This window comes from Vidua macroura, chromosome 6, assembly GCF_024509145.1.
Source record: "Vidua macroura isolate BioBank_ID:100142 chromosome 6, ASM2450914v1, whole genome shotgun sequence".
Taxonomy (NCBI): Eukaryota; Metazoa; Chordata; class Aves; order Passeriformes; family Viduidae; genus Vidua; species Vidua macroura.
Genome location: NC_071576.1, coordinates 51,638,958 through 51,783,136, shown reverse-complemented (window position 1 = coordinate 51,783,136; position 144,179 = coordinate 51,638,958). Strand labels below are relative to the sequence as shown.

General features: G+C 41.8%; 2 protein-coding genes across 8 annotated transcripts; one reads left to right on the top strand and one right to left on the bottom strand.

Moving 5' to 3' along the window:
* Positions 1–42,331: 42,331 nt before the first annotated feature.
* On the top strand, positions 42,332–62,759 carry RIC3 (RIC3 acetylcholine receptor chaperone). Of its 5 annotated transcripts, none has more exons than XR_008437466.1 (8): positions 42,332–42,478; positions 48,131–48,354; positions 48,924–49,002; positions 50,480–50,573; positions 55,326–55,471; positions 56,574–58,389; positions 58,507–60,186; positions 60,863–62,759. XR_008437466.1 is itself a non-coding variant. In XM_053979597.1 (7 exons), exons 1-6 carry the CDS (start codon positions 42,349–42,351, stop codon positions 57,059–57,061), a joined length of 1,161 nt encoding a protein of 386 aa, XP_053835572.1. In that variant the 5' UTR covers positions 42,332–42,348; the 3' UTR covers positions 57,062–57,088; positions 60,863–62,759. The 5 variants fall into 5 exon arrangements, 1 of the variants encoding a protein (XP_053835572.1); XR_008437465.1 differs by having other exon boundaries at positions 56,574–60,186; positions 60,863–60,934; positions 61,064–62,759; XR_008437464.1 differs by having other exon boundaries at positions 56,574–60,065.
* On the bottom strand, positions 48,388–138,485 carry TUB (TUB bipartite transcription factor). Of its 3 annotated transcripts, XM_053979594.1 has the most exons (14): positions 138,121–138,485; positions 109,667–109,718; positions 108,168–108,330; positions 97,056–97,190; positions 88,538–88,705; positions 84,174–84,245; positions 83,155–83,276; positions 82,176–82,367; positions 81,498–81,610; positions 80,443–80,557; positions 75,578–75,676; positions 75,005–75,176; positions 74,454–74,597; positions 48,388–48,978 (listed from the first exon to the last, which is right to left on the bottom strand). In XM_053979594.1, the coding sequence occupies exons 1-13, from the start codon at positions 138,156–138,158 to the stop codon at positions 74,464–74,466; spliced, it is 1,575 nt and encodes a 524-aa protein (XP_053835569.1). In that variant the 5' UTR covers positions 138,159–138,485; the 3' UTR covers positions 48,388–48,978; positions 74,454–74,463. The 3 variants fall into 3 exon arrangements, with proteins under 3 accessions (XP_053835569.1, XP_053835570.1, XP_053835571.1); XM_053979595.1 differs by lacking the exon at positions 97,056–97,190; XM_053979596.1 differs by lacking the exons at positions 84,174–84,245; positions 97,056–97,190.
* Between the last annotated feature and the right edge of the window lie 5,694 nt (positions 138,486–144,179).

Here is a 144,179-nt window from a genome sequence, read left to right as displayed (position 1 = left end):
GGGGGAGATGCTGCGAGTCTCTGCTTGGAACAGGTCAGTGGGCTTTTTCTGAGCTTTTGTTTGGGCTGGAGAAAGTGCAGGATGTGTCTGGACATCCTGGGCAAGGGAGTGAGCCTTGTGATGGACACATGGTATGTGCTGGTGCTGTGCTGTTCTGGCTTCTTGCTAAGAGTTGTAAGAGTATGTAAGGAAAGGCATGCCAAATCACTGGTTAAGTCAAGTCCCCTTGGCTGGAGGACAGGTCTTTGCTGTGGGAGGGAATGATGGCCCTGTTTGGTCACAAAGCTCCCACCCCTCCTGCTGGGTTTTGGGAGAGAGACTGAGGCAGGCTGTTGTGGTGAGAGTTTTTCCCCTCTGTCATTTAAGTAAATCTGTCCTGACCACAACTTAGGGGAGAGGCTTGGTCAAAAAAGCTTCTATAAGTGTTTTTTGGAAAATGCTGCTTGGTTGTTTGTAGAAATGGCACTGGGCTAGATCCTGAACTAATGCAAATAAACTTGTTGCCTGTCAAGCTACTGTGTTTCTCTCATCCTCTGAGTCCTGGGTCAGCTCCCTGCTCTTCTGTAGTAGCTTCCATTTTCTGTGCCACTGGTTTCCAAACAGTTCCCTTGCTTGCTCCCTCTGCTTCTCCCTCTTCTCCCAACTTCTTGAGCATCTCTTTTGCAGTGTGATTTTCTCAACCTTTCTTTCTTATTTTAATCTACTTTTGTCTCTCCTCTGGCCCTGCCTATATGTGTTGTTTCCTGTATTTACCTTGTTTTGATTGCACATTCTGTGGGACAAAGCACAATGCTGCCATTTTGTGGATAATTAAATCCTCCTGGTTGTGGTCCAGCCAGTGGGACAACTCATGCAGAAGGGTATAAACTGCCTGGATTTGCATGCAGAGCCTGTCATCTGCTGTGAATCATTTTGGGATGCTTTTGCATGAGCAAAGCTGTTTAAAAGTAAATCGTATTGTATTAGACTAATGGAAGATAATAAATTCAGTTGGTCTTTTAGCTTAAAATTCATCAATGTCTGGAGCTGGAAGGGGGGAAGGAGCTGGAGGACATTGAGCCATCCAGCAATTAATGGCCAGGAGCTCGGCTCTTGCCAGGCTGCCATGATGCCCAGCAGTGTCACACTGCTCTGGCAGCTTGAGGATAGCACAAGCACTAAACCCCTCTTAAAAAGGCAAAAACTACTAAAAAAGTCCTTCCTTCTTTTAAACAGCAATTAACAAAATATCCTTTAATCAAAGCCTGCTCCGAGTGGCACTACACAAAGGGCTTATTCCAAGATCAAAAACGTTTGAATTATTGAAGCCTTTCAACCCTGATGGCATTTGATGTCCCCACGCTACAGCAGGGAGCCCTTTTTTTTTTTTGGGGGGGGGGGTGCAATTTCCCCAAGATCAGAACATGTCAGCTCTGCTCTGATTTTGGTCAGCAGTGTGGGAGAGGGGCTGCAGACTGAAGCCTGAGGCTTGTGCAGATCGTCACTAGGGCAGTTGTGGGGAGAATAGCTCACAGCGTGCATGACCTGTCTCTGTGCTGCCTCGCTGGTGTGTCACAGGGCTCCTGGGACAGTGTCCCTTGCAGGGGGTGCCCTGTAGCCCCATCCTGGCCGTGGGGGAACTGCAGGGAATGAATTTGCAGTGGGGACAATTCGGATGCCCACGAAGTGAACCAGCTGTAAAGCCAGCTTGGTGCTTACTTCTGTGCATCACCTTCTCCCCTCGCCCCCATGTCCGTGTGTCCCAGCATGTGTCACCCTCTCCCCATGCCCATGTCCATATGTCCCAGCATGTGTCACCCTCTCCCCATGCCCATGTCCGTGTGTCCCAGCAGATGCTGTCCTTGGTGTCCTGCTCCCGCACTGCTGCAGCCAGACTGTGGCACCAGGCGGCTCCGGCGCTGCTCCAGGACAGCATCCCTGTGGTGTGATGCCCTGATGCCAAGCCCTGGCTCTGGCAGAGGGGCCTCTCTCCCACTGAGATCCAGTTGCTTTTTGCCTCTGTGTGGATGATGCCTTCTCATCCCAGGGGTGCTGGGAATTCGGTGATTCTGGTGGCTTTGCAGAACGAGGCCTGGTTGAAGCCTGATGTAGGGGGAGGCTCTCACCTCCTACAAGCATGTGGAGGGAAAGGAACTTATTAGTAGAGCAAGTAACTCACAGTGAATAATTCCTTCAACAAGCACAGCTCCTGTTTTTGAATATCTGTAACAGGGCTGTGCCCTTCCTGAAACTGTTGGTACTCAGAATTAGTGGAGTTTGGGGTTGTTTTTTCCCATTTGGTTTGGGCTGTGTGAGTACATTCTGTTTGTGCTCAGGCTGTGCTGGCCAGCTGCAATGGCTTACAGAGGCAATTGCCTCTCTGGTACTGTCCAGCACTCTCCCTCTGCATAGCCAGGAAAAATTTCCTAGAAATGTCCTAATTCCCTGAAAATATGGCAAAAGCCAAGACTAGTGTGGACACGATTAATATTCACCTAATAAAAAAGGCTCTGTAGACAAAACTTGTGCACTGATGGAAGGTGAAGACAAAAGCCCTCTAAGCAGGGCTGCTCATGTTTAAACTCATCTGAGTGTTTGAGAAAGTGCTCTGGATGCCTTTTTCCTAGTAATTTTTATTTTCTTATGTTTGCCCCAATACAACTGTTAGTTTTCTTTCATGTTTCCAGTGGTGCTCCGCTGAGGAAGCCAAGAGTCTAATTTATGGAAGGAAAAGGTGCAGCAAAATAGATGCTTTGGCCTCTATAAAGTACTTCTGCTGCTTAAGAAGCCACTTGATGAATGGAACCTTTGGTTGATGTCATTTGCTGGCTTTGTGAGTGGCTTGTCCTAAAGTCTTGCTTTGAGGAAAAGCATATTTTAAAAAGTGTGTATGATCTGGACTTTGCTCTTACAAGTGGTGAGGCTCAAGGTCCTGGAAACTCAGCTTATGACTGATAACAGGATCAAACAGCACTGTGGTAACTTTCCTCCTTCACCTGCCCCCAAACATTTACAGCAGAAGATAAAGGCTGTGAGAAGGCTTCAGGTAGAAACACAGCTTGCTTTGAACCTTTGTTCTCTTTCCTTGCACACTGGCAAGGCTGATCTGGCCAAAGATAACCCTGCCCATCCATGTCCCAAATCTGGGTCCCAAGGGGGTAACTTGGCAGGGGCTTTTTCAGCAGTAAGGTGTGATGGGCAGCACCTGTTTGGGTGTGTGGTTATGGCTGGCTACCCCACGAAAATAAAATAAGCTCAGGTTTTATCCCCAATAGCAAAAGCTCAAACCAGTGCTCCTTCCCTATGGCTGGAGATGGTCTGACATGTGAGGAGGCTCCAGGGCTGCCTGCCTGCTGCAGATGTCAGAGGTGGAATTTGGGATTAGGGGTCTGGTCCTATAGCATTCTGCTCCAAGCCCGCCTCCTCCCATTGTTGGCTCTGCCCTGAGTTTTTCAGGGGTTTCTTGCGGAGTCACTCCTGGTGACTGCTGTGGTGCATACCACCTCCAGTGCCACAGGAGCATTCCCAGTGGGTGTGTGGGGCACAGGAGCCACACCTGGGGCTGTGTAGCAGCTAAACCTGTACCTGCAGTGGGATTGCTGCCCTGGTAAATTACACTACTCAGGAGTTCACTAGATCAACTTTCTAGTCAGCCCAGGTCTTCCTTTTTTTTATTATCCAATTAACTGTACATGTTAATAAGAAATTTTCTTTTTATATAAAATCAAGCATTTTTTTCCTCTGCCTGCAATAACATAAATTGACCTTTTCATATATAGCTTCAGTGTCCTGGGACTGATTTGTGGATATATATTGCTGCTTAGAAAGGCTGTAATTTACAAGTGATTGTTTGGAGGACTTCAAATTACCACCACTCATATATATGGATGCAGAAACAAAAATTGAAGCTTCTTGGGACGTTCTACATAAACAATTTTCTTGTGAAGAAAAAGGATTCTCAATAAAAATAATAATAACAAAGCCCAAGGTTTTTTTTATATCTATGCCACTACATAAAGTAGGGGTAGATTACTTCAGTCCTTCATTTATGTTTCAGCATTTCTGGGCCATTTCCTCTAACATTTTTTTTTTTTCCTTCCATAATATATAAATAAAATCCTCCTATATTCCATTCCTGATGGGTTTGGGGTGTGGAGGTAGCAGAAACCTTGCTGCCTGGCCCTGCCTGCCTGTGCTGTCTCTGAGAAGATGGGGATGGGAAGGATTAGCTCCAGCTACCTTAATGAAATATCACTTCAACTTCTAAGTCTCTCTCACAGAAAAGTACATGCATGCACAAAGAGAAATACTTTGGGAAGCTGCTTGTGTTTTCTATGGCCCTGCTGTGGGGAGCTGCTGACAGCGCCTGCTCTCAGCAGTCAGGCTGTTAAAGCCAGATACCCTAAACTCCCTGTTTTACTTTAGAAGGTATTTCTATAAGGTTTTTTGGCTTTCCTGGTCCAAGACAGAAAAAAAACTCAACCAAAAAAAACACGGTTAGCCGGAGCAGCCAAGGGCACAGTTGCAAGAGGAGCCCTGCAGCAGCACCACTGAGTACCCAGAGCTGTGCATCTGCCCACAACATTTGTCCAGGCTCCAGTGTCTGTGCTTTGGGGGCAGCTGCAAGGAAGTGTCATATTGTAAGGTAAAGGGGCCTTTCAAGCCATTAATTTGTCAAGTTGCTGTTTATTTTATTATATTTTAGCTCCCGTGAACTTTGAGGCATTTACAGCACATTTCCATAGTTTTGTGATTTTTTTTCCCAAAGTTATAAACAGGTTGATGCAAGCTTAGATGACTTTGTGTGACCTGAAAGTAGGTCATTTAGTGGTAGTTAATGTTACTTGCCCATCAGAAACCAAGTACTTTTTAGTCCCTTTATTAAAGGAAGCAACACAATCTGCCTTCAGCTGCCAGTGTGCATTTCCACTGAAATGTAAGGGTTTAAAAATGAGCAAAACTTGAGTAGAGAAAAAGGGATCTCGATGCAACAAGAACATGCTTTTAATTGAGATTAGTTGGTCCATATTCCATTAGCAAATCCCATCCCATGGACACTGTCCCTGCACAGGCAGGCACGATTTATCAGCCTCGGTGCTCCCTGGTGCTGTGGCTCTCCCAGGGAGCCGCGAGGAGCGAGGCGGGACAGGCGGCCATATATATCACCCATCTCCTGCTCACCAAATGATGATTCAGATTCACACTGAGATCTATAAAAGTCAGTGGTTTATTGCTGTCTTGTATTTCTGTATTAACCACCTCATTATCATCCCAAATGGAGTATAAATCTGAGGGTATCCAGTTGCTCCAGCCCGTGTACTTGTGCTCCCCTGCCTCCTGCAATATAAATCTCAGCTTCGTGTAACGGGAGGAACCCAGCTCCAGAGCAGGCAGGGTTTATAAAGGAGCAGCTTCCTCTCCTTGGGGCAGGCTGGGCAGTGCTCCATGTTCTCCTGACTTCTCTGCTGCTCTGGGGGAGCAATAGCACTGGTGCTTCCCAGGAACGCTGTGGACACTAAGCTGTGCCTGCTGCCAGGCCACATGTCCCACCCCACATTTAGGAGATGTGCTGGTCCCTCGGAAAGAGGCCTGTCTTTGAGGTCTAGGACTTTTTGTGTGTAGGGTGCTAGCTTTGTTCAGCCATGGGGTGGCTGATATGAAGCCACTTGCCACGTGGCAACCACTGGGGAGAAATCACAAATGGCCAGGAACCATTTGGGGAGAGCCCCATGCTCCCTGACCTTGGCCACACGCCACCTGCTTTGGGCACTTGGTGTCTTGGTCTTGTGTTAGACAAAGCCCCAAATAAACAATGAGGCTGGACCAGGCTGGGTCAGATCATGCTGCAAGCATAGAAGAGGATGGATCTTGAGGTGAATCAGGGGGATTCACTGCTCTGGAAAGCCCTGAGAGCTGCCAGTGAAGGCCCTCCAATGCACTGAAATGAAATTTGATGCCATGTCTGTAGCTCATTGCGTGTCAGAGTCAGAAATAATTGCAGGATTCATCACATGATCTTTTGATCAGCATTTCTCATCCCTGAGAACACGTGCCGTTAGCAAGAGACAACTTTTCCTGTAGTTCAAGGCTAACCATGTGTGCTTCCAACTGTTGATGTAGAATGCTATTCTTAGCAATGAAGTGTAACTTTCCTAAAATAAGCTGGGGGGAAAAATGTGTAACCTTTGGACCAAGATGTCCCAAAGGCAGCAGCTCTGTCCCCCTCAGCAGGGACACATGTTGCTTTTCTCAGAGAGCTTTTCTTTTTTATTTCATTCATTTGGTGGGAGGACATCAAATGAACCATGGGGAAGGCACAATAATTTTTAAATTATAATTATTTTCTGTTTCTGCATAATACAAAGCACTTCTGGAGCAGGTGCCTCTTAAAACCTGTTCATCACTACCAGCTGTTTTTGCCATTAGTTCCCATCCAAAGCAAAATGATGAGTTTCCCAGAATTTGATAAATTACACCCCTCCCTTGCAAATCATTCTCCTCCAATCTTCCATCACCATGTCTGGTCTTGACACATGGGCTGGAGAGGGCAGCAAGCTTTTAAACATTATTTAATGCTCGTACCCAAGAGTTGCAGAGTTTTCTGGGTTTCTCAGAGGTTGTGCTTACTTCTCCCACTCTCCATGAATGCTTTTTTAAAACTATTATAATCACAATGCTGCTGATTCTGAGCTGATTCAGGCACCCAGGTCATGGATATTCTAGAGCAAATCTTTGGAGGATGGAAAAAATATAATGGATGGATACATTAGGGACACAATGAAGAGCCTGTTTGATGTTATGTTCAATGCTGAGCCTGCCATGAGGACTTGTGGCTCTTCTTCTCTTCCTACTCCTTGTCCATGAGCTGCTGAACTCCCCTCATTGCCCCCCCTCTGGCACCAGGTTCCCCTCCCTTTGCTCTTTATTGTTGGCCACTGAAATATCATGTGGTGGTTTGTTCTGTGCCTCTTATTTCCCTCCTTTGGGTCTCTTCTCCCCACAGAAAGAACCAGTTCCCATTTGGCAGGTCCTGGGCTGTCAGCTCCAGGCAGGTTTTCCCTCATTAACCTCTGAAGATACATTGGTAAAATGTCAGTGTCATACACTCCATCATGCAGTGAGAGCTATTAAGTGCACATTGTTATTCCTGGATTCAGACCTACACCGCCTCTTTGCCTCCCTGGGAGCCTCATGTAAAGATCAAATACGATGTTATGGATGATGGTTAGACTGAGCAATCTTCCTTCCCCTCCTACTCCTTTTTTTAAAAATTCATTTCCCCCCACTCTAGCTGATCTTTCCCACATTGCACCAAGCAAAAGCAACTAGGGCTAGCAGCACAGTCTTTTGGGGTGTGTGTGAGAAGCAGCTGCCTGCTGCTGGGGCAAGATGATAATCCTGGTTTTGAGACTCCTGAAGATGCCCAACACGCAAAACTTCTGCATTGTCCTTCTGCAGAACACAACATTTAATTGAGATTTTTTTTTTCCTACAGAAAACTGTGTCTTCTGCACCACTGCATTGCCTTTCCAGAATGTTTTTAGAACTCTGACAAAACATTCATCTCAGGAAACCTACAGGCTCTCCAGAGAGGAATCTAAGTTAGCAGCAAACAGGAGCATGGACTCAAGCATTTCCTTGTATGCACACTCCTCATGCACGCAGGTGTTAAGAGGCAGGTTTCCTAGAAAAATGCAGAGTATTTCAGCCGCAGTGGTGATGGAATCAGCTGGCTGCTGGCCCCTGATCAAAACTTGGAGGTACTGGTTTGCTCAGTGGGGACAAGTTCATACTTATGGGTACAGTCTTCTCTTTCAAGCCCTGGTCCAACTGCTCTAACATAATTCTGGGTTTCTGAGGCAAGTCAGCACCAGGAGAGGGTGAGAAGAAAGGAATTTAATCAGAAAGAAAGACATTTCCCCAAACCTTCATTCATTTTTTGTGTGTGCATTTGCTGGAATGTACCCACAGGCACACTCAGGTCTGGTCACTGCAGACTCCTCCAGGCAAAGACGATTTACCCTGACTTCGGAGCTGCCACAAATGAAAGGCACTTAACAAATGCTTCTGAAAGAAGAAAACCTCTGTACTCCTCTCCTCGTCGTTCACTTTCAAATTGATAAGTTAAATACTGTACTCCAGCATAAACATTTCTCAGGGACAAAGTATAAACATTTCTAGTGGAGTGCACTTAATACAATTTTGTTTGCCAAGTGGCGCTGCCTCCTCCCAAGCTACGTCTATGAGATGGTTTTATTTAAATGGAGATATAAATTAATTGCACTCAGCACAGCCTCTCATCCCAGCTCTCTCCCACATCCGTACCCTTGGACTCTGTGAAAGGAAGGGCAGGTGGGAGCTGTGGCAGCTGAAATACTGGCAGACACCACTGCAGCCCTTCCCCTGCCTGCTGCCTTCCTGGTCTCCCTTGACTATTTTTTTCCATTGCAAGACATATGACTGGATTTGCTTTAGTTAGATGGATGCAGATGCAATTCCATGAAAGATCTCCTTCCCAAGGCAGGGGTTAATGCAATGTTTTGTGACCTGGCTCTATGGTGATGGGTGACATCAACTCTCAGACAGCTGGATTAGATTAATATATGTCAGATATTTTAAGGTTTCATTCAGGAGAAAGCCTAATTTTAGACTTTGATTGAATGACCGAGATGGTAATAGCATGGATAATTTCCTTTCAAAATTGGTAAAATTTAAGTTTCGATGATGTCTTAAACTGGGCCTAGTTATTAACAAACCTGAGCTTTCTGACATTTGTCTGTCCCTTCTCTACCTGAATTCTTGTTTAGGTACAAATTATACAGAGACTGGTTAAACCTGACTTTCCTCCAATCCCTACTCATCATGCATTTTGTTCATCCCTGAAATACTTTGGAGCAAAGTAAGGAAAAGTGCCACCTTTGTGAATGGAAATCAATTTTGCCATCTAAACCAAAATTTCCATGTTTTGCAAACGAAAAGCACAGCAGGTACCAGAGCCAGGTGTTATGAGTGCTGTGGAGCCTCCCCGCCTCTGCCACCTTCAGAGGAAGTTGGGCAGTCATAACTCATAGGATCATAGAATAGGGGACTTCAAGGATCATGTGGTCCAACCTTTCTTGGCAAAAGCATGACCTAGAAAAAAAGGCCCAGCTGAATCTTAGAAGTATCTGAGGTTGCAGAATCTACTATTTCCCTGTGGAGATTAGTCCAAAGGCTGATTGTGCTCATTGTGAAAAAATTTCCTCTTGTGTCTATCTGGAATATCCCCAGGAGTAGCTCATACTCATAGCCATTACCATGTCCTTTCCATCTGAAAAAGGGAGTTTTGATCTTTGCAGTCAGGAGCTTATGAACTTGTTTGGGGATTGTTTTCTCTTCTGTGAGATGTCAGAACAGCTACGTGGAGAATTTTGCCTGAGAGGTTCCTTCCACAGCAGTCTGCTGCTCATTACGAAAGCCAAGGGGAGGCTCGGGGCAGTGGATGAAGGCTGGGGATGGAAACTTCAGCTCAAGTGCTAGGAAGTCCCATGGATCCCAACCTGCTTGAGGCCCCTCCAAAGCTCTGCCCAGCTTCTCCCTACCAGGAGTTGCAATCTGTCAAGTCTGCAGAAACAAACTCATTCTCATAAAACAGCAGTAATTTTATGGTGCAAGAGGAGAAATGTACAGCCGCCGTCTTGCTGCTCATCAGAAAAACAGCAGCTACCTTTTGTACAGCTCTTGGGTTTTTTTGCCTTTTTATTTTTTTTTTTTAAGATTAAAAACCTCCCAAAGAAGGCTTACAAGGTTTATGGCAGAGGTATACAAGAAGCGAATTAAAATTCCATAAATATATTTGCTGGCTAAAATTTATATATCCTGTATTCCTCAGGTATCTAATTAGATCCAAGAAGAAAATAGCCCTGCAAAGGATAGGCATTTTGTTCAAATAATTTTTAAAAATTGAGCTAAATAATGACCATTTTATACTGCACACAATATAATTGTTCTTCTTGTATTGGGGAGCAGTTATAAATTATCTGGTGTCCCATTCAGCCTCTTTGCCAGGCCGAGTCCCAAACAATTGTGAATATAGTTACTGGGCACGTAAATTCACGGTTTTCTGACAACTACACTGTTACTGCTGCTGCTAACTAACATTCTGCATAAAAAATGCAATCCCTGGGAAAGAAGGAGCATTTATCTAAGTGCTGACATTGAAACATTCTGAATAACTCCTTGAATCATTTGTACTATTATGGGGAGAAAATGTAATTATTGTAATCAGCCTTGAGTCTGAGGCCATGTTGTTTTTAGAAAAAAAAAAAAAAAAGGAAGGGAGAGGGGAGGGGGGGGAAACCAGATCTGAACAACGAAAATGAACCTTGATAATGGAGCAGCCTTGAATTCCACTTCATTTATCACACTAATGGATGTCAAGATGACCTCAATCAAACATTTTGTTTTCCAGTTTTAAGCATGGAAATTTTTTTTTTTTTTCCTCTGGGAACAAAAAAAAAAAAAAAAAAAAAAAAAAAAGAAAGGAAAGTTATTTAAATTGTTCCTAGTAATTACATTAGAGTAGAAGGTCAAAGTCAATATGAAATAGTATCAACCAACATTTTGATGAGTCTTGTCCAGGCTCTTTGCTGGCACAGTTCACACATCTCCATAAGCCTAGTGCAAGCTTTATGCTTCTCTTTCCCTATTCCCTGTGTTTTTATGCTTAACTAGAAATCCCATTTTGTGGTGTTTTTATTTGGAGCCCCAGCAGTATTTCATCTAACATTTTTAAGTAAATGATCATGTGCTTTAAACACCACCTCCCTCACCAGCATGCTTCAGGATTGGGTATAGCTGTAAAAAAGGCAGAGAAATCTGAATAAAAAGAAGTTTTTGTCAACCGCACTTCATGAAAATGTCTTGATTCACCTAGGCCAGAGGGAAGCTTGATGAGGTTCAATAGAGTCCTGACCTGGGGAGGAATGATCCCAAGTATCATCATGGGTTGGGGGTGACCTGCTGGAGAGCAGCTCTGTGGAGAAGGACCTTAAAATCTTGGTGGATAATGAGCTGACCATGAGCCAGCAGTGTGTCTTTGTTGCCAGGAGGGCCAGTGGGACCCTGGGAAGAGTTGGCCAGCAGGTTGAGGGAGCTGATCCTTCCCTTCCAGTCCACCCCACTGAGGCCACTGGAGTGCTGTGTCCTGTTGTGGGCTCATCTGTACAAGAAAGACAAGGAGCCACTGGAGAGGGTCCAGCAGAGGCCACAAAGATGATGAGTGGTCTGGAGCATCTTTTGAGTGAGGAGACTGTGGGCCTGTTTAGTTTGGAGGAGAGAAGGCTGAGAGGGAATCTTGTAAGTGCATACAAATATCTCCAAGGTGATCTAAGAGGATGGTGCCAGACCCTTTTCAGTGGTGCCTGGTGACAGGATGAGGAGCAATGTCCATAAACTGAAACACAGGAAATTCCATCTCACCATGAGGAAGAACTTCTTTACACTGAGGGTGTCAGAGCACTGGAAGGGCTGCCCAGGGAGGCCGTGGAGTGTCCCTCTCTGGAGACATTCAAACCCACCTGAATGTGTTCCTGTGTCACCTGCTGAAGGTGACCCTGCCTTGGCAGAGGGAGTTGGATGATCCTCAGGGGTCTCTCTCAGCCCTAATGATTCTGTGATTTGATACTTCAGTTATCTCAGCAATGGACAAGAGCATCCTAACATCTGCATTTCTCCCCATGACTGAGCAAACTGTTGGCTAGATCCAAATTTAGGCAGGGCCCAGAGCTGTCTCTGCTGGCTTGTTGTCTTCTGGGTCATACAACTTAGTTCTGGACACTGAGTGAAAGTGTCCATCTCCCCTCAGAAACTACAAGCTGGGTTTTATGCTGCTGTGCAAGTATAGTCCATAATCTGCACTGGTGTCACCTGCAGCAAGATACTAGGTGTATTTTAACTCATTTAATCTGGCAGCATTTCTGTGGATCCAAAATGTGTCTTGAGTTATCAAGGACCTGTTTCACAGGTTTCCAAACATGACTGCGAGCTGTAGAAACATGAATTGCTTAAAAGCTACGAATCAATTATTTCATTGATCACTGGCAGTTTATTTAAAAGACAGAAAAATAACAGAAAAATCATCACTCTGAGAAAGAAACCAAAGAAGAACTATCTGTGAGCTTTCATCCTTGCATCCACCTGTAGCTGTGGCAGGTATAAACTTGTCTCTCTTGTATTGTCTTCTGTCCATGGGGCACAAGGCAAATGCAGTTTAATTTCTGTAAGTGCCTGAGAGTCTTTCACATGTCCCGTCAGGGTGTTACTTCTTATAGTTTTTAACCACAACATATAGTTGTCTTGATGGTCTTAGACAATGGTCATAGAAGGCCCTAAAAGAAGACACTGTTAGAAGATACAGGTCTAGGTTTTGAACCACATTTGCTACAGCAGATTATGCAAATCCTGTGTTTGGACATCAGAAGTAGCCCGAAGTCCAGGCGTGTGGACTGAAGAGATCTGTACATCCTCTTGCACCATATAAATTGTGAGTTCTCTATTCTCTAATGCAAGATTATTCCTGTCTTTTCTACTTTTAACAGGATAATGCTGTTCTCTGTTGACATTTTCTACTACAGCTTGTAACATTATAAGAATATCTGGATTTTTAATACTGAAACTTTAAAAAGTGCTTATGTTAGTGTCTTTGAACAGCAAAAACACCATGGGTTTATTTAAAAGACATCTTTCTCATTTAGAAAAAGATATGATGCAGTAAATGATTTGTAAGAAATTTGCAACATCCTCCCCTCACCCCAGCAAACAGCATAATGTGATAGATCACTGTGGGTCCCTGCTCACTTTCACATGAAGTTCTTTGAGCAGTCTGTGGCAAATAAACTTCTTTGAAATCATCCATATGGTAAAACATCACCTCTCCTCTCTTCACCAATAATTCAGTATTTAGGAAAATACTTTGAAAAAAATTTGGAACCATGTGGTCCATGGAAGGGGCCCTCCAGTAGGAAGGGCAGAGCCAGGCTGGCCCAAGTCCCCTGCCTTCCCCAGCTGGGCAGAAAGTATCTGCATGGCAGAAAAGAGCAGGAGCAAACAGGTAAGAGCAGAGGAAAGATGTGTGATGCCTAAAAGGATGTGTATGAAAGGCAGGGTATAAACCTCAGTGGCTTCCTTGGGAATAGCAGTGCACTGTGTAGTAACCTCAGGCTAAAAGACAGACCAGTGAATCATAATAGAAAAAAAAAAAAAAGTGTGGACATTTTTAAGTTAAGCTTTTAAGAATAAATAAATCTGTAGAACTTAACATAAATCAGCTGTGTCTTTCTCCCTTCCTCCTCCACCCCCAAACAGTTGCTAAAACGATTGGAAACATTTGGGTCTCAAAAAAAAAGGGAAAGCTGTAAGTGCTTTTTCTTTCTCTTTTTTGCCAAATCATGCAGAAGATGCTGGCAGCTGCAAAGATTCAATTATACACAATGCAAAAAATAATTTAAAAAAATAATGGCACTTGAAAAAAAATCACCTCTCCAGAAATTGCGTGGAACAATAAATCTGTTAATTAGCTAATTAATATTCAATTGGGGTCAGTGGGCTTAATAGAACCTTTTTCTGAGACCCAAGAAATTTTCCAATCACAATGTTAAGCCTGCCCACTTTCATTATCATCTAAGCACAGGCAGCCCTTATCAGGCCGCCAGACACCCGGGAACAATGCGGCACCATTATCATCCCGGCGCAGTGGGTGCGGGTACCACAGTCAGATGTTGCAGGCTGTGAAGTAAAAATGCTTGAGCATTTAGGGTAATTGATATATGGGTTCTGCTGTATTGTTTAGGGCTGTTTGTTTGCTCTAGTGGTATTTAAGGCAGCGGAGCATCAGAAGATTGATTTTTATTGGTTGCCATTTTTTTTTTTTCTGGCGGAATCGATGACAAGTTGTCAGTGTGGGACCCTGACCAGTAGCATCTGGCAAGTGCTCCCCATGGCACAGGGGTGCTGCTGGCCAGGCACACATGGAAGTGCTGGGGCGGTGTGCTCCCCGTGCCTTCTGCCAAATCTTGTCCGGCAGAGATGCTGTGGGAATGCTCCCCTCGGCGGAGCAGACATAAAAACCCACATCACTATAAAAAAGGACACATTTAAACCTGCCTTGCTATAAAAAGTGACAAAATGCAAGATCTATGTTATGAGTGGTGGTGGTGGTTGCTTTTATTTATTTTTCCAAGGGATTGCAGTTTTCTGCTGTAAGGCCTGCTGTCCTATCCCTCTCCTGATATCAAAATATGGAAGACAGTCCGGTGGCTTTGGGTGTCCCCACTGCTCCACAGGTTATGAGAGTGCTGTGGATTACAGCTTTTGGAGTTCACTGGACTGAATACGGTTGTTTATGGTATTCCACAACATTTCATAGAACAGTTTGTGAGTGAAATTACATTTGTTGTTTAGCTGGCAGTAAATCCTCCAGGTTAGCACGGAAAGGCCATCTAGGTCCAAGCAGTTTGACACAGGCTCTTTAAATCACCATCCCAGACCCCTGGCATGTACCACACTACTCTGATGATTAGGTTGTAAATGGAAAATGCAGCTGGAGTTCCCTCTACAGAATGGGGACTTGATCTACAGGAACCTACCTGCCCCTCCACTTCTTCACCAAGCTACATTTCCACATGCTGTTGCAAGTGACCAAAGAAGGTAAATGTAGCCTGGATGCTTTGCAGTTTAAGGTTTCTCAAAAAACCTGTCCATCAAGGAGCAATGCTGCTTTCCCCCCCTTGCCATGGGTCTCTCACCAGCCCTACGTTTGTCTTAGCAGAAAAAGGGAAAGAGATTTTTCACTGGAAATGTGGAGATCGGGAAATCCTGTTTCTTTCTTACTTTCTGTTTCTGACAAAGGATTCCTGTAACCAATATTCAAGGCAGAACATTATTACTTCACAGAAAAATTGAGAGTTTTGCAATTATTTCCCAGGTGATGTGGCTGTCGGTTATTTGTGTACTTAACCTGAAACTAGAAACTCCTGGTTATGGATGGCTTATCCCTGAACCTACTGGAAAAGAACATTTCAGGTGATTTCTTGCCAGTGAAGCTGGCTTAAATGGTTTACAGGTGTGGGCCTTTCATGGTGGCAGCTCTTATGCCTGGTGCACCCCAGGGAAGTTTTCTCTTGGCACTGCCAGGAGAATGCAGGTGTGTTTTGAACAGGGAGATTCCGGGAGGAGACGGGAAGGTGCTGTACCTGGGGGCTCTCCAAGATCCATTCCCACCTATTGGTAAATGCTTGTAATTTCTCTTCAGTCCTGCTGTGGATTTTCCACTTAGCTTTTTGAGACCTTCTTCACAGTGCTCACAGACTTTATTTCAGGGGTATGGGCTGGGGAGGGGGAAATCAAATTTTTCCTTTCTCCTTCAACTTTCTTGCAAGTCACTGGACTTTCATATTTATTTCCTGCGTAGCCTATGTGCAATTATTCTGATTAGATCCCTCTTGCCACTTCTCTGCTATAGCACACATACCCTAGACCTTAAAGAGAAAATAAAAGCTGTTATTTTCTATTTTCATAAATGAAAAGATGTTTCAAGTATTGGGAGACACTGAAAGAAATTCTGCAGTTTGAAGATTCTTCAACTTAACTACTAATTGCAGGGGACCAGTGGGCGTAATTTTGGCACTATATTAGCTTTGCCACTCCATGAATAATTTGCATACAAAATGCTTTATTTTGGCAATCTATTAAAGAGCTATACAGTATTTGTGGCTTATCGCATTCACGCAGGAAGCAGGATCCTTGGCCATCTCGTTAAATTCTGTTGATGCATAACAATTTAAAGCATGGCACAAGCTGGTATGACATTTAAAGATGCCTTCACTTAATTATATTACACAAATATTGGGTTGTTTATCCTTGGGAATAAAGTCTTTTTGAAGTCAAAGTTGGCATGCGTATAAAGGAGTAAATTTTAACTGATCCCTCAAGTGGGCCTCCTAGCTGCAAATTGGGGTTCTTGCATTTTTAAAATTATTTGTGATAAGAAGCATTACACTTTGAATGCAGCCACTGGAGTTTGTTTGGTACTCCCTCCCTTCTTCTCCCCTAATGGAAAATACAGTCTTTAGCAATAAATCAGCACATGAAACCAGAGGGGTAACTGTAGACTGGGGTGAGAAATGGGACAAATGAGGCACTTGTAAAGAGTCCGTGTCTGCAAAAAGCAAAAAGTCCTCAATTTGGTCTTCAACAGGAGGAAAAAAAATCATGTAAGGGGGTATATAGACTGTTTGCACAGAAGCAGTGTGGAAATTAGGGTAAAAGAAAAATCAGTGGTTTTTTGGTGTTTTTTTTTTAATCCTCAGAAGGATAATCAGCATGAAGCAAACACTGGAGTTTGGTTTTCTCTGTAAATAATAAATTGAAAGGCTGCAAATCTAAAATTCATATTGTTCACTTTAGCTGTCTGTTCACACTTTCTTTATGTACATATATATCGCATGCTGAAGCTGAAGGGAAGAAGACTGAGAGTGGGCTGGTCAGAGGGGTCTCCAGCCCCATAAAAAGGAGAGATACTAGATGAGGAAACTGAAACCATTCATTTGCCAGTGTTGGGAAGAAAGTGTGATCATTTTGCTCTGTCAGTGATGCTTAAAATAGAGAATTATTCAAATTTTGACTTACTGGACAATAAAAGAGAAGATTGTTCTGTGATAAAAACTCTTTATTGGATCAGAAGCCTTCCTCCATTTCCTGCTCCACTTTGACCAGGAAAGAAAAAGGCAAAACCCCACAAATTACTGAACAATCCTACCTATCCTTACTTACAAATGAGTGGGATGACCTCCAGGTTATGGACAGGCCATCACTTAGAGGGTTGTTGCACATCAGTTTAATGGCTGTCTGTCCCTTCCTAGACTTATTTTAGAAGTAGAACGTGGTGGCTTGAAGTGGCTTTGTTTGTTGGGTTGGGTAATCAGAAACTAAGTTCATCCAATTCTTCTATAATGTGGGAAAAATGTACAGTGTTTCACTCTCACCAAAACCAGACATAGAGAAGGCAATCACTGAACACAGTTTAGAGTGCTTGTCTAATTATAGCTAATATTTTTCTCTGTTGCTTTAGTGAGATACTCTCATAGAAAAATTAACTTTATATCCCATTTCTTAGCATACTCATTCAGCTATTTGGAGGAGGTTCAAAAAATGGTACAGATATATATATAAATTTTAATTGTGTACTTTCTCATAGCCATTGATCTGCTGGCTGCAGCTCTGAGCTGTGGTTTACGCAGGAGCTTCTTTGTCCCTAAAGGTAAAGTCTCAAAAAGCTGAGATGATAGGCTGGTCCTGGCGTGGTGGCCACATCTCCTCCTTACCTGTCCTTTGCAGAATTGCATTGCTGTGAATAAGTATCTGGAAAAAACACACAGACCAGAGGGAATTGGCACCACTGCAATAGAGCTGCTCCTTGTGTTCAAGGAGAAGTTTGGGTCCTCAGTCTACATTTGGCTTTGATGTGTGTGTCCTTCCTATAATTAATTAACTAATGAGCTGATATGAAGTAATTTTATATATCATGGACTATTGATAAAATCAGTGTTAAGTATATTAGCAATTAGGAAACTAAGAAGATGGTAGGGATCCTTACGTGCAATTAACTACTCTGATTTAAATTACCGTCCTCCCATTATCCTCTGTTTCGATCTATAAACTGTCCCTTACTGAAGATGGATGTGTATGGATGCAGTCCTGGAGAAGCTGCACCACATCTTGGACTGTGTGTCAGTGCATCAGGATGAATCTGTGCCTGGCACTGCCTCCCACACCCCAACCAGCCAGACTGAGGCACCTGAATGTCCTCAAACACACAGGACTCCTTAGCCTAAATCCCACTGGGTTTTCGTAAGGTTTAAGAGACCTAGATTTGCATTTCCAATGACTGAAGCACAGGTGAGCAACTCCCACAGATGTATTCTTGTGGATCAGAGAGGAAAAGTCTGCTTAAAGCAGTGCCTTGTAGCTGAGCAGTCAGGTCTCCTCCTGCCACCACTTAAACAGCACTGAGACCTACCCTGGTAAACAGCATATTCTTTACTGTTTTACCAAGTGCTGACCTAATATTTTTCTTATGCTTTCTATTTGTTGTGAGATTTGGTTGAATAAGTGCTTTCTTCATAATAAACATCTCCTGGAATTAATGGACCAGCAGAGAGGCTGCTGAGCTCCAAGCTGCACCAGCAGCGCCAGCGATTCCCAGGGAATTATTTGCAGGTGCAGGTACTTGGCAATGCCAGGGTTTGCCAAATGCAAGCAGTAATGACTGGCATAAAAATTTTGGCCAGTGTGTTAGATGAGCTGGGCACACTGCAAAGCTGTGGCTCACAGATCTCCTGCCCCCAGCTCAGCAGCAGTTCCACCAGAGATGTGTCTGCCATCAGGAGAAGAGCCTTGTTGCCAGAGTTGTATCACAGGCTGTGGCACAATGTGATGGTCTGCTGCACAGCCTAAGGTTATAATGGGGAAAAGTAAGGCAAACCTGCACCATCAGCTCGTACCCATTAATATCTCTGGGATTTTTTTCACTTTCTTTTATTTATTTTCTCTATATTTTTCATGCTGTCATCCTTTGTCACTGCTGTGTGAGCCAGCAGTACCAGCCAAACAGCCCCTTACAGCCATCCCTACCCCAAAGGCAGGTGTCCGGCCTTGCAGGATTTCAATGGCAGTTGTATCAGGCACATCCAGCCTTGGTCCTGGTGGGATCAACCAACTGCCCTTTCTCCAGGCATTTTTCAATGTGTAACTGCATGTGTCAGCAGAGACATGAGCTTCAGAGTGGGCTGTAAGAGTGGCTGGGAGCAGAGCTGGAGGGAGCAGGAATGAGGACAGGCAAGAGGTGCTGGTGGGGGGCCAGGCAGGGAGACACACATGGGGTGAGTGCCAGCCCACATGGCTGGGCTGCTCTTGTGTTCTTCAGGGGCTTTTTCATTTCAGTGGATGATGCCTGATTTGCAGACAGAATTTGGGCCTTTGGGCTAATTTTATTTAATCTTGCAAGATCTCTTGAGAGATTTTTAATGGGAACTCTGTATTAGCTGTCCCCACAGCTTCACATCCAGAGATTGTTTAAACTTGAATGTTTTCTCAGCCAATCACTGAAAAATCACAACCTATCACTTCTACCCTCTTTGCCAAGCCCTTAAGGCTTCCTTCATCCCGGTGTGTTTGTAGCCCCAGTGTCTTTCTTTGAGGGTATTTCTTCATTTCTGAGAATGGGACTTTCTAAAACAAGCCATACTCGAGGCACTCTTCTTTTTCTCACTTGTGGGAACCATCTGTCAGTAGTAGCAATAGTGGTATGCCCAGAGGCTTCAACTGAGCTTTAAACATAAAATGGGGACTAGAGATGAAGTCCTGGTAGCAACTGGAAGATTCCAACCAAGCAGAAATTAAGGACAAGAGAGGCTGAATGGCTTCAATAAAGACACATGGAGAGTAACTGTCCCAGAAATAACAAGTCCCCTGAGACCCTGGTTAATGTTCTGCTCTTTGATCTGCCTGTCCTTTGGTGACTAACCCTACCTGGGGCTGCAGAGGGATGGATGTGCTGTATGGAGCTGGGCTACACATGTATTTCTTGCATGAGAAGGATGGCATTGAATCACATCTCTTAAGCTTGTGTGGGAGGTGCACATGCCTTCAAAGGCATAGGGTTTTACTTCTGAAAATTGCCTTGGTGACAACAGATGACTATGACCACGCTCTCAGTCTTATTAATCTAGTTTGTTTCCAGCTCCATCAGGTTTTTTTGGGGAGTGTGTTCTTCCAGAGTCTAGGCTGGAATTTTACAGACATTTGCATGCTATCAGGTGCGTGCATGAGAAATGCTCTACCCCTGACACTTGGCTGTTTATCATATGTGACAGGAACCTGCTGTGCTCCTTCTGCTGGTTTTGGTGCCCCGCACTCTGCAATGACCTGGCCTGATCAGTGCTCATTGTTGTTCACATGTACAGAGTAACACCTCTGAATGACACAGTCTGTGACACCTGTGTTGGCATTGCTTGTGCTATTAAAAGAGCTGAATTAAATCCTGAGTAGATAAAAATCAAGGTGGCTCTACTGAAGTGCAGTTTTCAAGCCCTGCCCAGCCATCCTTTTGCCCACCAGTGCAGTCATGCCATGATCTTCACAAAGCTGGTTAGTCAGAAATCATGATGAGTGATAATTTCCTTGTCCCTAACATGAGTTATCAGCCATAGGACCGGAGCTCCTGTTTGATTAGCTCTTAGTGTCACCCTGTCCTACTCATCTGGTGTGCAGTTTAATACGTGGAATGTCATATTTGAAAAATTATCATTTAAATACCTTTTTTTTTTTTTGTAAACACTAAGGAGTAAATTAAAAGGGATAAATAATGGAGAGATTAGCTGCCATGTACATTAATTTCCTGATGTTTTTGTCATGTATGTAATGCAAAGTACCACTACCGATTACTTCACCATCATCATTAACAATGAGATCTAAAATTTACATATAAAAAATGTTACTATGCCATGCCTTAATTTCCTTCTTGTATCAAGTTATGTCCGTTATCACAAATTATCAGTCCTTCCTACCAGCACCCACCAGTGAAGTGATGTTCACACACAGGTTGTGATCTAGTTCAGCACCACCTAGGAGGGATGCAGATGATAGAACATTTGTGCCTGTCAGGCTGTAAAAAGCTTGGATGTGCTGCTGCTGCTCTAACAAATGAGACTGCTGTTGACATGGCTTTCCACAAATTCCTATGATTTGCAAAATATGATGTTGAGCAGCCAATTATGTTATATTACTGCTGACTATGAAACAGGGATCTAATCTGAATCTCATTGATGCTAATGAACATTTTTACACTGACTTCAAAAGGTGCTGTTGGATCAAGCAGCAAATTATTTTCCTCCAGGGTATTTAAATTTTGATGTGTCCCACAGAACCGGAATATCACGGGTCTAATGAGCAGTGTGCAACTCTTGCCCTGTTACAAGGGAAACGTAGGGGCTGACATGGATGAAACAAGAAGGGTCTTTCCTTCTGCCAGCTATCTGACAGTTGTGACAAATTGTCTTCTGCCGTGAGGTCCTACTGGAGACTCGGTTGTTGGTACAGGGGGCAGGATCAGCAGCATAAACTTTCAGAGCTTCAAAAAAGGCCCCAACCACAAGGTGCTTCTATAAAGCACATATTTCTGGCCTACTTGAATCCAGCTGTGTGACTTTCAGGTCAGGAAAGAGGAATTACAATGCAATCTTAGCTAACTTTTGATTCTCCACAAAAGGTCTTAACAAAATTGGATGAGTTTTATATGAATATGTTAGCAGGGTGTAGAATAACTCTTTGCTTGCCTTCTTCTCACTGAACTGGTAGGTAGTCTTTCTAGTGTGAATAGAGGCCTTTTTTTTTGTAATGAAAGACTTATGAAAAATATAATAAGTGAATGGAACGAGAAGCACGGCAAATTCTGCATCTTTTCATTGATCTGTTATTTTTAGGAAATCACATGTAATCATAATACAAAATCCTTGAAATATGATATGACAAAAATAATCAGAAATCAAGCTCAACCTGAAAATTAAAGGCATCAGCTCACAGAGTTCATGAAAGCAAGAATATATTTTAGACAGTTTAGTTAGCATATTGCAATCTATTTAGCAATGTACTTAGCATACCACTGCATCTGGTGCAGTGCTCTGTTCCTTATTAATTTTCAATACATTTATTCACCTGCTTTATATTTCAGATTTGCCGGGTGCTGCTAGATGTGCGATGGAGTTTCCTCAGATTGCATCCAGAGTTTGCTGCCTACGTGCCTGATGCTGCAACTTCTGCAAAACCTGCACTTGCCCCAGCCAAAGGAGATGGGGGTAAGGAGGCCAGTTCAACATCGGTGTGAAAACGTGAGGTGAAAATTAATTGTAGCATATCCTATATGTGATAGAAATGAGTTACTGCCCAGTTATGTCTCCTGTTTCCATTCAGATTAATTAATGCTTGTTGTGAGCCCTTGGGAATTCAGACACACTTTAAACTTGTAATGAGTGCTATCATTATTGCTTTTGACAGTCATTGAAGTATAATTATCTGATCATCTCTTTAAAAAAAAAATAAAACTTGCTATATATGAGTTTTAAATTGGCAAATTACAGAACAGTCACCTTAGCAGCTCAACCACTCAGCTATTTTCTGTAGTGGCACTGCCATCTCCTGGAAAACTGAAATTATGCTTCCAAATTTTTTCCCTTGAAAGAAACTTTTCAAGAGCAAGAGAGAGATTAAGTACAAAAGCCAACAAGGTCTTAAATCAGAGGCTTTAGGTGTCGCTGAGATGCCTGGTTTTGGTGCAGAAATGGCTGCACAGCTCTTTGTTATCAGAGGATTTTGCTGAGGAACAAGAATGGATGTGATGTGTGGAGTCTTGTTGGCTACTCCTATCAAAAAGAGATGGTGAGAATGACCAAGTGCTCCAGCAGTTTGGTGTTTCTTTACAAAGCATAACCCTAAACACAAAATGTGCCCACCAAGGAATTTTGCAGGATCCTTTACTTAATGCCTCCAGCATCCAGTTACCCAGGAACAGCTGCTTTCTGACCACAGGATTTTAGCAGTAAAGAGGTTTCTATTGCAGCTTTCATCTGAAAGGAGATGGCATTGTAGATTTTTCTCTGCTTTCTTGGTCTTTACTGAGCCACCCTGTGATAATTAGCATTGAACATCCTACCAACTAACTAAGCAGTAGTTCTGGCTGTGCTGAAAGATTTCCCCCACCTCCAAGCACGCTTCCTATGTTTCTAGGTGCTGGGTTAGTTTTCTTATTTAAATTTTATGGTTTTCCATGCCTTGTTTTCAGTATATTTTCATATTTTCTATCAAAACCAAGTGGATTTTTTTACTCAAATTTCACTTCCAATTCCTGTCTCTCTGCTGGGCAGAAGCTATGTGTGAACTATTTGTGTTTTATTACCCACACTCAGCTGGACTCATTCCCATCTCCACAGTGCTGGAATACAGGTACATAGGCTGCTCAGTCAGCAGCCACACACAGCTCCAGCTGCACAAATCCTGCTCCCACCACACTCCATATGCTGCAGGGATGCTGACCTCAGAGACATCCAAAAATTGCACAGCCTTTCACTAATCCTGTGGGTTCTGATTTTTTTTTTTTTCTGCCTGTGATGCATGACAGATATCAAAGCTGCTGCAAAGGAAGTTGCTAGCACTCAACTGCCCAGCCTGCTCATTTCTCACTGTGCATAGTGTTGAATTGTTCTCTGAAATAATCCTGTGGATAGCAGGATTTTGGAAAGTGGCAACCACTTTTTTGACTATGGTCAAAGCAAAAGTCATGTCTGGCCTTCTTTTCATTAGAAACACCCGATCTGCTCTGCAAGATTTTTACATCACACTTTGTCATAGACCTTTCTCTTAGACAAGAGCAGTTTTCTTTTAGGCAAGAAATTTTTTCCTGTGGTTTTGTAAGATAAATGGTTGTCAAGTTGGTTACTTGCCAGTCTCTTCCTGCAACTGCACCACTGATAGATGAGGAACATTTGCATGTCTGCAAAGAGAAGACAGGCAACAGACTCTTTTCCCTCCCTGGACACGTCTATTCCCTTCAGCCAGCAACAATTTTCTCTCATGCTTAGAGCAATGTTTGATATTAGTTTCACAATAAGCCTATCTGGAGACCACATCAGCAGTGCAGAGATTTTACCCCAGACAGATTGTGAATCCACATAGTTTCTCTTTTTCTAAGTATTCAGATGGGCATCTGCCAAGATTCCTCAGTCGCAAGCTACTGCAAGGCCTATAAGTGTAGCTTGACCTGGCCTTGTAAATAGGGACAGGAATTCCTATGGTACTCCAAAAATTTATTTCTGAAGAACTCAGATTTTTCTAGCGAGTCATTGTGCTTTCAGCTTTTTTGTATTGAGTAGGTAATAATGGCCTCAAAACAAAAACACCAACCAGAAGGTTCTTCCGGTCTGGAAAAATGGCAGTTCACACTACTGGCCACCACAATGCTGCCTTCCTCACCTCCCACAGCATTTCTGCAGTACTGCCAGACCTAAAAATGCACTTTCTGTATAGCAGCAGAACCTCCCCACACTGCCATGCCTGTGTATCTCAGGTACAGGACCACTTACCTGCCAGTGCACTGGGGTTCTGCCACTAAAGGTGCACTGAAAAGTTCAATACTGCCTCCATGTTTAATTTCAACCTGGAATCTTCAAGCTTAGTGAAGGCTAGCAGATAATATCCTTATTTCTTTATCCAATGTCCAGCTTGCACAAAGATATCACTTTGATTAAACAAACTGATGGGAACTGACACGCTGTCGGAACCCAGAATGTCCCTCGGACATTCTTGGATGTTCCGGGCCCAGGTCAGAAGCATTTGAGACCCTGGCATGCAGCCAGAAACCCCTGTGGCTTTGAATCTGATCCCTGGAACAATTTACCAACCTTGCAGGAAGAACAAGAGATCACAAAAATTTAGATATTATAGTAGAAGTAGTCACAAAGTGAAAGGAAGAATCTTCGAGTGCTGTACAGGGGGGTTTTAGGCCTTGTACAGAGGGGTCTGAGTTTTGTACATGGGGGTCAGAAGTTCTAAGATGGAGGGATTTGGGCGTGCCCTGTCCTCCTTCTTTCTCCTTCCTAACCTCCATGTTCATGGTGATGTTGGCACTCACAGATTGGTTTAGAGTAGAAAGTCACCGTTCAGTATAGGTAATAGGCATTGGGGAAAAACCATAAACATTTAACACGTAATGTAGGGTATAAAAGAAGGCACCAGCCCCCTGGGCAGTCAGAGAGTGTGTGTGTGCCTTTGTCTGACCTGCTGAATGAACCACAGCAGTTCAGGAAGAAAATCTTTTAGATAACATATAATAAACAACCTTGAGACCGGACGACTGAAGACTACTGAGTCTTTCTTTGAAGGCATGGGTTGGAGGAGAGACTTTTCCATCTTTCGGGGCCTCCCCAATCTGGGGGTGAGCCCTGGCAACACGCTTTTCAGTATTTCCAACATGAACATTTTTTCATATGGCAAATGTTTTTCATAAGCTGTAAGCTAAAGTTTGAGCCCACTTACAGTTCTTAGATAAAACTTGAGGCTTCCTTAGCACTTCTGATACTGTTTTGAACTTATGCATTCATTTTATGATCAACTTTTCCTGCTACCTGTTTTGTAATTGAAATGCTTCTTTTAATCAGTGATAATTTCTCTCCAAAATTTATGATCTTTCACAGTACATAAGTGGTTCTCTTAGAAGCCTCCTTGCTATCCTTTCCACATACAGGTTGTTGCTGAAACACAGTGTTTCAATCACAGCATCACCTCCACACTCTTTTCCTTCAGCAGCACTGCAGTCACTACTACCTCACATGCTCAGCAGAAGTAGACACTTATTTATTCCTCCTGACCCAAAAAATAGCACAGTATTACAACTTTCACCCTTTGCTCATTAGTTGATTGCCTGCCCAAGGGGGCTGCAAGAGGGCTGAGCTCAGCAGGAGCTCTCTGGTCACAAAGAACAGTTTCCTAAGGAAAATGTCTGGGCACAAAGAACAGCTTCCTGTGGAAATGTGATGCTGGTGCTTCTGGTACCACTGTCAGCTCCAGGTGACTCCCCAGGCACAGCAGCTGGGCCCATGGGAGAGGCACAGAGCACATTTACAGAGACATGGGCACGGACAGATTTCCTATCAGAACTGGCACAGCCATCCTGCAGGGGGGTCTGGTCTCACTTTGGTACAGACCAGGCTGCAGGGACAAAACCCCAAAGACTCTTCTGGCAATCAGATCATCCCCCAGCTGACACTGAGAACAGTCAATATAGGTATATCAAAATCAGTGAGGTCTCCGTGAGCTAGGTCATGATTTGGCCCATTCTATGTAATCTTTTTTTCCCTGATCTTTCTTTAGAAAACACTTTGTAGATGTAGATGATTATCCTTCTTAGAAAACAATGATTTATTCCTCTATGAAATGTATGTCTGTCTTTAGTCATATGGGAACACACCACTGGCAAGTTGAGCCTACAAAACAGTTGATTGATTTTCCTTGAAGGCCTTTCTCTCTTGCCTGGCTTCCAGTAAAGCAAAGGCCCTGAAAGGTGCAGCAGCTTTATAGCAGACATAAATGTTTATGTCACAGGTATCTGAAGGCAGCGACACGAACCCACTTCTCCACTCTTTCCCATACAACTCCTAACTTGTTCTCCTTGACTTCCCACCATAACAGACGCAGTGTGGACTCAAAATGATTTTCCCCCTTTGAACAGTGGCAGTCCTACCTGTCACTCTGCATGGAAAGTGACTTTAAGAGAGAGCGCATTAGAAATGTTGATCCGAATTATAAATCCAGGAGATAATCCAAATAGTCTGGAGTTCTGCCGATGTCAGTGAGAATTTACATGCACCCCAAGCATGCTGGGGTCCATCCAAGTGCACCTCCCAAAGACAGAGGAGCTCATTGTACATGACTGTGCCTATATACTTGAACAGAGGCAGGCTTTGGGAAGCTGGCACCTTCCCCTGTGCAACATCTTCTCTAAGGCACACCTTGCATCAAAATCAGCTCTAAATTATCTCTACCTGAGCCACAATGAAATCAATTCAGCATGAAGAACTTTTATTTCCAAGTAAAGTGGAAGTTTTGCCTGGTAATGGATAAAATTGTAGTTTAACTGGTCCTAAAGGTGGCTACCATGTGGTAAAAAAGCCATGTTCTCTGGTTCCTACTGTACTAAATGCATCCTCTAGCTGAAAGAAAACAGTGATTATCAGAAAGTCAATTGTCATTCTGCCTCTTTAGAAAAATTCCCATTAAAGATAAAGCCAATTTTAATTAGATTAAGTATCCAATTACTGTAATTACATTTTTTAAAAATTCACATCATGAGGATGACCCTTTTAAAAAGGGTTACAAGAATAATTAGTGTATTCATATTAACCAAAATGTATTGGATAATATTTATACCCAGAAGGCAAAGTACATTACACATATTTCACCTTTGGGGAAAGCTTGCAAATGTTTTGGCAGTAGTATGAATATTTATAGGGAAGAGCGTGCTTTAGCAAGATTATATGAGAAACATTTATATGCTCACAAATTTTTACCCAAGGGTAAAGTGTACATAAAATGTAGTGCAGAGATTATGGATATGCAAAGTGTGATGTAAGCACGGAATTCATATCAGTTTGTTTAATTAATTGGAGCAGAATACTACTCTTTTTTTTTTTTTTTTTTTTTTTTTTTTTTTTTTTTTTTTTGGTGACAGAAAGGGACACCAAATTCATCCGAGCTTTCTTTCTGCTGATCAATAACACCAGGAAAGGGTGCTCCCTCTGCCAGGCATCACCTTGTCCAAGGGCTAAAGCATGCCCTTTTCTGTGTTCCTGCAAGCAATCCCACCTGCTGCCGGATGCTACCTGAACAACTCACCGCAGAGCTGCACAGGCAGCCACCAGCCAACACTGTTCATTTAGGGGCAAATCCTCCAGCTCTCAGCGAGGGGAAGACTTGAAGAGACGCCAAATAGGCTTCCTCATGCACAGAAGACAAGAAACCACATCCTTGTTGCAGGCTGCCCCCAGAAGGCATGGAGGATGTGACCCATTTTTGCTGCTGTCCCAGCTCTTGTGCTGTGCACAAAGTTCCCGCTGCAGACTACTGAGACCTTCCCGGAGAGCTCTGCCTCCACAGCCCAGCCAGTGATTTTTCCCTGCTCTGCAGCGAATCAACAGCTTTGGGAATTGCCAAGGAATTACATTCTTCCTCAGAAAACAAGCTCTCGAGCTTCTAACTGGTGTTAGCATTTGCCTGCTACTGCAGAATTTGGCTCTTTATTACTAAGATACTCTGCAGTGAGATTGCTTGCAGCACGCACATAGGCACCTCCCTAATTTAGGTGGGGAGCTGTGGTAGCACAGCTTTTGACAAAACCTAGACAAATGAGGAAGCTCTTCTGTCATTTGTTAGTTTGATTAAGTTAAGAAATTTCTGCCTGATTTACATTTATATCAGATATTGTTCATTATTATAGCAATTTATATGTGGCCAGTCAAGAATGAGCAGACCAAAAAAAAAAAAAAAAAAAAAGATAAAAAGACAGGCTTTAAATTATTCATTCAAGTTCTTTCACATTAATTTTCTCTTCACTGAAATATCAGCAATCATTCTCGAGCATTCATGCCTTTCCTGTTTTTCAGAACAGTTGACTATTGCTTTACATAATCTGAAGTTTGGTATTCCTGTAGCTCATGTAGATCCTTACCTACACATGTGGAAAATGGTCTGCCTTCTGAAGATGACCCTTCCTCTACAAAAGGTAAAATTTAAAATAAGTAACAAATACTTGTGCAAAGGTATGGCCACTTCATTATTGCCAGCGTGGTGATAGCAGCATGAACGTTTACAATTTCCTCAACTCCCACTGTCATTTGCTGGGTTTTGAGCTTTCTTGCAAACTAAAATAGCCCAAGAACATCCTTAAGGAAAAAGCCTAAAAACAAGGGGAAAAAAAAACCCACCTCCGATTCATACTGGTTAAATTGCCTCTAAAGCTTTGTCCCATAATAAGGAGAAACTTGAAAAGTCAGCAAGCATGTGATAGCAGAGAGACAGGTAGGTGGGAAAACAGAGGGTTAAATAAATAGGAATAAAATTAAATTACTTTCTAACATTCCTGTCCAGAAGTTCAAAATAATTTTTTTTTTTGAGATTTCTATTGGTACCTGCTGAATATCTATTTTACTGGCTGGAGGGTATTTTTGCTACATAAGTGTTGTTTCTGAATATTATAAACTGCTAGAGAACAACAATGTATTTTTTCATAATGGAATGAGGGAATTGTTTGTTTTTAGTGAACTGATGACACATTTCTGATCAAGGCCATGCTCCTTTTGATGCCCTTACTTGTTAACTTGGCCTCTGGAGGCATCAAGAGTTGCTGACAAGTTTAGGAAAGAGGCACAAACACCAAAACGACAGCTCCCACAATTCTCATTTCCAGGAACAGTGCAGGGACTTCCAGAAATCCTACTGTGAGAAGCCTGAAACCTGGTGAATGAGTGATGGGTGAAGGAGCCAGTCCAGCCAGGCTGGTTTGTAAGGGCTGGTGGGGTCTGACCAAGGACTGCTGTCTTCCCAGGGTGAAGGTGCTCACTAAGAAGGATTTCTGGAATGGTCCATCCAGTTCCAGCAGTTCAGACAGTGAATATCTCTTTTGAAGTAATTTAAGAGCCTGTGGTATTCTGCTACCACAGTGGTCTGCAGCATTAGTCAAAGCAATTCTGCTCTCAGCTCAAGTCTAATTAAGGGTAGCTCTTGCGTAAAGTGAGTTAAATTCAGTAGTCACAGCCCAGACCCCATGGAAAATAGTCTAATTCAACTGCAGTAATACAGTGTAATATAAATATAATGGAAATACAAAACCATATAATTTAATTTGACATGACTGACAGTTTTTTTGCTTAAGTCGGTGAAAATGAACAAGTACAAACACTAAACTTCCCTCTTCGATCTTTAATTGTTAATGCAGTAGGGAGCCGGTTTCAGGATGACTTTGCACAGCAGCACCCTAAACAAATGCACTGACAAGAGGCATATTTCACACCCTCTTTTGAAAATATATACACATTTTTGATTTTTGTTGTTTAAGATAGTTGAAATAAATTGAATTAAGCTTAGATATGATCTGGACTTTTCTACATCTGTCCCATATGTTCAAATGAAGGAAACAAGTCCACATGGAGAATCCAGGTGAGCCATGGCCTCAAGCAGTGCTTTAATCCAAACTGCCATCTTGCCCTTGCAGCCTGTCTGCCCTAACTCCAGCAGTTCTGCCACAGGAAAGGTCCTGGTCCCTTCTCAGACCAGGGAGAATGGGAACCATGCTCCCATGGATGCTCCATGCCTTGTGCACCCTGCACCCACCTGCCCGATCACTGCCTCCAGCAGAGACCTGCTGAGACCCTGCAGAGCACTGAAAAACAGGACACAGTGGAGATTTTTTTCTTTCCCCCAGAAAGTTCAAAGTGCTACAAGCAAGCAAGAACCAGAGCCTGGGAAACACTTACTGGGGGGGGGGGGGGGGGTGGTAAGGAAGAATCACAGAGAGGTCTGTCTAGGCTGGAAGGGATCTTGAAGACCATGATGCTAAAACCACCCAGCAAAATAAAAAAAAAAAAATTGCCGAATCCATTCTGGACTCCGGCCATAATCCAGTCCGGGCTTTCCCTTTTGCCAACTCCATTCCAGACTCCACCTATAATCCGGTCCGGGTCTTCCAATTTTCCGACTCTGTTCTGGACCCCACCCGGAATCCAGCCTGCGTTTTCCAATTTGTCGACTCCATTCCAGACTCTGTCTTTAATCCAGTCTGGGTTTCCCCTTTTGCCAAGTCCATTCCAGACTCTGGCCAGAATCCGGTCCGGGTTTTCCTGTGGTTACTTGAAGTCATTTGAGTCCCTGCTGGGCTTACTTGAGGTCATTTGTTTTGAGGAAAACACACAAACTCCAGAGGTTTTTGTCCAAAAAGGAGACAGAGGAGTCCTTCAGCTTTATTTGAATAAAGGGAGAGAGTCCACTGGGTTTTCTTCTTCTCCATTTTCTTCTTCTCCATTTTGGAAGGATCAGCCTTCTTTTATCCTAATTCCTGGCTGCATGTTGCCCTCTTCTTTTTCCCACGGGTTGAGGTAGTAGGAAGGCACAGCCTTCCCGAATTGCCTACAACGTATTCCCCCTTGAACGTATTGTTTACCCCAAAGTGCAAAAGTTCAGCCTTGTGCAGTCCCTTGTCTGTGTCAGAAGCGGAGCTGTCTGCGCTCTGCAACAAACCCACTGCCCAAAGTCTGTAGAGACATTAAGACCCAATTCAAAGGTGTTAGCACCCACACCTTCACCCATCCACTTGTTTGTGAAGACATGAGCTTGCCTCTCAATCCCTCCTCTTATTTCTCAATTTCTCTTTATAAACCTGAGTTATTAGTAACTTCATCCTTTATAGCAACCTGGAACCCTTGGAACACAACCTCCTGATTTTTCCACATCTGGTCTGTCCCTGCACCAGGCATGGCAAGTAAATACAGAGAATAAAATAGATAATGGCAGTTCCTATTATTCCATTAATCCCTAGAGGTCCTTGTCTGAATGTCTCCAAAGGATTCTTGGATCTGTGACCCTGTTTCCTGCGGACTCCAAGCGTCGTTCGGAGCCAGCCCCAGGAGTTGTGCTTTCAGGACGGAAGACTTCTGCCTCCTGGCCTGCTGACACCCTGTACACGTCCAACTCTGCAGCTTCGGGGGAAGCTCTTGGACTCTACAGGACTGGCAGGACTGCACCGCCCTTCCGAGGCTCCTTTCTTTTTGCCTGCGTCTTTTTGGGTGAGTTTTGCTGCTTCTGCTTAGCAGCTCTTTTATTTTCGCCTTTGCTTTGGTGGGTGAATTTTGTGTTGTGGGAAAAAAGGATAACTGCCTTTCCCCAGCCAGACAGGAGTTTTACTCCCAAGTTAAATCTACCCTTATACTGGGAAATATTTCTTTTAAAAAACAGATTTAAAAGCTTTTGTTAATTTTATTTTCGAGCATTTTCCCAAAGTTACTAGGGAAGATGCTTCTTCTGCATTGTTTTGGGGGAGACTTGGGAGACACATTTATGACTTGCAAGTTGAAGGGAATTTTAGGGTGGGATGTTTCTTTCCTGTTTTTGATTCGATTTTTAATTTAATTAAATCAAAAGGGGAGAGTTGGACCCCCGTTTCTCCTGCCCTTCATTCCTCCCCCCACAATCCTTGTCCCACTTCCCCCAAGGGTGGGCTGGGAGACAGATCCTGCCAGAAGGCACAGGGTTGCTACTGTCTCCCTGCTGGTTCCCACCCCACTCTGTCCCTCTCTCATGCTGGGACCGGCCACCCCAGCTCAAGCCTAACCCATTCCCTCACTCCAAAATCCCCAGATCCCAGTTCTAACCCCTGTTGTTCTAGTAGTTCTGTTAGTGATCCTCTGTCACAAAATGGTGCCGGCCACATTGCCGACCACCATCATCCTAGCCACCCTCAAAATGGAGCTTTCCCTTCCCCTTCACCCCTTCGGGTTCCCACCATTTCACCGCCACCTCCTCCCTCGTCACATGCCGCCCCTGCGTCAGGTCCCTCCCCCCCGCTGTGTCGACATCTACGCCATCAGGACCCGCCCCTCCCGCTTCCCTGACCACACCCCTGGGTGGGCCCCCTGTGGGTGGGACTGGCCTACAGGAAGGCCACACCTCGGTGGGTGGGTCAGGCCACGCCCCTCCCTCTCCTGCCACTTCCGGTTCCCACACTACCGGAACCGGAAGTAGACCTGGCTATAAGCAAGCCATCTTGGTCTGCTGGGTCTCTCAACATCGGGACCCGCCGGTCAGGGAGAAGCTCCGCACCCTAGCCCAGCCTGCCTCATCCTTGGATGAGGACAGTGATGACTCCCGAACTACCACCACGTCGGGGGGGGGGGGGGGGGGGCTGGGCTCGGATCTAGGAAGAGGCCATCAGGGACGGGGACCTAGAGCTCGCAAGCGATCTGGGAGCATTCGCAGCACCGGTCATCCTCAAGAAGGGGAGGGAACCCAAATGGGAACAATTACCATACCTAGAAGTGAAAGAACTAAGGAAAGCCGCCAAAGATTATGGATGCAACTCACCATTCTTTAAGAATGTGTGCGATTTAACATTCTCAGGACACACCCTTAAACAGCATGACTTGCAATATATTGCCAAGGCTTTGTTCTCTCCCACTGAACTTCTCCTGTGGGAAATCCACTGGAAAAAACTATTAAAACCACTCTTGGATAAATACAATTTGACTGAGGTTCTGGGAGAAGGCATTGAGGGTCTTGAAGCCCTTGCTGGAGAGGGGGAATTCAGCCGGCCAGAAGATAAGATCTTGTTACCAAATACTTTGTTAGATGAAATCTGCAATGCCGGCAAGGCCGCACTTTTAAAAATCCCAGACGGAACAACCGCCCTTCAAATTTTTTCATCTGTAATACAAGGCCCAGAAGAGACATTTATAAAATTCATAGACAGATTGAGAGAAGCTGTCAAACAGCAAATTGATAATGTTGAGGCTCGAGACGAGCTTCTCTGCAAGATGGCAATGTCCAATGCAAACTCAGAAACAAAAAAGGTGCTCCGAGCATTGCCCCAAGACCCTGAACCCACCATCCCTCAGATAGTGGAGGTGTGCTCAAAAGCGTCTTCCATGGAATACATCGTGGCACTGGCCGTGAGTAAAGGGGTGGGGGAAGCCATGGTGAATTTAAACAACATTCGCTGTTTCAACTGCGGCCAACTTGGACATGTCCAAGCAAACTGCCCCCACTGGCCGCCAGAACGTGCTTTCCAACCTAACATTATGTCTCCAAGACCTCCATACAGGAACCCCCATCATTGGCAGCAGTACCGGCCAGGAAATGGACAGCGAAGCGCAATGACACCAAATGGCCTGTCGCAGCGCCCCAACCTCCCTACCATCCAGGAGTACCACTGCCCAAACGGTACATTTTGGCAAATTGGCGCAGCCACGAGGACAGGCTCCGCCTCTTCTGTCAAACCAACCAACTAGACCAGGATAAATGCCAAGTCTGCAGCACCATCCACATCCTTCTACCTGATGAGGACTTGGTGCATATTCCAGCTGGGTTCCTGCCTTCACCCTACCATCAACCATCCTCCTCCTCGGGGACAGTCAACACACCCCCGATGAACTGACCCTCCTCCCCGAGGTGGCTTTCATCGAACCAGGTAACGAAATCACGGTGTCAGTGGTGTGCACCAACCTTCCGTTCACCTTATGTAAATGATCACCTTTTGCTTTGCTTTACATTTTGGATGCAAAAGACCTTTATAGCGAGGACAACAACCCACATGTTTTCTTTACACAGAATGTATGTAAGAGAGACCTTTAATCAAATCTACTATTTCTCTCCAGGGAAAATCTATCACCCTGACTTTGATGGCAGACACCGGAGCAGACGTTACCATCCTCCCTCAGGCAAAGTGGCCCTGTGACTGGGAGTTGGTGTCCCCTTGCGGCACAATCTCTGGAGTGGGAGAAGCTGTCAGTTCCCTCCAAAGTAAACATTTGGTAAGCGTGGAGGGACCTGAGGGCCATATTGCAACCATCAGACCCTTTGTTGTCTCATCGAATATCATGCTGCTTGGCAGGGACGTTTTGTCCCAATGGGGAGACAAGCTTGACATCCCTGACCCTAGGTGGGATTTTTAGTGTGGGCCACGGCAGAGCGCACCACCCCACCTTTGAATTGGAAATCGGATACACCGGTGTGGGTGGACCAGTAGCCCCTTCCAGTGGAGGAACTAAAAGCGCTCCATGAACTAGTAGAGGAGCAGGGGCGCCTAGGGCACTTAACACCCTCCACCAGCCCCTGGAACAAGCTGTCTTTGTGATTTGAAAACCAGGCAAAGACAGGTGGCGCCTGCTCCAAGATCTCCATAGGGTCAAATGATGTCATCAAAGATATGAGCCCCCTTCAGCCAGGCCTCCCCTCTCCCTCCATGCTTCCCCGGGATTGGCAGCTCGCAGTTCTCGACATCAAAGACTGCTTTTTTAACATCCCGTTATATCCCAGAGATGCCCCCAGGTTTGCATTCTCAGTACCATCCATCAATCGGAGCGAACCGTATAAGAGGTATCAATGGACCACCTTGCCTCAGGGAATGAAAAATTCCCCGGTGCTCTGCCAAACTTTTGTGGCGCAGGTCCTGTCACCTGTCAGGAACATTTTCCCAGAAGCAATAATCTTACATTATACGGACGATGTTCTGATTTGTGCTGCCACGAAAACTTACCTAGAGGCAGCGCTTGCAAAAACTATTCAAGCCATCAAATCTGTGGGATTCCAAATAGCACATGACAAAATCCAGATGTCATCTCCATGGAAGTACTTGGGCTTTCTCATAACGGGAAGGACCATCGTACCCCAGACTCTTGCCATCAAGGATGATCCCCGGATGCAGCAGGATGTACAACAGATCTGCGGGACCATCACGTGGATCTGACCTCTCCTGGGACTCACCACGGAGGAGCTGGTGCCCCTCTTCAACCTCCTGAAAGGAGACGGTCACCTAGCTTCTCCATGTCAACTAACATCAGACGCCCCTGGAGCCCTGGAGAGAATCGTGGACGCGCTGAAGTCCAGTCAAGCACACGGTGTGGTCCGGTTCCTTCCGTTGGAGTTCTGTGTCTTGGGTAAGTGCCCAAACTTCCGTGGCCTTTTATTTCAATGGGACACTGTGCAGAAGGACCCACTCCTCATCACTGAGTGGTTGTTCCTTCCACACCAACCAAGCAAGACTGTATCTACATCTGCAGAATTGATGGCAAAACTGATTATAAAGGCCCACCCCCACCTCCAGACCTTTGCAGGGCGTGATCCGGCATGCATTTACCTACCTCTGATTTTGGAACAATTGGATTCACTGTTACAAACGAATGAACATTTGCAGATTGCAATTGGTACCTATCCTGGACAAATCTCAATTCATTATCCAAAACACAAACTTTTCAAAGATACATTATATTTGGCACCAAAAACATTCAAAAGCAAAACTCCTATAAAGAACGCTCTCCCAGTGTTCACCTGTTCAGTGATCACCTGGAAAGACCCGGACAGTCAGAAGTGAGAGTCTGACGTCCAGCTGGTTGAGGGTTCCCCCCAGATCGCAGAGCTTGCTGCGGTCATGAGAGCATTCAAAAATTCCCAACAACCATTTAATCTGGTAACCGATTCAGCATACGTAGCCAGGATAGCAGAGCAGGCAGAACATGCACTGCTCAAAGAAATTCAAAACAAACAATTATATGACTCGCTCTCACAATTTATCTGGCTGATCTCCCGCAGAGAGCAACTCTACCATATTATGCATGTCCAGTCTCACACTGACCTGCCTGGTTCCATCTCAGAGGCAACCGGAGAGCGGATTTATTGGCAATGATGACGATTTCTGCCCCAGACAAGCCAATTGTACCTGACAAATTCCAACAAGCATGGCTCAGCCATGCTTTCTACCATCAGAATACACCTGCTCTATCCCGCCAGTTCAAGATAGCAAAAGAACAAGGTAAAGACATCCTTACAGCTTGCCCCAATTGCCAGTCCTTCGCCCTTCGATCAGTGGCGAGGGGGGTTAACCCCCAGGGGCAGGGATCATTAGAGCTTTGGCAAACAGACATTACGCATTATGAGCCTTTTGGCCGATTAAAAAATAGACGTGTCTATTGATACTTTCTCTGGAGCAGTATTTGCATCTTTGCACACCAGGGAGAAAATGAAGGATATTATCAAACATCTTTACATGGCATTTGCCACCCTCGGTGTCCCAAAATCTATTAAAACTGACAATGGTCCAGGGTTCACCTCTCACCGATACAACGATTTTGTGCAGCAATGGGGGATTGCCCATTCCATGGGCATTCTGCACAATCCCACAGGGCAGTCAATAGTCGAAAAAGTTCATAAGGAAATAAAAAGGCTGTTAGAACAGCAACATGATTCCGCACTGTTAATGACGCCTGTTGAAAGATTATGCAAGGCACTATATGTGCTCAACTTTAAGAACTGCTCAGACAGAGAGCCAAATCAGTTAAAGGAGAGGCCCCCGGTTCTTGTCAGAGATCCGTAATCCAAAAACATCAAAGGCCCATACCCATTGATAACCTGGGGAAGAGGGTATGGGTGTGTTTCTACTGAGCAGGGCCCCAGGTGGATTCCAGGCAAATAGATCAAGCCTTATCTAGATGTTACGCCAAAAGAGGACATTCCACCAGAACGCGCTCCTGAGACACAAAAACCACAAGACAACACAGTCGCGTGGAGACATCGGAAGAAAAAGGACAACCACTCCTCCAACATTGTCTCCTGCGTGCTCATTACAAGGAGATACTTACCTCCACTGGATGAGATAAACCCCATTATCCCTTCCCCTGAGGTCCCCTTTCCCTTCCCCTCCTACCTTTTCCCTTAACCCTCTACCCCTTCCCCCTAAACCCTACCCTTATTTGTTTGATTGTGTTAACAAAGGGGGAGAAAGGTGGGAAGGGAACCAAAAGGACTTTCATTAACACGTGTTTTATCACCACATCAGAGCACACTATACTCAGACAATCGATGGCCACCCAGACAACACCAGCCCAGATGACACCAATCAAAGCATCCCACAGCAGCCTGATTGCTGCCACCACGATTACCATCTTCATGTGGTTCCAGGCAGCTGAAGGCTGGATTGTTCCGCAGCCCAAGGAAAATGTTTGGGTCGCGCTGGCGAAATCCCTCCAACAGGACCACTTCTGTATGGCCATGGGCAGTGTGGACAAACCCCTTTCAATGTGTCTGATCTACTGGCAGACGAAGAGACCACCAGATATGCCACTCTACAGAATAGAGCAGCGATAGATTTTCTACTGTTTGCCCATGACCACAGCTGCGAGGATTTCGAAGGATTGTGCTGCTTCAATCTTTCTTCAAAGAGCACCTCCATTCAAGCCAATACCCAGCGGATCCAAGCACAAGTGAAAGACCTAAAAACAGAAACTCAGGCTGTAGATGCTGTGAACAAACTGCTCATGCAATGGGATGTCCTTGGGTGGGTGGCCTCGATTTTGAAAGGACTCCTGTGGATTTTTCCTATTATTTTCATTGTTTCTATTGCTCTGACCCTGTTTAAGAAAACCCTTGTTAAGACTTTAGGGGACTTTTATTTAATTAACAGAAAAGGGGGAGATGTGGGAGGTGTCCCTGGGGAAGACCACCCAGGAATGCCAGGGGAAACCACAGAGGTGTAAAATATTATCCTAGGGTTCCTGCTTTCCCCATGCAGTTGAAGGTCTATCTATCACATGTTGTGCCCTCCCCAGTTTATGTCAATCACTAGTTGTTCTATCCCCCGGTTCTAGAAAGGTCCTTGTTGCCAGCTCCCTTACTGGTTCCCCACAGCAAACCACTCCTTCCCTTCACCCTCGTAGGTTCTGTGTTTGTCACTCCATCCCTGCTCCTCCCCTGAGCCTTTTCCCCATTGGTCTGTTTACACCCCAGCTCCTCCTACCCTTTCCCTGTTATATACACTGGTCCCTCCCCTGATAGGGGCCCTCAGAGTTTGCTTTCCCCTCGAGTGGTTGTCTCCCTGCTCCTCTTCTGCTCCTCCCGTCCTCTGCTTCAACCTCAATAAACTCTCATGGATTGCAGCAGCCTGAGTGTCCTCCTGTCTCTCGGTGGGGATTCAATTACACTATCCGGGCATCTGTCGCCAGGTTGTCTGTGGGCTTCCCCATGGAACCTGGTCAAGGGCAGCCAACACTTGTCTGTGCCTACTGGCAGCCCAGGTCTCCCATCCTTTTCTTCCAGCTGAGAAGTCCAAATCTCCAGGCCTTTAGAGACCTTGACCCAAGGGTCCACCCATGTCCAGCTCTCCTGCCTGCTGTCTCTGCAGTCCTGGCTGCATGTTCTGGACAGCAAAGTCCAAAAGCAGCGTCTTGCTAACAGGGCTTCCTGTCAAAGAGATTACACTAGACACAGTATCCTGGTCACACATTGGTTTAAATATGTATCTTCACCTCCCTGCCACTTTGAAAATTAACAGTGTAAGAATCCCAGATAATTCAAAGGGGAATCGTTGAATATTCCCTCGGGTGTGGCTCTTATTCTTGCCAAAGCTAATGGCAAATGCCATACCCATGGTATCTTAGTTTCTGTCACCAGCTTCAAAGCATATTTGTTTATTACTCCATTCATCCCTTTCACTTGACCTGAATTCTCAGGTTGCCAGGAGGCATGATGTCCCACAGAATTCTCAAATCCCTTCAAGGATGCCCCTGTCAAATGAGTTCCCCTGCCCAAGTCCACTGCCTTCACAGTCACATTCTGTGCTTGTGCTGACCATGTGCATGTTACCTTCCCCCCTTCTTGCAATTCCCTTCTTTTACTAGAGTACATCTAGTAACTCCTTTTCCTCCTATGATTCTTGAGGATCCATCACTTTTTCTGCTTCTCAAGTCCAAATCCTCCTGTTCCATTAAACATGGTTCTCATACTGGAACAACCTAGTGCTGGTCACCCATTTAGAATTTGATGCCAGACTTTACCAATCCTACCATCAGTTACCATCAAAGCTGTGGCTGCACAGTTCTGCAGACAACAGAACCTCAGTTACCTTACAGCAAACAATTTGCTACTTTTATTTGCCACCAAAACTCAAATGAACACATACATCTTTCCCACTTACGAAAAGAACATTTGAACAATTGTTCCCCCTTTGGCATCAAATTCAAATTATGATAGCAGATCCTGACATCCTTGACAATCCATGTCTAATGTTTCATTCCTTCCCAATCGCTGTCCTGGTGGCTGCCCCCTTCCCCTAGGTCCTGGGGCACCCAGAACTTTTTCCCATTGGGGCTTGTAAAAACTGACACTATTCTTGCCTGTGCCTTTACCTTTTCCTCATAATCTCTTCTTTTGTATCTTTCTAACCAGTTCATCCAGAGACTTATTCTGCCTTTCCACCTACTGCATGTGGGTGCTTATCCTCCCACAGCTCACAATCACTCATTTTTCTGGTGACCCAAAAAAAAATCATTGAAAGAAAATCCTAATTCTTCCATGTACAATCTCCATTTCCCATTTATTCCACTCTGCTCCTCTTTGTGCTCACCCTTCTCACCACACACCAGAGCCAGTCCCCATCCAACCACACTGTCCAGGCCACCAGGGTAGTAAGCAGACAAACCCAAATCCTCCACCCAGGCTCCAAAATGGCCCGGGGAGGGGTGGGGCTGTAGGAACAACACCTCCTTATTTTCCCTCTCCTGAAAGCTGGGAATACAAAAGACAAAAGCCACTCCCACCATTAGATGCAGATGCCAAAGATTCCTTAGCACATAGCCTGCTGCTATTTGCTTTAACCCTATTTCTCCTCACCCCACTTCAACCAATCCTTTCCCAAACTAACACCATATGGTCCACTCTGCTTGCTGAGACCCTTTCTCCATGCCTCCTAGTGCCCCTCCTTGGGCATTTCTGTCCTTAACGACCTCCAGGATGTTATAGGTAAAAATTGATCAAGCCGAATTAATAATTAATAAAATAGATTTTTATTGCGTGACCAAGATTTGGTCTTAGATAGCCACAATCAAAAGGACAGTGCCGAGCCTGGGATTGGCGCTGGGTGAACACTGATCCGACCTCTACCGCATCGGATCCCCTCTGTTCACTAATGCTGTCTCTGTCCAGTCAGTTTTTACACAGTTTTTTCGGCCTGATGCAGAGGTTCTCCTATTCTTCTCTTTGCTTCACATATTCATGGGGTCTTCTCTTCTCTGTGCTGAGCTGGACAAAGCTGTTTCTGGGAAGCGATGAATGCTGATGTTGAGTTACGGGAACCTGGTACTGTGATGTGTGTTCCCGAGGATGCTCCTGATGACTCTGACTATCTTGATCATAGATATCTCCCGTGTATTCATCGCTGGGTGTCTCCTGGATGGTCCAGGAAAGGGCCCATTTCCACACAGAGCCACACTTTTTCGTTTGCAAATGAGGTCTTTCTGCTTGCTGCCATCTGTGGTTTCACAACTTTTCCCCAGCTGCGGCTTGTGGTTTAAAACTTTAAGAATTTTTTGTACAAGCACCATTTATTATATATTTTACATTAGCACGAATTATTCCATAACATATATTACAAGGAGAATGTGCAAACCAGCTCAACATTCTCCCAAAGGACCCTTTCGAAGTATTTGGGGATTGTCACCTCTAGAGTCAAAACCCTTTTATTGACTTTCCTTGGTTGCCCATTGTTGCATCCTGGGGCTCAGGTTTAGATTAGGGGTTGTTAATTTATGTTAGATAGCCAAGTTCTGTAATCCCGCGCACCCCCCGTGTTTCCCCTCCCCGCGGTTGTTTGCTCCTAGCTGCGTGCTATTGGAGCTTACCCCAATCACTCAGGCAGACACTCCCCATCCTTGCCAGAGAGTTCCCCGCCAATCTCCCTGATGCCGCATCCCCACTAGCCCAGGGACCCAGGAACCGCCCCAGCGCCGTCTTGGTTGGTCCCTGTTGCTGACGTCACCACCATGGCAGCCGCCCCTACTGGACGGCAGGCCGTGGATCCTCTTGCCCCGCCCCTCCATAAAATCCTACCCCGCTGGAACCCAGGCACCATTTTCTCCCATGCGAGTGCCGGAAGCGGTTGCGTCTTTCCATCAAACTGCGCCACGTGACCAATAAACCGTTCCAGCCCAGCACAGAGTAAATGGACAAATTCCTTACTTCTTTGCCGAATCCCTAGCGCACGGTAACAGCGGCTGGCCAGCCCACGTGCCCGGGACACGGTAGCTGTGTCCGGGAACCCGTGGCAGAAAACCCCGGCAGCACGTGGAAGCTACACGCAAACACCGCAGCCCGGCTTGGGTGTCCTGCCATGTTTTACGCCCCAAAGTTGTACTCACTGCCTCTCCCTGCGGACCCTTTCACGGACCCCTGGGCCACCTCTCCTCTGTCTCCTGGACAGCCTCGGCAACCGCTGGTGCTGGCCAGTGTCAAAGGGAGCCGCTCACCTAAAATGGGTGAGCCGCGCCTCCAGCTCCTCTTACTGCATGCTGGACACAGACGATCCCAGACCGAGCACCCAGTTGTCAGGAAAATCCACAAACACCAGAGGTTTATGCCCAAAAAAGAGACAAGAAGAGTCCTGCAACTTTATTCGAATAAAGGAAGTGAATCCGCTGGGGCACAGGCCCACGGCATTTTCCCTCCACCGGTTTTGGATGGCACAGCCTCCTCTTATCCTAATTCCCAGCTGCCTGTTGCCCCCTTCCTTTCCCCATTTGTTGAGGTACTAGGAAGGCACAGCCTTCCCGAACCACCTACCACGTATTCCCTCCTTGAAGGTACTGTTTTACCCCAAAGTTTTGAAGTTGAGGCTTGTGCTTTCCCTTGGGTATGTCGGGAGCCGAGCTGTCTGCAGTCTGCAACAAACCCGCTGCCCAAAGGCATTATCACCCATTTCACCCTTCAGGCACTGGATGGAGAAGAGCCGTGTCCCTCCGCCGCTGTCCGAGGCTCAGGGCTGTCCCTCGAGACTGCAGCCCATTCCCTGCAATCCCCACACGTTTCCAGGGCCGCAGCCGAGCCCAGTCCCTGCAATCTCCACACGTTTCCAGGGCCGCAGTCCCTGCAATCCCCTTTCCTGCAAACCCCACACGTTTCCAGCGCCTTCTCCTGCGCCCCCCTCCGCGCTCCCCTCGGGCTCCCGCGCGGCGCCTGCGCGCGCCTGCGCCGAGCTCTGCCATGGCGGCCTGGACGTGCTGCCGGGTGGCCGCCGTGTCCTGCCTGGTGCTCTGCGTCTCCCTCCTCCTGCCGCGCACCTTCCTGCCCCGGGCCGGCGGCAGGCAGGAGCCCGGCGCCGCGCCGCCCGAGGGTAAGAGGCCGCTCCTCGCCGCCGCCCCTCCTTGTCCCCCCGGCCCGGGACGCCGCTGTCCCGCTCGGGGTGAGCCCGAGCCGGGCGGGCTGTGGGGGCTCCGTGAGGGGCCGGGGCTGCACGCGGGGAGCTCCGCCGGCTGGTATGGAAGCGTAGCGTAGTTCCCTCTTGGCGCGTCTCTCTCCCGTGCTCGTCCCTTAGCGACTTGTGGAGTGCCAGAGGATTCATTCGTGGTTGCCGCTGTGATCTACTTTATTCTTCTTTTAAGTAGTTTAAAAACTTCAAAATATCGTTTTATATATGTGCGGGAGATTAAAGCTTCCCGAAAAGTGATATTCCACTTTTTTCGTTTGTTTTGTTTTTTTTTCATTGCAATACATCCCTTCATCATTTTGCTATTTTGTGTATGGAATGCTTTTGTTGTTGCATATTAAATAAAAATTCATTTGAATCGTCTTCATTGTTCAGTTCCCTACACCAGCGTTTTTAACTTTTGTTTTCATGCACCAGATTCTCATAATGCTGTGGCCACGTGGTGGTTTATTTTAGGCTCATGTCCTGTCCTTGTGGCCCCCCAAGCTGTGTCCTTCGTGCCTGCCCTCCAACTCTGCATGTCCTCTCTTTAAGTTCTCAAGGAGTGGGCTCAAATAAGCATCTCCCATTCTTTTTATGCCCATTGCCTTGTACTGTAGACGTTGTTTTTTGCCCAGGGCACTTCACAAAAGTAGCTGGTATCATAACCCCTAGTCTTATCAGAGAGGGAGTTTTGCCCAGGGCTGCCCACAAGCCAGAAGTGAGGCTGGTGGGAGCACAGAGAACTTACACGTTCTTTAGGGTGCTGTCCCTTAGGGACTCATGTTCACTGACTGTGTCTTCTGCATCCTTCCAACAGCCTGGCTCTTCCATGTCTGCACTCTCCAGTGACATGGATTACATTTAGTATTTCATTTCAGGGTTTTCTGAGGACCTTCAGGCTGAAATTACTGCTAAAACAGTGTTACCTTGGAGTCAAATACAGGATTTCCATGCCGCAAGAGCCCTTTCATGGTTACCAGGTGTATTTTTGGTCTTTAAGAACTTGAGAGTAGGTTGGTCAGCACTGTAGATCTGCAGGTGTGCAGTTCCATTACAGGATCTCCTCACACTGAAAACCCGTAAAGGTCCAGCAGCCAGCACAGGTGAGGACTGTGGAGTCACCTGCCCAAAGCAGGGGTGGTAGCTCTGGGAGGTGGCACCTGGCTCCCCATTAACCTCTGTCCCTGCACAGCTCCCAACTGATCCCATAGTGGTAACAGATCATGGAACTTGACACACCGTTTTCCTACAGCAATGCAGTCTTAAACACTTAACAGTTAATGTTGTGGTGCTCCTTCCTTTGGCTGCAGGTTGATCTGACAGAAAATGGCTTTAAAAATCCCAACAACAAACTTGTCCTCCAATTATTTTCAGTGCCATCTGTTGAATGAATGATGTTCGTAGCTGTTCTAGCACAGCTGCTTCTGAGCAGTGCTGTGATAGGGTGGCTTAATCACAGCTGCAGTTAAATGCTTAAAATAGGTAACAAAAATACTCTCTACATCCTCAATATTGTAAATACTTGCCATCATTCCTGCAGAGATCACAGGACAGCACAGGTCTGTGTGTGCCTGATGGAGCATAGGCTCCCAGCGTTGCTCCCCTCTTGCACCCCAGCACCTGCCTTTGGCTGAGGATGTAATAACTCACCTCAGCTGGTCAGTTTCAGATGAGAGTTTATAGTCCGTATTTTCAGGTTGATAGCAAGGATTTCATTACACCTGCTCTGTAGACCAAATTGTATTTCACCTGAAGTTGTTTTTTTATTGGAAGAATAAATCTTGATTGAACCACTTTAATTCATATCTCTGTCATTGGTTGTCCTCCTCGGTGCACTGATAACTGCAGTTACCTGGCAGGAGTTTTAGGGGCTTGAGGTAATCATGTCATTCTTGAAGTTAATAAAGTGCTTATGGTAGTCTGGGGGGCAAAATGTCTCTGAATAAAACATGCTTAAAATTTAGTATCATTTGTTAGAACTCAATGTTACTAGAAGACTTTTTATCAAAACAGGCTTTAGGCAAGGGAATGGAACTTTCTCTAATAAAGTCATTTTCAGAGGTCTCTTTTAGAAAAATGGTGAGCATTGAACTATAGAAGTTAATATTATCATCCAGACAGGAATGCTGTTCTTTTTCACAGTAATAATTTCATGTATATGACAAAGCTTAAAGAACTTACTGTGTTTGTATCACATTCCTTGTTGACTTCATAGGCAGGCATTAGAATGTTTCTATTTTGTTAAAGAGGAGTAAAAAGGGGGCCTACTAGCAGTTAAAACACATTTTAAGTCTAGTGTTCATAAATATATGCCATGTATTTTGTAGTTTCAGATAAACCTTACAAATAATCAAGTGGCATCAGCATTACCAAAAAAAAAGATATGACAATTCAGGTAACCGCCCTGCTCAACTTGACTTTGTGCAATGCACACATCTGTTGCCTGCTGGTGTCCTGAAGAAAATGATGTGGCAGAGACACATATTACCTAGACTAAGAGTTGCTGAATAGTACAGTAACATAAATCTAAACAACTGTATAGATAGTTGAGTTGGGCTCAGTAGCAATTCCTAAAACCCATTAAGTATCACACATAACAGCTTTCATGGAAAAAAAGATGCTTGAATGATCTGAGTATCATCATCTGGTTGGTGTGGTTGTATTCATTGTGTTGTAAATACAGATTTTAAGATTTGCTTCTCTTTAGTTGAATGTTAATATTGTTACAAGATTAAAAACCTCACCGTCATTCTCATGTGAAAATGCCATTAAGGACTTCATCTACATTCAGAAACTAGAGGCTTTTAAACAATGCAAATGTTTGCTGGGGCATAATTTCATTTTTGGACTTCAGGCTCTGAAGGGACTGGGTTAAACAAAACATGCTCTGCTTGCCCTGTAGCTGGTTTACAGAGTTGATCTGAAGCATTAAAACTGACAACATTATTAAATGTATAGGATAAATCCTAGGTAAAAAGATTGCAAAGCCGGCTAGGGTGTGCTTGGTGGGAGTTCTCACACACAGCAATCAGTCTTCATGAAGGCAGCCCTCGGGCTGTCACAGGGGAGTAGAGAAATACTTCAAAAGCAGAACAGCACTTTGGCACCCTTCAAAGCTAACCAGAGTTAGTGCTCTTCCCACAGCATTCCCACAACAGGAAAATGTCCTGTTGAAGTACACACCATCCCCACTGGCAGCTGGGTAGGGCAGCAAACAAGGACCCAAGACATGCCCTTCTGTGCTCATCAAGTGTCACTTGATTTTCTTGATGTTATGGTATTGTTTCTGTATCTTATTGTCTCCATTTCAAAGTGGTTTGTTTCATCCCTGGAAGTGTGGAATCTTGTTCAGGTCACAGTGACACCCAAATTGTTACATTTTCCATTTATATACTTAAATGTGCATTTAAGACCTTTGTGCATATGTTTTCAAGTTGCTTGTGCCCTCAGTTTCCTGTGTAATTCACATGGGTTCTTCACAATAAAAAGCTATGGAAGATAGTATTTGTTTATTAAGGAAATAATTCTAGCAGTGTAAAATCAATAGGGTAGGTTTAGAAATAGGAGTCAAGAAATTCCCCTTTAAAATTACCTTGATAATGAAATGTCTAGTGTCTGTCCTCCTGCCCTGAATATATTTAATTCAATTGAATCTTTTAAAGCACAAACAAGGGCTTGTGGATAATTTAGAAAACTATTCACTTTAAATACATTTTCACCTTTATCAATTATTTTCTGCTTTCTTAATATCTCTCTTTTTTAAAAATAAATAATATTTGCATAAGTATAAGATGTTTTATAAGTGTTTACCTACCATACTGCTTCATCCCTGCCTTAGTGATACTGCTCTCTGCATGACATCACACTTGTTTCCACAGTGACCTACTGCTGCAGGGCATTGTTGCTGGAGCAGGGGGACTTTCTTGTAAATAAGATGCTATGCTTTCCATCACAGACTTTGAATAATTCACTAAAATTTAAGTGCATGATAACAGCTTCCTTGAAATTAAGCTAATCTGAGAGTGGCTTTGGTCAGTGGTAGTGTACCCTGGCAGTTACACTAAAGAACTCATGGAATGTGTGCTATCATCTACAAGAAAAATGTGTTTTTAATAGTGGGACTTCATGAATTATTGATATCACTTCCTAGTAAGTGTTTACTGCAATTTTCTGTGCTCAGGAATTTAGCTGCCTATGATGGTGTTTCCTAGCAAGACCAAATGTTAATGAAATTTTTCTCTTGTGTCTCATAAAAGCACTTGCAGCTGTGTACTCGCAGAAGTAAAGGCAGCTATTAGCAGCGCTGCTTCAAACCTGCTTTTCATTTTCTTTCTGCAAGCACAGGCAGCCTGTCCCAGCACCAGGCAGCAGAATCCAGGCCATGTGTGCCAGGGAGGGGGAGTTTTCCAGCTGGGATCAGGGAGTGAGCTGCAGCCCAGCCTGGCAGTCCCATCTCCGGTGCTTCCATCCAGCACCTCCCACCACCAGATTCCATGGCAGAGTAGCTGAGTAACTCGGCTCAACACCAGTAGGTGGAAGGGAGTGCAGGTGCACATCCAAGCTGGAAATTGAGATAGAAAGCAGGATGTCAACTACACAGAGGAGTAAAATAGTGAATTTCACAACAAAAGTGTTGAATTGATGGCAGCAAGAAAATAGAATAATGCATGAGCTTAAATTTATTGAGGTTCTTGCGCCCTTCAATTGTGTGAAATCATTTGCAGCACCATTTCAGGCTCTCTGCAGTCTTACTCTGGCATCTGTACATCCATTTATGCTTGCTCTCCTTTCTTGTGTTAAATTAGCTCTGCCTAAAAAGGTTACAAACCTCTAAATTTTTTTCCCCTCTAAAATGCCAAAGATAATATGTCCTGGGCTATATTCAATCTCCTTTCTCACACTGCTTTACCTTAGACCTTTTTAAGGAGAACAGCTTGAGAGCTTGAGGTAAATCCACTTTTCTTAATCTTTCATTACTCACTTGGTAAAATGAGGTAAAATACTATTCTTACAGCAAGTACCAAAATCTGTGCTGGGCAAACACTGCAGTCGTGTGTCAGGGTGTCAGGTGGATAATGGTTTGGACATTAATACATTTACACATTAAATGCCTTTGGGCAATATTGAAAGATCAGGCTCACAGTGGAAAACGTTGTTGGGGGATCTTGAGGAGAGAAACAAGTAGGAATCTGGCATTTTATCCTGCTGGAGATGCTAATCTGTTGGGTATTCAGACAAGAATATACTTATTAAAATCCCTGTTTTGTTAATTGCCCTGCCAGCTCTTTCTCTGCTTAAAATCAGGAGATTTTTAATTGTATGCTTCTACTCCTAATTGTGTAGGAGTAAAATTGCTAGGAGTAAATGGCTTTAAGTAAAACCTAACTCCCAGCACTGCACATCACAAGAGACTGAGGGCTGAGTTTACAGACTTAGTTCAACAAGTTACTTACTCATCAGTGGTGGTGAATTTACAAGCAGAGAAAATAGGTCACTTGCACCTGCTGCAGGTTTATGCTATGTGTAAAATGATGGAAAGTAACAGAAGGGAAATGATCATTGTGTGTTTTTTTGCAGGGAAGCTCAGTCGCTTTCCACTGAGGATGCATTCCCACGCCACTCCCGACAGCCGAGCTGTCCCTCATTTTCCAAGGTCTCACCTTACTGAAGCAGTTGCCAAAGCCAAGGCAGGTGGAGGTGGTAGTGGAAGCACTGGTGGAAGTGGAAGAGGCCTTGTGGGACAGATTATCCCTATATATGGATTTGGCATCTTTTTATATATTCTATACATTTTATTTAAGGTAAGACCAACATAAATTGAAAAGTCAGGGAAATAAAAAACTTGGGAAAAAAAATTTATACTCTCATTTCAGTACATTGTTCCATTTCAGCTGTGCTCAGAAAAATGCTTATGCCGGACCTTTGCCTGGTGGTCAAAAGACTGGACTATCCTGTGGGTTTTGCAAAGACTGTAGCTAAGAATGCAGGGAATGATTTCTCTGATCCTGCATTGGCCTCTGGCTTCTTAAAATTTCTTAAGGATTTTTTTTTCCTCCTGGAACATGTGCACATCTAGAGTAATGTTAGATTAGTTTTGAATATACACGTAGTATTCTTTTCCCTGCTGTATGTGGCTACGCTTTATATGTATTCTATATGTCACATGTTGTTTTTTATTCCAAGAGTCTGATAGGAGTTTTCAGCTGGCAAAATCTTCCAGGCATGTTTCATGGTTTTGCTGGTGGGTGTGCTTTTCCGTGGCTGCCTTCTGGCCTATTTCAGTTTTCTGTATTTTTTTTCCATTTTCTCTGGGGCTTATCTATTACTATTGCTGTAACTGATAGAAGGGCCATGTTCTTGTCCTCATCAGCTGGCTTCCAAGGGAAGAACTACTCCTGCAGAGCGGAAATGCCCTCCTGCTACACCTGGGAACATGAAGAGGAAAATCAGTGAGTATGGCTCTGAGTTGTATCTGTGTAGCTGTTGACTCTGTAATGGTCCAACAGGGTTCTTCAAGTTCTGGGTGCACTGTAAAGATGATGTTCCCTCCCACCCAAAACCAAGCCAGAATCTTCTGTGTTAGAATGAGCAAGAGTTCAAAAGAATTACTGCACTGTCACTTTCTAAGCTCATTCAGCCCATGAGGCTGTGATAGCAGCCTGATCCCAAGCCTCTCTGGAAGAAATTACTTTTCATGAGGTTTGCTGAATTAACTGCACAGATTTGCTGAAAAGCTGTGTCACTAATGATTAAAAATGGATAATAGGATGTCCAGCTATAATTATTGTATAATCCCTAATAGTCTAGTAAGAGCATAGAAAGATACTATGAAAGCTAGTTTAATTTTTTTGAACTGGTGAATTCTTTAGCCATCATCAGGCATTTCCCTAATTTGTCCTTTTTTTTTTGCAATGCAGGGTTTTCATGCATGCAATAAAGAGAGCAAATGGTATTCTGAAATGTTAATTTGATTCTACCAAAACATTGGTGAGATAGATTCAAGTATTTGTAGGCACTTATTAGATAAATTAATAAGTTTACTACTGAAGATTGGAAGAGTAGTTACCATTACAGCATTTAAATGTGTTGTGTTTAGCTGGCTAAACTGTAATAGGAAAGAAAATTACTTAGGGCTTTATAGAAAGTGGTACCAGGAAGATAATTGTCTTAATATAGCTGTAAGTTTCGTGACATTAATGCACATATTAGGAATACCTAATATGCTCAGTGCTGTAGATTGTGTTTCCAGTGCAGTCATGCTGCATTGTGCCTGGAAATTTTGGGCAATATATTAGCAATGGTAATTATATTTTTTTCTCTGATGCTTGGTGAGAGAAAGTAACTTTGCAGTAAGTTAACTTTGCCATCATTATACCCAAAGAACTAACAGTGAAAATTATTTTGCCTTTTTCTAGAGCTCTTAATGCTCTATATTCCTAAAGCATTCATGGCCAGCTGTACCAGAGCAGGGGAGAGGTCACTGGATTAGGAACCTGAAGACTGAGTCACCACTTACATAGTGACTTGGAGGAAGTAACTTCCTTCCTCTTTACCAATTCCCCTTCCTCTTCTTTTAAAGTCTCAGACATGCAAAATAATTACACCAGTGTTGCATTAAGTCATAGCAATCTGTGCAGGATAGAGGTCTTTCTAAAAGCAGGATGTTTGTTGATTAATTTCTCCATTCCTACTATGTTGAAGTTCCATTGTGCCTTTGTGCTGCTTAAACGGGTGTAATACTGGTATTATTCTTCCCCTTCTTAGGCCAGGAAAAGTAGGTAGAACTCTCTAAGCTGAATGTTTTCATTTCTTCAAAGGCAGTTTGGTTTGGTACAGCATTTGCTACCTGTGATAATGGGACAGGGATACATTTTCAAGGCTCCTAGTGACAGATCTTGGGATTTTTTTTTTTGTTTTGTTTTACAGCTGACTATGAGCTCACTCAACTCCAGGAAAGACTGAGAGAGACAGAAGAAGCAATGGAAAAATTAATCAACAGAGTAGGACCTATGTATGACAGGTGTGTTTCAAATTAGAGTATTTTAAGGAGAGGTTCCACACTGATTAGAAATTAAACTTTCTTCCATTATCTATATTAAAATAGCATTTTTATTGCTAGTTCACATTATAGAAGTTTGATTTTACACATCCCAGTTCCTGTTCTGCAGTTTTTCCCTTTTCAGTATCTATATATAAAATTAATAATTTTTCCCAACTTCATTTCCCTAACTACAAAAGCAATTATCCCCATCTCCCCACTTTGTACAGTGTGTTATTTGGAAGAAAATGACAGGTATATGTAAACAGAAGATAAACAATCTACATTTTAAAAGTACATAAAACAGCCTGTTTTATGCAACCAGAATAATATCCCGAATTATTCTTTTCCAGTTCTATGAATTAATTTCCTAAATTGAACTGCTGTTATAATCTATGTAAATTCCTGTTAGAATAACCATAACATTTTTCTTTAAGGCAGAATTGTGTAATAATCTGATTACATAACTTAGTTCCACTCTAAATTCATGCATTTGCTTCTAAATATAAAAGACAAAGAGTTGTAAAATCAGCATTCAAAATTATATTATGTTTATTAATGTTTCCTACAAATCTAATATCACCAGTCTGTGTTACAAAGAAACACTGGAAACAAGTCTATGTTGTTCATAAGGAGTAAAAAGAACAGATCAATAGGACCCTGCTGAACTGTAATGTGAAAACTGAAATACCATAAATATGAAGGTGAGGTGTGCAGAAAATGAGAGCTGTTCTGATTGTAAATCATGTTAACTTTGTCTGGATCAGAGAGGGCCTGTTTTAATCCATCCTGTAGGAATTCTGTGCTCAACATTTTGCTCATTTGTGGCTCAAACCCCTTCTCTCTGAGTGCAGTTTTGCCTACATTGTGCTGTGCCCTGTACAGTCTTGGGCAGACAAAGTGCCGAACTTGCCCATGTTCAGCCAGGTCCCAGTGGGAGAGCCCCTAAACTGCCCTGGTTTTGTTTGTGGAACAGAAGGATCCTGCTTTGACTGCCACTCATCTCGGTGCTGGAGAGCTGACACAATGCTCTACATGTTCCTCTAAGCTGACAGAAATAGGCTTATGAACTGCCCAGATATTGTGCTGATTCTCAGGATGGAATAGGTTTTTTTACTGAGAAAATCGGTTTAGGGTCTGATCCAGTTTTGTTGTACTCTGTGTTATTGGCCCAAAGCCTCTATTTAGTAGCACTTCCCTTCTTTGTTCAACCAGACTATTTATATAGATGGGTCTAAAGGTCTCAGGGGAAATGAGAATCTGAATCTAATGAAGAATTTTGTGTGTTGCCTTTTTGAAGAGGAGGGGAAAGGCACCTCTTGATGGAGCAAATAGCTCTTTTCAAACACTTTGAAGCTTTCTTAATCTACTCATTAATTTCACTAATACTGGATAAATCTATTAAAATAAAACCTATGGTTAGAAAGTGTAGTTAGAGTACTGAGCAAGGCTTTTCAATCTGGATATTGATAGATTTAAATAAAAAGGAAAGAATAAGAGAGTAAAAATGACTTGAGCTTTGCTAACTGATCTGCACTTAAACAGAAACCCTTACACAGAAAAGTCAGAGACAGAAATAACTGGTATCAAGTTTCAGCTAATGCTGAAAGACCCCAGGTGAGACCATGGCCCTTTACACCAGGTATGGCAAAGCAACATCCAGCCTGTGTTGTAGAAAGCGGCAACCAGAAACTTGGATTTGCGCTTTTTTTTTTTAATGAGTTGAAGACCAACCTCCAGACCAACTGAGGGGACTTCCTTCCAAACCAGCATACCAGCTGGAATTGCTACACCATTAAGTAGAGAAACAATCTTCCAGAAATGCAAAACTATCAAAAAGTACAAGTACAGGTACTTTTAATAAGGCCTAGCATGTTGTAGGAAAAATGAGAAGCAAGGTAAAGAAAGCAAGAGGAAGAAAGAACTGCCTGGCCAGGCCCTCAACAATGTAACCAAAAATTCCTATTTCTGGTAATTAGGTAAGAGGTAGAAGTAATGCAGATCACCTACCTGTTTTTAAAGTCTTGTTTGCCAGGCTGTCAACTGGAAAAGCTTCCTTTTTTATCATAAACTGAGCAAAGGTGATATGGAAGAGACTCTGTGGGGAGCCATTTTTTGGGATGTAGCTGCATTTTGATAGTGATTACTTTAAGATCACAAAGCTAAAAAAAATAACCAGTTAACATGTCTGAGATGCCATTTTAGATTATTTAGATTATTTTCCCTGCAGTCATGATGGCTCTTTAGGAAATGTTCTAATCTCACAGTAGGAATAAGAAACCTTTACTTTATCTGTTAGTGAGCTCTTTGGGACTCTACAAAGTGTAAGTATTGCCATTATGAAAAATAATACTTGTGTTGGAGCTACAAATACAGAGAGCAAAAATAATGACCTTTTCTTGCACTGTAAACCTTCTGCATCTGTTATCCTCTGAGTATTGCTAAGTGCATTATATCCTGGTAAATCTCCCATGTGCAGGCAGCCAGATGTCTTAAACACTGCCAGCAACCTACAGTAAGTCTTCCCAGAGGTCTTAAATGAAGTCAAAATAACACACGGGCTTTAGTTTCTTCCTCTCTGCAGGGAAATCTGCCTTTTAAGCGAGGTATTTGGGGGAGGAATACTCTGAAATAGAGCCCTTGTGTTGCAGTAAGACAGGAGTGTTTTCTAATGAGGGTATCCCACATACTAGGAATTTTCCTGTATAAAATGCCACAGTGATGCAGCTGCATTGACTGATCCTGTTATCTGAGCCAGCTTATCTGCCCAATGTGCTAAAGAGATAGGCCTCTCTGTCTTCAGCCAAGTGATATGTATTCAAATTGGGTACAGTTTTGTTTCTTAAAGGAGGATTAGTTCAGCAATTCTGTCACAGCTTTGGTCAAAGGCTGATGAAACCATTCCTTTTTGTGGGCCTCTTAATTCACATTTCAGATTCCACATCTGCATAGGCCAAGCTTTTGGGAAGGTGCTGCCTCGCACATTCAGTTGTTTGTGGTACAGATTGCCACCACAGCCTGGGGGAAATCAGTGCAACCTACCTATAGTGTAGGGATATCAACTTTTCAAACTGTGGGGTAAAGTGCTCCTTGGTGGAAGTGCAGAAAAGTGATCTCAGGGAAGCAGTTTAATCTAGGTAGGTGTTAATCAAACCAGCTCCTGAGCTAAGTTCAGTTAAAGACACCTGTGCCTGCAGCTGTGCACAAAATCCAGCCCAGGATCAGCACTTCCACCACCATCACACCAACCAGCAGTAGAATGCTAATCTTACTTTAAACAAGAGTGACTTTGCTGCCCTTAGAGGAGTAGCCATCATGTCACCATCATTCCCATTTAGGCAGAGTGGCACAAAGTTACCTCTTGGAGTGCTGCTCCAGTCCCAACAGCTGGTAAGAGGAAAACCTGAAGAAGGACATTGCAAGTTTATTAGTTCTGATAACTAAAATGAGGCTTACATAGATACTAATGACCTAAAGCCAAATTCTGCCTCCAGCTCCTTTCTTCCCATCTCTTCCCTACACTTCACTGAGCAGCCTACTTAGTGAATCTACTCTTGGTGATTATGTGTCTGTCTGCTCTCCAGACCAGGGATCACCAGAGATCATCTGTCTGACCTCACATACCACCTACAGTTCAGCATTCTGTGCATGCCAATGGCCGCCTTTTCAAGTAACTGGGGGCAACAGCTCCTGAACTCATACACAGATCCAAAAGAGTGCCAGAGGAGTGGCTTGAACTGGCATTACTGCTCAAGAATTACTTAAACCTCAAGATATCATAATTTTAAAACTCAAGATGAAACAAGCACCAATGGTCAGAACCATTTTCACCCCTGGTGGCAGCCAGCGTCTTTCTCATTCTGGCCTACTGAGTTACCAGACTGCAGAGCACGCACCTCCAAATACTACCTTTTTGTCCATAAGATTTTTAAAAGACTTGTTTCTTTGCAGAGAAAATAACATGTAATTACTACATGACCTTATCTGTTGGAAGCATTTTTGTTACAGCAGTTGTTGTATTTCCTAAGCAGTAATAATTACTAGATCCAGCGGTGTAGAACCAGTCAAATGTTTGCTTTCAATCTGATAAAAATCTGAGTCCTCTCCCTCTAGTTCTAAAGGGCAAGTGACAGTTAAAAGTAACACCTTCTTTCCATTCTTAAATCTTCCTTCCTGTTTCTGCCCCCCACCTCCCCACCAAGCTGCATTGTTGACTGTCTATAATGGCAGGATGATCTGTCCAACTTGCACATTTAATGGTCATAGAGATTTTAGAGTCTTGAGCCTAATGACTGTGAGAAATTTTCATCATCCTCACAAGCTACACATGTAACACAGATTCAGAATTTCATTTCCTTATAATATTAAGTATTATAAGTATTATTAAATGCACAAGGCACTGCACCCTAATTCTTACCTAACACACTTTTAAAGGCAGGAAATTTCTGTAGTGTCTTTTGTAGTGTAACTCCTTTTTGTGTGTCACTTCCATCTTGCTCTCACACTGGCTTTACCTGCCTTCCTTCACCTGTTTAAATTGCAGGCTTTTGGATAAAGGGATAAACTATACCCAGCTGAAGTGCAGAGCACATGCAGATGTTGAGGAAGGATCACACTCTTCAATAGGTTTCTCCAGACTGTGATGTTGGCATGGACCAAACAGTTAGGTTCAGACTCTTCTCATAGCTTGCAATAACAGTGGACTAAATTCTGATGTCTAATATTTTCTCGCAGGACTCAAAATGTTACAACAGACCAGGAAAAAATGCTACTTCAACAACTCAGAGAAATTACTAGAGTTATGAAAGAAGGAAAATTCATAGATGACATCTCTCCTGAGAAGGAAGCTGAGGAAGCTCCTTACATGGCAGATTGGGAAGGTAAGCGAGAGCCTTTCTTACCATTACCCTTACAAGAAAAATTGGATAAAGTTCCAGATCCTTTCAAAGTTTTGGTTAACTTTATCCTTCCTTTTCCAGAAGCCAGTGTTCAAAACTTTGCTAGAGGTTACTTGGCTTTTTTTTCCCCCAAACATAACAGAAAAAATAGATTTTGAGGTATCCAACATTTCTTTTAGTGTAAACACTGCACTATCTGCTGCCCAAAGTGGCATATGAATATCCACATATGCTCCATCTGCTGCTGGGGCTTGGCTGCTCTGGGTTTATATCTTTCCCTTTCTGTGCTGGGCTGGATTTCTTGACAGTCATAAAACCCTTGGAAATCAGATCTGTATGTTTTAGATAACTTACAGTTTTTACTTTTGATTAGTCGCTCTTTATTAGCTTCAATGTTGTAAAAGTCAACTCCAGGAAGTCTTTTAAAAACTATTTATTTTAATGACCTTTTCATTCCTTGGTGTTTAGCTGCTACATAAATATGTTTTCAAGATATCTTAGTTGAGCTGCTCTGTATCATAATTTTAAATGCAAACTTAATTTCTTGCTTTTTAAAAAGCTTTCATAAACTATTCAAAACAAAAAGCATAAACAGTGGCCTTGAGCTCTGTTCATAAAGTCAAGTTTATGATGTTATTTCTAAAATGAAATGCACAAAGTCATTGATGTATCTGTTTTTTCAACTTTCTCAGTAATGCTGTTTATAGCAAGTGTTCAAACCATGCATCAGTCAATCTGTAAGCAGAAAAAAAAAGAAGGATCCATTTAAAGATCTAAGACATACCATTTTTACCTGTTATCCCCCATAGCTTCCAGCAAAGCTCTTTCACTCTTGAAAGTCAGGGCTGATGTCTTGGCTCCCTAAAAGTAAGTGAATTTTTTTTCATTATCTCCCTAGAAGACATGCTTTGCACACTCTTGCCATGGATTTCATACTGTGATGTGTACATGGCATTAAAGAGCTGACACTTGCACTGGCAGTAGGAAAAACAACTGTCCTGGCCAACTTTGCATCTACCATTGAGATCAGGACTCCTTTTAAATGCTGGTAATACTCCAAGCTGCATATCCATTTATTCCTAAGGTTATCCAGAAGAGACCTATCCTGTCTACGATAATTCCGATTGCTTCAAGTGCAAACAGGACACAATCCTTGTAGATTACCCTGACCTGAGCCAGCCCTCTCCAGAAGAGCTGGCAGAAAGAATGGAGGGCATGGAAGATGAGGAGTATCCTTATGATGAAACCCTGCTAAGTGATCTTACCACAGGAATGGGTGGTCAGGATTTAATGCAGAAAAAGGATGATGTAACTCTCGTCAAGGAGGAGAAGAGTGACCTTCCTCCCAGCCAGAGCACTGGGGAGTGCTGCTGTTGCTGTGATGATGATCCTGCTGTCATAGCAGAGAATGCTGGATTCCACTCTGAGAGCTGCAGTGAAGTAGAAGAGACAAGCCAAGAGGACCTGTCCGTGGAGTCAGAAAATGAGAATGCTACACTGGAAAAGCAAAAATCCAGTGATTCAGAGGAGACAGGCACGCTGAGAAAGCGCAACACCAAAGTACTTGATTGATGAGCGACAACCATCTGGATGGTAAAGGTAGAGGTCATCAACTGTCATCCACCTCGGTTTTGTTCCCACTGAGGACTTCTCTGTGTTCATTTCCTTGTACCTATTGCATTCTCATGGTACCAGTCACATCATCTGCCTGAACTGGAAGGCAGTGCCCTCTTTCATGCCCACTTATCATGGGTTACCATGATGCTGCCAGCAGTGCTTTGTCCTTGATTTTTGAAGCCTTGTCTTTTGGAACAGATATTTGTGACTCGTTCCTTTTCAATTCTGAAGGAGCTGTCCTTGGTTTTGCCCTTTGTCATCCAGAGTTAACCAAATGTCTCTCCTGGCTTTTTCAAAACAATCTGTGTGCTACTAGTTAGAAGAGTTAATCAAATCCTTATATATACATGAGTTTACTGGGATGCTGAAGGACAAAATATGCCTTCTTTCTCTTAGCTCGGTGTTAGCTGGTCATCAGAGCAGATCATAGTCACACACATGACTCTCTCAACTCTGTCATTGCTCTCTACTCTTGAGAAACTGCTGTCACCACAATCCACAAAGCTCCTCTGCTACCCTACAGCTCCTTTCCCATTTATTCCGTATTGTTGGTATGGTAGCCTAATCCATGTTGTGTTACTTGTGTGAGCAAGACTCAAGCTCTGTGAGTTGTGCTTTAACTTTGCCTTAGCTGTGGTGAAATTCCCAGATGATTGCAGGAAGTGGACCACAATGTGTGAGAGCACTAAAAATATCCCTAGATATTAAAACCAAAAGAGCAGTGTTAAGGTTTGTCTGTAAAGCAGAGAAGAGTATGAGGAGGACCCTCAGACTGAAGATAGCAGGTAGCCTTTTCCTTCTTCCTGGAAACCTGTGGATTTTTTATGCTCTTGGAATGCTGTTGCCAGGGTCATGTTGAGGCCACCCCAGGTATAGGATGAGGAGGGTGCTGGAGCCAAGGACTCCTGAGGACAGGTGGCAGGTCCCTGTGCCCAAGGGACGGCTTTTCTTGTACAAACAGCATGGCAGGTGGGATGGGCTCCAGGAAAGGTTCCCTCAGCTCTCATTACTCTCCTGCTTCTCCCATACCTGGGCACTTTTCAGGCCCACCATAACCTGATGTACTGGGCCACTCTCATGGCCCAGTCACAGTGGCTGTTTGTGATGTCACCAGTCCCCTGAGTGCTCTGGCACTACAGAAGCAGATGTCTCCCTGTCCACCCAGCTCTGAGGCCCTTGATGAAAGTCTGGAAGAAAGAAAAACCAGAGCAGCGAGGCGGCTGGCAGACCACCTTTGCAAGGGATGGCAGCAGGGCCCCTTCCAATGATGACCGAAGAGGAAGGTATGTGCCAGGAGGAGGCCGTGGAAGAGAAGGAACAAAATCACCCCTCTGCCACAAGTACCACCGCCCTCAGTTCCCTGGTCACGGCCATGCAGAGCTTGGCTCTGTGCCCACCAGGGAAAGGTGTGCAGCCCATGGACATCGGCCTGCCAGGCAACCACCGGAGCAGTGAGCTGGGTGGCCGACCACCTTTGTGTGGGACAGCACAGAGACGTGTCCGGCAGCAGCCAAAGGGGGAGTCACTTTCCCTGGGCCTGAAAAATGGCAATCGACAGTGCAGGAGGAGGAGGGGAAGGAGAAGAAGGAGGAGCATCAGCCCTTGCACCATGAGAGCCATTGCCAACATGCGAGGAACGACATCCAGCGTATGCCTCCAGGAATTCTGGCGGCTCAAAATCCGCACCTGCCTGACTGAAAAATAAGCAACAAGACAAGGATGAAAATCCTGTCATCCTCCTTATTTGGTACTTTGGTGACAGCACCTTTGCTCCCATGACCCCTTAAGTAGGAGGTGGTTTTTAGAAAATTTAGAAACTTTCCAGTTCCATGCCCCTATCCTGCTTTGCTGCTGCTATCTTACACCCTGGGATTTTTTAGGCTATGACATCAACAAATTGAGACTAGTTTTTTTAAACTGAATAAAGTTATCATAATGAAGGCATGGAGCCCTAGGAATTTCTTCTTTGCAAACGTGCTAGGGAATATTATGGAGTCCCAGCCTCCACACGGAGCCTGTCCTACTAGCTCACCCATTCCATCTCCTGGCATCAACAATCATTTGTTGATTGCCATGCATTATATAAGCCCTTCCTTCTCATCCCCTACCCCACCCTTCCTGGAGCTCCTCAGGGAAAGACATGAATTGACTTGGCTTTCACCAGGCTACTGTGCTGAGGTGACAGGAGTTATTCCCAAGAGGGCCACTGAGGTTCCTGGGGTCTGGAGGTGGGGTTGCTTCAGTCCGAGGTCAGCAACAATCCCTGATGAATGAGTGAAGTCAGCCTTGCATAAAGAATATTAGCAGACCAAGCCCAGAACGTAGACAGCTGTTTCTTTGGCAAAGCAACAGATGGCAGAAAGAAGTGCTAGCCTTCACATGGAGGTCCCTTCTAGCTGCTTCATAGGAAGTTCTTTTCAATGTTGGGAAATAAATTTAAAAAAAAACAAACCAATAAACCAAAAAAATAACAGCAAAATTTCTTTCTCCTTCTCTTTTTTTGGGATTTGGTGAGTGCCTATGGATTCCTCTGTCCCCTCTTGGTCTCCACAGCCCTGGAAAGGTACTAATGTGTGGGGTACAGGTACAGCCCAGGCCTTGGAGATGGTGAGGAGTTGGGGCCCACAGCACACAAGGGTAGGCTGAGGGAGCTACCTCTAGTCACGACGGTGGGGCAGTGGTGGAGTTGGTGCCCAGTGAAAGTGTGGATGCCCCATCCTTGTCAACATTCAAGGTCAGGTTGGCTGGGGCTTTGGCCAATCTGATCTAGTGCCAGTCACACCCCAGTGTTCAATCAAGCCCTTACATCATTCCCCAGTGCTTCCAAGGAAACGGTAGGAGATGTGCTGGAGCTCTGCTGTGGATACAGGCACAGCCCAGTGGGATTGTCACAGACTGGTGAGTGTTCCCTGGGTGTCACTGGAACTGTGACACTCTGAGGCAGAGAGGAGCATCCCAGGTAGGCATCCCACCGCATCTACACATCCACCATGGGCCTCTGGGACACTCTGCTTTAATGAAATTAATTGGATTCCCCTGGTCTGCACCAGCTCCAAGCCAGATGCTGGGTGCCAGTCAAGGTGGGGTGCCAGCCTGGGGCTACCCCCACAGAACTGCTCACATCGTTGCTGGGATGGGTTGTGGGGGGAGTGCCCATGGCAATGCCACCCACCACAGCTGGGGCAACCCATAGGAAGGGCCTGTGCCCCATCCAGAGTCACCATCCAGCCCTGTTTCATGCCAACTCCACCAGCCGAGCCCCCAGAGTGTCTGTATCCCTGAATTATGGGTCTGGCTCACCAACTGCCCTCACCACCACAGCTGCCAGGTGCAATGGTTCCAAACATACCAGTAATCCACATAATCTGGGAATCCACCAGGTAGACATCACCAGGGGAAAGTAGATTTGTGTTGATCAGGAGCTCCTCGTGATGGCCATCGTTCTCCAGATGGGAGTTGCCCAATCCTCTTGGCACAGCATTATTGTGTGCTTCTAGAATAATTATGCTGTACCAGACATTTTCTCCCAGGTTTGCAAAACCTCAGCGAAGGGGGTCCCCTTTTCAATGCCAGGTCTATTTCCCATTGCTTCAAGCACCAGGAAAAACGTGAACCCCCACTTTTACATGGAAGAAAAAGGAACTGAACTTCCCTTTAACATGTGCCTTGCAAGGGCTCTAATCCCTTACACCTTAGGAGTTGTTAGGGCTACTTTTAACACCTGTGACAGAGCTAAAGGTTTCCCTTTCTTTGCAGCAAGGTGCCAGAGAGCCTCAAGAGCTCATCCCTGAGGTGTCAATGGCCTTGTCAGCCCCTCCCCAAGGACCAGTAAGTGCTCTCTGAACATAGCCAGCCTTGTCTCCTGTAGCAGCTCACCAGCAGCCTTCAAACTGGGATTCCTCCTGTTTGAATATTTCCTTTTCATCCTTTGACTCAGCTTTCCCCCCTCTGAAACAGAAATGTCTATTTAGAGGAGCATTTTAGAAAAGGACCATCAAATGTGTGTCTCCAGCTTTCTCAACTATTAACTGCTCACTTCTACTACAGAACATTCATAATTTGAAGGAGAGCTTTGCTGATCAAAATCAGGATTTTCAAGAGAACTTTGATGAAGTAAGTAAATCAAATCATAGGTCAGAACATCAGCAAAGCTGGAAATTTGAGAAAAAGTCACAGAAGCTCAAGTGGATGCCCATTGGAAGCAGTCAGGCCCTTTAAAAGCACACGTTCCTTTACTTGTGATGTTTCCCACCTGGCAAATGAATGGCTGTACTTTTTGTTAATGCTAAAAGAAAGAGCACATGTGTTGTTAAAACGAAATATTATGATAAAACTAGATTTTAAAACCCACTGTTGGGCTTAATTCTCCCTGGATATTTGAGAATGGTTACAGATTGTTTTGGGCATTCCATGGGATCAGGAAAAAAGCAAAAAGTAAGATCACTGCTGGCCCCAAAAATACTCTAAAGAGCATTAGTTATCAAATAGTATTTGGAGAACAGATAAATATCTTAGAAGTTTATGACCTAACTCTTTGCATTAGCAGTTAGTGTCCATATCTTGGATTTTTAATTTTCCAGTTAAGAATAAGGAAACTATGCTTACCTTTGAGAACACAGAACAATCTAGTGCAATAATCTATTTAAATGATATTGACTTGCAAATTCTAATAAAAATAATAAAATAATATGTTTCTAACCTCATGTATCACAAACACTGAGGAAGAAAAACCAAGTAAGTGTTAGAAAATCATCTATATATCAATGGTTTTATACTGACCATGTATTTCAAAGCGAATGAATGCAACACCAGATCAGACAGACTGAGCATGCCAAACACAGCAGGAAAGGCTGGTCTGAGCAAGTGATTTTACTCAGCTTTGGAACTTCATCAGTATTTTGGGGGGGCACAGATTCCTAAAGAGCAAATAGACACCTCTCCTTTTTCTCAGTGATCTTCCTGGGATGGCTTAGATAGTGCTAACAGACCACTGCTCCTCTCTGTTGGGATCAAACACCTGCCCAAGTGCAAGATTACCCAAACTATATTGCTCCTGACAGAGGAAATTGTAAAAATAAAGTTTAAATGGCACTGGAAACTCCTAATGTTAAATAATTCCATATCCAGTGGAAGTCATTTATTGAGGTGTTTCTGACCTTGGGTAGGGAAAGACATCATTGTTTCAAACAAAGTAAGTTTAATATTTCGGCACAGTGTTCTGAATTCACAAACACTAAAATCAGTCGTTGCACATAGTGGTAAATAAATACATTTACTCCAGAATACCAAAGAGTTTCTTTAAAAAAATTTAATTTGCAAAAGCACATTCTTGCAGGTTTATCTAAAACTCTCTAAAGTCTGAACAAAAAGGGAGATGCCTGGCTACTCAAAACAGGCCAAGACAGTCTTGTGTGCAAACAAGCCTGACATGTTATAGCTGTGGTGAAAAAACATGTCTGGTTAAATATTAGTTCTCATTATTAGGTCATTTTTTGTCAAATTTGATATATTCCATTCTTTAAAACCCCATATAATGTAAAGACAATAGAGACCATAACATATTCAAATTCTATGGTATAACATCGGTTTATTTAAGAAAGGCAAAGAGATGAATCTGAAAATGTTTACTGTGGGAATAAAAAAAAAAAATTAATCTGCTTTTTCATTTTCTAGGGACAGAAACATTCATGTAACACATTTTCTACTTCTTGAAGTTTAAGTAAACAAGTCAGAAACAAAGGTTATTTTTCTTTACAGGCAGATATAGTCCCAGCATATTCTAAAATGAGTATTTATACAGCTGCTCCCAAACACTGGATCTTTCAGACTGTCATTAGTTGGATGAAGACAGTGTTGGAAAGTACCAAATCAGCTCAGTGGCTACTAGGAACTCTCAGAAATAAACCACCTCTAGAGTATGTACTTTCTGAGATACTTTTAGAGGTGCAACAAATTACAAAACATCCTCCACAGACATTTTTTGTTTTGTTTCCCTGCTTTTGAGTGTAAGAAATTGTTCAAAAAGGAGAAACAAAAGCCCAGTCTTGTGATCATGGGGTAGAGATTGGCTCACTGTGTGGATGAATCCCACTGAAAAGTCAGCTCAAAGGAAAAGCAGATGGCTCTCTGTAATATATATTCACATGGAAAGCATGAGCGAGAACAACTTTTTGTAATCTTTTCAAGAGAAAAAAATCACTTTAAAAGAGGTTTCTAGTTACTGACTCTTTTAGAGATATTTTGCAATGATTAACCTCAAGGCAAATTAATAACATGGTTTATGCTGTCACTGAACAGAGTGGAAAGAAGGTATCACCAAAGGATTTAAGTTCTTAAGACTGTATCCATATTTATATTCGTGTGTGCACAAATGTTTGCACATCTAAACCTAGAAAATGTTGGGAAAGTCATAAACTAAACCCATCCCACACTTAAAACTGACAATCCTGCTGGGCATGTATGTATGTCCCTTTTATACTTTGCATACACCTGTCAGAGGACCTGATTTTCCTGTCACTGACCACAGGATTTTAATTTAAAATTAACTTAGTTTCAATCACCAGAAAAGATGTTTACACTTTTAAGATAATAAAAAAAAATATTAAAGCTCCAATATTTGTCTTTTTTGTACATGTTTTTCAGTAAGTCTCTGTAAGTAAGAGTTTTGTTTTTTGTAGACCTTGTTTCTTAGGGAAACTCCCTGTGATTTGCTAGTTCTTGTGGAGGTTCAGTTCCACCCTATTTATCCCTTAAATCATGGGCAAGGTTTTGTTTTTCTAAATGCTCTGTGGAGTAGCAATAATGACATCACTGAATTTGGCAGCATATTTAATGGAAAAGGTGAATATTTTTCATCAACAGATATTCTAGATCCCCCCTTTGAGTGTCAACAAGTCTTCATGGGATGTATGTAAGAGCAAACTTTGGCCTCCCTTCCAAATCCAATTTTCTGAAGTGTTCATGCCAATAATGCCCAATGTTTGTGATCCAGTTAAGCCCACATTTAAACAAAGACAAGAAGACATTTGGACTCTGGCAGGGACACGAGTGTGGTCTTATGGAGACAAGTTAGAAAGAAACATTGGTTACACCAGCAGGCTTGGGATTAGGCCTGACATGGAAATAAATGGGTGAAAATGACATAATGAAGAAATCTGTACAGAAATTGAGCAGTTTAGATGAGAAACAAGCAGTATGGACAGAGTTCTTACCAATATAACACAACATAAGCAGTGACCATCAGTCTATCACTGAACACTGAAACCCGTGACTCCCTCCAAGCTGTGCCAAGCAGTGTGCCCATTCATTCTCTGGCAGGAAATCACCCTACTGCCATTCCCAGCACATCCCACTGCCCAGCCTGCATGCTGGACTTCCTCCATATCTGCAAATGGAGCTTGTCTGCACTTTGGTTTGCTTCTCTGCAACTGCACTCCTTGGATTCTGTGCTGCCTTTTTCTGGGCTTAGGGCTCAAAATAGTGCAAGTCTAACAACAAGGTGTTCTCTTCTGAAATGCAATGCAAACACAAGGAAAGTTCAAGTAACTTAAAGAGCCTCAGGTCCCGGTTTTTGCCTTCAGGAGGAGCTCTTTCTTCAGGATTGGGAGAGCTGTAATTTAAAGGCTTCAGTTCAGCATTTTCTCTGCTAAGCTTCCATGCAAGTCTCTGCAGCCGTGTCCTCTGACTGGTGACAGACACACAAGGTAGGGGACAGCACACGGGGACAAACATGCACTGTGACAGAGCAGGGTGACAGTGAGCATGTGAGAGCTGCATGGCTCCGTGAGAAACCCGCTGTGTGTGCTTTTCTGACATGGCTTGCATGAATGCTAAGAGAGGCTCTCATCCTCCAGATCCAGGCAGATAGAAATGAAGAAGAAAAAGAGAAAGGAAGATTATTTTCTGAGAAACAAGCATACCCTCTGATGGGCACTGTAAAATAAACCTAGTTCTACGGGCATTGTTTACATCACACTCCTAGAGTCAAGCTCTGCTACACTAGTAAAGCATCCTGGCAGCCACAAAATCCCAAGTAGAAAGCACACTGTTGTCAGGAAGCTTAAATTCATCATGCAAGTGGCAACAAATCAGAGAGTGCTGAAAACTACTGCAGTAGGAAAACAGGACTTGGGAAATGTGGCCTCTATTGTGCAGGTGGTGAGCTTTGAGTTCAAGAAGCCAAAAAATGTGGTACAGTTAGTCCTAAGTGACACCCGGAGAGTGCAGAGGGGTGAATCTCTTTACATGTTCACCAGGGCTTGGTCTGAAACCTGTTCAGCACTTTAAAATTCCCCAACAAACTTGAACTGCCCAACTTGATGAATACCCAAGTGGAAGATTATGCAACCAGAATTGAAGGCCACCCTACTTCAAAATGAGAACATATACACAGGGATTTAACACATTTTAATTCACAGATATTGACTTTATAGAGCTTTCACTGACTTAGTGTTCTGGAGTGTCCCCCATATGGAAAAACCTACACGTTTGAAAGAAGAGAAGGTTATAGATGGGATGGAAAAAAAAAATCAGGGAACTTAAAGCAAAATAAGGAATCCCAGTAACACAGATTACCAAGAAGCTGAAAAGCATCTACCACCTGCAAGAAAGTATTTGAAGTGATACCAAATAGGAATTCAACCTCATGGACTTGTGCAATGTAGTCCAAAAGACAGAATAAATGGTGCTTTTGAAAACAGGTTTGGGGTTTTTTTGGAAAGAAAAGAAAACCAACAAAAACCTTGTCATAGTATCACTGGATTCAGTAATTCTTGAGAATTCTTCAGTTAGAGCTATATTCCACAATCAGCTTTTTTTAGGTGACACTGTTAGAAATCTTGTAAGAGTACACATCACTGCTGCAGCCCTACTTTAAAACAGAAGTTAGAATTAACAGTACACAAAATTTCTTTTCAGCCTACATTATAAAACACTGAATCCCCAACTAAATACAATTAGGAATGAAATAGAGCCTCATTGTTTGTTTCTTTGTTTTTTTACTTAGGAAAACTCAGTGGGCTTGATTTAAATATTTTGCTGAGCAACTTTTCAGTTCCTGACATTTGTTCAGTGTTCCCATGTTTTTTGGGGTCATTCTCATAAATTTATTTGCATGAAACTCAATTTCAGTGCAACTTAATTGCGTGATGAAAACTCTGTAGTTACATGGTTTGGTTTTCCAGTATTCTAAAGTGAAACCGGTTAGTCTTCAGGATGAAGTTCAAAATGAAGACCTTCAGTCTCCTAGTTCTCACCCATGGCAACAGCTGGAACAGTAAGGAATAATAACATTCTTGGTTGGGGAAAAAAAGCCTTCTGCCAACCCAGCCATACAGCACTAAATGTCAATGATTTTGTCTAGAAATCACTGGTTTTTTTTCTTGGGTGAAAAGTTTATATTTTTAATAACAAATACCAAACCACATGTAAGGCAGCAGGAAATGAGGCAGAGTCTTTACTAGAAAACACAGCTCTATTTGTGTTTAGTACTGGAAATTCTGCCCTTCAGAAAGAAATGTCGTGGTGCACAAACCAGCAGCATCATTAGGCAAAACCCAAGGAAAGCATATTATTATATAATATGCTGAGATATATATATATACACACTATAATAGCTATGTTATGTTTTTTTTCCAGCAGGACTATCAAGCTCTGCTCATACAACAGCTGAGGAAATTGCTGGAAAAAGCAGCTGCCTCTCAACCAAACCCACTTGGTACACCTCTAACTACTTGAAAGACTCTTTTATTTGAGCTTAAACCACATATTTGAAAACGTTTTTAAAATAGCTAAAAAATGCTGTAATATTTAAAGACACATCAGGATCAACAAGGTTCTACTTCTAGAAGGCCAGGAGATTCTCTCTAGGGAAGAGAACAGGATGGTAATAATTGTGTTATCTTCTTCTGACTCAGACTTCAGGAATGAAGACCTCCTGCTATGAGGTGCCAGGGCTTATAAACTTTTGTAAACACTGAGCATCAAAGGCTGGACTTGATGGTCTTACAGGTCTTTTCCAACCTTACTGATTCCATGAGCAGTGTCCAAAGCCCACCCAACACACTCTGGTTTCATGTATCGGTGAGATTTTCTGCACTGGCAAAATAAGTGATCTCATTATGTAATTTTCCAGCATATCAAGAGTAAATGTTAAGATTACATTTACCTAGATAGTAGGCCTTAAAAAAATAATTTAAAATTCAAAAGGAGTGAAAATATTCCTGCTGTTATTTGGTAAGTAAGTCAATATATGAAAGGTACATGATTTCCTATGTGATGCTCAAGAGTGCCTAAGAGAATTAAGAAGTGCACTCTTGCCAGGACTTTGGAATTCTCATCACTTAGTGTGTCCTCATCACTCTGACAGCTTGCCGGCAGCAGTTTGGCAATCTGCATGGAGCTGCAGGATCAGAACCTTACTAAAGCTTACTATATCTCCTAAATGCAAACTCAAGCTGGAAACCAAGCTTAAGGAAAGAAAATTTTGAACAAATAATCTCCTTGCAATTTCATCCAAACTGTAAGCATTAAACCTAGCTAGATTTAATGTTAAAATTTATAAAAATATTTATAAATTACATTCTGTTACTTTGAGAATTACTCTTACACTTCATAAATTACTGACACTTCTAATGGCACTGTGCCAACTGGGACAGCCTCAGTAAGAAGCCACAGATGCAGGGTGAAATGTGAGAAACACTGTAAACATCCCAGCTGAGTATAAATGTAGCCAGAAATCATGAGGCTCATTGTTTTTAAATCAGATGTGCATGACAGAGTCAAAGTGGGCAGTAACAATAGTTCTGAACAACTGAGTCACATCCAAGGGAAAGAAAAAAGCAAACAAAAATACAAAAAGACAATTTGCAGCATATTGCCAAGTGTTTCAGTTTGCAACGTAAAAGCATAAATAGGTGATTGCATTAACCGAACCTCTGCAATGTGTTCAGGAATAATAGTTTTAAAACAGCAAATGCTGGGAAGTAAAACACAACCAACAACACACACTGTCAGAAGGAATAGTGTATCAGATGGTTTGTCCTTACCATTTTTTTCTGCACTTTTAGTAACCAAAAATAACACAAGGTAAAAAAATTGAAGCCCCAGTTAAATCATTGACAAGAATTCAACAGCATCAAGATTTGATCCTAAGAGATTTGTCAGTTACAGGTTTTCTACATAGGCAGCAGAAAACTTCGTATCTTGGTTGGTTCAGGGAGCATTAAATTGAGTTCTGAGCACAGCAACACCACCTGTCACCCACCAGCCTCAAAGCACTCCTGGAAATCCTCTCAGCAGAACAGAGATGGACACAGCCAGGCCAAAACCCAGGAGTTCCATTCAACTCATTGGAAGTGAGGCACAAAGAGGTTCTAAGATTTGCACAACGTCAGATGCTCCGTTGGGATTAAAGCCCAGGTGACCCGATCCCCAGGGGCTGTGTTGAATCAGCCTAGAACACTGTGTTGACTTTAACACAGATTTTGACTCTTCAGGACTTTTTTTTTTGCCTGTACACAAGCACAGAATAGATCACAAGTATTCCAGGTACTTGTGAGGTTCTGACTCTCGAGCAGGACTTTGTTACAGTCTGTATGCTTAGCAAGCTTTTGTCAGAGTAATTTTCAAACTGCCATTTAAGACTTAAATAAAACCATGATAAGCTTCCAGTGTTATTGTATAATCCAATTACGATGTGAATAGGGAAGGTTTTCTCTCAAAAATGTATGCATAATTTTTCTGAACAGTGTCCTCTTCCTAGCAAACCAGAGTACTGGTTCCATTAAAGAATTTCAGGAAAGCCACTTAATTCAAATCCTCTCAGTGCAGGTATAGATAAACATACCCTTACTTAAAAAGGGGAATCGAAAATGTATAGGCAGTTAAATAAAATACAACATACAAAATAAGTTTTAATGCATTTTCATCCAATATACAGGCATTTGTGAGTATCAGCTACTGAGCTATAGTTCACAGCAAAACACCAAAGCATTGAGATAGTTGTGCAAATTCTTTTCTTGGTTCCTTGGCGAGCAACAAAAAGAACTGAAGAATACCTACATAATTAATTTCAAACACTTACAGAGCAGAGCCCTGGAAGGTACTTTTTGTACACGAGGAACAACAGGAACCTGATTTCATTAAGTAGCACATACAAGAGAAGCCTGCACCTACAGTTAGATTAACTCTACTGCGAGATTTATATGTATAAAACTACTTTATTCTAGTAATCAAAATGAGGCCTTTTGAGAAATCTGAGTCATCAGCCCATAATTATATTAAAGGTGACTTCTGTGCTGTCCTGAATTGCCAAGCAAAGATATCTGATTAGTGAGCACAGGCTTCTGTAAAAGCAGGAAAAAAATCTCACAAATGATGTTTTAGGAAAGCAATGGGATAGTGTGGGGCACATAGTTAGAATGTCACAGGATCAAAGCCAAAATCTTCCCTCTAACACCTGTGATACATTAGGAGAAACCTCCTCTGCCCAGAACACCAGGCAACCTCATGTCTTGTCCTACTACAATAAACAAAACCAAAATAATCTGATATTGGTCTAGACTCATCATCCCTTCAGGACAAAAACTCTTCTTTCCCCATCCTTGTTTTATCCTTATGTGAAATCACAAATTAATTAATAATAAAATTTGTAAAAAACTATGACACAAGAACTGAGAATGATTTTCCATAGTATGGACTGGATTCATGTTCTGATTTTTTTAATGGGCATCACCCAGGTAGGGGTAAGATTTTAATAGCAGAAAAGTAGGTCTAATGCCCAATATTTTTAGAGAACTTACTGGTGTCTGCTTGTTTAAAGCCCCTCCTTTGTTCACCACAAGGGAGCAAAACCTCAGGAAGTTTGAATTGATGGCATTGGTTCCCCATGACAGATAAAACTCTGTGGTGTCATTTGACTCCACAATGATATTTTTTCAATTATGCAGCCACCAGATTTTATTACAGAGCCCTTTTCACTCCAACTCCTTCAGTGGTAGGACCTCATGAAGACAGCCAGCTGGGAACTCCAACACTATTGTAAGGCAACTTGAATAGCAAGAGATTTGCCCAGTAATTATTACAAAACCATTCTCACTGATTTCTTAACAGCAGAATTTATAACAAGAGCCTATGACATTACTGTTTTATGTGCCATATATTATCCTACAAAAGGAACAGAGCGATGCCTAGCTTCTAAAAAATAAACTATTTTAGGCCACCAACACAATTCAACTCACAAAATCACTTCCAACCTTTTGGAAAAAAAAAATTTAAAAAAAAGGAAAAATAAGGCAGCACTACAAAGGGAATCAAACAGCCTGCCTCCAGGCTTGTGGACAGCTCTGCTCATTGATTTGCAACCAATGCTTTGGAAACTTAATGTTTACTGAGAAAAATTCTGATTATATTTTAGGCAAGCTTTTTTATCTGCTACCTTTTAATGTGTTAATTTACTCTACTGAAAAGCCAAAGGGCCAAATTCACCCCTCTGATAAGGCTTCTATTGTAGGAGCATCACTGAATATGCACCAAAGGCATTATTCATCTGTGGAGAGATTGTAGGAGCATCACTGAATATGCACCAAAGGCATTATTCATCTGTGGAGAGATCACTGAGCAATATTGTCAAACACTTTTGAGCTGCACATCCTTGAAGAGCAGATAAAGGAATAGTAAAGAGAATGAGAAGGAAACAGAACATCAGAGATGAAGAAAATTAGATAAAGGCCAGGAAGAAACTGTTTGATGTAAACAGAGTGACAAGTTAGATTAAGAACTCTCATTAAAGCATGCAGCATTTGCCCATAAGCAATTCAGGCAAGGAATTTGTTTACAACTCTGCCAAAATCAACAGCAGATGCAAAAAATCATCAATATTGGGATTTTAAATAACATTAAATCTACCGTATCCAAACATTCACTAAGACTGTGTGAAGGAAATACACAGCTTGGGGCCATTCTATTCTTTTGTCACACTGAATAAACAAGGTTATGCCCTGCTGCACACTGAATGCAGGCCCAGCAGAAGTTACTAACAGGAGTGTACCACTAACTACTCCTTTGGTTACTTAGTGTGCACGTGTCTCTGAAAATACTTACTAGTACCAAGATTTTATTACTGATGGGGAAGAAAATGTAACTTCATGAGAAAAATGTAATTTCAGATATGAATCTATGCTAAGACAGAACCTGGTTTGACCTTTCCAAGCTAGGAGGACAAAATTTAGAGATGTGCTGGAAAGCTTGTAGCATCACCTTGCATGTGACCTTTATCAGAAAATACCCAGCAAAAATTATCCATCAGAAATTATATAGATTCAAAATGAATCATTGAAACTGCTTCCAGGGCAAATGGTGAAGGCCAAGTGAATCAAACCCAGTACCATGCTCAACAATAGTGAGGAATTAGGGTTTTGGCAAAGGGCATTAGGAGCAAATCCTATTCTAACTGCACCAGATTTAATGAGAGTTTCTCATTCCTAGTCCCAGGTTAACATCCCGCTCTAGTGACCTCAATTGATTGTGAGGAGTTTTTCCCTCAGCAGCTTGTTGGCTGATGGGCCTGTACAGTTCTGTTAAGATTATGGGAATTTGAGTCACCACTTTCCTCCTGGCATGGTTACAGGTTAAAAAAAAATACCTGTCTGAGAAGAACATGCAGTGAGAGTGAAGTTACACAATGTGCTGGCAGCAGAATTGTCCCAAGATGCTGAACTTGCTGCCTTTCCCCAGCCCCTCATTCTCACCCTTGTGCAGGAGTTCACTGCACATGAGTTTCCTTTCATGCCAATTCCCTGGGGGTTGAGTCAGACCATTGTTATGATCTGGGTTAAAAATAACCCTTCCTAAACCAGCTTCACCACTAAAGCCAGCAGATTGTGTATTTGCACCATGAGACACTCAGTTCCTTTGACACAGTCTTGTGCGCAGAGAGAGGCAGAAAACTGTGTCAGGTGCCACTTTCTCAGGCTCTAAATTAAGCATGTGACTGGCAAGGCACAGAATTCAAGCCATGCAGATTCAGCCATTCCCATGCTGCAGAATTCTTCAAATCCACATCACACCTAAATAACAGTAGTTGGAATTCCTGACTGGTTTTACAGTAGTGCAAACAAAAAATTCTGGTGATCACTGGGAGCTAGTTTTTAAAGGCTGACATGAGGTAAGCAAAGGCCTAAGGGCTCTGTTAAATCCATAGTGAGATGACAGATGGGGATGTGAAATTATGGGAAACCATCAGTTAGAGAGAAAAACAAAGCACCCATGTGCAAAGCCAAAGAATCTCCCTGCAGCTCATGACTCAGCACTTGGATCATTCATGGAGGGAATTGATGCTTGATGCTCGTTTCTCTCAAACAAAAGGTGTCTTTCCATTTTATACCATTGCATGGAAAGGCTCCTTGCAAAAAGGTGAGGGGACAAAAAAAGACAGAGCTTCCTGTTAATTAAAGAGAATATTTGACACGCTGAGTCTATAACAAAACTGTTATAGTTTAAAGCCAGCAGACTTTCTTCCCATAGATTGTTTAAAAGATTAGAAAAAATGTTGGTAATTATTTATTTTCATCTCTTATCTGAAATTCCTTTGTCTGTATACTGGGAAAGAGAGCTGAAGGCAAAGGTGAAGAGAGCATATTTCTTTTGTTAGTTGAAATGATACAGTCCAAATGGCACGACCTTGAGGAGAGCTTTATGGCCTGTCCCCTACAGTCAAAAAGGGCCTGTCAACTATGAGACAATCAGATTTGATCTCATTTTTACATTGCATAATCTCTGGTTGTGCAGTGCAAGAGTTTATAAGGAATAAAAAGGAGGGCCTGAATACACGCAATATAAAACACAGCTACTACTTCACTCACATTTCCACACCCTTCTGGTAAACATAAATTCTACTATTCTGAGTGCCATTCTGGATAACATTGCACAGAAAATGGCAGCAAGACCATTATTTTTAAAGATGTGTGACCATTATTTTTACAATGTGCTTTTGAGTTGCAGCTCCTGGCTTTTGAAATGTTCAGGACAGAAGATAACAATGACTTGTTCTTTGCTTGTGTTTTGTTTTGAAATAGTATTTGTTTATATATTCCAGATAGATCAAAAAAATTGAAATGCAAAATCTGCACTATTTTAAGCTATTCTGTGTCCTGCCAGTGTCTCATTTGTATGCAGCATACACTAGATTTGCCTATAAGGATTTAGCTCAGTAGCTGGCACGTTTACATCAGAGAACAACATACACAGTTTCAGTCGATTTCAAGCATTCTTACAATGGGAAATAAATATGAAAAGTGGCTGTTGCTCAAAGTTCTAAAAATGTGATCAACAAATTGTAAAAGCTCAAAAGGCCAGATAAATTTAATAAAAATATTTCCATTTACCTTCCTCAGCTTTACACGGCCTGTTCAAAATAAGAAGACTCTCTGCAGAGTGCCTTTATCCAATTGTTTATATCACTTCATACAAAATATGTGTTTGAATTACCACAGCAATACAAGGATATAAATTCCCAGCCCACAAAATGCCAAATTCAACATAAGTTATGCTTTCTTGGCATTGAGATGTTTTCCTTTTCCCTTTCTGTACTGCAAATACATTTCCATTTGAAACAAATTAAAAAGCATGTAGATGTTAAAACATAATGACAGCTTAGAATTCAAGTGACTTGTGCAACATTATTTTGTGCTTTCCACTTCTCCGTTTCCTCCTACTGCAATTAAAATTCATCATGCCCTACTACATGTACAATAGCAATGCATCAAGTTCAGTCCTGTAGAGGTTTTCAACCTTCAGACTTGGCTTTATATTACATGAGATCCTTGCACAATCAAAAAAAAAAAAAAAAAAAAAAAAAAAAAAAAAAGGTGCATCTTTTTTCCTCATCTTTCTCTTATGCTGGATGATGTGAAGCTCTGATTAGTTGATGCAGGAATGCAACCTTGAGGTACGACTGCAGCCTCGGAATGATTCTTACATGTAAAAAGAACCTTTTGGAGCACTCATGTACTTTCTGGATTTTTAAAAAAGACACCACTGCCATGGTGCTACTGGGGCCACGGTACAGTACATCATGGCACACACCCATAACATAACCAGGGAAGTGAGAGACAGCTCCTATTTACAAAAACTTGATGTCACTTCCAGAAAAATATGACAGAAAAAAAAAAGGAAAATATAATTTCCTGAATGTCCTGAATTTTTAGAAGATTCCTTTTACTTTCTTTTCAGCAACAGAGTGGTCCTCCACAACTGTATTTTTCCCTGACCTTTTTAGTATGGACCATAAGCGACACCAGCAGGAATTGGGAATCACATGGCAAACTGCTTCCTTCAAGAGGATGCTCACCCACGCCCCTTTACTCACAAGCCAGCTTGCTGTCAAAACTGGAAAGGGCAATGGAAAAGGCTTGTAGTGCACACATTGGGTAGTTGTAGTCCATGGTGAATACATCCTCAGCCACGCGGCCAAACTGCATCACGATGTAGTCAGCTGCCAGAAAGGTCAGGAAAAGCAAAAAGCATTACTGTTGTTTGCAGCCCTCACTAAATAAGTAGGCATCCAACCCTACCCCCTGTCCCAGAGCAACGAAATACCACTCAAACATGCTCACTCATCAAACTTCACAGCACTTATTCATGCAAGTGGGTGTGCTGATAGCAGAGCGAGAAGCAAGGACAGCTTGAGTGATAAAGGGTTGCAAGACTTGTTAGCGTCAAAAAAAATGACACATATAAAAAGTGCTTTTTTCAAGAACAGGCAGACAGTGGGTTCTATATAGACTGTTGAAGCCTCTTATACAGATCTCAATTAAACTTGCTCAGGTGACAACTGTAAGGGCAGAATCCCTCCCAGTGCAGTGCTGTTCCTACACCTTACGGGCAGAGAGCTCTACTTACGATCATTATCATGGATAATTTGGAAGTTCTTCACTGAGGCCTGGGTGACTCGACCATGGAAATTCAGAACGTAGGACTGGGTGTCATCATTCCAGACTGGGGTTTTGTTGTGCAGCTCAATGACGCTCTCTGTATTTTTGTTCTGCCACCTTGCAAGAAGCGTCTCATGTTCCTGCACACACCACAGATACACTCTTCAGTTTAACATGCTCACACGTCAAAAAATACATTAACAGGGAAGAAAAAATTCATTAATCCTGGCCCAAAGACTAAACCCTCAACCTTCAAAACAACTTCAATAAGTGAAACTGAGAACTGTGAGGATCTAAATGCAAATGTGCATTTGAGTCCTTTCCACAGTTTGATAAATGTTAGTTGTACCTTTTGTTATCAAAATACTTTGTTTGTAGAGCTTCTGTGAGTCACAGAAGTAGCCACACATCCCATTGTTCTGCAATTGTTTGAATACCATTTTATTAACTGCTAGACCTTCAGAAATGCAAATAAAAAACCCCATCTCTACCTGAAAAAGAATTCAAGTAATTCTTAGTGCTGGCTGCTGGTAAGACTTACATTTCGTGGTCTGATGGAAACTCTTTCATGATCCATATTCATTCCTGGTATGATCACGCTCATTTTACGAGGTCCTTTAAACCCCAGGACATTTGTTTCCTAAAGATGTTTAGAAAAGATTTCATCATGTTCTTTATTTTTAAAGTTATTTTTTTCAGCAGAGAGACACTGTGGCAGTGCAGGGAACTTATTTGTTAGTCAACTCAAAAAAACATCTTGAAACTCCCACCTTCACTGGCACTGCCAAACATTCTAGCTTTGTCTTAGAAGTTCCGACAACAAGAAAAATGGAAATAAGAGAGGTTTCCAAAAACACTCCTAACACTGGCTGCCAGGAACCTTAATATCATTTTTTTACAAAAAAATCCTTTGTTAAGAAAGGATATGAATTAACCAGATTGCTTGGCTACTGCTAGATCCCAAAATAAAGTAGTTGCAATTTAAAAATCATAAAATGCTGTCACACATTTTAATGCGAGACAAAATTAAATATATGGGATCAGCTTCATTTATTCCAGAGCCAGCACAAAAGCAAACAAAATGCTAGTCAGAACATCTGATAGCAGTACTGTGGTTTTCAAAGTTTGCTTAGAGATGACCACGGTAAAAAAAACAAACACATTAGCATAATGGCAAATTTTCTAGCTATGAAGACAGGGAAAGTAAAGAAACCACATGGACAGCAAAAATAAATCCATGGAAAATACAAATTCTTCCATTAAAAGTGATCTGATGCTTTCCTGACCAGCTTTTCACAAGAGAACCAGAAAAGGTAAAGAGCAATATTTTCCAGTAAAACCCGATTTTAGCATTAACCCATTTTAACATTAACCCAGTGAATGAAACAGTGACACCTTCAAGTCCATCTCCTCATGTTTTGTGATAGCATTTTTCAGTCACGTGTATTTTTTTCCCCATCTGCCAAACTGAAATGAAGGGCTTTGGAGGTGCACTAAGGAATCTCACGAAGAACATTCCCATTATTCCCAGCAACATACTACAGGATGCCAAGAACCAGATACCTCTAGGCTCCAGCTGGTGTGGCTTTACCACTGGGATATTTAAAAGTGACAAAATCAGCTGTCTCTGCTTTTTCATTTTTAATTAAAATGTCCTGATTTCTTGAAACACTAAACTTATTAAAACACTTCTACTTTTGCAAGCAAAAATCCATGCATCTCAACCCACTGGAAACATCTGAAAATACCCACCTAAAATACCCACAGCTTTGACATCACCAGACCTATGAAATAACTTTGCCTGTTCCAGCAAATCATCTGGAGATTCTCCACAACTCATTAAAGATTTGCATGCATGCAAGAGAAATTCTACAGGATTATTTTACTGCATGTTCCTGAAGCAATCCAGGCATATTCATATATCTTCCTAGCTCTGCACATTAATGGGAAGATTCTGCCTTTTTTCTGAATCATTTATGTCCCCTCCTTTGGCAAAGTAAAACATGTTATCAGTTCAGCTGGTTCTGCATCATGGCAAGATGGAAACTGATATGACTTCCAGCAGATTTTATAAGTAGAAGAGACTCAGCTCACAAGAGGACAAGTTCTAAGAAAAGATTCATGCTTATGCTTATTTTCCACTAAGTACTGACAATTTTGGGCTTCTCTGCTATGCATTACAAGCTTTTCTTCTCCTCGAGCTGCAGTTATGCTATACATAATTAATTTAGATGCTGACTGGTTGAAGATATTGTTGAAGGTAAAATTAAATAATAGTGCTGAATCACTTCCCTCCCAACAAGCAGAGGAAAAAACCAGGACTATATTCTTTGGGTTTATGCAGAAACACTGAGATTTGTACCTCTGGCATATGATAAGAGAATGGTTACTAGTTGCACATTACCACCATCACCAATTATCCCACACTGTGCTGGCAAATGCTACCCTTTTGCTAAACTCACAGTACCAAACTGAAATTATATAAACATGGAATATGTGAGGAAAATTATTAAAATTACCTCACCTCCTGCCTCACTCCCTGCTTCTCTTTTATTTCCCTCCTCCACTCTTTTTTGTGTGCCTAGAAGGAAGACTACAAAAGGGTATTAGGGGAACATAAACCAAATTCTGATTTCACACCATTTTAATGCCAGTGACAGTCTTGGTTTACACAGGAACACAAATGCTGGTCACTGGCAGAGCCCTGTTGACTCAGCCAGGACACCAATGATTTTTAGCAGCTCAGGACTTAGCCCAAGATTGTTGCACTCTCTGCCTTAGCCCATCCAGTCAGCTTCACAATAAATTGGGCTGGAAGAGCTTCTCCCCAGGGCTGCCTTTAGAATATTGCATACTTTCAAATAATTATGTAAGCACGTTGCTTTAGTGGCAATAGCTGCCATGATAAAAGTAGCATGGTGAATATCCCTGCAGCTCCCAGGAGATTCACGGTTTTATTACCCTCATTTTCTTGCAGCCACTTCCCTTCCTGGGCTTGTTTCACACAGCTGTGCCTTGTTCTTAATATCTTCTGTAGAAATTACCATTCTAAGGAATGCCCAGCTCACAGAACCCACAACACTGGAGGAGCACAATGCAAGTGATTGAGGCCTGAGTAGGAACACAGTCTTGCTACTGTACTGAAACCTGAGCCACACCTCAGAGTATCAGCTGAGCTCACTGCCTGGAATCTGACACAAACTGAACTGTGAGATAACTATGGAATCCAGCAGAGAAAATCCTGCTACGAGTGGCACATTTGCTCCTCACTGCTCCTGGATAAATTTTGCCAACAATTCTGTAATCAGCCATTAGGTGCTGCTGCAGGTTTATTAATATGCTGGGCTGCGAACACAAGGGGAGTAAAAGTCGTCAACAGCACCAGAGGAAACTCTGACCTTGCCTAGCTCTGTTCCTGTTGCTTGAAACACATCTTAAGGTGAGCTCCACAGAGAGAGCCCTCACCACATTTATCCCACAGTCAGCCATGGATGCATCACCAGTTTTTGCTTATATAAATTACACCTGCTGAGATGATTAAGCAGGTCATGCTCAGTAAGTTGGGTACAGCTTGATCTCTACATGGGTACTTGCTCAGATAAGCTGAGGGACAGTGAGAGGCATAGTGGTACTTTCAAAGTATTGTTTTTATAGCTTTTGCTGCAGGGGAAATCTCAGGATTTAAAAGGAATTAAAAGACTGCCTTAGGACAAGGGTGTTTCGGCTCTGCTCTTCCTGGCACTCTCTGCTCTGGTTCTGCTGCAGCCAGGAACAATAATCTCACTTCAGCAAACCTGGCTAGTTTGAAATGAAATACAATTCCAATTTCCTTTGTCCTCTGGCCACAGCACATCTGCAAGCCTGCTGCCTTTGTCCATTAGTACCAAAATATCAATGGAAAAAGTAATTTTCTTATACAAATGTACCAGTTTCAAACTGCTGATTACAGACAAATAAAAGCAGCTTATCTCAGTCCCATTCTTCAAACAGTGGTTATGGTTTGGTTCTTTCCAACACCTATACTTCTAATTACCTCTGCTGACCACAACAGCTTTCTATCTGGTATTGTTCACCATTCAAGTATCGTTTATTGTTGACTTAAGCAATGCCTACATTTCTCAATATACAACTTTTTTTTTTAATTGGCTTTAGTTTTCTTTTTGCATTTCCAGTTTGCACGAGATTAGTTGCCTGGCTCCAGGGAATGCCATCCTATATAAACCAGTAAAACTATCTTTATTAAACATGTATGTTCTGCTAGGCTTCTACTGAGACTTCAGTTAAAGTGACCTCAAATGCTGGAGTGTGATTTTAAATCCTGCAAGTTGAGTTTTTGGAAATTCTCAAAATTTCAAATCCAATAGGAAGGGAGGGATATGTATCTGCTCATCTGCCACATTAAAACTGCATCCTAAGCAGCAGGAAGAGAATGTGCTGGCAGCTAATACTGGCCTCCTTCAGAACTCCCAGCACTTTGCACGGAAGGGATGGCTCTCAGCTTCCTTGCTCATGGAAATCTTCCAGATGCATTGCTCCTCACAGCCCAAAGCTCACCCTTCTGGGAACACATTCTTTGCATACATGGGGTATGTGGTGGACCTCAGCCTTACAGATTTCCAGGCATCCTTGATTAGATCTAGGCAGGAACTCTTCAGAAAAGTCATTCTTGGATATTTTTATCGAAGCTGTTGATTTGTGAAACCAGACAACTTTCTGTAGCAGTGTACATATCAGATTTCACTGGAAGGGTTTCTTGGCCCCAAATATTTCTGGACAGAAAGAACACTCTCACCAAAAAGGTTATGCATCCAGCAATTGTGAAACAACAGCAACTGTGTTTCAAGTCTTGACTGTCTGCATTGCTCCTGACAAATGCTACTTATTCTCCTGTAAGAGCCTGGTTTCTCTCATTCAATCAAATTTTGGATTTTACTTGGGTTTTTTCCCTGGTAAAAAGGAGTTTTAGAGTTTTTATCCCAATCTCAGCTGCTGCAGACCTAGCTGCCAGCTACCAATGGTTTGGATCAGAGAGGCCTCCTCCAAAACACCGTAACAAACAATCATACTTTAGAGCAGTAATGGCATGTGCACAACTCTTCCCAGTTTAGGAGGTTCCCTCAGGTGGTGCCTGCAGGCTGTGATCCTACCCTTTCCAGAGGGTTAATGTAAGAACTTCAACACCTCCTTCTCACCAAAGGTGAGAACTGGGCAACCCTGTTCAGTGCACAAGGTTTTTCACCTCTACTTTGCACTGAGCCTCCTGGTTTCTCTGGCGGAGATCAGCTGCCTGGTTACATCGAAGTCTGAATGCTGATTTACATAATCATAAGTGAGAAGGAAATTCAGTGTGCTGTTTCAGAAAGTGAGCTGCCCTTCCTGCACGCTGTGCCTGTGAGCAGTACTTACGTAACAAATAGCAGCTAGCTCCTGACGCAGGGTACTCGCCTCCAGGCTGGATGTTGTTTTCATTGGATTTACTCCATTGTCATAAACTGTAAACTTAGTTCCCATAAGATTTGATCTACCAAAAAAAAAGAGGAAAATTCAATCACCATTTGTCAGCAATGCTGCTTGAGACATCTATCCTTTACTGCACTGTGGCACCAGAGGAAAGGCAAATATTGAGTAAAGAGAGTTGTTATTTCTAATCCCAACTACATGGCAATTCCTGATTAAAGGGCAAAATGACAAAAATGTAAAGGTACAGTACAGAAGTGCATACTAAAGGTCCCTTATCATCATGCTGGAGATTTCTGATAACATCTTGCAAACTAGGAAATACAAGAAAGCTGTAAGGAAACACTTGGGTGTGGTTATTTTGTGTGTCTGCTTGGTTTTTAAAATACACTTGCTACAAAACCATCTGCTTTCTTACCTGACTACTAAACTCTGTTAGAATATAGGGAGTGACTTTTATAAAGCCATTAGTGAGATCAAATCTTTCCTATTGCAATGGAAAGGAGTGCAAAATACAACACAGGCATAGATGATCTGAACATACACCCAGAGGCTCCACGAAGGGATCAAAGCAGACTGGCTGTACAACGTGGGGACAGACAGAAAAGGAACACGTGGTTCTGAAATAATTCCACTACCTGTAAATAACTAATTTGGATCTTGAGGAACAGGCAAAACCAAAGGGATTTTCAGACTGTGTAACAGTGCATTCCAAAGTATTTATATCAATAGAAGCTAGACACAATGTACTCATGCACTTCTGAAAATCCCATTAAGATAAGTTGTGCTGCTACACCCTTGAGAATTTGGCCTTTGAGCACTTAAGAGCTTCAGTCCTGCTAACTTTTAATGAAATGTGATCCTGTAAGTACTTGAGACATTTTTGAAAATATGCCCTGGATACTGGTTCCTCTAACTAAGAAGACACAGTGGATTACAGGCTTCTTAATATCGAACAAACTTTGCATTATATAAAGAAAATTCCTAGACTTATCACTGTTTACCTCAGTTTTCCAATAAAACTCTCTCCACCCCGAGACAGGTCAGTTGGGTCTATAGAGATGAGGTAATTAGAGGTTTTACTCTTCTTTCGTTTCCTTCCAGCCAACAGAAACACCTAAGCAATGCAAAAAAGCATATTCTAGAATGCTAAAGGGGATAGCACACACCACTTCCTGCTTTGATATAAGGAAACCATAAGCAATTTTTCTGTCTTTAAGTATCACCAGCCAAGTAGCAGAAGATCTGGGATTTAGCAAAACCAGGGAAAAAAACTCTGGTAACGGAAAATAACTTCTCAACCCCTCATTCCATTATTTATGGTTTAAATAATTAAATCTGATCTATTTTATTAAATGTTTCATTCTAACTTGCTCTGGCTCTTCCAGCTGAATTGGAAGTAGGTGCTTTTCAGGCCACAGAATGCAGAGAGCTCCAACTGCTGGCAGTCACATAAAGGTGCCATGCATGGATTATCTAAAGCCAAAGATGGGACATAAGAGGAAAGGCAGTGGATGAAAGTGATACTGCTCTTTGGCTTTGGGAAGACTGTAGGGTAGATCTAGCGAAAGCAAAAATGTATCCAAAATACAAGATTACATTTTCTTTCTAAGACTCCTTCAGATTTTTTTTTTTTTAAATATTCAGATGCAACTGGTATGCCATTCAAGTTATGTTATGACCTTTTTACCATGCTCCCTTTCCAAGTGGAGGTAATAAGTAGGGTACATCCCTCGGTCCATTCCCTTCTTGTCTCTTGTGATCCTGCACTTGATGGTGACCCCCTGTGGGGCAGGTCTGACAGCAAACTCCTCCAGGTCATCCACATCTATGACAGGCTCATTTGTGGAAGGACTGGGGGCTGAGGCTGCTTCCTAAAACAATAAGCAAAATTCAGGGGTTTTTAATTTCCATTTACAAGGTTATAAGCACAAAGGAACAGCATTTGATAGAAGCTGCACTTTTAAAAAGTCAAACCAAGGGCCATATTGTCTTGCTGGTGCTCTGTGTACAGACTCACCTGGTGGAACAGAACAGGGTGGCTGCACAGACAGAGTGCTGTACAGGGCTTACAGAGCAAACCCTGGCTCACACCTTCCCATCTCATCACACTCCTTCTGTCAGAAAGGCTGTGCTCAAGGAGAGGGGTGGCCTTTGATGGAAGGAAGGAAGAAATGGGATAGAGAGCAAGAGTTTAAGCTCCAGAGAGATCTAACAAAGATGAGAAGTCAGAGCAGTATATTAAAGAGCAGGGCACCATCAACTGGTTTAGCAAGATCTTGTGATTTAGAATATTTGAACCAGCCAAAGTCTTATTTTATGTTCAGATTATAGCAGAGAGAACAGGGTGGGAAAATGCCCAGAAAAAGTCAATGGAAACAAAAGATCCTTCTGAACACCTGCAAGAAGTAGAAAGGTAAATATTTACTGTTTCCCTTTCTCTTCATTCAAGTTCAGACAATATTTGCCATTCTTTTCTCCAAGTCATTATTTTCATTGCTTGCTCTTGCGAAGCCTGAGAGATACCACAGTAAATCACCTTGGAGAGACTCTAGTGCATAATAAACACAGAACAAGAAAGCCAGACCTGTCCTGAGTGCACCCTGAAATCACACAATTCATAGCAGTTTGCACACTCCTTCTTCAGCACTCTCCCCTTACCTTATTGGATTTCTTGCTCGTGGCAGAACCAGGCCGGGTGTTACTGTTTAACTGTGAAGAACTGGAGCTGTCTTCATCCTCCTCATCTTCTTCCTCATCAAAATTCATGCTACTTGAAATGCCTGAGGAGAAAACAGCACACTTATATGAAATAGTGATAGATTAAAGCTGCCCATACTTGCTGTAAAACACTACTTATCAGACTGCTGCACCCTGAGGCTCACAGGTGAGTGAGGGGATGTGTAAGAGTGGTTCATTGTGTGAGGCACAGCATGAACACATGGGTCAGACAGCAGCTCTCCTGAGAAGCCTAAACATTCAGGTAAAGAGACAGGAAATGTCATGGTTTCCATTCCACAGAGAGGATCAAGTTACCCAGTGATACAGGAGCAAATATCTGGTTAAGAACTAAATTCAGATCATCCAATCAAGTACTTCAAACACAACACAAAATCATAAACCTGAAATTGGAGCTGAAAGGACAACCTAGCACAGCCACTTGGAAACCCTCACAATTAAAAGACAAGCCCTTTTACAGCACACTTTTAGCTGTGTGATCTGCTGAAGAGCACATCTTAGACCAAGAAGAAACATTCACATCAAGGAAATGTTCTCCTGCATCTTATTTCATGTAAAGAATAGTATCAGCCCAGGCCAAGGGAAGTGCCTTACAGCACTTGAAAATTTGACTTTACAGGAATTCAAAACCTCAGACATTTCAAAGGGAAACACAACTTTGAACATCAAATAGGTCTTAGCAGCAAAAAGCATCAATGGTGGGACATTTGCCAGGCCTAGTTTTTCAAAGAATATCATGCAGATGAAGCCACTCCATATCCAAGTTCAAGCTCTCTAGATTCCACATATTACAGGCTATATTCTATCCTTTAAAAAAAACAAAAAACATCACTTGGTCCAGAACTCCTGTTACGGGTAAGTCCAATGCAGAAGGATAAATGAAATGCAAATTTCCACAGCCAAGCAGCATGGACATAATTAATTTTTCCTTCTGTACTCACCAGGAACGTGATCCAGGGCGACAAGACTGGATTGGGAGGTGGAAGAGGACCAGGATGTATTTGCATGGGGATCTGAGAAAGGAAAAAATCCAAGGGTTTGATTCTGCAAACCCTTCATTGAGTGAACAAGTGTAACCTGGCAAGAGGACTCCACACAGGGCTAAAGGCTTCTGGGATAGGGCCACAATGCTGCTGCTTGGATTCACAATTTCTGCACTGCACCATCAAATTCACTTTCTACCTGCTTATACCTGCTGTGATCTTCACTTTCAGTACCTTGAATAAAGTGAAAAAGCCCTGGATTACAGAGCTGAAGCTTCAGCAAACATTATTCACACTGAGCAGTTGTGCCACCAACACTTCTGTGTGTGATGTGCACTGCATGGTGGGGTTTGGGCCTGCTTTGGAATTCTAACAAAATAAAAACCCTCAAACCTGATTGACATAAGTGATATACATAGATTCTACACAATACTGAGTTAGTAACATTGAAATAAGTATTCAGATTCATATTCAGATGGCCTAAATTCTACTTCAGTCCCTGTGCCTACTGTGTCCTTATCATCAAAAGATTAAATCAGGCTCTCTAAGCTGTTTTTGTGGAAGCTCCAGGGATATGCATAAAGATTTTATTGTAGTTTAGTCTTCTGGAATATGAACTTGGTCTGTAACAAGCAGACAAAACCAATCTGATGTACAGAAATATAAACAGCAGATGTAGACTCAGTAATGGTTTTCTTCAGTTCAAATGTTGGAACAGATGAAGAAAAAGGCAGCAAAAAAAAGCATTAAAATGCTTTTTGCTTTTATTGCTGCTTCCAGTAACTTCACTGCATATCCCTTTAGAATATCCAGATGCACGCTGGATAGTGAAACACCACCAGAGTAGTAAGAGTGAGGGTATAAAAGTAAACCAGGAGCATAAGCAATGCTTGCATTGCATTCAGCTGCCCTGCGAAAGCTCTCATTATCCACTTCTTCAACTCCCCCAGTGCTGACATACACCACAGAGCACGACAGCAAAACCTTTCAACAGGACCTGGTTATGCAAGGGAGGCCCGAGTTCACAGGTCAACAGATATTTTCAAAGCCTGTAGAATTCATTCATTATTAATCACACACTCATTAATCACAAGCATTATTTCTTTATAAGGAAAATCATGTTCTAGCCTCTATGCATGGGTAATGGACACAGTCCATCTCCTCAGCTGGCAGCTGCACAATAAAGTCATAATTCATATTCACAGACAGAACTGGTTTATTTTCCCACCTGTGCTCACTATTTCACCACCAATACTTTAGTGGTGAAAATTCTGTGCCAGCCTCAGAAACATCTGTGCTCACAACCTGCGGGGAAAAATGCTTCAGGGAGCTCCTGTTTTGGAATCCAGAAATGAAATTGATCCCTTCCCTAAGTCTAAAGACTTCAGATGGCAAAGAAGAACTAAGACCCAAATTGCTCATTCCATGTCCTTTACAGAGACATATTGGAAACTGATAAGAGTGAGGACTACATGTTAGTTATTCAGTGTTAAAACTTATGGAAGTCTGACTCTGTCCTAGTGAATCATTTGCCAGGGAGGAACTCTACAGATGAACACTTTGGAAATTAAAAGGAGATGAATATTTCCTACAAGAGGAAAATTATCAATTGCCAACAGATGGAGAAATCAAATAAAACATTTGGCATTTTCTTGCAAGTGGCATATTCTTTTCACACTTGGTAGCCTATAACCTCTTGTCTTGTTACAGAGCTTGACTCATTGGGGAAGGAGAGACACAGGCTAAGAGAAGTTTCTCTCCACCACATTAGTGCCAAAGAGCAGAACAGGCACGAATTAGAGCTATGCAAATCAAATGGGATTCAGCTTTTGCCATGAGACCAGTTAGCATTTCATAGAATCACAGAATAAGCTGAGTTGGAAGAGAACCTTCAGGATCATGGAGTCCAGCTCCTGGCACAGGACACCCCAAGAGTCACACCATGTGTCCCAGTGAACTGTCCAAATGCTTCTGGAACTCTGTTGGGCTTGGTGCTTTGACCACTGCCCTGAGGAATCTGTTCCAGTGCCCAACCACCCTCTGGGTGAAGAACCTTTTCCTGTTATCCAACCCAAACCTCCTCTGACACAACTTCAGGCCATTCCCTCAGGTCTTGTCACTGTCACTACAGAGAAAAGATCAGTGCCTGCCCCTCCTCTTCCCCTCATGAGGATGTTGAAGACCAAACGAGGTCTCTCCTCAGTGCCCTTTTCTCCAGGCTGAACAGACCACACGCCCTCAGCAACTTCTCATACGGCTTCTCCTCCAGACATTCACCATCCTTGTGGCCTCCTTTGGACACTCTCTGACAGTTTAATGTCTTTTCTATACTGTGGCACTCAAAACTGCACACACTGTTCAAGGTGAGGCCACCCCAGTGCAGGACAATCCCCTCCTTTGCCCGGCTGGCCATGCTGTGCCTGATGCCACTACGACAGGGGTGTCCCTCCTGCCTGCCAGGGCACTGCTGGCTCCTGTTCAACTTGTCATGGACAAGGACTCACAGGTCCCTTTCTGCAGTGCCTTATCTTTGTGCACTTCTCCTTCTGCTCCTATTCCATGCAAGAGAAGTCCTGATGGGAGACAGCAACTCTAAACACTTTTCAGGTGACATGCCAGTAAGGACATGCCACAAGCAGTGAAATGGCAGTGGGAATCCACATGAAGAGCTTTATCTCTGCGTAAAGTATCACATTAATGGAGGGATACTCAAAACTTTCTCAAAACAAGCATCCTCTGCTGGTATCAAGCAGCAAAACATACACATATAGTAAAAACAATTCAGAGAGATGCTGCTGGCATTATTTTAATACCTGTCTTTGTGTCTCACCCAGCATAGCTCTGCTGTTAAGAAAAACCAATAAACCTCAGAATTCCCATTTAAATAAAAGTGTCCCCCTTGCCTCAACTTGAAACACACTAGTGGTTCACTCTTAGCAGTGTCTGTTCTGAGCAGGAGTATACTCAGACCTGGTAAAAAAGGTCATATATATTTGACAATATACAGAAGCAACACAAATCAAAAAATTTCCACTCTCTGCTTCTATTAAAAATTAAACAAATTTGTGGAGAATAAAAATATATAATAACCTGGCAAAAAACTATCAAACACAGAAGTGTCTCCCAGAGTAAAAATCTGAGTGCTGTGACCTAATTTGCAAAGTCTGTGGGTACTTTTTAAGTCAATCAGCTTTAGTTGAGTAGTGTGCCCAACAATTAAATATTCTGAGCCATGGTCTAAGGCAACACAATCACCACACAGATCAGAACTTGTTTGTCATGCCCAACACCCCTGCAACTCAAATGCCCAGGAAATAGCACACTTGGAGAAAATCTGCCCATTTCAGTTGGAGCTGCTCACATCTGCAGGGTAACGTCCCAGAAAAAATGAATCTTAGTGAGAACTGCTCTGCAGACAAGAGGCAGCATTTAGGTATGAATAGTCCATTCTACACAAGTCAAGTTTGCACTTACATTTTGCTCTTTATACACAAAGAGTTTATTCTTAAAGCATCAGAGCACTCTTGGCTTGAGCCATCTTTGCTTCAAAAGCTGTACACTGAAGAAGAACAATTCCAAAGCAAATGTCTTCAGAAAACGCTTTGTGAAGGTTTGGGGATTTTTATTTTTTCCTTCCTACGGTTCATGTCTAAGGGGAGATAACAGTGCAGGAAGGAAGAGGCAGATGCATGAATGTGTACATACACAATCTATCTCCCAAAGCATGCATGCCTCTGGAAAAAGAAAAATAAATTCCAGAACATTTGAGGACTCTGCATGGGAAATGCTGCAGAATGTGGTGTACTTTTCACCTCTGCAATCCTAAACAGAACTACGAAAATATGAGCAATGTGTAACTGACCCCACCACTAAAATTAATATTCTAGTTTGAATGTTGCTATTTCATGCTGGTTTTTAACCATCAAGTAAGTGATTTCCAGAGTTGTGCATTATAAAAATGTGAACAGATGGATGTGAGCATTGGCATCTGCCTGGTACTTTAATAATGGCACTGCACTGCAGATGGGGAAGTCATATCCCTGAGAGCCTGCAGAGCTCTTGTTCCTTGGGGCAAGAGAGAACTTCATTGTTTTATATTTTTTTAGGTTTGGGGTTTTGGATTTTTTTAGGAAACAAAATAGAGCCTAACAGGTTCTGAGGAGAACACACCCAGAACTAACAGACTGTGCTTAGGCTAGGGCTGACAGTGAGAATAGGAAATTGAGTCAATGAATAGGAGAATTGAGAAATTGAGAATAGGAAATTGAGTCAATGTCCATCAAGCAAGCAGTGAGAATATGAAGGAAGCTTTAGTTACTTACCTTTCTTCTGCATTGCTGTTCTAAGATCTTGCTTGCTTTGCTGTTGTTGGCCAGTAGCCACTTTCTCACCATCATCTTCATCATGGCTAGACTGTCCAACTGTGAGAATCTGCACTTGATTTCCTATCTTCTGAACATCATCTTGAAAAGCAGCTGGGCCATCAATCCCTGTCAGACAGCAAAAGCCTTAGTTGTCTTTGTGTCGAGAAGTTACTGAAAAGAGAATTGCTCAGTCACAAAACCAGCAGCTTTTCTAGGAATCACAGATTGGATGTTCACATTCAATAATATTTCTAGACTTAAACAAGACTAAGCTAGCCTCCACGGCAAACATTTTACTTCCCACATACTACACTGGCAAATCTCCAGGAGAGGATCAGGATTTCACTAGTGCCCTCCTCACCCCAAAGCACACCTGCCCCATGCACCAGAAAGATTGAAAACCAAGCAGAAAAGAAACACACTGGAGAGAACTGACAAAGAAAACAGATAAAATTTTAATAAGGGCACACAAGTGATCCAGAAACAGATGAACCTGAGTCCCAGATTATGCCATATCCCCATATAAACACCACTGCTATCATGAAATATTTTTAAAGCTTCAAAAAACCTGGAAAACTCACAAGTAGATCTGCCAGTGGGGCAGTATATTAACAAGCCAAAATAGACCTTTTGAGTTAGCAGAATTGCTATACAGTTAATGCATCAGAGCAAAACTATAAGGAAGATATTACATATTCCCTGGAACCTCCATCCATCTTGAGATGTTTAAATCTGCTGTTTGTCTAGTGTTTAGTCCCTCATCACTGCTGTGAGCAGTGATGAGGGACTAGACAGTGCCCAGAGGCACGTCCCATCCTCAGCCATGCTGTGATCCTGTGGCTCCTGACCACAGCCAGAAAGACACTATTTATCTCCTTATGGCTGTAAATCACCTGCAAAGAGAGAAAAAGAAAATAAGGGGTGGGGGGTGTTCTTACCACAAGTCAATTTCATTTTGTTTCTTCAGGACAGTGAGGTAAAACATCAGACTGCAAATGTACTTCAGCTCTTAGTGAAGACACAGAGCTGGAATATGTTACTAAATCAGCTATATAAAAATTCACCTCTGTATCCATAAAAATGGTAATATTTTCACATATAGATATAATAAATAGCATGAGCTGTATACTGCTGCTGTTGTGAAATTTTTTGTTAATAAGCAAGCAACATTGTGGAGAGCTAGCAAGCACTACAGAAGCTAATCCAGTAAAGGAATGTGGTGCTTCTCACACCAAACAAAGCTGAATAAACTCTGTAAGAAAGAGCTGGAGGGATTGGGATTTTTTTTTTTTTTTGACTGTGATCTGTAGCAGAAGTCTCCAAGAATACCATTTCATCCTGCTTTGCCAGCAGTTGTCAACTTGCATTAAAAGACAGCTGGATTATACATTTAGCACGCTTAACTGTACCTCGCAATATCTGCTGTCACTACCACTGCAATATGAAGCATAAGTAGAAAAAAGAGTGGTTCATATCCCCAGGAACAGCACTGGCTGTGCAACCACCCAACGAGATGCAGTCTAACACTGCAGAGGTGTTAAACCCACAGAGTTCAAGACCACAAGGTGTTATTGCTTCATCTGCATTACACAGACCCTGACAATTTCTGTACCAAGTCTGCAAATTCTGATTTACTCGCAGCAAAGCTAACAACAACAACAACGACAAACAGCAAATAAATAATCTGTCCATCCAACCTTGAAGGCCTAGATAAAGTCTATGGAAATGTCTCTGTGACCTTGCTAGGATGAAGTAGGTCTGCATGATACAGAATGAACAGTATCATCTTCTGTGCTGCAGGTATAATATGGCACTGAAGAGAACTGTATTTTTCTTATAATTTATCCTAGGAGAAGCACCACTGCAAAGGTGCTCTAGAACAGATAGGTAGCTGCTCAGATTCTCTGTGGTATTTTTAACAGCTTTACAATATTAACTATTATCATTAAAGTCGCTGCCTAAAGATAGGTTTTACCTTAATACTCTGAATTTCAAAAGTATTAAGCATCCATGAGTTTACAAGATGCCTCATGCATATCACACCTAGCCCCTTATTAAGCACTGGATGATACAAACCTAATTTTGAGAAGGAACAAAACACCTTAATTATTCCTCTTAAAAGCAGACATTGACATGCAGCAAATGAAATGCCTTCAACAGCACTGGAGATTGCACTGAGGCTGCTTTTTTCCAATGCCTGCAGAACATCTGCACTCACATCCCATGCTGTCAGGAACATCGTGTATTATTAGGAGTCAGGACAAAGGCTACACTGGCAGGTCACAGTTTTAGAGAAGAAAAATCAATTTCAGTGTTCTGAAGAGCGCATCACTGGTAAAGTGTGTTATTAAGAGTTAGGAGTGGTTCCACTGGTGAGCACAATTTAAGGGAATGAAATATGTAGCAAGACAGAGAGGATTTAAAAAAAGAGGAAAAAAAAAAGAACCTCTGCTGCATTAGAACACTGTAGGTGGCAAATGCAGCATTAGCTACTTAATACTTGTGTGTGTGCATAATCTTTGTAGCTACACATGCATGTGTAAAATGGGATTAAATGCCAGCATACATACACATTTTTCTATATCACGAGGTATAAGTGCATCTATGTAAGCCATAGTTCAAAGGCAGTTTTGCCACCACCTACCAAATGTCTGAAAACATCTGAAAACACTTCCAAGCTTGTGTAACCATGATTTTCAAGGTGGATCTCTCCCCCTCTTTGCCTCAATGACTCCTTTTCATCCACTCCCTAGAAGATTGGTTGTCTGTGTAATAAAACAAACCACTATCTATAGTTTCTGTGCTTAAGGACATAGCCAAAAGACGCAAAGAAGCTGAGTGGGTTGTGCCAAAAAAGTTTTTATTGCTGTGGTCAGCATTTTTTACAATGCTTCCCAAAAATCAGGTAGGGAGAAAGTCTGACAGAGACAGCCTTGAATACCTGCCAAGAAGTAAGGGGAATTTTTGAGAGGCAAATGTGAAGGAGGGCAGAGAGGAAAGAAGATTGGAACTACCCTCAGAATACCAATCCCTTCAGAAAAGATCTTTTGGTATACTTTGGCATGATCATGTCTCAGATGAAAACCAGAGGTACCAGAAATGAAAACAAAGCAATATTGGAGAAAAAAAGAAAAGCATCAGTAAATAAGCATTGCTGGCATTTATAGCCTGCAAGCTACTATTCATCAATGCCTGTATTCTCTTAGACCTAAATCTTCTAGACAATATTTATAAATAGGCAGCACCAATCTGTTAAGAATTGGTAATCTAAACTACTGAATGGCAAACAAGATTACATACCAGGAAAGGAACATAGCATAGAAACACAAGTAATTCTGTCCCTGCGTTACAAATGCAGAGCTGCAGGACAGGGAAGTTCTTGTATAGAGCATTTAAGGCACAAGAAGTCTGATGTATGAAGCTGGCCACACTGCTCACAGATTAAGAATATGATTAAGCCCTTTGCAGATAAGACCTGGAGAGTTGACCAAGGTCAGGCAGGAGGCCTCTGGAAGAGAACATGCATTTCCTGAGCTCAGTTATTGACAAAGGAGTCATATCCATGTGGATAACACCCAAGGCTCTGGGTGCCAATACTATTTAAGACCTTTGCAGAGCAGCTCTCCCTCCAGCTGGGGGATGGCAGCACAACCCTTTAAAGGATGGCCTGCTCTGAGGTCAAGGACAGGGAATCCCAGGTAGATCTGACACCATCCTTTAGAGAACTTGGCTAACCCTGCTGACAATATTTCCTAAGCCAGTTCCCATTATATTCCTGCTCTCATAGGGGCTGTACATCCACTGATAGGGGTTCAAGCAACTGAAAAATCACAAAGGGATTTATTTAGAGGGAAAGGGAGCAAATAGAAATTTTTTTTTTGAAAGGATGTCTAGAGTGATCTAGTCCAAACCTCCATTGGACTATTGCTAGCACCAGATCAGGACAATAAAAGCAAGTACTCGAGCACAAAGCTCTATATTCACTTTGATGAAATCTAAAACAGTAAACAGGAACTGTACATTCATAAATCTTTATCCTTAGGAGATCAAAATTACTTCTTCACAATCAAGTTCACATGTTGCCAAAGCACAGCCTGAAAAGTTTGTCAGATCTAGAAATAACAGGAATTTTCTTGGTGGAAATTCACTTGTTGTTCCTCCTACCCTTTTTATTTAATGCCCAGGGAAGCTGAGATAAATCTGCTTTACATGAACTTCCCTCCCCCATCAGAAAGGAAGTGCTACAGTGAGAAATGATGCTCCTTACCCAACAACTGCTGCTGCTTTCTGAGCCAGCCAGTGTTAATGTAGCTGCTTGTTACATAGGAAAATGGGACAGTATGCACAAATCAAAACACTCAGACAGGCGTGAAAGAGAGAGAAGAAAACAGAAGAAGCCAACCAAATCAAAACATGGAATAGCCACCCTGGCAGGAAAAGCTCTGTGTGTCAAAGCAGCTCCTTGGCTTCCTGGCTCCCAGAAAGTAAGCAGGAAATACACAATGTATTACATTGTGTAATTGTGTAATTACATTGTGTAATACACAATACACACACAAAGTGTGTACACACTTACATTTAAGGTAAATTTTCTGTGAAATTATTGTTTATTTTGATACTTTAAACACATTCAGGTTCCTGATTTCACTGACAAGAAAGAAATTTTAATTTATGTTGTCCATGACAGTTCAGAGCAGAATCTCCTAGAATTTTCCTGGAATGTACTTATATAGTCTAAGTGCAAGAGTTTTGGGAAGAAAAACCAAACCCAACCAACCACCAATAACTTTTCACAGAATGATTCCTGAGTTTTCATATTAGATTTCACTTTGTATTAACTCCTGGCTTCTCATGCTTTTCTGGGGTCTTTTTAAAGTTCCATTTTTCCTTCCTGATTTGCCCCATTCCCTGCACACAGCCAAAAAAATTCACTTTATCCTGTATACTTATTAAATTCTTTGTAAACTTTTCCAAACAAAGTAACAACACCACTACGTACCTATAATACTTTCATTAATCTCCTTTTTTAAAGACTCGTCAAGATCTTTGATAGCTAAACATGCTCTGGTTTTGTAATATTATGTAGGGTGCATACTTTTCATAGGTTCCTGCTGCAAAAATTTTCACTAATTTGCATGATTTTTCTGTTGAACCACCCAGTGATGCTGTACACTGGGTTCACTGTTATCCTGAATCACCCCCATCTGCCACAAATCAAACCAGAATTTAATCTACTATCTCCATTTGAAAGACAACCATTTTACATATGCATTTGTTACATCTGGTTTTTTTTCCAATACTGAATATTTTGCCAAGCAATAAACTGTGAGACTGAAGCTTTCAGAAATACCAGTTTAATGAGCTAAGCTACTACAAAATGTCATCAATTTACTGCAGTTCCAGGCTCTGTCCTACAAAAATTATGGTTCTTTTTAAAAAGAGGCACAGTGCACACTGCCATTAAGAAATACCAGTGATAATCACAGATTTAGAAAAAATTGTTGAATACCATGTTACCCATCACAGAATTACAAAGTGCACTGACATGAGCAGTTAGCTACATTGCTTTTCTTATGCCAGTGTAACCTCATTAAACCTGATTTTTCTCTCACGTTTGTCTTCAGTACATTGTTCTGATCACAGCTTCATCACTCATCAAGCCACTTAAAAAAGCATTACACATCTAAAACCAGAGTGCAGTCATTACACTACAGCTTCAACAGCTACTCATGTATAATTCAACAATTTTTTGCTCTGAATTAGCTTCTTATTCATAGGATCTGGTCTAAGTGTTCTTTTTTCTTAAAGCACAAAGAGCTGGGCTATGCTTAGAAAGGGAAGGTCCACTATAGCTAAATTCTAACAAAACCCTTTAAAATGCTATTTTAGCATGTTAAGTGTACTTTCCCCTCAGCATTCACCCTGCTCATTTACAGGACATACAAAGGTTACACTCAGAGTGGAGACAAACCTGAAGCGATTGCAAAGCTAAAAGCAGAACCTAAAATTTCCCAAGATTTGCTCTAATTACCAATGAACTCCCTCAGCAAAATCTCTTGTGCTAAAACACGGCATAAAACCACTCCCCCTTCATCCATTTTTATAGTTAGATCTGAAGTCATTAGCAAATCCATTCAATACTGTTATAAATAAAGATTTCCTTAATACATTTATTTTTAAAAGTAACTGAAAATTAATACAAGTTCCACTACAGGGGTCTATTGCCACTTGCATTTTCTTCATTCCTAAGTTCAAAATTAGCTATGTCTGTAGTGGATTTATCAGCAAAATCCCTCTGGAATTTTAAGGATGTATTTAGTTTTACTTTTACATCCAATAAAAAAAATATTTTGCAGCTTTGATAAGGACGGAAGACTGAAAATCCAGTCATAATCCTTCCAAGTTTACAGCACTGTCAAAGGTAAACCAGATATTATTCCAAGGGTAAAATTAAACATGAATGAACAGCTAAATCCCAGGGTACAGAAAAAGCAGATGAGCTGGATGAGGTGCTATGTGTATGCTCTGAATGTACTTTGACTGGCTGTCATTTGCTTCTGATCATCAACGTGAACTTCAGGAGAGGAGATACTCAGCATTTTCTTTGCTATAATTGACATATAATCGACGAATAACACCTCCACTCTCTGAAAACTTGGAACTGATGGGCAAATGTTGAAGGCCAGGGAAAAGGCTCTCCCATAGCAGTGCAGGATGAGGAGTAAGAATTGCAGCAGAGGCTGAGGTTTCTTGAGCTAAAATATTAGTACCCAACACATGGAGCAGTGTCAGCATGCCGAAGTTCTCAGTCTGCACCAAGTGACTTCACTTTTACTGACACAACTTGCTTTTATTAACGTAGGCCAACGTCTGCCTGCTTGGGGGATGTTTCAGAAGATGAGTAAAATTATAAATGGCATGTGAGAAAAATACTAGGTGTTACCTGCTGTGGGATAATAAAAAACTCAACAGCACAATCTCTTCAGTTTTGAACACAGTACAGACACAGGCATGTCAAAAGAGGTATTATATAGCCTCAAGGCTATGCCATAACCATGATTTAAGTATTAGCTCACATAATACTCCCTTTCAGGTTTTCTTTTAAACTAGCAAAAGAATTTTTACTCTTCAGCAAGATGTACCTCAAAATAAAATTTGGCATTTGTATTACCATGCTGGAATGTCATTACTTTTTACATTAAACTGGGAAACGTTCACTTTGTCTTAATTTATTTTACCAATAATTTTAACATTGAGCTAATTTTACCTTTGACACACACCGTCTTTTCTCAAATATATGAACAGCCTTTAGTTCAGGCCCAGGCTCTAAAGCCTGTATAAACTATGAGCTTCCCTTGCAGCCAGAAGAACTACAGACAGAGATATGCTGTACATTCAGATCTCAAGAATTAAGCTGCAACACGCAAAGGATTTGACTAAGGTAGGCTCAAGTCCTGCAAAATCCCTACAGATAAGCCCCAATACTTTGACCTCAATAATTAACCTTATTAGTCATTGCTATCTTTAAAAAGACTTGTCAAGGATATACACTACTTTCTCACTGAAGCAACAGTGGAGAAATTGCTGGACATGCACAAGACAGGAATACAGGCAGGACAGTGTTACAGTGGCCTTATTCAAGAACTGCAAATTATTGGACAGTTATTTCATTTCATTAGTCATTCAGCACCACATAAAAAGTAACTGTATGTGGTACAACAGCCTCTCTTTTTCTGTGAGTGTACACACACACAGACACACATATAAATTTAAATACCAGTAAAGTAGCTCATTACTTCTTGCACCTACCTCAAACTGTACATCTAAGAGTGGCAATGTCATTTCTACCTACCCTTTTGTTATTCTCAACAGCGTATTTTTTTTCATCTACCTCATCATATACAAAGTAATTGTAGAAAATTTTTCATACAAACACCTCCCATTTGTCAAAGGTGGGACAAAGCAACACTGAAGTAATAACTTGAAAAACCCCTTTGAGGATGTTATCTCAGTTTTGTTGAATTGATTTTCAAAATGTCCCCTTAACCTCTAATTTGTATAGTTTAAACCTCACTCAGAAGATTTAAGCTGGACAGAAGGAACTGCAATTTAAGGTTGTTTCTCCTAACAAGATTAGTTTCAGATAATCTAAAAAAGCACACTCTTCTAAGATGATTCTCTTCTTTTTACCACTGCAAGAAAACACCATCATTTTTCCTTCAGAACTTTCTTCCTCTTCTGCAATTTGAACAAGCACTCTCCTCTGGAAAAGACTCCATTCACAATTTTTTTGACTCCAAGGCTGTACATGCCCAGACACGACCAAGTCACATACACTTTCCAACCTCAGAAAAATTTCAGGAAATTACTTTTAGACAATTTTCAGATTTTTAAATAAATTATATCAAATACAAGAGAGAGAACTGACAGCAAAACAATTAATTTAACATGTGACATGCAGCTGCATGCAGCTAACCTTTGTGTTTCCCTTTTTTCTCCTTTCTTGTGCTGCTACTCTGACAGCTTGCAGCTGCTGCCTTGGTTTTTTTAGTTGGTTTTGGAGCTTGGGCGTCCACTACCACCTTTATATCTTCCTGTTCAGCCTCCTGCACTGCTTCAGAGATTCAGGGTACCCCACCATAGAAGAAAATAAACAGAGAGAGACGAGAGAAACAGAGAGAGATGAGAGAATGAATTGAGAATTTTGCAAAGGCATAAAAGAGAAAGCAAACATAGCAGAGTTTGGTATTTCAGACAATTCATGCAATGAGGAGAGCCAAGTAAACCAGAATTTGCAAATCTGGAGTAAAAATCTCAAAGTGTTAGGTTAGCTGAGATATATTTCCTTACATTTTTCTTCCTCACAGTAATATATCAACTCCAAACTTCCAGTCCTAAAGTGACATCAGAATGTTATTGTGTTACTGAGCTATTGTAGGAAGCATTTTTCCTCATAGTAAAACTCTGCCAGAATGATCGTCAACAGTGGCAGCATGAAGGCAGAAAAATTTTATTTTGACTTTGTAGCATCCATGCTTAAAGCTACATCCTAACTCTCTAAACAGGGAATCATCTGAAGGTTACTTTCAAAGCACATCTTGCACAGTCGTGTAACACAGCATGATGAGTAGATTGACCATGTATTTTAGGGTGAAATTATACCCAAGCTGAATTTAAAAATTCTCCCTACTTTGTAGCATACACAAATTAATTAATTCCTTAGAAGGACTCTCTACAAAATATGCATGCCATAAACTGTGAGTGTCAGCATAATTCATGCAGTGTTCCTTGTTTTCAAAGTAAAGAGAGGCTTTATCATTTTCCTAAAAGCATGACACACTTTGAGGTCAATATTTGGGTTTCTGAAAGCAACGCACACCATAACTCTTTCCTCTGGCTAGACCAAACCTCAAAGTTAGATAAATATCACAATTGCCTTCGTGAAATGCATAAAAAAACTGTCAAACTTCACACCCCAAACTACAAGTGGGCACCAAGAGGTTTTGGGGTTGGCTGCTGGTCACTGGTAAGTGCTAAGCCCCAGCAGCTTCATGTGGTTGCCATGGTTTCTCTCCCTGGCACATGGGTCTCCCACCCTTTCCTTTTCCCAAAACTAAAGTGCTTTCTTTAAAAGGATAAAAAAAGTCCACTAAGGACCATTATGGGAAATAACTGGTTGCCCTAAAATTACTTTTAAAATATTGAGACAAACTTCTTAAATGCCCAAAAGACTAAATTATTCTCAATGATGTGTGGACTGATACTATTCTCTCTCTGAAGGGGAAAATTCTCCCTAAGCTTCTGGTCTGTGAAGCAACTTTCCTCTTCAGCAAATCCTTCAAGCACACCAATAGAAATAGAAACACCAGGGAGATTCTCAGAGGAGAAAGATGAAACAGATTTAGTCATGTCTGTGTAGACTGCAGCTCCCAAACCCGCTGCTACCCTCCCCAGCACAGCAATCTGTTATGAGTAGCATTGCATTCACAACACAGCAGGCACCTGAGGCACTCTAACACACGCTCCTTTTCTCATTGTGCAGAGGAAGAGTTCTGTTCCACAGAGAATATACATTAAATTATTAGAGGAGAGACTTGAAGTCCAAAGAAACAGCTTGTCACTGCCCAATTTTTCATGTCTCCCTTTGTCAAACACTAATCACAGCACTGCAATCCCTTTGCTGAGTGGAAAGGAGCACTGGAAATGAATAGGACAAAATCAAAGGAGCGAGTGCACAGGGAAAATGGCACATAAAAGACACTACACTGGGCCCTATCTCCATGGGCATGGCAGCCTCAGACTATACAGGGAACCAGAGTCAGCTTCCCACAGTCTTTAAATAGGTGTGATTTGCCAACCCAGCACCTATGCTATATTTGTACCTCAGTTTCTCTTTAAAAACTAGGCTGTGTTCTTTCAATTGTTTTGAAGATGATAATCCATGTTATAATTAAATTCAGTACTTTACAAATAACCTATAATAAATGACCAGGCAGTTCTCTAAATCATTTTCAATCTGGGTGCATTCATTCACTCAGAAGCACCATTTATTTGGTCCAAAGCAATTATCAATAAGCAAAGGATGAAACTTTCTGACATTATCAATTGCAAAGTTAAAGACTTATCTTCTCTATCTTGCCAGCCATTCTTTCATCTTACAAGTAAAGCCCTGGTGTTTTTTGAGTTACTTTTGCCACAAAACTTTGAGCAAGAGGTATCTGATAATAAATTCAGTGAGGGAGTTCCAAAGGACAGAGAAGGGAGTATTTCTATTGCTTTACTCTATGAGGCAGAGAACAGGATTTCAGCCCAGTAGCCATTCTGAGCATATACCTTGGCTGCAGTCTGTGGTAAATGGGCCTTTCAGACGCAAGTGATGGAGGCTGCAAAATAAGATGTCATTATCATAAAGATAAAGACACTGTGCCTGGGTTCATGAAAGGAATTGGCACAGAATGTCCTGTTTCTAAAGGATACATTTCTGAGCATTACCATTACATTTAAAGTACTACCTCTATAATAAATCCAAATTTAATCCCAACATGCCATCTCCACCACAAAACCATCTCATTCTTAGCTTTTAGCTATTTGGCAAATAGCAAACTTCAGCTAAGGCTCACCCACTCACTCATGTTTTCTCTGATGTTGCCTGCAGATACCAAAGAAAGTTTGCTTTCTGTACAAATTCAGTTCAGGGCATATCCTTGCATTTAGGCAAGTTCCTGTCAACAGGCCAGCCAGGATTTGGATCCTTGCAGCCTGCAAACCCAAAGGGACAGGTCTGTGAGCCTCCCCTGCTCAGTTGGTCCAGCAGGCTTGGATGTGGAGCAAAGTAAAAAATCCTGTTTTCTGTTTCCAGTGCTTTCTCCTGCCCTGGAGAGTTGGAAGAAGGACCATTTCTAAGCCCTGTGTACTCACTCTGCAGCTGGTCATTAGCATGTGCAGCTTTGAACTTCTCCTACCAGCATTCCTTCCAGGCTGCCTTTGTGGAGATGAAGCAAGTCAGAGAGGCAATGTTTATCCCCAGCCATGTTGTCAGAGGATCAAATGTCTTCCCCTCTGCCCTCTGCTGCATCTTTGGATCATTATCTAACAGACTGACAAGAATTTCCCTTCTCAGCAGGATGGAAACCTTGAGGTTAACTCTAGCCTACATTCTCCACAGGCTCTAGATAGCCCATAAAACAATTTACAGTTCTTTTGCAAGAAAGCCTGAATAAGGAAAATGAGAGAAACTGGCTCCCTAAATAGTATTCACTGATACAACAATATGACTATGTCCTTCGCTAGACAACAAAAAGATAAAAACAATGATAGGCAGCACCAGAGGATAAATAAATTAAGAACCTTAAATGCAGCTATATGGGGATGAAATTTCAAAGACTGTCACTCAAAAATGCATTAATTTCAGTACAGCTACCCATTTAGGCAGCTTTAAAAATCCCTACTGACATTATCTTAAACAATAGGAGACTAGATTTGAAAATCTATCCTGATACGTCATATGCCCCACCCCAGATTATTAAATTTTCACTTAAAAAAACCCAGAAAGTTTCCTTTTCCGTAAGAATTATTTGTTTGCACTAGAATTTGCATTCAGACAAGAAAAAAATGGAGGAGCAAGTGCTGTAGTGAGTCAGCATTTCAAACATAAAAATCCACTGGACTCTCAGACCTGGTATTTCACTCTAGTTTGAACTTAATAAAATGTTCAAAAAATGGTTTTGAGATAAATGCCAAGCTTACAAATAAAACAACTATGTGACTTTAATTTCAGTATTATTCATCCATGTTCATTAAATCAAGTACTGACTACTAACCTCAATAGAGTATTTTAAAAAGTATTTTTTGGGAGACAGAAGGGAGCACAGATTGCAATATTAATTCAGGATCTGAGATGAAAAGAACGAGGACCAAACAGCCTGTTAACACAATACAGGTGAGTATGGAAGGGCTTTGTTAAGGCAGACAAGGGCAGTGTCCCGGCTTTGCCTTGCACTACCAATGGCCTAATTTAGGAAAGGGGAAAAAAGAAACCTCTCCATGAACCAGTTCTGTGATGGACAACACTCCAGGTTACAGGGATAGAGCTACAATGCACAGGCAATTAAAAGCATGCAGTTTATAAGCATGTGAGTAAACTATGATGCAGACAACTCAAGTTTTTTTTCAAATCTGTATATTATCCACATATATTTATATGAGTGAATGAAAATGTAAAACGTCTTTCCATCTGGCCTTCATGATGAGACGTTCACACAATAAATATGTTTCAAAGTAGCATGAACGAAAATGCAGATTTCTTTTTGCCATTTGTATGACCATATTTCTTGATATGAGTGCTTGTACACTCTTACAATCTTAGAGAAGGAAAGAAAATTCTATGAATCATAACTTACCAATCTCTATCACATAAAAATGCCATGTGCTAAAAAAAGGGTGCTTTTGATCAGTACATTATGCAAAGAATGAAGTAAATGAAAAATCACAAAAAGAAAAAACAATTCTTAAATTGTGCAGTCTGTCTGGAAAACACTTTAAGTAGAAAGCGGCTGAACCAGACAATGAGGTATGTGAGGCAAGTATAAGGCAAATATTCATTCTATTTACCAACATCCTCTCAACAATAAAAGTGAAACCCAGAACGAGTACCATGCAAAGAAAGATCAACTACAGTTCAGTCAGGGTGTACCTTAAAAACTCAATGTGAATTGGTTGTCCCTTTCTTGCTGTTGCTTGAGAAGTTCTTGTGTTTCACTGTAAGAATGGCTTGTTGCTTTTCTTTGTGAAGTTCTAGCCTTCATCATTCCAGCTGCTTATTTGGGCTGTTGTTCATTCTTAGTTTATTTAATCAACTTAGATTCTGAACTGGTCTACTATTTCTACAATCATTTAAAAGACACTGGAGTCTATCAGAAATATTCTGAAGATGGGCAAACCCACGATATTTTACAGTGCAATTAAATATTTCTATTAGTTTTACATAGACCACACAAATAGTTAAATACAAGGATCTGGATAAGGACAAGGACTTTGATGTGTTAGTTACTGTTTGATCACATGCAAAAATTTGATTCCTGCTTCAAAATGCTTATAATCAAAAACATTACTCCTTCAGGTAGTAACCTCCAGTCACATTCCAGACTCCCAAAACTTTATTGCCAATAAATTCCCTAAGGCTCCTTGCAGTTTATACCTCTAAAGTGATGTGATGACCAGGCTGATGTTGCAAACCTGAAAATACTCAGAAACGAAATGGGATGGGTTTTTTAGTGCTCCAAAAAAAGGAACCAATGTACCTGGGAACCTGGCGCTCCTTAAGGACATTATTAAAAGCTCATTGGTCTAAGAGTTCCTCAGAGAGAACAAGGGAAGGAATTAAAAGAGTCTTCTAAACCCCCAAGTACCTGCTGCCTAATCCTGGGGAGGGGGAAGGCAAAGGACGCATGTGGAGAGTTGATAGCAATGAACTAGACTTTGGGAAAGCAGACAACTAATAAGGAAAGCTAAGATGAAAGACAGTGATAAATTACATAATTACTTTGTGATAATGGAGCCTTAAGGGCATGACTAGGCTTTAATTGCCCTGACAAGCCTCCCTGGGGGGTTCCACCCACATGCCCATGGGCTTTCCTCCAGGTGAGCCCAGGGCTGTGCTGGAGGTGCTGCTACCCAGCCTGCCTCCTGGGAGCATCCTGGCACTGCAGGCAGCTCCTCTGCCCAACGGAGATATGTGCACTGCAGCTTCCCTTTTCCACCCTGACTGGTGCCCTGCAGGGCCCTGACCCTGGTTCATCCCTTGCCATGTCTGGGACTGCTGTTGGCAGCTCTGCCCGCCCTGTTTGCTGCCTTTGGGATGGAACTCTGCCTGCCAGGGCATTTCCTATGCTGTGGGCACCCTCACCTCACCACCTGAGGTACTGCCCAGGACAGAAAACAGCTAAATATCAAGTAGTAACTGAAAGTAAATACACTGCAAGCGGGACATTAAAGGAAAGAGAAGGGAGTTTCTCAGGCCATTTCTTCTAAACTTTTCTCTCAAATCGTTCAATACCAAGAACCACAAAAAGGCCTGTGGAACACTTGCTACCTACTGCACTCTGCTCCTTGCTGCTAGGTTAGTTTGTTTATTTTGGAAGTGCACTGGTGCAGTAAGGACTGCTGACAAGTCAAAAAGATGCTTTAAAGATTAAGGTGAAGAGACTGCAGCTGAAATAAAGATTTCAGAATATCTGCTTATTGGAAGTTAAGTATGTTGCCCACATGATGTTTGGAGTGCTGCCTGATCTCTCAGTAGAACAGCCTTTGCAAAGAACTCCTTGCTCTCTTCAAAAAATAAACTAATGCCTACTCATTCCAAGGTCAATGGAAAACAGGGATGGAGAGACACCCTTCTGATGAACAGGCAAATATATAATTTCTTTAATTAATAGTTAATTGATTCATCTTTTAAAGCTGTCAGCTAAGGATACTCATCAGAAAACTCTCTCTCATCATTCATGGTAAATAGCAGAATGACACGTCAAATTTAACAATCCAAAGCTATGAATTGTCATCAGAGGTCTGTTTAACACACCACATAACCATTACACCTAGATGTGCTGCCAAATGTCAGAGGAGAGAAGTAAAAAAGTCATTGCCTTTTTACACATGGTTAATCTAAATCACTAAATTGGACGTTGCAATGAAAATTACTCTCAGAGTATCTAATTGAAAACATTTTTAATTTCAAGTCTTATATAAAAACACCACAGCTGCAACAAAGTATGGCAATATTAATGAAAGCATATCTGGCACTCATTCAAATCTCTGCCTTCCTCAGTGCTGTGAAAAGAAAAAATCACTCCCCAGTGGAAATTCATCATTTTCACAGAAGTCAAATCTCTGTAAAAATGGGTTTTCAGCATCTGCATTAAATGTAATTAAATAATGTAATTAAATTGTTGCAGTAATTAGTGTATCTCTGCATGCTATTTGGCTCCAGGAATGCTCAGTATTTGCAATCCAGATTGAAATGAACTGTATTTGTAGCAGAATTCTGCAATGTCAAATCAGGCTAAAATGTTTGTTCAGGTTTTCAACAAACTTCACAGAATAAGTTGAGTAGAAATACATGAAAACAAGCAAGCAGATGCAACGGTGACATATTACAGAACAGCAAGTAAAATTCTAAAGAAACTTTAAACAAACAGGTAGCAATATGTCCTTATGAAGGACACTGAATTGAAAATAAACCAGAACACATGAGGAGAAGACAATGTAAGTGATCTCTCCTACAAAGAAGGATTAAATTTCTTCTGGTGAATGAATGCCTTTGTTGTCTTTTATTTAGAATTTAAATTTAATAGCAATACAAAAAGATGTTATTGGTTCTTATATGGCTGTTTATAATGAAGAGATAGCAATCAAATCGCGTTTAAGAGACAGAGGCCTTACTGTAAATAGGACCAGCTAGAGCCATGGAACAACATCATGGAAGTCAGTGGAAGGATACCTATTCCTTGAAAGGGCAGGCAGATAAATGTAGGGCCTAACTCCACCTACCTGAACTACAGATGCTGATGACTGTGTTACCACTGGCTGGGACTCCAGATCAAGCTAACCCCTTACAGACCAGAGTGCCAAGGAGTTTTTATCGCATGTTGGTCTTTTCAGCCTAATTCATCTCAGTTTCTGCAGGTAACTTTTGTTGTTATTAGTTCATTAGGCATTATGTCAACAACAAAAAGGTTTAAAAAAGATACACTACATGCAAGTCATTTACAAGCTACAGTATCCAAAGACTTTTATCTATAGGTGAAATATGGGACAAATGAGAAGAAATGTTCTATGTGGAGACCTGTGCATGGTGGATTCTGCAGAACTACTTCCTCACTGGAAGAGCACCCATCTCCATAAAAGTCTCATGGTACACAGAGGAATTGCTAGCAACCCTTGGCAGGGAACATAAATACCATTTTTTCCTACCAATGTCATTTCTCTGCCTTGAAGTCATCTAAGAAAAAAAAAAAATATGGCATTTCTGGCAATATACAATTAGCTTAACTAGCAAAATACGGTGTTCTACTCTATCTACCCACAAGTAGCTCACCAGGCTGATATTTTATTCCAGAAGAAGAATAACTGACTTTCTACTCCAAGCTCTGATAATTATTATGGAATTAAATGAGTTTTTACTGCAGAGTAGAGTTGCCCATGAGGGAATCACTGCAGCACAGTTAATGGCATCAGAATAAGCAATGGCAGTGTATGGAGGAGAATTTCCCAGCATAGATAATGGCATCAGAATAAGCAATGGCAGTGTATGGAGGAAAATTTCCCAGCAGAAAGCCCAGCATCTGAGAATTGCTGAGATGCTATCTCTGACCTACTTTGCTCAAAATACCATAGAGAGATCTCCACACAGGCATCCAATTATTTGTTGAAATCAACAAGTACTTTTGTGCTACACAGAATCAGTACAAGCTAAAAGAGAGAGCAGAGCAGGATGATAGGTGGAAAGAAGTGTTCTTTCTGTAGCATTTGCTAGCACAGGAATTGATTTCACAAACATGCTCATCCAAGCAGTGCAGTTCATTCAGCAGAGCATCAAGTGCCATCAAAGAGCCATTCTCAACTTGGAATCAGCATGCCCATAACAGCAACAAATGAACGGAAAAGAGCAGAATAGTTCTTTAGAAACAGCCCAGCTGTCTCATGCATCTGACACTGCCACAGAGAAATGTTTTCATTGAAGGGGAAAAAAAATCCTGCCAGCCCTAAAGCTCAATGCCACAGATAAAAATGGTCATCAAACCCCAAAATGTACCCTGCAAACTGGGGAACTGAAGACATTAAGCACATTCCCAGAAAAGGCCACACCAAAAAAAGGACACTTTGAGAGTTCTTGTAATATTTTCAAAAGCAATGTGCCTAACAAAGGATTTTACAAGGCAATAAAACACCCTGCTAGGTAATTAAATTCTTCTAAGCTGGCTCTTGCAAACTGCATAGTTTATTACAAGGAGAGCTGTCCCAAGGGATTAACAAATGTCGTGTTGAATATGAGAAACGTTATATTTCTTTGCTTCTCTGAAACCTTGTGAAACATTAAAAGGGGTTGAGAGACAAATTTAGAACAAACTGATTTAGGGAGAATAAATCTTAAGTATTCCAATGTGATGTGGTATAATATGACAGGAAGGGTCACTTTTACCTTGAGAGCACAGTTAATCTCACTTATAGTGGGAAAGTCCACTCTGGTGCAAATTGTTGTACAATGTAGCTCAGTTAATGCATATATGAAATTTGTAACCAATTTTGGGATGATAATGTCTTTTTCACTGATTTGTGAAAATCAAAACCCTGACAAACTGATAATATAGGGGGCTTAGTAAACAGCACCTGCTCCCTATGATAAGATATTATTTCTTAGAACAGCTCTGTACCTTTGATAAACTCTTGAGTGTAAGAGGAAAAAGAGAAAATTTCTATTTTGTCTGATTAAAAAATAAACAAATTAATGTTTGTGCTAAATCAAATTTTTTGGTTTAGACTAGAAAGCAATTCAATTTAATGTTGAAAAATTACATCCCAGACCCTGAGAAACAGACAGTAAAGAGAAATATTACTAATTTTTAACATACTTATTAGAAAAAATAATTAAAATAATACTAAGTTGAAAAAATAATTCTCCATCTGAAACCACTTATGGTATCCTATTTGCTTCCAGAAACAAGATTAAAAAGGCCCATTATTACCAAAACCTCAACATTTCAACAATGCAATTTCCAAATTCAAACAGTAAATTCTGTAGCTATAATCAGCTAAAAAATTCCAGCAATTGATAACCAGGAGGAAAGACTCTGAAACCTGCACTTCTCAGAGCAGAATTTGTTAGTCTACTAAATACCCACCTTGTTCTTGTGGAAAAATAAGACCACGAAGTGAAAATAAAACAACATTGAGACAAAAAGTACAGCACATGGAGTGAAAATGACAGAAATTTGAACAGAATGCTGACTTAAGTTTTTGTTTGTATAAGAGTAGGATACTGGTTGGTCTATTATTTTTAACACAGTTAAAGTCACAAAGGCATCTTAAAATTTAATGTGTAAATCCCAAAACCTAAGTACCCTGCCACCTAACACCATTCCCAACCAGAAAGCTACCAACTGCATTCCCAGTCAATGTCAGTAGATATTGATTCAGCTCCTGTCCCACAAACTCATCAATAGTCAGGGAAGGAAGCCTTTTGCTATTGAAGCTTATCAATCCCTTATGAATTACATTCAACTTAAATGATGTGCAAAACAAGAAAACTGGAAAATTACTGCTCTCTATATATCTTGGCGGTGTTATCAACCTGGAATGATATCTACAAGAGTCAAATTCTGGACAAGGATTACCCAAGCTACCCAGGAAATCCTGAGGAAGTGTATGCCCATACCATCTTTAGAGGGCCAAAAAGCATGGGCAATATGAGGACAGAACTAAATAATGCCTGGTTTTCTTAGGATTTATTTCTGATTATTAAGGTCTTTGAAAATAAATGGCATTATAAATTTTTTTCCCCCTGTGGGTGTGACACATTAAGTGACTCTATCCCTACTGGATCCTGCAATCTTTAATGAGAAAGTGGAGACATTGTACAAGTTTGAAATGTTCTTCTCTACCTGTTTTAATGGACTTTGCAGAAACACAGAATCTGTGAAATTACTATATTCAATCCTAGCTGAACTTAGTTAATAGGTTTCAAATTTATCATTACCTCTGTCAAGTTTAAGTAAAATTACATGCAGAGGAACATTCAGAGTGGAACCCATCAGCTTTACTTAGCAGGAAGCAAGGCTGAATAAACTTAAATAGTCACAGCAGAAGGGACAAGCTGTCTCTTTCCCAATTCAGCACTGAAATGGCAGCTAGGTACCTTGCTCCCTCCCGTTAGGCTACAATTGCAAATTCTGATGGTTTTATCCCCAAACACAAGTGAAGGATATCAATGATTTACTAAAACACGCAAAACAAGAGCCTTTGTTCTACTGAGCATAAAATGAGCACCACACTAAGACTCTCAGCAAATACACCTGCAGGAGGTGGCATTCTGTACCATGATATATGGTGCTGCTATTGCTGTTGAGATAGGATTCAACCAGCGGGGCCTGCTCCTCCGAATGTTTCGTCCTGCGCGTCCTTGCCCGGCTGTCCACATTGGACTGAACCATCAGTGGCTCCTGGCGCTTCTTTTTCTGCTTCTGTTCCAGCAGTGCTCTCTGGAGAAAAGACAGAGAAAAGCATCTGTTACTGCACTCCAAACAGCAGCAACCTAGGATGGAAAACAATGGTCAGCTTTACCCCTTCCCTGGCTCCGCAGTGGCGGCAGTTGGCAGGAGGGAGATTGGGATGTTGGGTTACAGGAAATCTTTCCACAAAACCACAACCAACCCACTGCTGAAACACCTTCTGCTGAAAACAGCAAATAATTAAAATACATCTTTCTGAGCAGGCCACCAGCTGTCAGAGCTTGCTTGGAAATAACCCTTGGGAAAACAAGTGTGAGAATGCTGGCTATGAAGCAATGGGAGGGTAAGCAAGGGCATGAGGCAGAGATGCCAATTTCAGTTTCTGTAAATTAAAAGCAGGTAATTGCAAACTAGAATCGACTGATAATACTGGACAAGAGACTAATTTAACAGCTATAATAGATGAACTTTAATTAAATACTTAAATTTCTCAGCTAGACCTGCTGAAAACCAAAACTTTTGGCATCCAGTGGCACCATAGGGACCTTACTTGAGCCCTCTTCCACAGCCTCAGAGAACTGAACTGTTAATTTTACTTATCTATTACCTTACCTTTTCCTTGCTTCTGTACAGTGATATTTTAGCTTATAGGAAGGAGATGCAATAAAACTGAGGAACAGAAATGGAGTGAACTCTTTCAGCTCACTAAGTTGTGTTAACACCTCAACATGACTCCACCATAATCAGAATTAAGTACAGGATTATAGCATAAATAGTACTTGAATTTGAAAATGAGATGCTGGTAGACATGCAGGCTGATTAAATAGTGGCAATAGAAAAGGATAAAATTAAACTCACAAGGTTTAACTATAAAAATGGCAACATTTTTTGAGAAGGGGACCACAGAAATCAAAGTAAAATCAGAAACCTCAACTCCCATTAAAGCTTGATGACACAATTCCCTCAGATTTCATGTTCTGACTCCCTTGTACAAGTCATGTAGGAATGCAGTCAGAAAACAGACAACACAGCACATAGTGCCACTAAGTTACAGCCACAAGAGCTAAATCCACTGAATGAAAACTTTGTGGTTAACCTCTGTTGGCTGGTGTGACTGCTTCATCAATGGGGTAACAAATACATTGTACAACAGCTTAAAATGAGTCCAAGGCAGTGGGAATCACTCAAACCACAGTCAGAAGACAAATTTTAGTGAAAGTTAGACTTGTGAGTTAACTTCAGCCTCCACAGATCTCTCTTCTGCATCCCCCAATCAGAGGATGCAATTTTCTATCACTTATCAGTGTTTTCATTACTCCAGGATTCAGAATTTAGGGAGCAGGAAGGTCCTCCTCCAAAATCCTACCTGTCTGTCAAGCTTCTGCTGACGCAGGCTGCTCCCCTCATCATCCAGAACACTGCAAAGACAAAGAGTACATAATTGGAACAAATTTATCACTGAGAACAACACCTAATAGCATCCAGTAGACGAAACTCTCACAGCAGTTATCCATATAAAACTCCTACTATGTTCCATGGAAGTCTGCCTGCCCTAACTGAAAAAACTTGACTTCAGAGGATTTAAAGCCAGTCCACAAAAAATTGCAAAACTCTGGCTCACACAAACTGCAACAGAAATATATAATCAGACAGCTCAAAAAGAAATGCAATATTCACTGTCTACAGCTTGGTTTCTTTTCCACTCTCTTCCAATGCAAAACATCAATGCATAGAGCACTGAAATTGAAAATTTGCATATAAAGCCTAGAAAAAGGGTGAAGTGTAAGTGAACTGCTTAGCAACTCAGTAGTATTTAAAATTCTGGTAGGAAAATTAACCACCTAATTTTTGCACACCGAGAACCATAATTTATTCCTGAATATCTGAGAAGTCACACTTATTGCCACACACTTCAACGTTTAGAGGTAGACAAGACAAGCAACATTGCTCAGTGCCATATTTCTCTCTGCTAATTGTTGCTTGTTGGGAGATTAGCTCCTGTGAATTCAATCATTTTCATTAATTAGATATTGAAGACTGGCATTGAAATCAAAAAGCTATTTTTGCAAAGTACTTTAGCAAACTATTGACTAGGCTTTATTTTTCTGGAGAACAAAGGTCTCTATTGTAAGAACACTATAGTTAAACATTGAACATAGATAATTGAATCTTTTAAACAGTAATAGGTCACCTACAAGGAAAATAGTGCTATAGAACAAAAACAATAGCCTCTTACAAGGAAAATTCATTTTCTCCTACAATACACTTTTATAAAATGTTAGCCCCTTCTCTTATATCACTCCTAACAATCCAAAAGAGCAAAAAAAAAAAAGATCCAGGACAAACCTACCTGGGTTCTGACCTACATACAAACCAAGAGTATTGCAATGAAAATTGTATAAAAAATGTGAATCTCATGTATTAATTCACAGTCTTTAGGAGACAGTAATACTGTAGTACAGTTAGACAGTTAGCTGTTGCTAATAAAGACATTCAGAATGCCCTCTTTCCAATGCCAGCATTATCAAAGACCTACAATTAAATATTTCTGGTAGCATCAGCCTTTTACAATTTTTCTTAGGTTATATGCTACAAAAGGTTGATGTTCCACAGATTAAAACTATGCTGTTCAAGTACCTCAGGTATGAAATTACTATCTCTTGTAGAAGTAATGCATTACCCATAGTCCACAAAAAAGATTAAAGAAAAAAAAAACCCTCACAGTTATAAAAATATCCTGCTTTACACCAAGCATTCTTCATTTTATAAATGACAGAAGTTATAAAAGGAAGACACACATTCCTTTATGGTATACAATATCAGGTTTGCAGAAGAGTGTTTCACTACGACTGCAGCAGTATTAGCTGCACTGCCAGAAAGTAGAACTACCCTAATGGAGATTTTTTGGCCAAACAATTGAGTAAAAGATGCCTAACTGTAAAGTTTCAGGCTCAATGGTCTGAACAAATCCTCCTCATTTTAGACAATGCTTGAAAAAAAGCCAAAACCATGCAATGATGCTAACAGAGACCCCAAGAACTGCAGAGGCAACAATGCATACACCATCCTAGCATCCATGTCCTGGCATGACACATTGCATGGAGCAAGGGGACAGGAAAACGTCCTGTGCCTGCGTGGGAAGCCACAACAAGGCAAATTCAGGTTCAGGCACAGCTTCTTGATGTCTCTTAATGCCTAGCTGTAGCATGGTAAACATGGCAGTTTAAATAACACCAAACAGCAAACCCCGGTCAGAGAATGGTGTGATTTGCATTCAGCATTCCAGGAATGCAAAACAACTATCAGATACACCAGAGGACTGCCAAAAAAAACCAAAACTCCATCCAAAAACTATGGATGTTGCAATGCTAAAACACCTCTCCACATTGCCCTACTTACAGCAAGACTTTTTTTTTTTTAAGATTCTGAATAGATGCAATCAAAGCTGAGACCGAGAGCAGCATACCTTGAAAACCAGATGACATTGTCATCTTCCATGGTCATCTTCCAAGGAGCTTCCAGCTCCTTCCTTATCCCACTTCATATTTTATAAAGTTCTGAGTAGTTTTCCACAACCTTTTTTAGGCATGCATTAATGACAAGCCTTGCATTTAACATTCAACAAATAAAACTGAATTCCAGCTTTTTTCACTGACAGCAAGATTCAGTAGAATATGGTTGCTTCAACAATCCTCTCTCCCTCCAGGATGCTGGACAGGTACGAGAATGCCTTGCCCCCACCACTCCTCTGAATCATTCACAGGATAATGTTAAAAAAGGCCTTATTACCACCAATTCAATTTTAACAGTTACTCAGTTCCAGTATCACTGGAAAGCTGCAGTTCTGTCCTTTCCTGATGTCTAATAACACTTATGCAACTCCAAATACAAAAGGGGTGGGTTCAATTTAGCCTATATATTCTGTTACAACAACAATCCCTCCACTTTCAGACTGCACTTTGTCAGTGTTTTCTGCAGAACTGCTAGACCTTGGAGTTGCTGACCAGCAGCCAACATTTCACATTCCCCAATTTCCAATGAACAAAGTCTCCTGAAACTGGGTGACTTCCAAGATATGCCATTAAGGGAAGTCAGGGTTTGAATATATGCATGCATAAATAAGTAATAAATAAATAATATAAGCTGTTTCCATAGCAATTCCATCAGGCCCTCACTCCTGCTGCCTTGAAAAACATCTGCAGAGGACTCTGAGATGAAGTGTGTAAGTGCCACTGACCCTTTTTCTCATGCTTCAGTGAGTCCTTGCAAAACGATTTAGCAGATCATCTCAGCACAACATCTGGCATTCTCTTGGATGCTCCAGGGTCCAAGAGCTGAAATCAGTTCTGAATTTCTGTCTTTTATTTCTTTGGAAAACAAAAAAGCATGTGAGCAGAAGCACAGCCTTTGCCCTTCCTCAAAAGAGCAGGAATCAATTGCTCATCCCTCTGGAAGGGTTGTTAACATAGTGAGGACTCAGCCTGTCCTGCCTAGTTTTTTTGTTGCACTCTGGTCCAAATAACTGGGATGGTCAGAAACTAAAGGCCCAGTACAGCAGAAAAACTGTCTGAAAAATGGCAGGAAATAATCTCAGAGAGAGAGAGAGAGAGAGAGAGAGAGAGAGAGAGAGAGAGAGAGAGAGAGAGAGAGAGAGAGAGGCTGTTAGAACAATTCTGCCTACATGTTTGATGTGATGCTAGAAAATCCCAGGAGCAGCATGAAACTCAGTCAGATTTAATAGAGCAATATAACTTTATAATTAATGAAAATTCAATTATTGAAGAGCATGCATACATATTCGCAATCTGCTCAGCACGCTGAAGTATCCTGAAGATCCAGTAAGATTAATTTTTACTCCTATTAGATCAAGGATCATGCATCTGCCTGGCATCTTGGCTATGGCTCTGGCCCACTTAAAACAAAAAGCAATTTTGCACTATACATAATATTGTAAACAGCCTTTCAGCTCTGCAGTAATAGTCTAGTCCAAATTCAGCTGACAAATCAGAGCTTGGATATATTTCCTTACAGATTCAGGAAAAAACCATCCTTCTATACAGAACTTGAACAGTCCACCCATTTAGAAGTTACTAGTGCTGGGTTTAAGAAGTCAAGCCTATAGCTACCTATTGCAAAGATTCCTATCAGTTTCCTGGACCAAGGCCTACAGAAATTTAAGTATTATCTTTAGATAGCATTATTTTAAAATTTAAATTACGGCATTTAATTCAAACATCTCAACTCCGATTTTTTACAGGGAAAAACATTAAAAGTAAAATCACATTTTAGTCAAAGTATTATTTTTTCATACCACCCTTTTAAGACACAAAATCTATTTTGCAGAAACATTTTCAACATTAAATTCAATTTATAGCAAGCCAGGCTTACTAAAGTACTGTCATACAGTACTTACTAAAGCATGTCATAACAAAGATGAAAACATATGAAAGAATTTTAGTATTCTAAGCTTTTTATAATCTCTATTCCTTAAAAACCATTTTGAGAGAAACCCAAGACTAGTCAGGTTTTAAAGATGGAACTTCATGATCACAGAAAGCTCCACACTTTACTGCTGAGATGAAGGCAGAAGATTCTGTAAGTCAGCATCTTGCTACATTTTTACTGTAATTCCACATGGGGTGATTTAAGTTAAAGTAAAATCTGAAAATACTTAATTCAAATAACACTTTTCACAGCAAGTACTTCGCCTTTGCTCTTTGAAAATGCAAACTGCTTGTATTTCATGAAACCATTGCAAGAAAAAACAATTAAGAAGAAATGTTTCTAATTAGAATGCCCAAAATGCATGTAGTCACTGATTTTATTTAAGGGTTTTTTTAAAAAAGAAAAATCTGCCACAGTAAAGCAATTCTATTGCTTCTGCCTGATGAACAAGGCAATGCTTTTTTTCCTTCCTGACACTGCTTCATACAGGAACATTTTCCATTAAAATAATTTTTTTACAAGGACAAAGGTCCAAAATCTCACCCAACACATCTCTGCAGGCCAGCACTAACTGCACCAAAAAGTACAGCTGGTCAAACAAGCAGACTCATACTACCACTCAACTTTAACATATTGTTTAAGAAGTGTCACCCTTGCATTTTCTCTTTTTGTTGCTTTATAATATATTACTAATAGTATCACCCAAAAACTCTGTGTGAAATCAGGGACCTTTGCACAAGCAAAATGAATATACATATACAGAGAAAATTCCTGAAACAAACAGTTCACATTATAAAAAGACGAAGAATTGGATAAGAAATCGTTCCTCCCATTTAGAACACTGAACCAGAAGCAAATGGAAAATTAAAGGGGGTATTTTCATCTTGAGTTTCTTCTGCCATATTGTGAGCTGCAATTCAAAAACAATGGATGATCAAGCCAGATAGAAAGAAAAAATATTACACCATACCAGACTAATCTTCAAGATCACTCAGATATTTTCCATGCACTCCTGCTGTGAAGAAAGCTGCTATGTTGCTGTGTCAAGACAAACGGGTTATGGGATCCTTAAGAGCACAACAGACTCCAAAGAACAAGAATGGGTGTAATGTGCCATTTGAACATTATAGTCTCCAAAAACACAGGAAATAAAATTCCTGTAAAGAGATAGCACTTGGCTGACTGGATACAATCTGTCATATCCACCCAATTACATTTCTCTTAATTTCTGTAAAGTCTCTGTAGTTTCATAAAGCCCAACTGCTCTCAATAATGTTACTGTTAAGTCCTTAAGAATGAGCTTTCCCGCAGCAGTGATGTAATGCTACTGTAAAAGACCATTAACAGGGTTAGGGACCTGCAGGCTGAAGTCATGCTCCGGGGGGAATGGCACACAATTAGGGTCTTCAAACAAGTGAAATTCAACCAACTCCTAAGCAGTGAAGTCAGCAGAAATCCCCACACCTGCAAGTCCCTACATAAAACAAGTTCTGCTGCCCCACAAACTGAGCACACCAGAAGCCACTTGGGAGAACATTATTGTATCAGGCACATAGGCTAATCAAAGACTTACAAAGCACTCTAAAAGGACTCTCCTCATGCTAGGAATCATTAAGGCTTTCTGACCCTAAAGCAGCTGCTCAGTCACCTCATTTAGAGTAAAACCTGCAGTCTTCTCTTTATAGTAAAATAAGTGACTGCTTTGCTGGGCCACCTAAGCCAGCAGAAGTCTGGATATTGAGGAACAAACCAAGGACATTGAAAATTATTTTGCCCTTCTACTGCAAAGATCAGCAACAGCAGTGCTTGGATTTCTCCCATGCCATGTTCAGAGGACAGAGAGGGCAATTACCTACTCTTACAGGCCACCTCTCAGTCACCACTGAACTGACCAGGAAAATACAGACACCAGGAACTCCTGCAGAAATGGAAATTGCATTTCTTTAGGCAAAGCTTCAGAAGAATAAAGTGTTTCACTGTCAATCTCACTTAATAAATAAAAGCATGCCAGTCCAAGAGTACAGCATCACCTCTTCTGCCTGTGCAGAAGACCCTTAAGAAGACTGAAAATAATAAAGGAAAAGGATAAGGAAAAAAGGCAGAAACATGAAACAGATATTTGTAAGAGAAGTATCAGCACCAAGCCAGCCACAAAACAGAAGATGCAGAGGATCATACACTGTTTTGATGATCCAAATGGCACTGAAAGTAATGCCTGCAGGGCAGATGGTTGATAGCAGACTGCATTTGCAGTTGCACAAATAATTACAGAACCAAATACTTTATTTTCTCTCAAATCCTGAATGGCAAACTAGTTTAAAAATCAGCAAATTAATGAGACCTTCCTGAAAGGTTGTTGATACTATTTGCTCCAGTAAGGTTTATCTAAATGTCCTTTGTACATTAAGATTTATGACACTCATTATGTTTGGCAACGGTTCTGCAGATTAACTGAGAGCAAATGTAACAACAGGAACACATTAATATTTTTTTTTCTTAATTCCACGTAGATAATTGTTAAGATTAACTCCAGCCAAATCCTCAGCATGGCCACACAATCGCCAGAGATCAGGTTGGGAAAGCTAAAGCCCTGATAGAATTAAATCTGGCCAGAGATGTCAAGGACAGCAACACAAGCTTCTGAAAGTACATTGCCAAGTAAAGGAAGACAAGAGAAAATATGTGTCTCTCCAGAAGGAAATGGGAGACCTGGTTACCTGGGACATGGAGAGGGCTGATGTACTCAGTGACTTCTCTGACTCAGACTTCACTAGCAAGTGCTCCAGCCACACAGCTTGAGTGCAGAAGGGAAAGGCAGGGACTAGGAGAATGAAGAACTGCTCTCCATAGGAGAAAGCCAGGTTTAAGACCGTCTCAGGCACCTGGAGGTGCAGGAGTCCATGGCATCTGATGAGATGCATCTGTAGGTCCTGAGGGAACTGGCAAAAGGAGTAGCTAAGCCACCACCCATCACACTTGAGATGATGTGGCAGTCCAGGGAAGTTCCTATTGAACTCAGGCACATGGAAAATGAGGAGATGATTGGTGACAGCAAACATTGTGACAGTAAGGGCAGATCCTGCCTGAAATATCTGGTGGCCTGCTGTGACAGGGCTACAGCACTGGTGGATGAGGGAAGAGACACAAATATCATCTACCTGAACTTTTGCAAAGCATTTGACACAGTCTTGCACAACATTCTTGTCTCTAAATGGCAGTGGATTTAACAGATGGAGCCCTCAGTGGATGAGGAACTGGCTTGATGGTAACACTCAAAGAGTCATGGTCAATGGCTTGGTGTCCAAGCAGAGACCAGTCAGGAGTGGCATTCCCAGGAGTCAGTACTGGGACTAGTGCAGCTGTTGCTGACATGGACAATGAGATCAAGGACACCCTTAGTAAATTTGCCAACAATTTGTGTGGTGTGGTGACACACTGGAGGGAAGGGATGCCATCCTGAGGGACCCTGACAGGCTGGAGAGGTGGCACGGTGTGAACCTCATGAAGTTAAACAAGGCCAAGTCCAAGATCCTGCAGCTGGGTCAGGGCACAAGCACAGGCTGGGAGGAGGAGGGATTGAGCAGCCCTAAGGAAAGGACTTGAGGGTGATGGTTGATGAGAAGCTCAACAGGACCCAGCCATGTGAGCTCTCATCCCAGAAAGCCAAACATGTCCTCGCTGCATCAAAAGCAGCATGGACAGCAGGGTGAGGGAATGGGAGATTGGGATGGGAGAGTGGGATTCTCCCACTCTCTTCAGCACTCCTGAGACCCCACCTGTGTCCAGCTCGGCGGCCCACAACATAAGAAGCATATGGACCTGTGGGAGCAAGTCCAGATGAAGGCCAAAAAGAGGATCAGAGAAATGAAGCACCCTCCTATAAGGAAAGGCTAAGGGAGTTGGAGTTGTTCAGCCTGGAGAAGAGAAGGTTCAGGGGAGACCTTTTTGTGGCATTCCAGTGCCTGAAGGGAGCTACAAGAACAATGGAGAGGGACATTTTACAAGGGCATGTAGTACAGGAAACGAGAATGGCTTCAAACAGAGAGAGAGTCAATTTAGATGGGATATTAGGAAAAACATTTTTACTGTTTGGGTGGTGAGGCACTGGCAGAGGCTGCCCAGAGAAACTGCACATGCCCCATCCCTGGCAGTGCTCAAGGCAAGGCTGGATGAAGCTTTAAGCAACCTGGTCTAGTGGAAAGTGTCCCTACCCATGGCAGGGGAGTTGGAATAAGATGATCTTTAAGGTCCCTTCTGACCCAAACCATTTTATGATTCCATAACAGCATTTTGGTCTGTTTTAATTAGAACAGTTCATCAAACTAGATCTCCAATTGTTACAACCTTAGGGGTATATGAAACCAACATGTTGGTATATGAAACCAACAGCAATTGTAGAAATCAAATCTTCTAAATGTTCTACTTAGACTAAGTTTTTGAAAAACCCATCAGAGTCAGGTAAAATATATTGTTAGATCTATTGTATTGCAATTGTTAGATGCAGATGTATTAGAGGATATATAAAAACAAACACTGACCATTCTTGAGCAAATAACCCAAGAGATTCTCAGTGCTGAAGGGAACAACAGGAGCTCTGCAGATACTTCAGATATGCTTTGAAGTAATGAGATCCAGCTTTGAGTAAAATCAGAACAAAACTGTAGTCGTAGAAAAAAGAAACTACAGTTTAGGATCTGAAATGCCTAGGCTGACAGCTTTCAGTGAGGATGATAAGCAGCCAGGAAAAAATACAGTGAGATGAAAAGCAAAACTATTCCCTACAGCACATTGCATGTTTTAAATAACTGAACTACAGAGCTGCAACTACTGCCCTGGAAAGATTAGTTGAACTAATATTTGTACAGATTCATTCTCTGCAATTACACAGAACAGAACAAGACAGCATATGTGGCAGTAAAATGCAGGTAATGAAAATATCACCTACTGGAAGAGCTGGGTTATTTCTCGCCCTCCTTCAATAAACACAAACTCTGAACACAACATAAGAGAAGGAATCTATGTCCCAAAAGAGACAAGTGAATTTAATAAACATGAATGATGGAGCAGTAAAACACAATAGCCTTTGGGTGATCTATGCTAAAATTGCATTTAAAGTAGTTTGACAAGAAGTACCTGAACAGGAGTAAATTGGAAAGGAAAAAAAAAAAAAAAACCCGCTGTGACCTGGAGATACACTACCTGCAATGCAGATGGATCCAGATGACAAATGACACAACTTTCAGGAAGTGCCTTTATCAAAAACACATCGCTGCCAGCCACTGGAAAGATCCAGCCCGAGCAGCCAGGTTTCTCTCTCAGTACCAAAACCCCACCAATCTCAGCTGTTAAAACAGTAAAATATATGCACAAACAAACCAAACCCCTTAATGTACAAAGCACCCAACCACAACAAACAGTAAATTAAATGAGCAGAAACTAGGGAAAAGCATTGTCTGGATAAGGAGACTGCACTTACACATACACACACTGCAGAGCAAGAGTTCTCTGCCTGGCCACAATGATTCTCCCATTCCATTACTGCTGACTAGGTAAAAGGCATCACCCAGAACAGCTTTTTTGATGTGGAAAACACTGTAAGCCACTGTGATGAAGAGAAAACTTGCACAAGATGACTGCTGGCTCCCTTCCCTCCCTGTCCTATACATGCTCTATGAAACATGGGTTTGTCCACTTGGCAGCTACTGGGCCTATTGTACATCAAAAAGTACAACCTTCCAAGACACCTGTAAAATGAGAGTAACAAACAAGTCTTAACTCCTCTTGGAAACACCTTTGTGAAGCAAGAATGAAGTCTCACAGGTACAGTAATTAACCTAGAAACAATGGTGGCCTTTTAAATAATAACATAATTGTGAAGTGTTTAACAAACAAAACACTGATGCCAGCGATAGGGTCACTGCTGCAGGTGTTCAGTGAGGCTTCTCTCTGCAGCAGGAGTGCAAACACAGGCATGAATTTGTAGATCAAACATGCTGCTGCTGAAATGGATTATATTTGAGGTAATTCACTCATGCAGCAAAGTATTAACGGATCCCACTGCCTGTGCATGTGTTTACAAAAAAGATGGAGTTGTATTTACTGTATTTTTAAAGAAATTGTAAAATCAAGCTATCCATTTATTGAAAACATGAAGTTGAAAGAGATTATCTAGTTTACCTTTGCTGCTCTAACAATCAAAACTGAACAAAAATACAGAAATAATTGTAACTCTGATAGATGCTAGTGAATTGAAACAGCCAAGCTCCCTTTTCCTTTTTACAGGTGGTTTTACAGTTTCTATGGAATAGAGTTTCTAAGGGAAGACATGTCATTTCATGATAAATACTAACTGTGAAACAAAATATTTTGTCACTTTCCCCCCACACACATACTATCTTTATAATCCAACCTAGTACTCTTTTGTTGGAACTGAGGAAAGCAGATTTTTCATTTTGGTTTGACTTCTTTCTCTGTATTACCTTCTATACTAGTAGCAAATACTGACAATCCTGGACAACATTGTGAGAGGAAAATGAGTTTGTCAGATCTCATGGATAAGTACATGGATATGGATTTCAAGACTGGCAAGATGTTGATAGCTATCAAAAGTAGCAAACACCATTTGGTCTCTATTTTGTTCCCTACAATGAAAACTAAGTCATTATTTCTAACAGCACTCTATACAGATGAGGTATTCCATACAGCCTGATCTTCATTCTTGGGCCCTGAATCCCCAAAACCATGAATTCAATCTCATGAGAAAGTTGCCACTATCTTCACATTGTATAAAAAGATGCATATGTATAAATCCCTCCAGGCTGGAGTTTTTAATTATAAGCTCCTGAAGACAGAGGATTGTTTTCACAATGTGTATACACAGTGCCTGCACAGAAAGAGACTCTTTCTCAGATTTTAATGAATCCTAGAAAACTATAGCAAAAATAAGGCTGGGATGGTGATTTTCCTCCCCTTTAGTGAGACACAGGTATTCAATCCCAGTGATGTCTATGGCATTCAAAGATAATTTCAAAACAAGTTACATATTTAATCTTCCAATTTATCAGTTCCCTGTGTGAAGATGATCCTGTGAGGAAACAACCTGAAGAACATTGTTGTCTACTTCAAAACTAAGCTAATCCCTTTTCTTTGCTTCTGAGTGCAACCAAGTGTGGTAAATGGAATCTATTCTCAAGACCTAAGAAGCAGCAGAAAAACTTTACAACACAGGGTTTGCTGCAGCTGTGAACCCACACTGTTTGTGTACACTGAAAGCAAATTTTCTAGCTCTGTTTTCCAGTGAGTCCTTTAAAGGCCCCTTCCAACCCTATTGGAATGCACTTCAGCTTTTCTTTCCTTTCGTTACATTAAATGTTTTTCTCTACATCTGTATGTAACTCCCAGTCAAGGGAGTTTGCTTTCTCTAGTAAAAATAACTGTAGAGAGAAAATAAACAGGGGGAGAAAAACATAACATGGGATAATACTATACAGTCACATGTCATAGGATGTAATAGGAAAAGGAACAAGTAGTACGTTTTGACACATTTAGGGAAAAAAGCCTAACTTGTCCCATTCAACCCATATTTACATACTCTGGCTATACTTAATTTAACCCCAAATATGCTGGCATGCTTTATCTGTTTCAAATTGAAGAAAATATAGCCATTTTAATAGCAAAATGCACTCACTACACTTAAAGTACTTGGAAGTGTCACATCAAGTAACTGTCTCAGTATTCTTATGCAACACACCTCTTTTTGTAGCATAATAAAATATGTATATTGCATAAAATTCAATCATCTTTGGTTTTCATAAACATTAACCATGCTCACCAATTTGAATTTATACACCTAGTTTAGCACATCAGCTTGAAGTATTTCAAATAAATTAGTCAAATTTAAAACAGGTCAGGTATATGTTATTGTAGTATTTTTAGTTCCATTTTCACTATGAATTATCAGAATCCCAACTATACTTCTTTATGACTACCCTGTGACCATTTTTGTTATATCTGGCAATCATCTTCATCTGGTTCTCCTTAACTACCTCCAATGAAATTATCACTTAGTCTAATAATTACTCTGGATTATTCTCTCAACACTTCACAGTACATTGTGTGGTGCTACAAAAAGCTAAGTGAAAACACTTCATAGTACATTGTGTGGTAATGTAAAAAAGCTAAGTGAAATGCCTTGCTGCAGTGATGTATAAATGGAAAAATATTTTAAAAGCATTTCATTATTAAGGAGTGTGATAGCTTGAGAAAAGTGATACATTATCTGCTCTATCCAGCTTGATGTCTCAAGAGAAACCAGACAAGACATTATTTCCTCATATTTAAGTATATATGCATAGATATATGTGTATATATATAAAAAACAAAAATTGGAAAACTACTACTTTTTTTTCTACTACAGTGTAAAATGATCATCGTTAACTGGTATGACTCAAATGCTGGATTCTTTCAGTGTTGGGCAATTAATTGATATAGCAATTCCTTTAAGGACACACAGTTCTGCTCTGTGAGATGTATACAACATGCAAAAATGTGTGCTGCCAGCAAGAAATGAGACTTTTGAGAAAGGCTGTGGTAGAGGAGTCAAGATAGCATCCAGACTCACAGCTTCAGAGAATGTGGAATCCATGTCCCCAAAAAGTTTTGGATCTCCAGCTGAAAATCTCCTCTGCAGTATGCAGCTCATAGCTGACACAGTTACCAAATTACTGAAAAATTAAGAGCTAATGATCATGACCCAACTAATTCATATTTCTAACTGCAACTACCTTTTTCAAATTATTGTTCTGGGCTTTAAAACACTGTCACATGAATAGTCTGTGTGGTACTGCTTGAGAGCAAAGTCAGTCCCCCAGGCAAGGCATTTCCGACTCTGGAAAATCATTTTTACTTCATTTGAATCAGATTGAAAACAGGGTTTGATATATGCACCACCTAAGTTTTAGGGTTCTGATCCTGAACTGACTAACATCACTTATTAATACTGGACATAAATATTGCCATCTAGACCTGCTCAAATGGCTAAGTATTTGCACAATAAAAGCTTATAGCACACAGAATGTTAAACACCAGAATAAATGGCTGATAAAACAATCATTCATTTTTATCTTTGCTTTCCAAACTCCTTGTCAAATATTCACCAGTGCCATCAAACAGTAACCAAGGAGGAATAATAAAAAAGAAAGACACTAAGATGCTTTTTATTGTTACTTTGAAAACTCCTACGATTTGCACAAATACATTACATGAAAAAAAGAGTAACCTTGTCTTTGAAATAAAGCACACATAAGATAATTAGATTTAAAAAGCTGCATCAATTCTAAGTATTTGTTTTTCTTAAACTGGCAAGAAGCTGTCATTCGTGACTGTAACAAAATATCCAAAAGAACTAGATAAAAAAGATGTCAGCATTTATCCAATCTACTATTTTTTAAACTGTTTTTACTTAAGCATCCATTTTTCCCTTCACCATGTGCCAGTGGCTAAGCAAAAGGGAGGTTCTATAAACTGATGGACAGCTCTCACACAAAGCCACAAGTATCCTTTGCTGTTCATGTACTGCTACAGATTTTCAGTATAATATGACCTCTCAAAATAGATAAAGGACACAATACCAGCATCATATCCAAGGAATTAAGCAGTGTAATTCTCATTAAGGTTGTGCCACTAATCCCTGCACATTCTCTACTGAAAATTTATGCTAAAATTATATATTTCTAGATACTGGTAGAAATTACAGTACTCTAGAATCAGATCATAATTACATAGCATTGCAAATTGTACATTTGTCGGTTCCTAGAAACAAAATGGATAGCCAAATCTGCAATTCCAATGGCTGCTTTCATGCTAGATACAGATACTGCAGTTCACTGACCAATTAACACAAAATCTGTTTTGCTTGTCTTTTTCTTCTTCATTCTCTAAGATTCAGACATGTTATCAACCCACACAAAGACAGGGATAAGAAATAACATAGGAAAAACCTATTGACTCTACACACTGCATAGAACAGACAAATTCTCCTCTTTAAAACATAATTCAGATGTTTGAGCATAATTGGGTATCACTGGGTTTGGGTACTTTTGGGGGTGGTTTTGTGTTATTCCCTTGTTTTTTAAAGGAAGATGAACTATAGTATCACTTTGAACTTCAGCTTGTGGATTCAAGGTATGGAACTTACACAAATCTCCAATATGCAATTATACTGTGACAAGTACTGCTTCCTATGTGGTTACAACTTAATAAAAAAGCTTCAAGATAGAAAGGATAACCAGAATGTAGAATTTAGCAAACGTCACTCTTCATGTATTCAAAAAAAGTACAAATTGTTTCCCATCCCAAATGTTTTGATCATAAAATAATAAAAAAAATCTGTTTAAATGCACTTCAATTTCTGATTTCTAAACCGGTACAGCTTTAGAGAGCTACCCCTGATGCAGCCATGCCCTTGTAGCAGATTTGTTTAAGCGTGACAGAAACAGGTCCTGAGGTAATTCAAAATATTACAAGTCTTGGATTTTGTGCTTTCCATTTTTCAACAAAGAAAACAAGCCTAATTTAATTTGCTCCCATGTGCCATTTAAAAATGTAACTAAGCAGATCACAGCTGAAGTAGATCAGATTAACTGCTAAAGAAAGGTTGTGTTGACAAACTGCACAGAAAAGTTTACCAACACCTTTTGTGGATATGAAAGGCACAGCAAAAACATACAAATCTTGCCAGGAGGCTGTCTTGTGTTTAAATTTGCGAAGCAAAGGCTTGGCAGAATAAGATGTAATGCATTTTTATTGAACAAAGAGCTGTTCAGGTGCTGTGACATCCGTAGCAAAACATTACAGGAAAGGGCTTCCACCACCCTTTTCATATCTTTTTAATACCTGGCTGAAGTTGCCATTTTAATTATTCCACTTCACCTAGTATGATGCCTGTTAGCAACAATTACAGCAAAAGGAGTCTCCACTGGGGGCTGATGTGCCATGCACAGCCTTATCTCTGGACACACTTGTAAGCCTGGTACTTCCCTCCTATTAAATATTTTCAGTTAAAAAGGGTAAAATGTGAGCAGAAATATGTGATTATCAGCTTGGTTGCTGATTTCCTAGAACAGGAAGTAGATCATACCATACAACTAAAATTAAATTCAAAATATTTGGGTCTTTGTCAGAGACGGATTAAGTTATCTATCTCCCATGAAACATGTATGTTAACGTCACATTTTGTAGAAGGCAGGGAACCTCTGGAAGTTTCAGGAAAAATTTTCATTTCTGTGGGACCTGTATAATAAAATTAGACCAGAGTACTCAAACTTCAAATTCTTTCACTGACAATTCGTATAAGAGGTTTTGCCCGGTTTTGTAACGAAGAAAGATTTATGCATTTGTAATGCCTATAATAATTTCTTCAGTTGATTAATTTCAACTAAAATTAAAGAGGGTTAATATTTCTAAATCCAACAGATTTTGTAATTAAGATGGTGGCTGGATAGAGGTAAAGGCTTTAAGCAGTTTCTCTGTCAGAGGATGTTTTGGGGCTCAGCTCCATAATATGACTAGAGCAATGAGAATCCACATAGGGAACATTATGAAGGACAGCTATAGGAATTCTGCTATCTGAAATGCAGGGATCCTAGTCTTCATATGGATCCTAGGACCATTTCTTACAGATATATATATAAGAAGATTCCTTCCAACAGCAACATATTGTGAAGAAAATTTACTGGGCTCATTTTTTTTATGCATAGTTGTCACTAGCCCACTTTGGATTTGACAAAGAGCAATATAAGTGAAATAAAGAAGATAATCTTATTTGGGGGAAAGAAGGGTGGAAGTTAAAGCAAATATAATTCCATCCCCAGTCTTGCTACTGAGTTTTCATCCTGGAAAAGCCATAATTCTGTATATGCAGGGTCCCTATCAGTAACACAGGGGTAATACATCTCTTTCTTCGCAATCTCTCCCGGAGTTCCACACCAAGCAGGACACGAGGCAGTGAGTCACAAGCCTGACAGTGCACTCCAGCACAATGCCAAGGTGCATCCAGCACACCAAGGGGCTGTCCCACTGAGCTCTTGAGCCACAGCCACACTGTAAATCACCAGGAGCATGCCAGGCAAAGGAGACAACCAAATGTGTAATCAGCGAGCACGCATCCTCTCAGCTAGAGGAAGCTCTGGAACACAAAGCTGGAGATCTCTTCTAACCATATCAGATGTAATTAAACCACTTCAGGCACTGTGGGAAGCTATTTCCAAATGCATTTAAGTAAGGCAGAAAGAATGATTTTAGCTATTGGACCATTAAAAAGGAGTGAAGCTAAGATTCCCCCTTTGGGTCTAATCAAAACATACACCAGCAGATGTTTTCTTCTCCTCTCTGATAAATACATATGACTGTGTATCTTCTGGTTTCTTTATGAAACACTAATTGCCCACTGCACAGAAGGTCTAATTGATGCAGCATGTGATCACTGTTATTGGCACATTTTTCATAGCTCTAATACTTCAGTGCACAACCCATGAGTTTGTGTTTATTGCAGGATACAAGGTGAGCCATTTCAGCCTGAAGGAGCATCCACGGAATGTCACTCAGCTTCATTCTGTCAGACTCAGAGGGCTCAATTTCCTTGCTCACTCAGGACCTCTACCAAAACTGGAACAGGGTAAGGAGGTTCAGCAGAATTATGGAAATAAAGCTGGCCGGCCCAAGCTAGCTAGAAATTTATAAGACAGCAACAGCTTTCTGTATGAGAGCCTCCAAATGTGTTACCATTGTGGGATGGCGTTGCACACTACCAGTGCACCCACTCTTATCTTCACTAGTATCAAACTGGGCAGCACACAGGGTGGCTCTCTGGACTGCCAACCCACAGCAGTGACCCCAGCAGTGACCAGAGACTGTTCACCTACCCTTCTGAAGCTCTGTGTGCTGGCAAACCAGGCTGCTCTCCAGGGAACACATCTGCTCCCCCTTCTCCCACCTGCTGACAGAAGGACCTCCTCCTGAGTTTGGAATCTACTGTAGAAAGACTGCTGCTGACAGTTCTTGGATGGCAGCAGAGACCTAGAATCCTGCTCAAATATTTATCTGCTTTATGATTATTGAAAGATTTAATTTAAGAAGAGCTGGAAGATTATAAGAAATACTGCCACTGACTGTCAAATTTAACACAAGCCACACTATGTGCAGGCACTCTCCCAGCAGCACATCAACTGTTCTCCCAAAACCAACATCAGCCAGGTACAGAGGACACACATAAAAAAGAACCACAGAAACAAGGAAAACAAGCTTCTTTAAGTATTGAGTATCATTAGGAAACAGAGGCAGGCATTTAATGATGTAAAAAGAAAACAAATGCCTTCACTTCCCAAAGTAAATAACTCAGGGATTTATTAATAATGGCTCAATCACTGCTAGTCATAGACCTATTCTAATGGCATGAAAACAAAAAAAAAATAGAAACAGTATCATAGCCATGTCATGAAAAATTAGCAACAAGACAGATGTCATCAAGTGCAAAGTGAAAAGCAAAACCATACAGAACAACATCCTTCTGTTCACTCTTTATTGCAATATGTGCTCGTGTTTGGCACTGTTCATCCAAGACCACAGCAAATGCAATATTGCACAGCTGGCTATAAAATAAAACCCTTTGGGCTGAATTTTCAGCCCAACACACAGACATTTACTTTGAGGATGCTTCACAATGTCAACTGGGCATATTTACAGTCCATCACACAATGCAGTGAAAATCTCTGTGTCCCTAATGTATCTTACATCTTTTTTCAGAATAAGCTTTTTCAGAAGAAAAGTAGTTGGTTTTGCCAAAGAACACATAAAAACTACATTATGTTGCATGCTGTTTGTCATTTTGTCTCGGCAGCACAACAGTCCTCCTCCCTTCTCATTCCACCACATTAAGTATTTTCAACAGAATCTGAGCACTCTTGAAAATCCAGCCATAGACAGCCATAGCATTCCATCCTTTGAAAGACCTATACCAGCCTAAAGATAAAATACAGCTATTCTGCTTGGTTTTAAACCTTCTGTTTCAAAACTTTATATTTTAACAGAATACAACAAGCAATAAACTGGGATAGTCATTCCCAGTGAGCTCCCAGTGATCTCCCAGTTGTTTATCTCCTTCAATTTGGTTATAGCTTACACTATTTGATGATATATCAATGAAAGGACAGCTTTCAGAAACTACAGCTATTGTAAGTAAAATTAATTTCCTAAACTTTTAAAATATTTTCTTCCAAGTCTAGAGTTCACTGGATTCTCTTACCAGAAATCTTTGTAAGAGAACACCAATTTATCAAATCCAAAGTTTATAAAATTAATGACCTCCACAGTTTCAGAACAAAATTTTGGGCCCAGCACACATCAACAAATAATCTGAAAATCCAGGCACTCATCTGAGGTATTAGAAACACCTTTCAAAGAATGAAACAAGGAGCAGAGACTTGAACACCTGAACTTGCTTATCCCACTTTCCATCTTATGCAAAGATACCTCCACATTTTTTTCCAACAGAATAATCTGGAAATCACTCTGACTCAAGGTGCACAGGATATGAGGACTTTTTTCCTTCCAATACTACTCAGAACAACCTACATCTTGCAAATCCTAAGGCAATTTTATTAAATTAATAAAAAACAGTGGGTGCCCAGGAACAATAACAGGAAGAAAAAAGGGAGGAAAGGAAGGACAGAGGAAAGGAAGGAAGGAAGCTAGGAAGGACTTTTAATTTCAATTAAATTTCTCCTGTGCTGGTTTTTCTTGATCTTCAAATTCTGAGAATGATATTCAAGCCCCAAGGAGGTAATTAAGAATTTTTCAAGCTGTATCAAGACTGCCAGAATACTGAAGTATATCATTATTTGAAATAGCCAACATTTAAAAGGCATCTTCCAGGATGCCTCAAACTTCTAGCAATGTTATGATCTTTTTGTTCTGATATGATGGCCCAGTTTCTCTGGGTATTAATAAAGTATTTCTTAAATAATATACCTGGCAGATCCAAGAATTATCCTAGTGTTCTGAAAAGCCAGAGCCTAGATTAGGTGGCTCATAGGTGGCTAGTGCTCTTTTAATAACCAAAACATGAATATTCTTATTTCAGACCAGATGATGATTCTACATTAAAAGTTATATTCCCATTGTGAACTGTGCTGTGGCAGATTCCCATCTGTAAACAATTCCTAGCTGTAAACAATCTAACACATATACTGGAAACAATTTAAATGTGGCAGTCCCCAGCTCCTCCCAGACTGAACTGCACCTTGCTCGAAGGAGTGAATCACTTGTGCATTTCTGATGTGACCCATTACCAGTGATCTGGAAAAGGGGATCAAGGGTTCCCTCAGTCAGTTCACAGGTGACACCAAGCTGGTTGGGAGGGTTGATCTGCTGGAGAGCAGAAGGCTCTGCAGAGGGATCTGGACAGGCTGGATTGATGGGCCAAGACCAGCAGCAGGAGGTTCAACAAGGCCAAGTGCTGGGTCCTGTCCTGGGGTCACAATGACCCCAGGCAGTGCTACAGGTCAGGGAGGAGTGGCTGGAAAACTGTCCAGTGGAAAAGGAGTGGGGGGGCTGCAACACAGGCTTAACATGAGCCAAGTGGCCAAGGTGGCCAATGGCATCCTGGCCTGCATCAGCAATAGTGTGGCCAGCAGGAGCAGGGCAGGGATTGTCCCGTGCTGGGCACTGGTGAGGCCACACCTCAAGTGCTGTGTCCAGTTCTGGGCCTCTAAGTTGAGAAAGGACATTGAGGAGCTGAAGCAAGTCCAGAGAAGGGAAATGGGAGCTGGTGGAGGGTCTGGAGCCAAATCCTGTGAGAAGCAGCTGAGGCAGCTGGGGGTGTTCAGCCTGGAAGAGGCTCCGGGGACCTTACTGCTCTCCACAATTACCTGAAAGGAGGCTGTAGCCAGGTGGAGGTTCCTTCTCCCAAGCAATTAGCAATAGGATGAGAGGAAACAGCCTCAGAGTTGTGCCAGGTCAGATTTAGGTGAGATATGAGGAAAAATTTCTTCACTGAAACATTTGTCAAGCCTTGGAACAGGCTGTCCAGGGAAGTGGTGGTGTCACCATCCCTGGAGGTATTTAAAAGCTGTGTAGATGTGGCCCTTAGGGACACGGGTTAGTGGTGGGCTTGACAATGTGGGATAAATGGCTGGACTTGATGATCTTGGAGATCTTTTCTGACCAAATGATTTTATGATGGCAGAGATGTAACAATATGCCACATACAGAGGCACATGAGCTCTGCCTTAAGAACAATAAAACAATGTTAATGGTATTCTGGAGCAAACACAGAAAGTTTCTCTAAAACTTTATACTTGACTTTTTAAATCTGCAGCAACAGCCAGTGGAGTGATTTAAGATTCAGTAACCTGGAAGAGTCTATTATCAAGGTCTAACTCAATGGTGTGTAGAGACACCTTTAAAGTTATTTAACATTGCTCTGCAGATGCAGTGTCCCAAAAGACGCATTATTCACCCATACAACTGAGCTTAAGTTTCAGCACAGAAGACTTGAAGCAATTCCTAGGTTTGCAAAACACTGTTTAATGGAAATTCACATTCCTGGCTTGAGTATTGGAATTTATATCTGCCAAAAATAGTGAGATGAATTCCAGGGTACAGTATGTGTCTTAGTCTTTTGGTTTCCACTCAGCCTGATCCGAGCAGTTAGTCTAAGTCATTGTCTGGACAAGTTATCTACTCTTTAATTTCCACAGTACATTCAATAATTTCCTCAAATTTTCAGAAGTGAGAATTGCAACGTGATGCAATGTAATTTGTTTTTGTTTCTGTTACTGCAGCCAAGTGAAAATGCTGCTGTAGTAAGTAACATGGGCTAGCAACAACCTGCTCTGAAAAAAAAAAAAAAAACAGACTTGTTTTCCTTATGTTTCTTGCTGTAGCACAGGAGTAGCTAATGCAAATTCCTAGCCTTTAACTTCATTTTGCTTTCAAACTGATACCAAATTTGAAAGACAGGACTGTTCAGATCCCTTCCCTAACTGTAGATCAAATACCAATGTACTTGTATTTTACTTGCAAATACAACTTCCATCTTAGTCATCATTTGCACCTAATCAAGGAATTTCTTCATCTTGTAATATCTCATCTGCTGGTAGTTAGAACTGTGATTGGAATTGAAATTACCATTAAAAACTTCATGCTGTGGTTTCATTACCTGTGTCAAATGAGTTACAGTAATCATGAATTATGATATTCACAGGCTTGTGTTAACATGCATCACAACAGGGATCACGAGGTTTCCACTGAAATTTGCAATTCAAGACTTAATTTCCATAAACATCTGAGAATCCAAGCTAGAACTCAACTTCAAGAAAGAATGACTGGGGCACTTGCTTTGTCAGAGAGCAAGGTAAGTGTGTCACTCACAAGCACATTGTGATATTCATGCATTACGCATCACTCACCCTTATTTGCTCAGCTAAAACATGAGCTCAGAGAAAGGGATGGCACCAGTCTAACCTCCTTCTAAGTCAGAAAGGCTCTGGTGCCACCTCTTTGTGACAGCTCCCTGCAAGCAACCACACAACTGCACGGATGGCAGAGGGCAGCCTTAGTCCTGCTCATCCTGCAGCATCCCTGCTTTCAGGGGGAAGGATGCTGGTCTGAATGTACAAAATCAGCACCAAAGCTGCAAAGTTCTTGTCCTGGCAGAAGCAGTTACTCTCCTCTTCTCTGCAGGGCCTACTGTATTTCTGTGAAGGAGGAAGTGTTTTCAATTGGGTCACCATTTCTCTTTAAGGATAAAAAAATAGATAAATAAGTAATCAAGTTATTAGCAATACAAAAGTATGAAACCTACTTCTGCTGCAATCACTGAAAGGGAAAGGAAAGATATCTTTTAGTTTCTTATTAACATAAAAGAATAAAATACAAAACCATCTAAAAAGTAATTTAATTATGGAGCAAACCATGCTTTTAAATGTCACGAAGCTACACAACATAAACGTAAACTACAAAAATTACATTGCCATCAAGTGTTAGATGAAACAACCTGGCATAAAATAACTATGTCAAGAAAAAAAGTTTCATCTTTTATGATGTGTACTCATCCAAAATAATTCTTCCAGTCTTTCTACCTTCTCCCACTGTTGCCTTTGTACACTCTATACACCCTTCCCTGAGAGCACATTTCCTTATCTAAGTCAATATCCCCTGACTTCCCATTTTCTTAAGAACAGATATTTCAAAGAAGCTAATGATCATATGCCTGCAATAAAAACAAAAGCAAAAAAAAAAAAAAAAACATGCCAGCAATCACCCTGAGCTTTCCACTTGCATTTTGCGCCCCTGCCTTGTACCTGCCTTCTAAACTGAAAATTTTCCAGCCTGAAGACTGCCTTGCTGTATACCTGCATATTATTAGCATTATGTAAATGACAGCAAGGCCCAAAGAGGTGTTACACTCTCAGCTGAGAGTGCTCAGAACTTGCTGGTTATCATCATCGCCCTGCCATTACATCAAGATAAAAGAGATTGCAAAAACTTGGGAAAACAGTTCTTCTGTCCCTGCCACCCCCGGTGCATAACACAGACCTGTAACCAAGAAGGGCATCTCCTAGTCCCAGTTACTGGGTTTCACATACTACAGGAATAAAATGTTCAGCAGTAAGTGAGATACAAAATAAACATCAATTGCAATATCCATGCTTAAGGCATTAATCTTTGAATACACCACTGCAAACACTGAAATTAATTCTCAATAATCTACAAAATAAATAATTTCAGATTTAAAAAAATCACAGAGGTACTAACTACTTAAGTAACACAATGAGAAGTTGGGATGGATTTCTTTAAGAGCTACAAACAATAAAATACAAATTAAATAGCAAATGTTTACAGAGAAGGGTATCTTCTGCAGGCACCATACAGCTGGCAAGACAGAATTCTATTTTCATGATTAATCTCAAGGTAGGAAAAAGAACAGAAGAAGAAGCAGGAAGAGCAAGATGTAGGGAAAATGGCAAAAAGAAATCTGTTCATTGGTAGAAAGAACAGAAAAGCATGAATTAGAAAATAAGTCATTAGTGTGAGAGGAAGAAAAATGAGGAGGAAGTGTGAAAAGAATCCAGCTCTCTAGAATGGCAATTTTTAGTTACTAGCTAAAAAGTACCACCTTCCAGAAAAACTGCTGCTTGCATGTCTAAATGGATGCCACTCCAGGGAATGTCCAAACAGCTTCAGGCATAAGAATCAAAACTGTCCGACTCAGAGAAGTACAAGAGGAGAGACGTTACATTTCATATCCACTTCCCGGCTGTGATCCAAATCTGGCACAGATGGCTTGTAAATGATTGTCACTGCCAGGAACCTGCAAATGATTGTTGCTACCAGAAATCCACTGGTCTGTGAAAAAATCAGTTTTCATCTCAATCTGGCTGCTGATACCGCAAAGGTGGTGGGGGCTGGCCATGCTCTGGGACAACTGGTGCATCACTTACTGTCATAAGGCCTGTGCAATGGGTGGCAAAGCCCCTTCAACCCATTTCTTAAATCCATCTCTGGCACACTGCAAAGCACAAGATAGCGAGGTTTCACACCCAGCTCTGCAGCTCTTCTCCCTTGAGCCTTGTCCCATTTCCATTTAAGCCAACACCCTGCAACCTCCACGGTTTGGGATACTTATTTTCCTCACCTCTCTTTTCTGCCTGGTTGATTTAGGCTACCAGCTTCGGGGTAGCAATTGCCTCTGACATCTCCCTCACACTGATGATGGGCAAACCACCACAGCAGGAACACTCCATGCAAGAGCACAGAGTTCCATTAAGGAGGAGCTCTAGCTTAAATGTTTTAAAAGCACATGACCAGGCTAATTTTATACACTGAATAGCCTGAGACAAGACAGCCTGTTTCAGAGAAGAGGACAGACACAGTGTTTGAACTCCTTTCTTTAAAAAAAGCAGCTCTTGTAAATTATCTATGCCATTCCCTACGGCAGGAGGCTGGGAGTGAGCCTGCCTGCATTGCAATGCTCTCAGTCACAAACCGCACCTTGCAGCAAGGTGAGCCCTCCACCTGCACTGCTGCCTTCACAATGCCACAATTTAAGGGTTTATAATATCCCACTACCTCAACAACATGCACAGAAATGAGTGTCTTCAAGGCCATTTTTGTTCCAGGACTTGTTTACACATCACACTCTCAGAAATCTTCTTATCTGCCCTAATTGCAATGATTCATGAATTTACAACCCAGCTGTGCTCCACAATTTTCTTCCAACTGTAATCCTTCCCTTTGCAAGTAAATAACTTGTGACTGTTTATAGCTGCAATATCTAAGCACAGCCTTAAAACTTCAGAGCAAATTCATGAAAGCTACAAAAATTGAGCATAATAAAACCTGTCACAAACAAAAATAATGTGCATTATTACCACCATCATGTACATTTCAAGACATATTGTGCCACTGCAAATGCAGGCTGTGTGATCTGCTCTCTTCAGCGCCTTCAGTGCCCTCAGTGCCAAGTGCCAGGCCCCACCAGGGCACAGTTCATGGGGTCCCCTCTGGCCATGGCAGGTTTATCCACACAAACCAAGGCTCAGCAGCAGCACACATACTTTACAGAGTACTCTGAGGACTTGCATTGAATTGATTCCTGTGTGGATTGGGTTTTTCAGCTGGTGGCGTTTAGATATTTCTCATGGAACAGGTTAGCTGGTTGTGTAAATGCTACTTTTAAAGTTACAGGATCAAGATTTATTGTTAAAGAAGCAGCTGAAAACATAAGAACAAATAATAATAATAGAGACAGGGGCCTTACTGTAACTGAGTTTACTGATACTTTCATCTTACCTAGCAGCAGTTTTATTTGACTGCAGTTTTATAGTATGAAGAATGTCTTCACTTATTCAAGACACACTAGCATAAAATAAAAACGAGTATGTTATATTTAAGATATGCTATAAATTAAAAATGACTTCAAGAAAAATATATTAAACAAAAACATACTTTTGAATAAAAAACCTGAACTCCTGTGAATTTAATGATTCCCAGACACTTCTGCATTGTATTTTCTACTAGAAACTGCTGAAGGATACCAAAGGAAAACACTACTATGCTTGAGAACATAATTCCTCAAGAAGCTACACCTTACTCTTCCATTGCAAACCACTTTTGGGGCTGGGAGCAGCTACATGGACTGCAACTGATTTTTTTTTTAATTGCATCTAAACTATTTTGACCCTTTGTAATAAAGAGCAGAGACACTGTTAAAAGCAGGTACAATTTAAAGAATTCCTAGCTCATTGTACCTCGTGTGCAGCTTCATATAAGTGCTTAATTACATACTTAAATTTCTATCTATGATATGTGTTTCATGAAAATAAATGCAATATATTTACTTTTAAAAAACAGCTTCCCAATTATTTTTCATAATGTTAGTGAAATGAAATCTCATCCTATGACTATTAACATTTCAAAAGCAGAATACTTAAGAGAGGATGAAAAGACATAAGGGCAAAACACTGAAATCACAAACTCACAAATAATATGAACCTTTTATTGACCTCAGCATGAGCTAGCACTGACACTGAAAAAATTGCCTACTCTTTTTTGTTAATTCACTCAAAATGTTTTCAGCATCTTAAAAGGGGAAGTGTAAGTTTGTAAGTTGTGGACATGCAGGTGGACTGCTTAATGAATTGTACATGACACACATGGAACTGACTCCCTCTGGCTCATTTCACTTGAAAGGAAAAATATGACATTTTACTAGTGGAAATACAAGCCTTCTCTGCTTGAGTTAATTCAGATATATAGCTGCACATATGTTCCAGTGCCAGGATACATCTTTCCAGACTTCAGCATGCCCAGCAGCCTATGCTCTGTCCCCCACACAAGCAGCAGTGACACTCTTGGCTGTCACATGCCACCCAGACCATAAAGAAGGTGCTGAACCTCCCTCTGGGTTCTGAGAGTCAGCAACCATTGAACTCACCACAGTAAACAAGAATGTGAAGCAAGAGGGCAGATAAGCATGGAGCATTTTGCTCTCAGAGAGAAGATGATCTGTTCCAAGAGGTGCACATCAGGTCTCTCCTTCTCCTTGTATATTTCACTCCCTCGAAATGGTACTTTGACCTAATTTACTCATACAGTGCTTTCACATGTAAATTCAGTCACACATGCATTCAGAAATCATTGCTTCCTGGCCATGTATGTTTAGGGGATCTTGGAAGATGCTTCACACATGCAAGTCTAATAAGATTTGCAACGATATACCTCTAACTCAAAAATTACCTCTGAAGACTGAAAAATAAGTCAGCTTCTCAAGAGAACACTGTTAGAAGCCTAAATAAAGACACTTCAGAGCAGAACTGTGGTTTGGTTGCCTTTTGGTTTCGAGCAGTCCTCAGCAGTTTCTGACCATAAACACATCATTAACATTCAAGAATAACATTATATTAGAAAATCTGAGAGTATCATCAAATCTGTGTTTCTCTGAGATTTGCTGCTTTGTCTCCCTTTGTTCGTGCTGCACTGAGCAGAAATAGAAATGTTTTACTTCCTTCTTTGAGGCCACTGCTATAAAACCCCTCAGCAAAGTTTTGGCATTGGCCTCTGCAGAGCCTTGTGTACAGTGAGAGAAGAGAGGAACTCTTCCACTGCTGCTGGGATTAACCATGAACAACTGTTCCTCTGGTATTTCTGTCCTCATTACAAGGCTTCAAATTGCATCAGAATGCATCCACTAGTCATTTTTGAAGCCTTATTGCCAATTCCTTACATCTTTTCAAAATGCATGGGCTTAAAGTGCTATTGCTGAGAGAGTGGCAATATTCTTAGATTCATTGTAATCATGCTTCTTTCTTTCTTTCTAATTCTTCTACTGATTTGAGCTATGATGTGCACATATCAAAATAGGAGAGTTCCACTTGTGCAGTTATCTTAGGGCTTTTTTTCTCTGTATTACGGAGTGATGTATTTGTGTTCATGTTGCATTTATTGTGGCACATGTCTGCTACAAGCACTGTCAATAAGAATGTGGCAAACTACAACTGACCTGCTTAAGCAGCTGTCCTGCTTTTAAAGTGCACTCTGCATATATTTTTAATTCCAACAAAAATAAAAGGTTTATCACAGAATCCACTAGGTTGGAATAGACTGCTGAAATCATTGAGTCCAACCTATGACTGAATACTATCGTGTTAACCAGACCACGGCACTGAGTGCCACATCCAGTCGTTCCTTAAACACCTCCAGGGATGGTGACTCCACCACCCCTGCCCTGGGCAGCTCATTCTAATACCCAATCATCCTTTTTGTGAAGAACTTTTTCCTTGTGTCCAACCTAAACCTGGCGCACCATAAGACTGTGTCCTCGTTTCCTATGTTACTGTATCTACCTTGTTTCACTTACAACCAAACAAATGAAAGAAACATGCTTCCTGTCGTTTTCAGAGCACCTTGTTAAACCCCTCGTGATTTCCTTCTGTAAAAATTCAGCTTGAAAAAGACACTTTAACGAAAACTAAAAATAAAACCAAACAAACTCATAATGTTAATGTACTCAGAATAGCAGATTCGGAAAGGGGTCTATTACTAGAACAGCCCATCCCGCTCGCAGCGAAATATCTGGCTCGGTTTCCCCTCAGTCCGGCAAGTCTGACACCAACTATTCCCTCCATCCAGCCGCGGATGCTCCCACTCCACACCTGGGCTCTCGGGGTAGGGCACGGCTGCAGGGCTGGAAGGACAGGGGGCTCCGCGCACCCGAGGCCGACTCCGCTGACGCACGGGGCTCCCGGGCCGCCGCCGCCGCGCCGCGGCCCCCGTAGCTTATGGCAACGGCGGAGCCAATGGCAGCCGCGGGCCGGGCGCTGCCATGGCGATCCCGCTCCCCGCCATGGCGGCACCGCCGGCCGCGGCCGCCCCGCGCATCGCCCGCCCGCAGCCGCGCTCCCGGAGCCGCCGCCGGCGGGGACAGCGCGGGGCCGGCGCCCGAGGCGCGGTAGCCGCCACCGACAGCGCAGCGCTCCGCCCGCGAGCCGGGGCCGCAGGGCAGGACAGCTCCGCGCTCTGCCCGCTCCCCGCGGGGCTGACAGCTCGCCCCGAGAGCAGCCCCCGAACTTCGCAGAGCGGCACCGACTCGAAGTTGGGAGGCGGGACCGGGCGCTCCCGGACCGGGCCGGCCCGCGATCCGCTCCCCCGAGCGGGACCCACCACCTCCCGGCTGCGCCCCGGGGAGGTCTGGCCGCCCCGGCCTCGCAACTGAGCTGCGGGCTCCGGCGGGGACCCCTCGAGTGGCAGCGGCTCCTGCCCAGGGGCATCCCCGGTGCCTCCGCCCCACCCGCCGCCTCCTGCGGGGTCTCCCTCTACCTGTAAGGGATCCAGTCCGCCTGGTGCCGCGAACTCATCTCTCCCCGGCGGCGCTGCCCGGAGCCGAGGAGGCGGACGCGGCCGCTGCTGCCCGAATCGGAACCCGCCACGGCGCGGCCAGCATCCTCCGTCCGGGCGGGGGCGGGCGGCGCGCCGGTTATCCCGGCAGCGGCCGCAGAAACATCCCCCCGGGGAGGGCTCCCAGCGGCGGGCTGGGCTGCATGGGGAGGGGGCGGCCGGGGGCAGCGGGAGGCGGCTCCCAGCCCTTCCTCCCTGCCCGGAGCGGCGGCTGAGTCGCGCACCGGAGCGGGGAGGGGCGAGGGAAGGGCCAGCGGCGGGCAGGGAAAGGCAGGGCAGCAGCGCTGCGTCCCCGCTGCCGCTACCCGCCCGCCCCCCCGCTGCCGCCGCCGCCGCCGCCGCCGCCCTCCGGCATCGCCCGGGCGAGGCGGGTCCCGCCGAGCCGAGCCGAGCTGAGCCAACCCGAGCCTCCCTCCGTGCCGGGCCCGCCCCTGCCCCGTCAGCCGCGCCGCCGCTGGGCATATGCGGGCGGCGCGGACGCGGGTAAGGGGCACGGGCTGCGCTCGGCACGGCACGGCACAGCACGCCCTGGCATCGGCAGAGACCGAGCCATGAGTCGGGCGCTGGCCGGGCAGACCTCGGCTGACCGGGGCGTGGAGAGGTGCGAGGGGAGCGCAGCCTGCACGCAGGCTCCTCTCAACCTAGCCCACCGCCAAAATGTATAAATTGCAGCAACTCAGCCCAAAATGGTCGAGGAACCAAGGCCTGGGGGCTGTTAGTAAGAGTTTACTGCGGCCCCTAAGGGAGAATCCATGGTTTCGGTTTGCCAGCAGCGGACTGATGCCTTGCAGTGATGACAGCTTTTGGGATCTGGTGGTCGCAGCCGCCTGTGCTAGCCCTGGCACGGCCGCGAGCACCGGCAGCTCTCCTGGGAAAACCATGGTGGGAAGCTGAGGCTGGCTGGGAGCAGAGAACAGTCACAGCACCCTAAGGAACCCACCTTTTGCTACACGGGCGTAGTACAGGCCACCCATCATTTCAGCACAAGACCAGCTCTGCTCCAGCTCTACAGCCACAGCAGAAGTAAAGCCCTTTTAAACCATGTAAATCCCGTGTCAGATTATAAGATAATAGAAACAGTTACCGACTTCATGGAAGAAACATGACCTGAGAAAAAAAATTAGTGGAAGAAAAGGATTAATCAAAAATACTGTCTCTATTTCCTTTGAACAATGCCAGTCTGGCCTCTAGTATCTCAAAAGCTTTGTTGTAGGTAACGTTTGTACTGCATATGGGGGAGATATTTAAAGAAAACTTGCAAGTTAACTGAAGTCACCTTTTCTACCAAAACAGGGAAATAAACAACTAAAGAGTTAAATGTGGTACTCACCATACCTTGGAAAGGCTTAGATAGTGAGGAGCACCTTAGTGACAAAGATGTGAAGCTCTGACCTGCTAAACCATACCCAAATTGCAATACTGGTCTTCTGCCTGATGTGTGAACTCATCTGGAAGAAGGTTATGGTACAGGTTATCCCATCACAAGGACTGCAGAACTAAAACAAAATATGAATGATTAAGGCTCTGGAAAGATGCTCATCTCAACAGAGAGTAAAAAAAAAAGAAAAGCGTCATCTAAGAAAACAGAGATGAGGAGTTTAGAGGTACGTGCCTAGAAATGGTAGAGTAGAACAGAAAAAGAAGCCTCATTTTGGGTTTATAGCATAAGAGGCAAGGAGACTATTATAATTTAGAAAATTAGAAACAGAAGGAGATACTTTTTCACTCAACGTTCTTCTATGGTTGGATTCACTACCAAAGATCATGGTCAGGGCCCGGAAGCCAGCAGTGTCAACAGATGATGCCACGCTTAGCCAGCAACACAAACATTATCATGTTCCTCACTCTCAGAGGCTATTTTAAATCCAGAAACCAGAATTTAAACCTGTTCCAGAAGTCCAAACAAGATCTGCTTTTAAGGAAGAATTCCCTCCTATCCATACAAATAAAACGTGCTGCTTTCTTGACCAGTGTCAGGCACTGGATTGGACAGAGCTGCCTCCATTCCAGTCAGGCACAACCTGGAGCTGTGAAACAACGGCTTCACCACCACCTGGCAGTGCTATTAGCATGGGGAAGCGGCTGAGGAGAGATTCCCATCTCCTGGTGCTAAGCTGTATGCTTTTTAAGCACTGAGGCCTCTACAGAAGAGATGACAGACAAAAGAAGAGCTTCCTGTGTTCAGAGACAAAAGTTCTCAAGACTGATGATTAGAATATCTATTTTCAAAAAGCCGTAAGTGTAAAGGTTGGTAGATGAGCAAATGCACACATATCAAAAAGATGCCTTTGAACTTTGGAGTGATACAAAATAAGAAAGTGCCTTACTGCCCATTTAACAGCCCAAGATCAAGTTTGGATTCACAGATACAAAGCCTACAGAGTTACCAGGTGTTCAAAATGGGAGACTGCCAGGGTGCCCTGAAAGATGAGCATGCACTGAGCATAATGTCCATCCAGGGAAAGCTGACAGAGGAGAAGAAAGATAAGGAATGTTTTATGGGAAGAAGGGGAAAACAATTTTCTGACATTTTATCTGCTTTTGAGTGGCTTATTTATGCCCCCAACCCTTTTCCTCATCCTCCCCAGCCCTGATTCTCCTTCATTCCTTTATCATCTAAATATGTTTTGTACTAAATATGTTTTGTATGGTTTCACTGTCCAGCTTTGGCTCTTTCTCACCAGCAATGCTCTGCCTCCATTTCTGAAGCAGCTGAATGGAGTGAAAGGTGAATACCAATCTTCTGCAGCTGGCAGCATTAAGAGCAGGGTTACTGCACATCTCTGAGCAGGGTCACAACTCACCAGCCTTCTCTGATGTCCCTCTGCTTTGTCTGTGTGGCACACAGAGCAATCTCTGAATGACAGGGCAAGTGTTACAGAGAAATCCTTGTCAGGAGCAGGACTGAGGTGTTCATTTTACTGTGTAACAAGCCTCAAGATTGCCCTTGACCTGCAGATCCATTCACTGGTATCTCTAGTAATTCCAGCAGCTCAGGGAAGACCTGGCCTTTTTACCAAGCACTAAAACAACAAAAGAACAGGGAAAAGCACCAGCATGCAACAAATAACCCTGACATACCATGATGATTCCTAGGTGCTCTCTGTGAATAGAGCTGTACTTCTCAAAAGCCATGTTTAATTAGTTTCAGATGCCAGCCTGATGGGCAAGACAGTCTGTTAGAAAAACAGTGCTTTAAAGGTTTAAGGACATACACATGAAACAGAGTGGGGCAGATGCAAACCTATCTCCTCCACTGCCAAACATGTCTCACTAAGCAACATCTTCCTCTGTATACAGTCTGCCATCTTTCCAATTATCCCTCTTTTGTCCTCTGTGTAAAATAAGTGTCCCACTAATACATTTTTATATTGAGGTGATGAATAATACAACACAACTGTATCTAACAGTTGAAAACATCTGCATTTGCAACAGAAAGCCTTCTGGCAATCTGGGTAGAGAGCAAGACATCAAAGCAGAAACACTGTTGAAAGGAAGCCTGGAGAACCTAAGAAAGCAATAAAATAAGAAACTGATGTAAGCTCTTTCCTAAATTCACAGATTCATTTATTTTAAGTCTAATTTTCCCATGATGGGGAAATTTAAGTTTTATTGTTTAGCCCATTGAAAAAAAAAAAAAAAAGAGTAGTAAACATGTATACTGGTTTGAAAAAAGAGCATAGAGTATCTTTTATAGAGGGGTTTTTATCTACCTATAGGCCTTTGTATTTCTTTCTAGGCCCACTGTTACATCTGCACTGCTGAGCACGGCACTGTTCAGAGCTTGTGTTCTACAGAGAGAAAGGTCTGCATGTCTTAACCCTCAGAGCTGCTACAATAGGCTCACGTTATGTATTGAATTAAATTCCTGCCTCGTTTGCAGGTGAGCTGCAAACTGGCCTGACCTGGACAAAGCCTGATTTTAGGAAGGGGAAAGTGTAGTGATGAACTCAATAACCTGTCCTCGGTTTATGCTGGGGTGTAACACACATCCTAACTCACAGTTCCCAACCCTTTCAAAAGACACCTAAGAGACTAAAACAATCTTTACTTTTGAGGTTTCTTACAAGGGCATGAGCTGCCAGTTTGTTGTCTCTGGGCCAGCTCAAGCACAGTGCAGAAACACTTCTATCTAGCCTTTTAAATCTTATAGTAGCACAAACAGAACAGATTTGCCATAAATGTGTAAAGATTCTGAGCTTTCATTTATTGGCTTGAGATTTTCTAATTTTAAGCTCCAACTGACAAGCAATAATGAAGGATGTGTTTGTGCTGGTATGGCTACAGAAGTGGTTGTGCTTAGATTTTTCCATTCCAATGTATCTAGAATCAAGAGATCATATTTGAAGTTAAACCATGCCAGATAAAATTTATCTGTACTCCTTACAAACTGGGAGTTCCTAAAAATGTTCATGGATTTTTCTGTATAAAGCTCATATCAGTTGTAAGAATATCTAGGATATTTTGTTTGCTTGTTTGAAAATCAAACTGTGGATCTAACCAGGACCAGATGCAAAAGTTGAAGGTTTTGTGAAGCTGATATTCATCAGGGTCAGTATATTTCTTCCCAACCAATGAGTTCTGAAATGCATTGAATCAAATTCAGAATAAACCCTGAGGAAGTTAACATTTTCCCAAATCAAAAAATAAGAAAATGCTCTCAAAAAAAAAAAAAAAAAAAAAAAAAAAAAAAAAAAATTAAAAAAAAAGAAAAAAAAAAATATCATGGCCCTGAATGGTAATTTTGGCCTCAAACACTTCAGTAATACCAAAGACATGACAGAGGTAATTCTGCCTGTTGTTGTGGTCTTTGGATGAGGCTTATGCCAAATTCACTCTCATTGTGCCTTAAACAGAAAGAAGCCCAGGTTAGATCTAGGTTTCCCTAGTAAGAAAAACAAAAAGGCATTATTTTTGATACCCCAATTTCAAACATAACAAGAAAATTTTATGGTAAATGTGAACAATTTGGAGATGAAACTCTGAGGAGGAAACAGATTGGTACATGAAAGACTAATTGCAGTGTTTATATGGTTGATCCTCTCCATCTCTCCATAAAAGCTTACCTTTCCTTATTGCATTTCATCTATTCTCATTCCAATAAGTTCATTCCTGCTTATTTATTGTGAGGCTGTGAAGTATAAATACTTACCAGTAACACCCTGAAAAAAAATCTATCCTGCAATAACAGAATAGAGTTCTCTTGCCACTGAAGGTAATTTTTCACTTTAGTCACTTCAGTTTGAGCTTGCCTAGCTCCAGGAGATCCTGTCTAATACCAGTTTCTTTAACAGTTAACATCAAGCTGACACCTACATCTACACATTCCTATAGAATAGGAAGGTATGAGAAATGCTAACTTTTGAGGAGGGAAAGCTGTAAAGCTCCCTTTGCTAGCACTAGAAATCAAACCTCATATGTCACTGTCCTTGTGTGGGTGGCCTGCTTTCAACAATGGTGGCCTGTTTTCAACACCTTCTAAAGAAGTTTTAATTCCATCTGATACCACATCCTGTAACACACTGAGCATCTCTCTCAAAGTCTTGCACTGGGTACATCCAGTGTTCTTATTTTCCAGTGTAAGTAAAAAATCCTGTTACTGAGAGGAAACCAAGCTATGTCAGTGGTGCACATGAAGTCACTGAAACTTGAGCGAGAATCTACTATCATCATAATTGGAGCTCCTGTCATCTTTGGAATTGTTGTCCCATTGAACAATTACCTAAATCCAGTGGGGTCACTAGAAGTGGATTCTGTTCCATATTCCCTTCAGACTCCCTGCTTGACTGCTCTCTAACATGATTCTTACATCCTAATACCTAAAGCGATTTTTCATGAAGGATGAATTTTCCTATGACAGCGCTTAAATACAAAATTGGATAATCCTAAGCCATTTCAGCATACTATTTCACCTAAGTTTTGCTTTAAAAGGTTTCTTTTTCCTTTATCTATAATTATACTGAATTTTGCACTGTAATTTT

Coding starts and splice junctions, on each gene's coding strand:
- RIC3 (XM_053979597.1), top strand. CDS start 42,349: ATGGCGGCCTGGACGTGCTGCCGGGTGGCCGCCGTGTCCTGCCTGGTG. Junction 50,574..55,325: donor GTAGGACCTATGTATGACAG/GTGTGTTTCAAA, acceptor ATTTTCTCGCAG/GACTCAAAATGTTACAACAG. Junction 55,472..56,573: donor TTACATGGCAGATTGGGAAG/GTAAGCGAGAGC, acceptor TTTATTCCTAAG/GTTATCCAGAAGAGACCTAT.
- TUB (XM_053979594.1), bottom strand. CDS start 138,158: ATGAGTTCGCGGCACCAGGCGGACTGGATCCCTTACAG. Junction 97,191..108,167: donor TAGCAGCACCATATATCATG/GTACAGAATGCC, acceptor TCTCTGAAGCAG/TGCAGGAGGCTGAACAGGAA. Junction 84,246..88,537: donor AACAGCAATGCAGAAGAAAG/GTAAGTAACTAA, acceptor TTCCTTTCTCAG/ATCCCCATGCAAATACATCC.